General features: G+C 44.2%; 5 protein-coding genes, 1 long non-coding RNA gene and 1 pseudogene across 7 annotated transcripts; 5 read left to right on the top strand and 2 right to left on the bottom strand.

Moving 5' to 3' along the window:
- Positions 1 to 3,673: 3,673 nt before the first annotated feature.
- Positions 3,674 to 20,980, bottom strand: nampt1 (nicotinamide phosphoribosyltransferase 1). The gene is made up of 11 exons (XM_024372990.2): positions 20,821 to 20,980; positions 17,338 to 17,494; positions 15,004 to 15,107; positions 13,773 to 13,901; positions 11,157 to 11,315; positions 9,399 to 9,535; positions 8,432 to 8,657; positions 7,803 to 7,922; positions 7,558 to 7,698; positions 5,601 to 5,735; positions 3,674 to 5,430 (listed from the first exon to the last, which is right to left on the bottom strand). Exons 1-11 carry the CDS (start codon positions 20,872 to 20,874, stop codon positions 5,317 to 5,319), a joined length of 1,476 nt encoding a protein of 491 aa, XP_024228758.1. The 5' UTR covers positions 20,875 to 20,980; the 3' UTR covers positions 3,674 to 5,316.
- Positions 20,981 to 24,260: 3,280 nt separating this feature from the next.
- LOC112214342 (phosphatidylinositol 4,5-bisphosphate 3-kinase catalytic subunit gamma isoform) lies at positions 24,261 to 32,430 on the top strand. The gene is made up of 16 exons (XM_024372991.2): positions 24,261 to 24,443; positions 25,069 to 25,468; positions 25,578 to 25,840; positions 26,024 to 26,381; positions 26,588 to 26,883; positions 27,090 to 27,616; positions 27,840 to 28,074; positions 28,871 to 29,080; positions 29,464 to 29,545; positions 29,643 to 29,746; positions 29,924 to 30,070; positions 30,152 to 30,242; positions 30,424 to 30,554; positions 31,094 to 31,205; positions 31,427 to 31,584; positions 31,701 to 32,430. Exons 2-16 carry the CDS (start codon positions 25,081 to 25,083, stop codon positions 31,980 to 31,982), a joined length of 3,384 nt encoding a protein of 1,127 aa, XP_024228759.1. The 5' UTR covers positions 24,261 to 24,443; positions 25,069 to 25,080; the 3' UTR covers positions 31,983 to 32,430.
- Positions 32,431 to 34,112: 1,682 nt separating this feature from the next.
- Positions 34,113 to 36,181, top strand: LOC121839384. Its single transcript, XR_006078917.1, has 2 exons — positions 34,113 to 35,073; positions 35,162 to 36,181. It is a non-coding gene; the product is annotated as an uncharacterized LOC121839384 (long non-coding RNA).
- Positions 36,182 to 36,612: 431 nt separating this feature from the next.
- On the top strand, positions 36,613 to 45,226 carry LOC112214344 (cAMP-dependent protein kinase type II-beta regulatory subunit). The gene is made up of 11 exons (XM_024372994.2): positions 36,613 to 37,233; positions 37,835 to 37,870; positions 38,331 to 38,383; positions 38,668 to 38,751; positions 38,877 to 38,983; positions 39,332 to 39,485; positions 39,838 to 39,939; positions 42,715 to 42,789; positions 42,888 to 42,956; positions 43,151 to 43,295; positions 43,456 to 45,226. Exons 1-11 carry the CDS (start codon positions 36,954 to 36,956, stop codon positions 43,590 to 43,592), a joined length of 1,242 nt encoding a protein of 413 aa, XP_024228762.1. The 5' UTR covers positions 36,613 to 36,953; the 3' UTR covers positions 43,593 to 45,226.
- LOC112214343 (HMG box-containing protein 1) lies at positions 44,905 to 53,645 on the top strand. 2 transcript variants are annotated; one of them, XM_024372993.2, is made up of 11 exons: positions 44,905 to 44,993; positions 46,700 to 46,892; positions 47,175 to 47,382; positions 47,462 to 47,597; positions 48,052 to 48,163; positions 50,740 to 50,852; positions 51,051 to 51,207; positions 51,314 to 51,458; positions 51,636 to 51,899; positions 52,101 to 52,242; positions 52,362 to 53,645. In XM_024372993.2, exons 2-11 carry the CDS (start codon positions 46,727 to 46,729, stop codon positions 52,377 to 52,379), a joined length of 1,461 nt encoding a protein of 486 aa, XP_024228761.2. In that variant the 5' UTR covers positions 44,905 to 44,993; positions 46,700 to 46,726; the 3' UTR covers positions 52,380 to 53,645. The 2 variants fall into 2 exon arrangements, with proteins under 2 accessions (XP_024228761.2, XP_024228760.2); XM_024372992.2 differs by lacking the exon at positions 44,905 to 44,993 and adding an exon at positions 45,566 to 45,651.
- Positions 53,526 to 101,310, bottom strand: LOC112215041 (annotated as a pseudogene).
- An 11,791-nt stretch (positions 101,311 to 113,101) lies between these two features.
- Positions 113,102 to 115,165, top strand: LOC112214345 (cytochrome c oxidase assembly factor 6 homolog). The gene is made up of 3 exons (XM_024372995.2): positions 113,102 to 113,287; positions 113,845 to 114,009; positions 114,236 to 115,165. The coding sequence occupies exons 2-3, from the start codon at positions 113,866 to 113,868 to the stop codon at positions 114,335 to 114,337; spliced, it is 246 nt and encodes an 81-aa protein (XP_024228763.1). The 5' UTR covers positions 113,102 to 113,287; positions 113,845 to 113,865; the 3' UTR covers positions 114,338 to 115,165.
- The last annotated feature ends 646 nt before the right edge of the window (positions 115,166 to 115,811 follow it).

The following is a 115,811-nucleotide window of genomic DNA, read 5'->3' on the forward strand; positions in this document are numbered from 1 at the left end:
CTTTTTTCAAATCATAATTAGAATCTCATCATGCAGCCTTACAATGTATTAAAAATGCAAACATATAGCCCAATGTTTTGTAGAACAACTAAAGTTACATTAATAACTAAATTAAGCATATAGCAGTCCCTATTTCTTTGTTAACCGCTCAACACAGAACAGTCGCATGTGCGCACTCCCTCAAATCGTCTGGAGACAATATTTCTATTTTATTCAGCTTTGTTCAATTATATTCTTCATACTATAAAAACAATATAAAATAATTACACAGAATTATAAGCAAGTCTGCTAAATGAACTAGTGTAACTCAGAGTATGCTATTCTTTTCTTCTGAAATAGACAACATTTTCTTCATATCATTTTAGGCCGGTCTAAGACCTGTCTAAAATAAATAATGGATTTATTGTGAAGTTGTAGGCTATATTACATGGATTTATTAGACTTTTTAAAATGGCTTGGAGGCTATGTGTGAAAGCCAGGAGATGCTAAATGTGTTTATGTTAATTAACGGTAAATTGCTGAGGATATTGAGTATATATTATTTGCTTGCCAATCACCAGCTGACAACATTTTGTGACCGCCCCAGCCTTATGTATTACCAGGGTGGAGGAAATCTCATACGCATTTATAGTTTTATTGGTTACGGGTAAGTCAAGTCCCGTACAATGCTTTAACCTTATCTTGAACAAATGATCCATAAAGGGACCACTCTGAACATTTCTCAGAATGTTTTTTACACCACTTATGTACGTCTACGTGTGCAAGTTGTATATTATAATTTTTTCTATTGTTATTTCATCAGATCTCTAAGTAAACCATTATACTCAATATTATCTTACTTTAGCTCTAGTAACCCATTATACATGTGTGTTACATCACAAAATCCTCCTCCACACCAGTGTTCTATTCATTCAGGGGTTTAAATATTCACTCTAGTGTTCTATTTAACAGCATATTCAGGAATAGTCCTATCTTCTTTCATATCTTTCCATTCACTTTTCCCTATGTAACTATACTTAGGTATTCACATACACACCACTCCGTGTGCATCCTATACACCATATGTATCTTCAATGGTTCTCTATACATATCAAACAACAATAACACTTGTGCTATTATTAGTAGTCCCCGACAATGAGAGGTGGTGGACAGAACCCACGTGTAAACGTTATAGATCTAAAAACTCAGCTCACACAGAACTGGTTGGGGTATCCATTCAGTCATCTTACTCACTGGAGCTTGTCCCCTGACAGTTCTCATTCACACTCTACTTCAGGGCTGCCAACCCTCTTCCTGGAGATCTACTGTCCTGTAGGTTTTCAGTCCAACCCAAATCTGATTCTGCTAGTTAAGGTCTTGTTGAGCAGCTAATTAGTAGAATCAGGTTTGTTATATTAGGGTTTTACTGAAAACCCACAGGACGGTAGATGTCCAGGAAGAGGGTTGGGCAGCCCTGCTCTACTTAATAGCTAAAATTAGCTAAAATTGCTTATCAAATTTCAAATCAGCTTATTATCCAAATTTCAATCAGCTTAATATCCAAATTTCTATATTTTATTATCCAAATTTCAATCAGCTTAATATGTCATATCTCACAACTTTCACATCCACTTAGTACTAATCCCAAACACACTCAGTCATTTCCCTTATTACCCCATGTGCATCTTCAACGATTCTCCTGTAGTTACTTCCTATTCACCATATGTATCTTCATTATACATATAGAATAGCACCTTGCTATTATCAGTGGCTGCAGACCAGGTAGACACTTCTCTTATAAATGCCTACAGACAGCTGTCAGAGGGGCATGATACCGTTACTTGCCCTTGGTCTAGTCTTCTCTCTAAGACTAGCTCTAGCCTTCTTCTGTCATATGTATCACTGCCATGGTTCCTCTATAGTCGCCATAATCTCTACATCATCTATAGTCCCTGAGCATCCATAGTCCCTATAGCATCTATAGTCCCTACAGCATCCATAGTATCAATAGTTTATATAGTCAAATGCTATAGCCTCTATAGACTACATAGTCTTGCCAGATACAAATAGAATAACATGCACTTTCATTCACTCAGTAACTCCACACTCACAACTTTCCCATCCACAACTCACATCGTGCTATTACTTGACTCAGGACTATCCTCCTCCATTTTTTTTCAGTTTAATTTGTTTTCTTTTAGATTTTTAAACAAATTCATTTAAAATTGACTGACTGTAATCAGTTGCCGTGTCCCTCGTTTGTTTGTGGGTGATGTGTCTCCTCCTGGGCAGCTCACAGTAAGTGTCTGGTCTGGGGGTCTTGTCCTCTTTTGGTCAGACTGGAATTTCCCTCACTCTTCATAAAATGTGCCACAGGTTTTCCTCGCAGACCCTCACTGGAGAGCTCAGCGGGCAGAATCCATCATCCTTTTTGTGACACCAAATAGCTGTAGAAATTCTACACAGGGACACTCAAAGTCAATCATTAAAGGAATCATTATTATCAGCGTGCTGGAGAAGTTCCAATCAACTCAATGCATCAAGTACACATGTCGATATATAGCACTCTTCTTTAGGGCAGTCCTGTTATCCCTTATATACTAGATATAGACATGTTACATAGGCATATGTCATAGGGTTGGTTCCGGCATGTCTGGCAGTCTCCTATCTTAACTTAAAAAACATATTCTGGACGTTCTGCCAGATGGTCCTAAGGAGGAGATTGTGTCGCCCCCCTCATATCTTTACTAAGCACAGGCAGGAACCAAGGATTATTTATGACACTAAGACAATATTAACATTTTCAAGGTTGTCTTTTCACAATATAAAAATGTCCATCACAGGAAGATGGAAGCTAGCTGTCCTCCGGCTACACCATGGTGCTACCCTACAGAGTGCTGTTGAGGCTACTATAGACCTTCTTTGCAAAATAGTATTTTAATCAGTTATTTGGTGACATGATTATATTTTGTATAGTTTATTCTAAAAGGATCACTTTTTAAAATGTTTTACAATTAAAAACATTCTGAAATTCACAGAGAATGGTCCTCCCCTTACTCCGAGGAGCCTCCACTGAATTGTACAGTATGTACAGTACTACTCAAGAGAAACATATTGGTGCAATGACTGACTTTATCAATGACAAACATATATGAATTAATATGTCTATGGAACGCAATCATTAGGATCCCCGACAATAAATAGAGAACAGAACACAATAAATGAGTGTTTTATCCAAAGATTCACACATAAGTTGTAATTATTTAATTCTCCAACATGTGATATCAATATTATTTAATTAAATGCTAGTGCATTGAGGAAACCATATTATACTGTTCGGAAAGCATCTAGAGAAGGGAATAGATTCCCTCGTATAACAAAATCTTAAATCAAGGGCCTCCCGAGTGGCACAGTGGTCTGTAGTGAGGTGTCACTGCAGACCCGGGTTCGATCCCAGGCTGTCACAAGCGGGAGTCCCACAGGAAGGCGTACAATGGGCCCAGGTTAGGGGAGGGCTTTACTTGGCCAATCGCGCTCTAGCGACTCCGGTTGTCAATTGAGCGGTGTTTCCCGAGCCGTTGGGGAGATGCAGCGATGAGACAAGATCGTAATTGGATATCACGAAGTTGGGGAGAAAAAGGGGGTATACTACACAAAAAACAACAATTTAAATCATTAAATCAAACATTTCAAATTGACAGGATGGTGTTTTTAATATGTAGACATTGCAACAGATGTTAGTTTAAAATATCAGATATGTTCAGATTTGGGAAACAATTTGGAACAACCAACATATAACAAAACAAAAATAGAATTCACAAGTATTATTTTCTAAACAGCATTCATACAAGACTACACCAGGATTGGAAAATTCCGGTCATCATGAAATCTTGGTTGGAGGATTCTGGATTTCGAGCGTATTCCTTCCTGATTCCCGTAATTTTTCAATCGGGGTTTCTGGGAAAGTTAACAGAATTTAACACTATTCTACACACAAACAAACATTTGCTAAAAGCTGACATAACACCTGTCATACAACAAACAAGCAGTGTGGAGGATTCTGTATTGGTAGAAAATGGGAATTAGACAAAAAAATTATAATTATATCCCTATTTCTCCCTACCCTGCCCTCTCGCAGTATAATGCAGTTGTTATATACACGTGAGAAGACAGTTTGGCCACATCCTTGTAAATATGAAGATTTACTGCAAATAATCTGGCAATATTTACCTTTGTCATAAAAAATAAATGATTTCTGGAGGTAAGAACCAACCACAATGGTATCAAAATAGTCAAATCAAGCTCTACGGAAATGTTCCCCATAATTCAATATCAGCGACAAATGCCTTACTGTTCTCCAAATCAAAGAAAAATGTATGTGTAACAAATACTTGCACTTTTACACAAACAAAAGGTGCCACAAATAGAGAGATTTGACTCTGTGTGTGGGTCCAAAATGACACCCTATGCAGTGCAATACTTTTTACTGGTAAAGGGAATAGGGTGCCATTTCATACAGAGTGTGTCGTGCAGTTCTGTAGACAGTGTTTTAGCAACATGATTAGCTGGCTTCTATATGGCGACTTGCTCATGTGTGGATAGTGTCTTCTAAAGACCCAGGGGAAAACGTATTTAAAAATAAAAAACTAAATAAAAAAAGGCCAACAACTTAAAAAGGTAGAGTATGTGTTCAGCAAATTCATTTGCATAAAGGAAGGTTCCTTTAAAAAGGAAGAAACTGTCAGTACACACACACATACAAACATCCACTCAGGAACATTAAACATATACCTCTCAGTTCTAGAACCACACAAAGTTCGGGAACTTTCATGAACACAGTAGAAACAATATCTCCTTTCCTGTGATCAATGTATAGCGACACTTGGTCATATAAACACTGTAACGTAACCGCAGTTGAAATGATTTCTAGACCACGATAACCTTCCATCCAGCACTAAAAGACAACGCTAACTAAGTAGAGTATGAATGACTTTAAACAGCTCTGTACACACAACACAGGGTATAGTCAGTGGGAATGTGTTCCTTCTATCTCCATCTCTCTTTCGCTCTCACTTATCTCACTCAACTCCCTTAATCTTTATCACTTACTTGTTTCACTCACTCCACTTGCTCTCCCTCCCTCACTACTCTCTCTATCCCTTGGCCTTCACTCAGGTGTAGGTTTGGACGTGTGTGTGTGTGTGTGTGTGTGTGTCTCCTCTCCAGTGGAGGACAGTGCTTCTGGGAGGGTGGGGTTTGAGGGAAGGGGGGCGTCATTAGCAGTGTGCCGCCTCCGGTGGGGTGATGGAGGTCAGGGGTTCAGGGGTCAGTGGCCCCTCAGTGGAGGAGCTCCTTGAGGTCACTGTCCGTTATCTTGGCATGGTCTCTGACGTCATCGAACGTGTACGTCTTGACAATTTTCCCATTCTGAAACACGGTGTGTAACAGGTCCTGGAGGGAGACGAGAGGGAAAGGAACAAATGACCGTCAGTGAAGTGTCTAATTGACTAACCTCAAAAAAAAGGTCACATTTGACAAACCCCAATAACTAAAACAACATTTATTTACAAAGGCTATTGGAATGCATTGATGTGGGAGTATGATATGTGGACTCAACTCACCACGCCGTACTCCTCCAGGTCTCCCTTGCCCTCCTCCAGAGTGACAAAGTCCCCGCTCGCTGTCCGGTGCAGAGACAGACGACCTTTCTTTGACCTTTTGTTCGGGTCCGCCACCGGGTCCTTGAACACATTCACCTGACACCAAATATTAAAACAGTTACACTTCTCCTTCCAGTGGAGGTAGGATGTGTGTCTGTGTTAAAGAGTCCTGCATGGGCCAGTTTGTTTTGGAGATGCACCCCGCCCTCGCCAGCCACGTCAATTCCGGGCCCCAACCGATACCCGTCATCAGGACAGATTTTCCTTGTTTCATTGTTTTTATGACTCCAGAGTAGTATAGGCCATTAGGCTATTCCCCGTTCCTATACGAATTGATTTGTCTGCAAGTCTATTCCGCATTTGGATAAAAAAAAAAGGAAACTATGCAATGAATTAAGAACGATATCTCCTTATTTTCACAATGCGATGCGGCACATTGTCAACTGATATTGCTTAGGAAAAAAAAAAAAAGTATTCTAAATTAGCCTTCTTACCCAATGAAAGCCTATAGCTGACATAGTCAATATTGTTTCGATAATCAAATAGTTTAATTGAAACTGAAATAAACAACTCCCAGAATCGAATAGGCTATAGGCTGCAAAATTAGCATTCATTTATTTTATTTTACCAGCCGCACAGGTTTAAATGTATATGACCTGCGTATGGTCTAAACGAACAAAAGCCTAAATTAAAACGGAACAATTAACTGATAATTAACCGAATTACAGTAAACAAATACCTGCTTGCACTTTTAGCAGGATGTGCATCCACCTGCCGGACTGTTTTCATCCAACAAATGTAAACGCCTGAAGTTTGCTAAACTACATTGTCACGTGGATTGTAACTGGTGCTTTGGTCAGATGACATGAAAATAGAGCTCTTTGGTCACGCACACCAGTGGTGGGTTTGGTGTTGAAATGAGAACGCAAGAGCAGAAAAGAAACCCCATTGTAAAATAGGGTGGTGGATCTCTAATGTTACAGGGCTATATTGCTTCCACTGGTCCTGGGGCCCTTGTTAAAAGGTCAACGGCATCATGACCTACTAAGATATGGTTTTGCATTGAAATGGGTCGTCCATAAGCGCAGACGAAGGATATCAAGGACCTGGAAGGATTTGGTATTTTATTAGGATCCAAAAGCAGCAGCTACTCTTCCTGGGGTCCAACACAAAACATGAAACATAATACAGAATGACATACAGAACATCATTAGACAAGAACAGCTCAAGGACAGAACTACATACATTTTTAAAAAGTCACACGTAGCCGACATATCAATACACACAAACTATCTAGGTCAAATAGGGGAGAGGCCTTGTGCCGCGAGGTGTTGCTTTATCTGTTTTTGGAAACCAGGTTGGCTGTTTATTTGAGCAATATGAGATGGGAAGGAAGTTCCATGCAATAAGAGCTCTGTGTAATACTGTACGTTTTCTTGAATTTGTTCTGGATTTGGGGACTGTGAAAAGACCCCTGGTGGCATGTCTGGTGGGATAAGTGTGTGTGTCAGAGCTGTGTGTAAATTGACTACGCAAACAATTTGGGATTTTCAACACACTAATGTTCTGTATAGAGGAATGGTCTAAGATCCCTCCCAATGTGTTCTCAGTGCCGTTATTCTCGCAAGGTGAGGTATTGAAAACAGGGTGTCTATCATTTTGACCCCTACCTGAGAAAAAAAACTATTACTAGTTAAACAAGATCTCTTTCTCTGAGCAATTGTATTAGCATAAAATAATTTCCCTATTTTTCTAGCATACAATTTAGCTCAGTATTTGAATGATTGATTTTACAGTCATTTCTGGTCATCTTTATCAGAAGTGTCAATAATTTAAGACCCCACTGTAATATAGTATACAGTATCCATGTGTGTGTGTGTGTGATGGTGTGTGTGCATGCGTGTAATGCTCTGCTCACCCCCAGGCCGTTGGTGACCACGTAGCTGCATTTAAAGGAGCAGTTGAGCAGATCCCTGGTCAGTTTCTGCAGCAGAGCTCCTCCAGAGCCAAAGGCAATGTTCTCAATGCTCCACCGATGCTGCTTCATCCCCTCCACGATCTACACACGCAGACACATGCACTGTTAATACTGACCGTGTGTGTTTGTGTGTCCATGTGTGTGTGTGTGTGTGTGTGTGTGTGTGTGTGTGTGTGTGCGTGTACCTCTTGCAGGGTGTTGATGTCCACTCCGTCCCCCTGTATAACTCTGATATAGGGCGGCAGAACTTTGTAGCCTTTGGAGTTCTCCGTAGGGATAAACTTCTTCCCCAGGATCTCCAGCACCTGAGTGGAGGAAGCACGTGTTTCTTTTTTTTAACAAGAATGCTAAAAAAATCTGTATGTGAGGAACATACAGCATCGACTGAGAGGGCTTCCATACGGCTCAATCTCAACTACAGAAGCCCGGTCATAGCTCAAAATATCACCCAAATCATGTACCCCCCCCGTAGCTCAATTGGTAGCGCATGGAACTCGCAACGCTAGGATAGTGGGTTCGATTCCTGGGAACGCCTGTACATAAAACCTAGGCATGCATGACTATAAATGTGTCTGCTAAGCGGCATATGGGATTATTATTGTAGTTATATCAAATGGCAGATTACCATGGACGTTGAATTCGTGTCTTTTTCAATTTAGGATCTGGCCAATAATATTCAGTATTGCGTTAGTACTTTCTCAGAGGACCTGATTGGGACCTACCTTCAGTACGTTACCCACAGGCTTCCCCAAGTCGGGCGGACGACGAGGGGCTTAAGGGGGTTGACTTAGGGTCGAGCTAGGCATAGTGTTACCTTCAGCACGGTATCCAGGGGGTTCCCTGAGTCGGGACGGACCACCAGTGGGGCGTCAGCGCTGCGCGACTCAATGAGGCTCCTCAGGTCTTCTCCCCAGATCTTCTCACAGGCGTTGTAGATGTCATAGCTGTCACTGACGATAGACACGGGCACGTTGGGGAACTGCCTCACGATGTGCTCAAAGGCATCTCGCTCGTGGTCCTTCCCCCACGCTGTGATGGTGCTGGAGAGAAAGAGGGAGAATACAAAAGTTATCAGATTTACTGAAGACAACTAAACATATCCCTCTCCCTATGAGCTCTTCCACATGGAGCTGCAGTACCACCACTAGAGGGCATCCTTATCAACACGTTGCAGAAACTGGACTTCCAGGAGCTCATGTCAACAACAGTGAACTGTAGCTAGCTAGCGATGTCCTTTTAGTTTCTTTCTGAATCGATCTGTGCATTACGCTTGCCTCACTTACAATTTGATCTTTATTTAATGCTATCAAATCTATTAGCAAAGAAATGAGGGGCGTATCTCTAAATGCATTGCTGTCTACCACCTTGGAGAACCCAGAGAGTGAGGGGGATGGTAGAGTACTGTGTGTATCATATGAGAGGAATGTGACTGTCTCTGGAAGATGAAACTAAAACGGACCGTCATGATTCCGTAACCACAGTGACCAGGCCAGGGCCTCTGGAACCGAACTCCCAGAAACCAACGGGGCAAATGAATGGTGCAGTGGAGAAGTGGTACAGCCAACTCAGCTAGAGATGTACTGTACATCTCCTGTGTGTGTGTACTGTTATCAATGGCCTATACAAGCATAGCAATTGATATTTGGATATCAAAGCCATCCCCTCCTGCTTGCTACCTGGGGCTAAGAATGCCAATACAAGTGTAATTTGATTGATTCAGGACCAAGAAAGAGATGTTAGTGTGTTAACTGTGAAGCCACTGTGTGTCCTGACGTTTTTACCTGTGCTCCGCGGCGGGCACAGAGAAGCCAGGCACAGGGTCTTTGGTGCCGTAGTACTTCTTAATCACGCCGATGCCAGCCACCGTGTCTGTGCCCTTAAAGTTCACCAGGTGGGCAGAGGCTCCGATACCTGCCGTCTGAAATGGGGAAGAGAGATGGTGAGTCAAATGTCACACACACACACCTACAGTGCATTCAGAAAGTATTCAGACCCCTTGGCTTTTCCCACTTTGTTACGTTACAGCCTTATCAATAAATAAATAATATATATATATATAATTTACAACTCAATCTACACACAATAACCCATAATGACAAAGCAAAAACAGCTTTAAAAAAACAGAAATATCACATTTACATAATTATTACATAATTATTCAGACCATTTACTTTCTTGAAGCACCTTTGGCAGAGATTACAGCCTTGAGTCTTCTTGGGTATGACGCTACAAGCTTGGCATACCTGAATTTGGGGAGTTTCTACCATTCTTCTCTGCAGATCCTCTCAAGCTCTGTCAGGTTGGATGGGGAGCATCGCTGCACAGCTATTTTCAGGTCTCTCCTTCGGGTTCAAGTCCGGGCTCTGGCTGGGTCACTCAAGGACATTCAGAGACTTGTCCCGAAGCCTCTCCTGCATTGTCTTGGCTGTGTGCTTAGGGTCGTCGTCCTGTTGAAAGGTGAACCTTTGCCCCAGTCTGAGGTCCTGAGTGCTCTGGAGCAAGTTTTCATCAAGGATCTCGCTGTACTTTGCTGCGTTCATCTTTCCCTCGATCCTGACTAGACTCCCTGCCACTGAAAAAAATCCCGACAGGCATGATGCTGCCAGTACCATGCTTTACCAGGTTTCCTCCAGACGGGATTCTTGGCATTCAGGCCAAATCGTTCAATCTTGGTTTCATCAGACCAGAGAATCTTGTTTCTCATGGTCTGAGAGTCCTTTAGGAGCCCTTTGGCAAACTCCAAGCGGGCGGTCATGCGCCTTTTACTGAGGAGTGGCTACCGTCTGGCCACGCTACCATAAAGGCCTGATTGGTGGAGTGCTGCAGAGATGGTTGTCCTTCTGGAAGGTTCTCCCATTTCCCCAGACGAACTCTGGAGCTCTGTCAGAGTGACCATCGAGTTCTTGGTCAACTCCCTGAGCAAGGCCCTTCTCCCCCGATAACTCAGTTTGGCCAGGCGGCCAGCTCTAGGAAGAGTCTTGGTGGTTCCAAATGTATTCCATTTAAGAATGATGGAGGCCACTGTGTTCTTGGGGACTTTCAATGCTGCAGAAATGTTTTGGTATCCTTCCCCAGATCTGTGCCTTGACACAATCCTGTCTCTGAGTACTACGGACAATTCTTTCAACCTCATGGCTTGGTTTTTGCTCTGACATGCACTGTCAACTGTGGGGCCTTATATAGACAGGTGTGTGCCTTTCAAATTCATGTCCAATCAATTGAATTTACCACAGTTGGACTCCAATCAAGTTGTAGAAACATCTCATGGATGATCAATGGAAACAGGATGCACCTGAGCTCAATTGAGTCTCACATAGCAAAGGGTCTGGTTACTAATGTAAATAAGGTATCTGTTTTTTTTAGTTTGTAAACATTTCTGAAAACCTGTTTTCGCTTTGTCGTTATAGGGTATTGTGTGTAGATTTTAGAACAAGTCTGTAACGTAACAGGATGTGGAAAAAGTCAAGGGGTCTGAATACTTCACGAATGCACTGGATATAACCCTCCCTCCCTCACCCACCCCCACCCACACACACTACCTCTTGTGAGGAAACTCCCCTGTAGCCGAAGTCGTGCAGCTTGTACTCCAGCTTGTCCAGGTTGCCAGAGGTCTCCAGCAGGTACTTGGCCAGAATCTTCTTCTGCTCCCTGGAGTTGGTCGCCACGGTGATAGGGTACCAGACCTGGACAAGGATGGTCTGGAGGGGAGGAGGAAGAGGGGAGGGGGTTAGTAGATTGCCATGCTAGAATGGGCCCAAGTCTGGAGCTCTCGAAGCACAACTTTCTGTGCTTTCGAGGAATCTCTCTCCATCAATCTTACCTCCCTCTCTGATCCCTCCATCCATCTCTCTCCCTGCCTCTCATTCATTCATTTCTGATCCCGCTCTCCTCAATCTTTCTTGAACTGTAGTGTGCCTGTCCATGAACCCCAAATATCCCTCTGATCCCACCACAGCCCCATCCACACCCTCCAGTCACCCCATCACAGTGTAGTGAGCTGGAACATGAACCCAAAACCAACCCTCTTGACAGACCCTTTATACTGCTATGTGGAAGGGGAAGTGGGCTGTTTGGGAGGCTCAGGGGCTAGATCCACATTCCCTGGCAAAGGGACAGGGAGAGGTCATGTCAACACAGGGTTCGATGGGAGGATTCCTCACATGGCAAGCCCAGGACAGAGTTACTTAGCCGTGGCCCGCTGGCAGCTAGAGATGCCTGGGTCTTTGTCTCAGTCCAGTCATCGTTGAACGGGCGAGTCAATATTATCACGCCATGTCCGAGTGTGTGTTTAGTCATATTTCTCCCTCTAAGAGCTGTGTAGTGTGCATGTACGTGAGAGTGTGTGTGTGTGTGCAGGGTCATGTGTGCGGTCCACATGGTCAGAAACACCTTGCAGAGTTACCGGAGTGCTCACACGCTACCACAAGATGTGGCCAGCCACAGCTCCAACAACTTCAACTCAATATGTGAAAATGATCATAATAATCTAGAAACAAATGAATTATCTTTAAGGAACTGAAGCCATACAGGCCTACTGGTTGTATGCAGTGACGCTGACGCTGTGGTGATCTACAGCAGTAATGCCAGGTGGAGACTGAGGAGGGCGCCATTGAGCACCGTAGTGTGGACGGGGATAACAGAGCCACACACTTCCAGAGCCAAACCATAATATACTGTTTAATAGAGCAGTCACCAACCTTTGAGTCAAAAAGCCGAGATCCGCTCAGAAAAACAACAAAAACATTACTTAAAAATAAACATACATCTGTGCACAATTAACTTACGAGGCACAGCTGCGCATAAATTGAAATAATTTGCTTTTTTATTTTACTGGACTGATGGTACCTGCATCAGATGGTCAGTTTCAGTGGCGGGAGGAAGCAGCAGAGGTTCCACCTCTCGCGGTCTCTACTCCCTCCCTCCGGTGAGACTGACCAGTGAAAGGGGACACCGTCTTCCACCTGATGGCGAAACTCTAGTCGCACCGCATTATTCATGCACAAACCCAATGTTGTTCTTATGACCAGAGTTAGTGAAATAGCGTTCCATGATATTAAAATAGACATGATGAGCTGCCAATAATAAAAACACAGGCCTATCGATATACTTGGCTACTCAGTCATTGCAGCTGCATTGCTGGTTGTAGCGTGTGTGGAAGCAAGGAGAAGAGCGTCATATGTTTTGTAAAATTGTTGAATAAAAACTTAAAACATGAACTTACTCATAAAAACAGCATCTCTTTGCTGTATTCTTTGAGTCTCTCTCTCTTGGACGTGGTTTTAAAGCGTATGAAATGCGCAGTAGGCGCACTTGATTTAGCTCTCTCTTCAGACAAATTAAATAGTTCAAAATGGGAACACTTCACATGCCCTTCTGAATCAAGTGCACCCACCACCAACAGTGCAAGACAAAACATTTTTTTTTTTTTTAAAGGAGCGCAAGAGCTTTATCATTGGCTTTTCTACAGAAATGTTTGGCGATCGACCGGTCGGTGACCATTGTTAATATGCTCATGTGACGGTGTCAGACCAGCGAGTCTACCCTCTGCTCTTCAGTGGAACTACTCTGCACGTTCACGGAGATCGGTCTGAGAAAGACACCGCACAGATTCACTGATCTTGATCGCAAAATTAGTAGTCATCCGGGAGGCAAGATGATTTGTAGATCAGTGATTCTGCATAGAGTGGCTACTGAGAGGTGGAGACTGGGCTTAGCTGACCTAGCTCAAACGGCACCCTATTCTCAGGGTTCTGGTCAAAGAAGTGCTCTATATAGGGAATAGGGTGCCATTTGTGATGCAGAACCCATAGAAACCATCCTAGTCAGAGAAGCTAACTAGTAACATTCGAAGCTAGACAGACAGAGGCAGGATACGTGAGGAAGAGGTTTACAGATAGAGAGACTGATGGCTCTCATCATGTGAATTTTAAAAAGTGCAGAGTCACTGTGGCAATGTTGTGTGGTGTGCTCTAGGGGCAGGGCCTTGGTCAGTGAGGAGTGAAGTTAAATAAACATTACAATTTATTTTTAGATCAGGCACAATCTCAGACAGCCACACTGACTCTAAGGATTCATTTGGAACAGACAGGAAGGCCCCAATCCAGTCACATTGATGGAGAGACCTAACCTACCTGCTGCCCCCCACTGACACTCACCTCCACCCAGTTGGTGAGCCAGTAGCATTCTGGGTCGGTGCTCTCCACGGTGAACAGGACGTTACCCCGTGGGATCACACTTCCCTCCGGCACCGCCTTGATCTCTATGGGTAGGTGGCCGTCATACTTCTGCAATACACACACACAACCTTTACACCAGCCATTGCAGTTAACACATAACATACAACATTCACCCTAAAGCCCACGGTCTGATCCATTTTCTTTATCATATTAGTAAAATAAAAATATGTTTCAAGAATCTTAAAATTCTATATGGGGGGGAAAAAAATGCTGATAGGACACTAATCAAATTAAAGTGACCCTGATCAGCACTAGTAACCCAGAGAGCAAAATTGATTGAAAGATGTATTTTCCACCAAAAATATGTAAGGGTTAGGGAAGAGCTCCAAAAGTATTGGGAGAGTGACACATTTTTGTTGCTTTGGCACTTTGGATTTGATACAATGAAATCACATCCCTTTTTGTACATAGTCCCCCTCAACAATTGTATTAAAGTAGTCAAAATGTTGTATTTGGTCCCATATTCCTAGCATGCAATGACTACATCAAGCTTGTGACTCAAAGCTTGAGTCACCTGTTTGTTTTTGGTTGTGTTTCAGATCATTTTGTGCCCAATAGAAATGAATGGTAAATAATGTATTGTGTCATTTTGGAGCCACTTTTATTGTAAATAAGAATATCATATGTTTCTGAGGTTACTGACGGGTTACTTATCCGTAATCATGGTAACATCCACATTAATGTAGAAGTGTTTAGAAACACATTCTATTCTTATTTACAATAAAAGTGGCTCCAAAATGACACAATACATTATTTACCATTCATTTCTATTGAGCACACAACAATCAGAAACACAACCAAAACAAACAGCAAATGCATCCGACAAGGTTGTAGAGTCACAAGCGTGATGTCATCATTGCGTGCTAGGAATATGGGACCAAATACTAAACTTTTGACTACTTTAATACACAAGGGAATTTGTCCCAATACTTTTTGTCCCCTAAAATAGGGGGACTATGAACAAAAAGTGATGCAATTTCTAAACGGTCCACCCGATATGACTGGAAATAGCCTCAAATTAAAGCTGACAGACGGCACTTTAATCTCAGAGTCATTGTATAGTTTAAAATCCAAAGTGCTGGAGTACAGAGGCGAACCTGTCCCAATTCTTGTGGAGCTCACTGTAGTAAAAACAAACGTGAATGTGTACCTCCAGTATGTAGTTCCAGCCCTTCTCGTTGAAGACGTCATCCTGGAAGTGTTCCCTGTACACCTCCTTCGCTTCCTGGATCTTCTCTGGAGTCACCACTTTCCCTGGAGGGAGGGAGGGAGGGAGGGAGGGAGGGAGGTTCAAATGGTTGAAGCATCAGTGAGCAAGTGGTGTATAGGATAGAGAGAAAGATATGACAGTTTGTGAGAGCAAAAGAGTGAGAGAAGGGGGAGGAGAGAGAGGAGGAGGCGACAGAGAAGCATTGGAATCCCAAACTCTAGTCCATCCATGTGCTATTAAATTAGGAGCTTATCTCTCCCTCTTACAGAGCGGCTTTGTCCTGCTGCAGGACATGTTAGGGACACGGACACACACACGGACACACACGGACACACACACACAAACGTGTGCTTGATATGACCTCTTGTTGCAATAAAGTAATAAGGCTGGTATTTTCAAAAGGTTATTTGAATACAAATAAAAACTTAAAGTTTAGAAAATGTGATTCCAAGGTTACTTCTTGCGAGTAGAACTCTGTATCATTGTAGTGAATCAATGCTAGTAGCCCCAAGTTGCAGCTGCCCTTTGTGTTGCTGGGGCTCAAAGAGCAGATGTTCCTTTGTCTCCAGTCCACGCTAGTCCTGAAGCTCTCTACAGCACCTCTCCCTGCCTCGCCGTGAAATCACTTTGAGCTCCATTCTCTAATGCTGTGCGGAAGAACAAAACAACAGATCTAGGATCAGCTTAACCTTCTACAAAACATTAACCTTAGGGCAGGCACCATTAGGGTATGGAGTGAGAAACTGACCTTAGATCAGTGTCTAGGCCAAGGCTGCCCAAGGTACGACATTTAGCTAAACCTCTCAGCTCCCTTTACAATAACTGATGGCCAGTGGAGGAGCTGTAGTCTAGGCCCTGTATAAATACAGTGAAAATAAAAGACGTCCTCTTTCCCTACTTCCTACCGTGGAGTAATCCCTGACCGGACATTACTGGATAGTGAAATCCTAACCACTGACGTTCGATCAATCAAAAGGAAGGATTCCTTTTAACCGTATTGGAACGTGATCCTGGGGAGAATCTCAATTGCATTTCCTTGATTCCTTGCATCCTCTCTCCACGAATCCTTCTCAAATTCCATCGTATATAAAAATAATCAAAAGATGAGTATTTGGTCCCATATCCCTAGCACACAATGATGACATCAAGCTTGCGACTCTACAACCTTGGATCCATTTGCTGTTTGTTTTGGGTGCGTTTCAGATTTTGTGCCCAATAGAAATTAACGGTAAATAATGTAGTGTCATTTTGGAGCCACATTTATTGTAAATGACACAATACAGTATATACCATTCATTTCTATTGGCCACAACATTATCTGAAACACAACCACAACAAACAGCAAATGCATCCAACAAGGTTGTAGAGTCACAAGCGTGATGTCATCATTGCGTGCTAGGAATATGGGACCAAATACTAAACTTTTGACTACTTTAATACACATAAGTGAATTTGTCCCAATACCTTTGGTCCCCTAAAATGGGAGGACTGTGTACAAAACAGTGCTGTAATTTCATTGTATCATTTCAAATCCAAAGTACTGGAGTACAGAGCCAACACAACAACAAATGCGTCACTATCCAAATACTTTTAGAGCTCATTGAATCCTTGTAGGGACCAAACAATTGATTCCCATTCAAAATCCTATTTTCCCTAACCCTTATCCTAAACTTAACTTCAAACCTAACCTTAATTGTAACCGTAACCTAGCCAAAAACAGCATTTTTTCCTTGTCTGTGTGTTTGGTTTTACTATCCTTGTGAGGACCAGAAGTTTCCAGAAGGAGAATACAGGAAAATTCAGACAAACACACACACTTCAGGTCAGATCTTGACAGCGAGAGGACTGATCTATCATAAATTCCAAGTGAGGCAGAAAGGAAGGATTGCTTTTCAAAGTATTGGAAGGTGATCCTGGGGAGGGACCTCTGAACTTCTCATTCAATGGGTTTTGAGGAGGCGTGGAGAGAGGACGCGAGGAATCAAGGAAATGCAAAAGAGATTCTCCCCTGCTCAGTCTAGATGCTACAGATCCTCAGATGCTGCCATTCTACAATGCTGTAGAATTCATCTGAGCACCTATTCAATTATATGCTAGCCTTGATCACATGACAGTGATTCTCCTGCTGGCAGAGACAGGAAGGATCACTCAGTTCACTCCAACTCTGCAGACTAGTAGCAAGGCCTGGTAGAGAATGTTAACTCATGGAGGAGCTATGTATATAGGCTTGGAGGCATTATGAGGACATTATGAGGACATCAATACAATCCTTACCTTTTAAGTATTTGTTGGTGATGTACTGCAGGCCGTAGAAAACCGTCGTCTCATACTTGACTTTTCTGTTCTTGGTCGGGTCAGCTCTCTTCTCACGGCACTCGAAGTAGGAGTACACTTTACTGGTGTTGGGAGGGTACTGCTTGTAGTGTGTCACCTGGATCCAAGACGGAGGACACAACATGGATAAAATACATCACAACTTCAGGCTATAAAATGACAGTTAAAGAGATTGAAAGGTACTTTGGTGACTAGTACCTTTTTAAACCTCCCGCTTTGGGCCGGATGTGCCAATGTGTGACATTTTCCCCCCATGTGCGCCAGCCTAGTAATTCCAGTTCTAGCCAATGAACTTCTGCTAAGAAAAGGCCTGCCCAGCGTTGCCCAGCGAGGTTGCAGGGCGGGCCCAATGGCTCAGCGGACACAGCGGAGATAGAGAGCGAGCGCAACGACGTGGCGCACATGCAGTATCTGCAACATCTGTGACGTGGTACGCATTTTCCGGGGACCACTTACGGCTTGTGAGCACTACTTTCAAAATGACTGGCTGAAATGATACAACGGTTTGACCGTGCATCTTTAATAACAGTTTAAATAGCCTAACTACAGGATAAAATGTCACAGCTTCCGATTGTATAGCTAGTTGCCCTCAGGTATCCTTCCTAGAAGTGATATAGATATGACATTCTCTTGGCAGTGTTTTACTATCATTTTCACAACCGGAGGTTGCTGGTCGCAGCGTCACAGGCTTTTCCTATGCAGCAACAGGAAGTTGTTGTGGCACAGGTTCGCACAGAGAAAGCAATTGGCTGTTTTTTTCCTCATACCTCGAACACCACCATAAGAAAGGTTATGCTGCCATTTGTTCCCACATAAACACTCCAAAATGTGTCCCTTTACTGAGTGGAAGTTCTCACACTCCACTCTAGGGTGCTAGATATCAGCCTGCTTGACCATGACAAGACTGAGTGACCAGGCCTGGTCCCTCTGTCTGTGCGCCTGTACCACACAGGACAGATGGACACTGGACAGATACAGGGATGATTGCTCCCATCCGCTATCCAATTACAGGAACACCTCCTCCCAAAGCCCTCAAAGTGTTGTCATCTGACAATTTACTAATGTGATCTTCATTAGTCATTTCGAATGCAATCCGCTGCCTGTTTCTGTTCCACACCCACACAGAGGTGTCTAGGGCTCGAAGCCTACTGAGCCGACTAGATATCACTGAAGTGATGGACTGATATGATGTATTCATGATCAAGTCAACTCCTCACAGAGTTAGGCTAGAGGAAGTACTAACAAAAATCTGTATCTCAAATGATCCACTATTGGTCACAGGTTGGCTCTGGTGAAATGTAGTGCATTCGTGTCATTTGGAGGGATACCAAGTGCTTTCAGCTACGTCACACCCCCCCCAGCTCACTCTCTCTAGGTGCACCTGGGACACCCAGGTATGTGTAGAGAAGTGGAACAGAAAGAGAGGATGGGCACATTGGGGGCGGTTTAAAAAAAAAAGTGAGGGACAGAGACAGGCTGTGGAGCAGATGGAACAGTAAATAACGCAAACAGAGTAATGAGCAAATCTGCCACCGATGCTTTTATTGATTAGCCACGACCACTATGTACATATAATTACACTGGCCTCTCTACAGCGGCAATATCTGTCTGGCACAGTCCCGTGTCCTTGCCTCTGGGCACTCACACATACGTCCATCTCTCTCTCACTTTCCGGGAATTCAGTCAACTGTAAAACTGTGTTACTTCTGACCCTCGCCCCGTCCTTCCTCTGGGCTGCACTGGTCTGGGAATCAGTCCACTATGACCTCCGCTCTGACAGATGGATGGAGCCAACCAGATCAGTCTAAATGCACACACACACGACAACAATAATCAACAGGATATGTTATTCTAAATTCTGAATTTAGGGCCACAAACAGCAGAGAGAAAGACTAAATACAATATTTCCGTGAAGCACAATTGACCAAGATTAAAGCTAATGTTCAGAGCAGTTTGACTCCATTCTGTTCACAAATAAAAAAAATAAAAAAAATGGGGGGGGGGTATTTTACCAGACCGGGGGTTGTGAAACAACAGTTTGCATAAGCTTTGCATGGCAAAGACAGAACATTCTGATAATCCAATATTCCTCCATGGTTTTAGGACAGCGGTTAGGGACTTTAGAGCCTAATTTATTACCCCTTTATTAGCCTCAATCATGTTACGTGTATAAGTCACAGTAGCCAGTGCCCTGCCTTTAGTCTCCCACCCGCTCTCTCTATATCCTAACAGGCCCTATAGTTCCAAATGCCTACCAGTCACTGTATAGCACTGAGCCCAAAAGGACTGAAGTGTTTTATGCCCCCCGACACACACACACCAGTCCAGAAAACAGCATCATCACAGCACTGACCAGGAGGGAGAATGATTGACAGTTGACACTGTTTGACACTCAAATATAATAGGATTAATGTGCTTTGTGCAGCCTTTATTTTTGTCCCTCTGGTAAAGAGGAAACATAGCAGTTCCACTATGTTTATATAATAGTGTGGTGCCACAATTGTATAAAATAAGACTATGCAATATTGTGTTCTGACCTGTGAGTGAGAGATTCAGCTGATATGACAGTTTGGATGACAGGACACGGGGTCAGAAAGAAATGAATACATTTCTCGTAGTATTGTTATTGACAAAAGCAGTCAGTCATATCTATATCATTTTGCTTGCAAGGTATATAAGTGTACCTATCTGTACCTATACCTACCTACTTAGCAGACAGCTGATTTTTTTCATTCAAATAAAATAAGCTGTAAAACCCAGTCAAAAACAGACCGAATCGTACAGCATGCATCTCTCATTTGATTGCACTCATCCCACCTCCGCCTTTGACAACATCGACGGTCAAAAAAGGATTGCACTAAGACCTGGAGCGTATCCAAAAGGCTTACCAAAGTTTCGATTTTGTTTCAGAATCTGCCATTGCTTTTTATAAAGTAAGGAAATGGATAGTAGCACAATAGACCCTGGCCTGTTAGCTACGTCTCTTGCAAAAGCTAGCCTTCCCACGTTTTGGTAGAAAAATCACCCGCTCCATTCAATACTTGCCTGCGCTAGCTACCGCCTTTTCAATTAGCTGCTATAGCGTTCCCATTCACAACACATATTTAGCCAATATATCCTCTGCTCATTCATTAGCTGCCTGCCTTGCAAGCGCAGCTAGCTGCGCAAAGGTGAGCATCTTCGTAGATTCGCTGGTGGCAATTCCGTCATTTATCCAGGATGAAAATAGGCTAAATTTGGTACTACCTTTTCTACCTGCCCCTCTCTCCTCCCCATTTGGCCTAACGATCTGACACAGACAGCCACCAAGGCACGCGTGATGGCCTTGGAGGATGCAACCACCTTGGCTGATAGAATTACACGCACACTGAACCTACGACTACGCAGACAAATCGCACTAACATACCGGTGTCGCCCACTCACCTTATAAGAATCCGTAGCTAACAATATGTTGAAATGAGGGTCTCTGTGCTCCATCTTCCCCTTGGTTTCAGTCAGTCGCGGGTGTCAGTATTATTACTCCGTGCCGGGGACTCAACCTAGCTCTGTCGCTGGGGAAGAGACCGTAAAGAGACGGAGGGGGCGGGCATAACGCGGGCGGTTGGGAGGCGGGCCTCGCGTCACACAAGCGCGGACGATGACGTAGTGAGGGGGGGCAAGGCCACAAAGCAGACTTATGGTTTGCCAAAATTCAGTGGTGAAAAAAAGTACGCACAAGTCATACTTGAGTGAAAGTAAAGATACCTTAACAGAAAGTTTACTCAAGTAAAAGTGAAAGTCAACCAGTAAAATACTAATTGAGTAAAAGTCTAAAAGTATTTGGTTTTAAATATGCTTAAGTATCAAAAGTTAATGCAATTGAAAAAATATACTTAAGTATCAAAAGTAAAAGTATACATCATTTTAAATTCCTTATATTAGGCAAAGCAGATGCACCATTTTTTTGTTTTTAAAATGTACGGATTGCCAGGGGCACACATTATTTACAAAATATGAATTTGTGTTTAGTGAGTCAGTCAGTACAGCGGCAGTAGGGATGACCAAGTGTTCTCTTGATAAGTGCGTAAATTAACTATTTTCCTGTCCTGCTAAACATTCAAAATGTAACGAGTACTTTCTGTTGTCAGGGAAAATGAATGGAATAAAAAGTACAATATTATCTTTAGGAATGTAGTGGAGTAAGAGTACAAGTGAAAGTTGTCAAAAATATAAATAATAAAGTAAAGTACAGATACCCCAAAAAACTACTTAAGTAGTACTTTAAAGTACTTTACACCAATGCGCAAATTCTTAATCGTAAGGACTGATCTAGGATCAGCGGCCTATAGCAAACCTTGAACTGCAATATATTGAGCGAAAATGATTGGAATTAGCAAATATGTAACTGAAAATATTTGTTGTTGTTGTTGCAGAATGCAGATACCATGACAATTAAGATGTAAATGACTGCATATACAAATGTATAGATACAAATGTGAGACCGCTGAAAAATTAATTATTTGTGAAATACATTTTTTCTCAGGAGCCACCATTATTGTTGTAACATCTCTGAAATCAGAGACGGAAAAGGAAGCGAGACATCGCACTATTTTTTACAGTCTATGCATCCCACTCCTTCATTTGTTTCTGTTTCAATAGAAGTCTATGGGCCTGTTCGAAATTGCATCCGTCTTTGCTGGAATCATTAAAACGTTGGTGAAATGATAACCACCATAACCAGAAGAGAGCGCTATTATTTAACAAACCCAAACCTCACTGACAGCAGTTGTAACCAATGACGTATATAAACCCTGGATTGATTTGACCATGTTTTGTATTGGCGAGTATAAGTCTTTGAAACCACCGGTTGGCCATATTGGCCCTCCTAAGTAGGCCCAGTCCTCCATAAGAATGAATGGAATTCTACATTGTTTCAATTAACATTTTCAAGGACAAAACTGCATGCATTTAAGAATTTTTGTTGTTGTAATGGGGACAGTAACATTAGTAATTTCATAAAAATTATACTTCAGGGAAAATGTTTTTATATACACTATATACAGTATATACAAAAGATGTGGACACCCCTTCAAATGACTGGATTCGGCTATTTCAGCCACACCCGTTGCTGACAGGCGTATAAAATCGAACACACAGCCAATCTCCATAGACAAACATTGGCAGTAGAATGGCCTTCATGAAGAGCTAAGTGACTTTCAATGTGGCGCCGTCATAGGATACTATTTTTCCAACAAGTCAGTTTGTCTAATTTCTGCCCTGCTAGAGCGGCCCAACTGTAAGTGTTGTCATTGTAAAGGGGAAACTTCTAGGAGAAACAACAGCTTAGCCGTGAAGTGGTAGGCCACACAAGCTCACAGAACAGGACGACCGAGTGCTGAAGCACGTAGCACGTAAATATCGTCTGTCCTCGGTTGCAACACTCACTACCGAAATGGTTTGTCGAGATTGGTGTGGACTTGACTGTACAGAGACCTGACATCAACCACATCGAACACCTTCAGCGAACATCGCCCAACATCAGTGCCCAACCTCACTTATGCTCTTGTGGCTGAATGGAAGCAAGTCCCCGCAACAATGTTCCAACATCTATTGGAAAGCCTTCCCAGAAGAGTGGAGAATGTTGTAGAAGCAAAGGGGGGACCAACTACATGTTAATGCTCATGATTTTGAATGAGATGTTTGACAAACAGGTGTCCACATACTTTTGGTCATGTAGTCTATTATTATAATTGTTTTAAATTAATTTAGCTCACATAATATTATATGATTTAAAAGTTGCATTAAGGTGTCTGAAATAGAATGAACCTGTCAGAAATGAATGTAGATATTTAAATGCACGGAGTCCTCTTGCTCAGTTGTGCACCGGAGCCTCCCACTCCTCTTTCTATTCTGGTTAGAGCCAGTTTGCTCTGTTCTTTCAAGGGAGTAGTACACAGCATTGTATGAGATCTTCAGTTTCTTGGAAATTTCTCGCATGGAATAGACTGACAAGTTTCAGAAGAAAGTTCTTTGTTTCTGGCCATTTTGAGCCTGTATTCGAACCCACAAATGCTAATGCTCCAGATACTCAACTAGTCTAAAGAAGGCCAGTTTTATTTCTTCTTTAATCAGAACAACAGTTTTCAGCTGTGCTAACATAATTGCAAAAGGGTTTTCTAATAATAAATTAGCCATTTAAAATTATAAACTTGGATTAGCTAACACAACGTGCCAATGGAACACAGGAGTGATGGTTGCTGATAATCGGCCTATGTACGCCTATGTAGATATTCCATAACAAAATCACCCGTTTCCAGCTACAATAGTGATTTACGACATGAACCATGTCTACACTATATTTCTGATCAATTTGATGCTATTTTAATGGACAAAAAAATGTGCTTTTCTTTCAAAAACAAGAACATTTCTATGTGACCCAAACTTTTGAATATATATATATATATATATATATATATATATATATATATATATATATATATATATATATATACTGATGGGATTCAATAAGAACATTCATCATGCAAAAACTGCATAGCTTAGTATCTTTGCTATATTTATATAATAGTAGGAAATAATACCATGCCAGAGAATGACACATTTTTCTTTCTTTCTTATTTTTTTTCAGGAGAAAACGTTTTTAGTGAATATGACAATAGAAATTGAATATAATCCCATCAATCTTGGCATGGATACAATAACATAACGGCTTCAAAAATCAGTAACAGTAAAAGTAATGATAATTTACAAGTAAATTGCTTAATCATAATGGGATTACTAGGCTGTGGGTTTCTGTAGTCCAGTTCCCTCAAAACTACAGTCATGGCGCCTCTGAGCGACCAATAAGAGCGCAACATGTAGACTTGCATGGGACTCGGCTTCACACATCACGGGGAGGGGTGAATGGAATAGCAGACAGAAAGTTTTAGTACCACGGACTTAACATGAACTAAGGAGAAACTGGGACCATTGTACAAATATTTACAAATGCCTAGTGACCCACCGTGTCATATTTCTGCTGGCGTGAGTGTGTTTAGGCCTACCGAGCGGTAAGTTTTCTTCATTGACTTTCCCCATGTAATCGGTAATACCGTTATTTTCTGTTTTTGAAAACTAACGGCTCTGGATTTTCTCATGGAAACTATCTGTAACATTGAAGTTTCATCAACATCAATTATTTTTTGTATTTTTATATAATGTATGATTTTATTATAAACTGTAGGTTTGTTTTTGTGGGCAGGTGTAGGAGACTTGTCAAATTTATTTTCAAGTTGTCATTGAGTCATTTTTTGAAATATGTTCTGAAATGACTAAGGTGGAATTTACAATTTTGCGAAATTCTGGTTGCTCAATTTTACTGCAACATTATCATATTTTGATGAGTTATACCAATGACTGTATGGGGTTGATACATTGTTACTGCTGACAGTGCTTCTCCTTGCTTCCTGCTTTGCAACTTCCTATGCAGAGAGGTTGATCTGAAAGAAGAAGTTGAACAAGCTTGATACGCAACATCATAAAATAAAATAGAATTAGTATAAGCATAACATATCATGATAGAGCATCTTATTTTGGCTAAGTTTACCAACATGAGATACATGCTACATTTAACATCCCTTACAAATCCATCTATTCTAATCTAAACAAATCTATTATATTCTTCATTGATAATAGATAACTCGTGTTATGGAACAGCAAGTGAGCGATGAAGAAGAACCTCAACCTGTAGTCCTTAGAGAAGAGAACCGGAGGAGGAGAAGAAAGATGAAAGCCTTCACCTCCACCTTCTCCGTGGCCATGGATCAGATAGCCATCGAGTTCGTCCTCCCCACCACCACTAAGAGTAGCCGCAGCCCGGACACCTTGCTCTTGGAGGTGGCTGGGAACTGGACGGTGGAGCAGGTGAAAGCCCAGGTGTGGCTGAGGGTAGTAGCCACCAACCTGTGCCCCGAGTTCTATCAGAAGTACTCCCCTGACCACTGCATCCTGCTCTACCAGAAGAAGGGCAACTGGTGTGAGATCTACGATAAGCACCAGGTGTTTCAGACCCTGGACTGCATCCGCTACTGGAAAGGTAGAAGATTTTAGTCTTAAATCTTTCTTTTATACCCTTACATTTTTTGTATATATTTTATCGTGAGGTGTATTGAGATGTTTTCATAAAGTTGTATTTGAATCTAAAGCTCTAAAGAAAGATGTGGGGAAGATCCACCTGACGTGCCGGCCTCAGCCCTCTGAGGAGTCCACACAGTACCAGAGGTACCTCAACTACCTGATTGGCTACGACGTCACCGATGTCAGCAACGTGCACGATGACGAGCTGGAGTTTACCAGGAGGAAGCTCCTCACACCCCGCAAGATAGAGCTGGCCGACCGGGACCCCAAACTCTACTCAATGGACCCTTGGATCACATCCAAGCACCTCCCAGAGTACCTGCTCACCAAGGTATGTAACCCCTAACCTGGCTGCTCCAGGGGTGTAGCTCTGTGGGCGACCCTGTGCTGCTTGCCTGCTCCCAGCCTGTTCTGTATTGGGTGATGTAGCTGGGTACTGGGACAGCAAAAAATAGCCAATTTCCGTTGCCTCTGTATCATGGATCAATAAAGATTGAATAATATTTTATTCTAGGTGACCAACAGCCACATCCTGCTGGTCATTCACAGGAACAAGGCCAGCCAGACCATCAAGGTGTCCATCGACGATACGCCCGTCCAGGCGCTCCAGACCTTCTTTACGAAGATCTCCAATAAGAGGGCCCTGCTGGGAGTTCCTGAGGATGTGTGTGAGGCAGACTATGTCCTGAGGGTGTGTGGCAGGGAAGAGTATATCTATGGGAACCACCCGGTCAGGGACTTCCACTGGGTCCGACAGTGTCTGAAGAACGGGGAGGAGATCCATCTGGTCCTGGAGTCGGCTCCTAATCCAGGTCAAGACCTGGTCCAGAAAGAGGACTGGGCACAGGTGGATGACTGTACTGGAGTGGCAGGTAAGCTAGCATCAATATTCCCAAAGTAATCATATCAGAATATTTCACCAATAGATTACATTTTACAATATGCGCTTTTCATAAAGTTAACAAACTCCCCTAGGCCATAGAGTTGTGCCACAATAACCAATATTATAGCACATGATTTTCCTTTGGGGAATATTTATTTGATGATTAAGATGATTCATATTCCTCTGTTCCAACAGGCACCCATGAGCAGCTAACGATCGACGAGAAAGACCACGAGCGGGTCTTCACGATCTCTTTGTGGGACTGTCACAGGAAGTTCAGGTTTAAAGTCCTGGGCATAGACATCCCGGCCCTGCCGAGGAACCCTGAGCTGATCGTGTATGTGGAGGCCAGTATCTTCCATGGCCAGCAGCTCCTGGCTCAGGAGAGGACCTCCTCCAAGGCTTTCACTGAGGAGGTGCTGTGGAACACCTGGCTGGAGTTTAATATACGCATCAGAGACCTGCCCAAGGGGGCTCGCCTCAGCCTACAGGTAAACTGGGAAACCGTATAATGTTTTTTGGTTTGGTCTGGCAGCTGTATCTATATTTGCTTTAGCCAACATCTTTGTTGTGATCATGCTATTATTTCGGGGATTTTTTTTGTAGAATACCAGTCTATTATTTTGAGAATATAGTATGAATCCCAACTGAATTAAATGAATTGCAATTTAACTCTTCTCTTTTCTCCTCTCCCCAGGTGTCCTGTGGGAAGGCCCAGACCCAGATCTCTAAGGGCACCTCCTCGTACCAGGACAACGGAGGATCCCCAGTTGGAGGTGGCAGCGGAAACCATGATTGTAATAAGACTAAGAGTCGTCTGCTGTACTACGTCAACCTGCTGCTGGTGGACCACCGCTCGCTGCTGCGCCAGGGAGAGTTCATCCTCCACATGTGGAAGATGCCTGAGAAGACCGAGGACAACAGCAGCGTCAATGCAGACAAGCTGACCTCAGCCACCAACCCAGACAAGGCCTCCTCCATGGCCGTAGCCATCCTGCTGGACAAGTACTGCTACCCAGTGGCCCTGCCCAAGAGCAGGGAGGGCAAGGAGGCTGGGGGGGAGGGTCGGGAGGCCGAGGGAGGGGAGAGGGGGCAAAGGGAGATGCCTAACCACCTGAGGAAGCAGTTTGAGGCAATTGTTGAGACCGATCCACTGCACCCTCTCAGCCAAGAAGACAAAGAGCTGCTGTGGCACTTCAGAGAGGAGTGTATGCGTCACCCCAGGTAAGACTGACTGGCATGGTCATCTAATACTATATTACTGAATAAGTCATCTGAGTTTATAATACAGTTGCACTTGTTTCATCCCAATTCCATCTTTCTTGTTCTTATTTGAAATATGTTTTTCTAGAAGAGTATCACAGAGACCTTCCTGTGAATATGATTCAGTGCAAAAAAAAAAATTAAAAATTGAAATGTTGTAAAACTCCCTACTGTCTTCTCCCAGGGCATACCCCAAGCTGCTGGGCTCTGTGCGGTGGGGTAGACAGGAGGCTGTCCTGGCCACCCATAGGCTGTTGGAGAGGAGCTCTGTGTGGGACCGTAGTGTGCTGGATGTGGGCCTGGCCATGCAGCTGTTAGACTGCCACTACTCTGACGCTCACGTCCGCTCCATGGCCGTACGCAAGCTAGAGACCCTGGGGGACGACGACGTCCTGAGGTACCTGCTGCAGCTGGTCCAGGTGAGTTAGTCGGACTTGATGGAACCAAAATTTGGCTGAGAAATGTCTGATGTGTTTCCGTCTTGGTTCTGTCAAGATTCGGTCTGTGCCATAGAGGAACCGAGTTTCGTTACACAGCCCTAGTCATGCAAGTTGACATTTATTGTCATGACTCTTGTCCTGGAGGCAGAACAGAGCGATTTCACCAGAGCGATTTCACCTAAAGTCAAAATTGCCTATATTGTAAAAATTCATAAAAACAAACATTTGCTTTTTTGTTCTTAATTTAAGGTTAGGTTAACTCATTATGGTTAGCAGTTTGGTTAAGGTTAGGTTAGGTTTAAAATCTGATTTTATGACTTTGTGACTGTGCTAGCTGGTGACCTCTCTGCAGAGCTGCCACCAGAACAAGATTCATGACGAGAAAGACTATGTAGCCCTAGTCATAGGTGGTTGGTCTACCTGTCTCTGAAGCACACATAAAAACAAAATAGTTGTTTCATACATTGACTAGAAAAAAATACAAGAACAACCTTCATAGACAAGGCTTCCTTTTTACCTGGCGTTTTCCCAGAAGGGAGCACCTGTGGGTAGTTTTACATGTGTCATTCGTCAGTGTAGAGTCAAATAAGCCGTCTCTACTGTCAACAATGAGGCCTTAGTTAAACATGCAAAACAGTATGAGTATGAAAAAATCCCCAAACAGGAAGATACTTTATAATGTCGCATTAAAGTTTACTGAAACATTTTGCTTGCATTTATTATGTGTTTACTTTGAGAGAAAAAATGCATATGTGTGCTCCTCTGTGTTTTTCAGGCTGTGAAGTTTGAGCCGTACCATGACAGTGCCCTGGCCAGGTTCCTATTGAAGAGAGCTCTCAGGAGTAAGAGGATAGGTCATTTCCTTTTCTGGTTCCTGAGGAGTGAGATCGCCCAGTCCATGCACTACCAGCAGAGGTACGCTGTGCTGCTGGAAGCCTACCTCCGAGGCTGTGGAGAGGACATGCTGCAGGATTTCAGACGCCAGGTGGGTGAATAGCCTTAACCCCAGCCGTAAACGAGAGTACGGTGTGATGTGTGATCGGACACAGTAGGAGTGGGTGAGGGGAGTTCCTTCTCCGTACAATGTGACTGTAGGGCTTTGACGTCGTAGCCAATCAGGTAGTTGAGGTACCTCTGGTACTGTGTGGCCTCCTCCGAGGGCTGAGGCCGGCACGTCAGGTGGATCTTCCCCACATCTTTCTTCAGGTACAACTTTATTAAAACATCTCAATACACCTCACAATAAAATATATGCTGTTCGCAAAAGAATTGGAGAATTGAAAAGACAGATTTAAAAAGACTTGGTCGCTAAAGTGTCAGATAACGAGGATCTGAATAAAGAATAATCCAATTCGTTATCATCAACAGGTGGAGATGACAGAAGCCCTGCAGAAAGTCACCAGGGAGATCAAGGCCATGTCTGCTGAGAAATATGATGTTTCTGCACAAGGTGAGCCTGTCGCCTCAGGTCAACGTACCTAGTATAAGAGATCAAGATAAAATCATATAGAAAGGAATACGTATATGAATCCTGGTGGTCTGTTCAGTTGTGTTCCAGCTGCGTCAGAAGCTGGAGAACCTGCAGACATCTGGGCTGCCAGAGAGCTTCAGAGTGCCCTATGACCCGGGTCTACGGGCTGGTGCTCTGGTGGTGAGTGGAATAATACCTATCCATCTCTATTCTACCCCCCTCTTATTTTCCTCCATGTCTCTTCTCGCTTGTCCCCATCCCTTGCTTCAGCATCATTTCCTGTATCCTCCACTAATTGTATTCTTACTCCTCCATTCTCTCCTGTGTTTGACTGTAAACATGGGTCCCTCTCTTCAGATAGAGCAGTGTAAGGTGATGGCCTCTAAGAAGAGACCGCTGTGGCTGCAATTTAAGAGGGCTGACCCCACCACGCTGTCCAGTGACACCATCGGGGTCATCTTTAAGGACGGGGATGACCTCAGGCAGGACATGCTCATTCTACAGGTATGTGGGCTTGCTTTCTCAATGGGTTAGGCAAAACTGTCCACCAAATGTTCCATGACAATGAATTGCTCCTCCTTTTAGATTCTGCTGATCATGGAGTCCATATGGGAGGAAGAGTCTTTGGACTTGTCCTTATTGCCCTACGGTTGTATCTCTACTGGGAATAAAATAGGTATGTCAACTGACTTTACACGGTCATGATGTGTTAATAATAATATATTATAACATATAATATATAGTGTATAAATAATTATAGATATATATGCCATTTCTTATTAAATAAGCATTGTTCCCTATTCTCTTATTTTATTCTCTCTCTCTCTCTCTCTCTCTCTCTCTCTCTCTCTCTCTAGGGATGATTGAGATAGTGAAAGATGCCACCACTATTGCCAACATCCAGCAGAGCGTTGTGGGAAGCACAGGAGCGTTCAAGGACGAGATCCTCAACCAATGGCTGCGGGACAAGTGTGTGAGCGAGGAAAAGGTAGCTGGCTATAGTTACTCCCACGGTGCTGCAGCGTCTCAGCTGTAGAGGATATAACTGCACCGCTAAGGAGGAAGGAAACACCCCTGCTACATTTCCTGTTACCCAGGGCTTTGTCTGCAGCACTATTCACATATACTCAGGCTGTGTAGGCTGAAGCACCTCCACATTTTCAGCTCTGCTATGTCTGTTTTTGAATTTGCCTGTTAGAAATATCCCCATGCAGCGGAGTCACCATAGCTAGAGGGTGAAGGTATACCACAGAAGCTACCACAGCGCTAGCAGATAAATAGAGAAAGATTAAACACGGTTTGAGTCACTGTGTTCGCTCCAATGTTGTCTGTGGAAATACTCGAGCAGTGCTGGTTGTATGAAATGGCAGCTCACGAATGCTCTTCATTTCCTCCACTCTGTGTTTCCATCACTTCCCCTCTCTCTGTCTCTCCCCTTCACTCACCATCATTGTCTCTCCCTCTCTTTCACTGTCTTTCTCTCGCTGTGTATCTCTCTATGTCTCTCTCTCCCTCTCCTCCCTGTAGTTCCAGCAGGCGGTGGAGAGGTTTGTGTTCTCCTGTGGAGGGTACTGTGTGGCCACCTACGTGCTGGGGGTAGGAGACAGACACAACGACAACATCATGATCACTGAATCTGGTACCAGATCTCTTCCTCATCTCCCTATAGCACAAACACGATACAGTACTTGGCGTTAAGTGTTTGCCAAAACATTAGGAATACAGTCCACAATATTCTATATATGTGGATGAACCCATAGAAAGTTATTTTCTGTTTATCTGAATGTAGTAATTTGTTTCTGATGTATTGGGTGGTTTATCTATAACATTCTTTTCCCCCTTTGATATGTCTGCCCTCAGGTAACCTGTTCCACATAGACTTTGGCCACATACTGGGGAACTATAAGAGTTTCCTGGGTATCAGTAAGGAGAGGGTTCCCTTCGTCCTCACCCCTGACTTCCTCTATGTCATGGGCACATCAGGGAAGAAGAGCAGCCCACATTTCCAGAAGTTCCAGGTACTCAAATGAACGTGTTGTCCAACCAGTAAAAATACATATACACAAACTCGCTCGCACGCAAACACCCACACACACCCACACACTCACTCTTAACTACAGTATTGATCTTCCAGGATGTGTGTGTGCGGGCCTACCTGGCTCTGAGGCATCACACCAACCTCCTCGTCATCCTGTTCTCCATGATGCTGATGACGGGCATGCCTCAGCTCACCAGCAAAGAAGACATCGAGTACATCCGCGAAGCGCTGACTGTGGGCCGGACGGAGGAGGAGGCACAACGCCACCTGCTGGACCAAATAGAGATCTGCAGGGACAAGGGCTGGACCGTGCAGTTCAACTGGTTCCTACACCTTGTGCTGGGCATCAAGCAGGGGGTGGATAAACGCTCAGCCTAGGGTGCTCCCCTTATGGTGTCAATGGCTTAGTGGGCTGGCAACACCAAAGGGATGGGTTCAAATCCCACATGGGCCACATATGTGATAATTGTAAGCTACTTTAGGTAAGATTACTATGTTGATTGGACTCCCAAATAAGGAGAGGGAAATATAGTCAGAGACCAAAGTCTGGATCTAAAAGTTTGTCAACCCTTCCTCAATGATGTAACCAGTTGTTCCAATGCATTGCCCATTGACTGCACCATGGACTGTATACAGTAACAGTCTTATTTTTGCACTTTCAAGATCAAAGCCTGATCTTACCATATGTTTATGAGTTATACATAAATATTGACTCCTGTTCCTCTGCTAATGCACTGCATCTGATTGTATCATCTGTTAATATAACATCCGACTTGCATGACTGATGGTGGCAATACCATAATAAACCTAATCATAGAGAAATATAGTTATATATTATGTCCCATCGCTAGAGGTCGACATGCAAATGTTGAACTGAGTGACTCTCCAACCTCGTCAGAGGAAGAGGTCTCTAGGAAACCAAAGGAAGCTTTTCCACACCCGGGTGAGTTCACATAAACCAGATATCAGAATTTCGGGTGTTTCATCGTGGAAGCAGTCAGTATAGTTTTACCATAAAATGACATTTCACTCATCAAGATGAAAGAGGTTGAGGATTAGGCGCGCAGTATCGAAGTAGGCTAGCTAGCTACTTAAATGCATATGAAATGTGTGCAGCACCACCCCATGTCGCCCGGGAAGCGTTTATGCGCAAGCCCAGAGCAATCCAATTATTGACATTGAAGCCAGTGAATCCCAGCTAACCTAATTCGAGCCAACTCAATTGTGCCTCTGTGTCCTGGATAGGTAGCCTCTCCATCTCAGGTCTTGGGGATGGGGATGCGGTTGCAGCTTCAGTGTCTGCAGCTGGACTCCGTACGGAGTGTCCTGGAGGCAGTGATCCGGAGGAGCTTTGGTCTTGATGGAGTACAGGTGCTGTTCACACGGGACAAACGCTGTTGACACGCCACGGAAAACGCGTCCTCACAGCCCTGCGGGTGGAACAAAAAGCCCCACTAAAACCCGCTCTGGCTCTCAGGAAAAAAACTGCAGCTCCAAATTCGCTCCATTCATTAAAATCACAATTTAATACCCAACAGTTTTTTTTGACTACCTGAACCTACTATTTGGTTTTGAAGCATAGAAACCAAAACATATGGTTTGAATGAAAAATACTTTAATGAGCATGAAAAGGTGAACGTAAGAAGAGCTCAATTTCAAATAGACAAGGTGTCATATTAAACAGCATATAAACACGAAATAGGTCAGCAGCCAGACAGGGAGCCTAAGAAGGAATGCAAATGAATTATTCATGCGATATTAAAAATGTTTCAAGGCTATAGCCTACAAAGAAATATATTGTGAAGCATTTCTGAGTGCAACACACAGCTGGTAGGGAGTCATGGACATTAAGCACTCAGCATTTTAACAACAGTTTGTTGTATTAAATCATAATAGTCTAAATTGCGCATATAATCTGTGACACTTAGAATTAAATACACACTAAAATGAAAAATGCCTTATTAGGCTCAGTCTAGAGTTCCTTTGAATTTATTTTTAGAAACACCAGTGTTTGGCCAGGGTCTGTGGCTTCAGGCTCATGTGATGGTGCCTCTAGAGCAGGGCAGCAATGGAGAATATCCTCTCCAAGCTTGCAGAGCCACTGGGGATGCTAAACACCCTTATGGCCACTCTTGACAAGCTGGGCAGGGATGCAGAGTTGTTATTTTCTTCTTCTATTGGTAAGCCTAAAGGTTTTTAGGCAAATAAACCCAATCAAAATGGAAAGTACCTTGAAAGTTGGAATATGAAAATCAATCATGGCCTATTGTATAGATAATCTAACAAAAATGAAGGAAACTTTTATGAGGTCAGATTTTTTTGGGTATAAATACTTTGCTACAATGAAACTTAATTAGCTACTCACCTCATTCCTTTCTTTTAGCATGTGCATGTAGTAAGTACACCATCATGCTTTTGAGATATGTGTCATTTCAGATTCCGCAATGATTCTTTAGTTGTGGACATTCCATCACCACACTCCCTCTCTTGCTCTTGGTCCTCATCTTTGTAATTCACCTTGATTTTGCACCTGTGTGTTTTATCAGTTTCTTTACGAAAATATTTAGCACACCATGACAGTAGCTAAAGTAAGGGGCTATAGCAGCACACAAGTAGACTACAAATGCATGCTGTGCCAGGAATGCCCAGAGCTCGTGAAGTGAGTGCTATTGGAGCAAAATTGGAGCGGGCGAGAAGGCCGATGCTCTAGCCTTTGGGAATCTCGCTCCATGCTCCAGTCAAATTGGGCACGCTCCAGCTCCGCCCACATACTCTGACACACACACACACACACACACACGTTCACACTTACAATAATTTGTGAAATCTCAATCTCTGTGTGTGTGTGTGTGTGTGTGTGTGTGTAGGATGGTGGTGGAGTGTGTGAGGAGACACAGCTCGGTGACAGGAGATGGCTCCCAGACCTTCGTCCTGCTGCTCGCCTCATTGCAACGGGAGATACAGAAACACACCCGAAAAGCCCCCTGGGAAGGTGCCAAGTGTTTGGCTGAAGCTCTGCTGGCCTTCGCATTGGACGAGCTCAGTGATGTTATCACTGTTGGAGTGGCTCCACCTGGCTCCTCCCTTTCAGACACACACACCCCAGGACAGACAGATACACCTACTCAGTGCTTTCCTTCACACCCGGATCAGCCCTACTCATGCGGAAATCTAAGCTAATATAGGGATAGAAAGTGTGTGTGTGTGATCAGGGCGGGTGTTAGACAGTGTGTGTGTCACCCTACAGCATCTAGGAGTGTCTCTGCTCCTCTCATCAGTCAGACAGTCGGAGGCCTTCCTGGCTGCAGTGGGGAGGTACGGTGTGTGTGTGTTAGAGTGTGTGTGAAGACGACCTTACCTTGTTCTCTGTGCTCAGTGGAGCCCAGCCTGTCTCAGACTGGGCCGTGATTGGACAGGAACATGTTGCTACGGTGACCTTCTGCCGGCCGCTGGTGCTGGGAGCTCACAGGTATGGTTACAGGATAGTTACACGCGCGCACACACACAAACACACACATACACACTATGCTAATTATGTGGTTTTCTCTCTCTCCCAGGTTCGTCAATGTGGGGTTTCCTAAGGCAGAGGACAGGGGCAGACCCCACAGTCTGCTTGTGTGTGGACAGACAGAGGGCCAGGCGGAACAGAGTGTATGTGCTGTACGAGATGCTCTACACATGCTGCATACTACTACCTGGGGGCCCAAACACAGGACTGGAGCTACAGAAAGAACCGCTTACACACACACAGACACACACACAAACACACACACAGACGTGATGGAGCCTTGTTGTGTAATTTCCGTGGGCAGGACTTTTGACTTCCTGTTACACCACACCCTCCATCAAACACAGACACGCACACTCCGTCAAACACAGACACGCACACTCCGTCAAACACAGACATGCACACTCCGTCAAACACAGACACGCACACTCCGTCAAACACAGACACGCACACTCCGTCAAACACAGACACGCACACTCCGTCAAACACAGACACGCACACTCCGTCAAACACAGACACGCACACTCCGTCACACTTGGACACCCCTGCCGCCTCGGGGATGTTAGCAGAGGCCCTACTGAGTGTGCCCAGACAGATCTACTCCCACAATCCTCGGCGCTACCTTGAGGCTCTCGCACACACTCTCAGCTGCATACGTAACCATGGTAACTCTCCGGACCCGCTGGAGACAGTGCTGTTCTGGTAGTGGATGGTTCTAATATGGTCCAGGCTGACACTAGGTCAAGGTCTGGGTCAGGGGTAAAGGAGATGACAGTTTGGTCAAGCTCTGGCTCTAGTTCAGGTGTGGAGTCAGTGTCCTGTATGTATCATCTGATCCTGGCTGTTCTACAGTGTCTCAGGAGTCTAGTGTCTGTGGACACTGTACTACACGCTAATACCTCACACACCTGTCAGAGAGAAGAGGAGGAGGGTGACGACTGAGAACTCATACTTGATTTTATTTCATTGTTCATCCAAAAGTTTTGTATTCAATTCTTGAAAAAGTATCTCCTTGTGTAGTATGTCTTTGCATATGAATTTCTATGTTAATAAATCCGATTTGATTAAATGGTTACATGGTTATATTATGTTGTTACAGCGACTGAACAGACTGTATCCTTCATCGCCTCTCTGCTCCACTGTGGAGGAGAAAACACTCTGCCCAACTCTCCCTTTTTCTTATTAATTAACTTCTATGGAGGTCAGTTGCTGTATTTAGGTATCAATTAAAAATGGAATCTCCTTGTGAAATAATTGTTCACAGTGTAGGCCTACATAGGACAATTGTTATGCAAAAAGGAAACTACTATACTAGACTGTCAATATGCATGACGAAATATTGGGAATAATGTACATCTGATGTGAATTTTGAGAATGGTAAAATCACAGAGTTTCTAAACATTCTGTTCTGTCTGGTAAAACGATGCTCCCTTGAGATGGAGTGGTGACTGATCTGCTCACTCTTCTATTTCTATGATTCTGCGTGCGCAATCTCTAGATGGTTGGTTGTCATGGATACCTGGGTCACATGCGTGGGTTTCCCGAAGCCAGCAGCAAAATGATGCGAGCTAGCTAGCATTGTTAGTGCCATTTTCATTCAGTTTTCATCAAAAGGCGGTAGCTAAATTAGCAAGCTATAGCTAGCTACAGATGAACATACATTGAGAATGGGTATAACGCCAACAACATTTGTTGCAAAAGGCTGTGTTTGGGAACGTATTATTCAAGTGAGCTGTCAACCCTTACAAGCCTGAGCTGGAATATCATTTTTTTTATATATATTCAGAAAATAGCCAGCGGTATTTTTATTATTTGCCTGACTCTTCAAAGACCGATTAGAAATGAGTATTGAAATCCCAGACGGATTGACGGAGCTGTTGCAAAGCTTTACAGTGGAAGTGTTGAGGAATCAGCCAGGAGACCTTCTGGACTTTGCCTTGCAGTATTTCACCCAACTGAAGGAGAATCAGAGAGGATCCGCCTTTGACAATGCCCGAAATTCGGCTAACGGTCGACCTGGGGATAATGTTAGCAGTGGAAGATCGGTCAATTTTGCCGAGGAGACAATGCAAATTGATTCGGAAAATGAAGAAGAAGATGATGATGAGGAGGAATTCGTAGGTAGCTAACCTCACCGTTCTGCTAGAAAAGTCAGTACTGCCTGTGTGATGCTGCTAACCTTGATAGCTAGCTAGCTAACGACGTTACGGTGGCAGCCACTGAGAATGTCAAGCTCGCTAACGTTTTGCTACTACTATGCTATAGTTACAGTAGTCAGCCCAGCTGACGTTAGCTACTGACCATTTTGCCATGAATCCCTCGTGGACAGAGGGAAGTGACAACTTTCGCGATAATTTTACTTCTGAGTAACAGATGCCAGGCCAAGAAAAGGCAATTGAACTCTAATCTCAAAGGGAAATGGCTATCTAGCTACCATCCCAAAACCTCGAGTAACCCCCATTGTTTACTTTGGCCGGCAGTGGAGTGGAAAGAATGTTCTGAAAGTGTCCGTGACTATCCTGACCTGTGTGAGCATCAGTAGCGTTAGCTAGCTGATTCATTCCATGTTAGCTAGCTAACGTTAGCTGAAAACAATCAACAGTGATTTTAGATCATAATACTCTCTCTATATGTCAAGCCAGAATATGTCAAGCCAGAACATGGTTACATGGTTATATCATAGTAAAATACACCTCATCTTCATGTAACTTTTTTTTATTAGCTCCAGTGATCAACAGATTCTTGAGAAGATCTTCAGGTAAGAAGGTTTGATATTCTAGCTATGTCCTTTGTATGTTGCATCCACAGAAGTACCCACTTTTCCACTGTTTTCGACATAGTGACAGGAAATGACATCTGAAGTGTGTGTTTGATGGGCATAATGATATCCTCTCAGTGGCTGGGACTATTGATCCAGTCAGAGCAGCAATTGCTGCTGTCATCACTATCACATATGTTAATAGTACTGTAGCAGGATCACACATGTGTCTGTCTGCTAGCGGCTTTTCAATGCACACAATACTCAAGTATCAGGAGCAGTCTAGAGTTCAGCTTGTTCTCCTATAGAGACATAACAGGCTTAAACAATGCTGTGTGAAATGGATTACACTGCAGATTATGTGACCACCTTGGTTTGGTTGGAATCACTCTTGGTATCCTGAGTGAAATCTGAAGGAGGCACTCAAGTGTAATGTGATGACTCTTGCTCCTCTCCACAGTGTGTGCTGAAGCATTCAACCCTGATGAGGAGGAGGAGGACAAAGATCCCAGGGTAAAATCACTTAACCTCCATCACTATGGGGTGGACCTCTAACCTTTAACCTCAAGTTAGCTAATGATGTGATGCCGCTGGTCCACTGCAAACCATCGTTGATGGTTTCGGTTGAACGTTTGTGTATTTATCAAGAACAAAAGAATGTTTCAGCATAAGAAGTCAGATGCTGAGTGAAACAGGGAGGGAAGGAGATTAGATGACTGTCTGCACTCTGTACTTGAACCTGATACAGTAGCTATAATAATACATGCTAATTATGGCTCTGCTCTGCTCTCTTCCAGATCACCCATCCTAAAACCGACGAGCAGAGGCACAGACTACAGGAGGCCTGCAAAGACATTCTGCTGTTCAAAAATCTAGACCCGGTAAAGTGAAGTGGGGTGGAAAGACTATAGGTTAAACAAATGCATTGAGGAAAAGTCAACAAAAACTGTATATGGATGCTGCTGTGTGCCGTGTCACTGAAATATCTCTGTGGTTGTGTTAACAGGAGCAGATGTCCCAGGTACTGGATGCAATGTTTGAGATGTCAGTGGAGGCTGGCGAACACATTATAGACCAGGATGACGATGGGGACAACTTCTATGTTATTGAAAGGTAGGACTTCAGATTCATCAAGGCATTATAAACAGACGAGACAGTCTATGCAGCACTTTTTGATCCCAGGGACCATATCCACAAAGTTTCTCAGAGTAGAAGGGCTGTTCTAGCATCAGTTTTGCCTTTTAGATCATGATGACTATTATTCTATGGCCAGATCCTAGGTCAACACTCCTACTCTGCGATGCTTTGCTGATACTGGCGATGATGGGTCTGAAATCGCATCCTATTTCCTGTATTATGCACTACTATTGGCCAGAGTTTGGTGCGATATAAGATTTTCCCATATAATAAATACTTATGCAATGAATGAATTTATCATTATGATGTTGCCTTCTTTCCCAGAGGGACCTTTGACATCCTGATGAAAGCAGACAGAGTGGAGCGTGTGGTGGGTTCCTATGACAACCAGGGCAGTTTTGGCGAGCTTGCCCTGATGTACAACACACCCAGGGCTGCCACCATCATCGCCACCTCTGTGGGAGCCCTCTGGTGCATGGTAGGTTGAAGGCTTCAGGGTGAACCAGTGGATTGTCCTGTAGCTGAAATGGATGAGAGGATGTGTAGGTAGGCTGTTACGTACTGTAGGTTTGAATGGTAGACTATGCCCCCCCCCCGGTAGATTGAGGAGTGAATTACAGAAGTGATGCCTAAAGCAAAACATGCCAACACTCCCTGGGTTGTCTGAAGGCATCAGCCTACTCTCTTGAGATCATAATCTTAACCATTACGGGACAAAACGGTGAAACTGGCCCCAGATGAGTGTTGAAGCAACTTAATTACTGGAGTAACCATGTAATGTGGTGTTTGGTTGAAATGATCTGAGGCCTGTGATGTTGTATGTACTCTAGGACCGACTGACGTTCAGGAGGATCATAGTAAAGAACAACCACAAGAAGAGGAAGATGTACGAGGCTTTCATCGAGTCACTGCCCCTGCTCACATCCCTACAGGTAACAACTGTGATCTCTATAGGTTGTTATCAATAAACCTCTCCGTTTATTTATTTTGTATTTCACCTTTATTTAACCAGGTAGGCTAGTTGAGAGTAAGTTCTCATTTGCAACTGCGACCTGGCCAAGATAAAGCAAAGCAGTTTGACACATAGAACAACACAGAGTTACACATGGAGTAAACAAAACATACAGTCAATAATACAGTAGAACAAAAGAAAACAAAGAGTCTATATACAGTGAGTGCAAATGAGGTAAGATAAGGGAGTTAAGGCAATTAATAGGCCATGGTGGCGATGTAATTACAATTAAACACTGGAATGGTAGATGTGCAGAATATGAATGTGCAAGTAGAGATACTGGGGTGCAAAGGAGCAAGATAAATACAGTATGGGGATGAGGTAGGTAGATAGATGGGCTGTTTACAAAGTTAGTGAGGGAGATGTGAGTCTCCAGTGTCATGGCAATTTCCTGTATTACCAAATGATGAGAGAGCAAACCACACACCAGTCAGAGTTATTTAAACTTCATCTTTAATTATATGAGCTTCACCATAGCCCTGTGACTAAGATCAATTCAGTGTCTATAAATGAATTCTGAGATTGCTTACAAAAGAATACTTAGTATCTATTACAGCCAAGATACACCCCTCTCAACTCACATGACGAACCACAGATCTTAGGAACTTCACAAAGGGACTTTTACTTGAGAGAGGAGTATCCCATAGCCAGATAGCATTAGCTATAAATTATCGTTCAGTTTGGTCTCTAAAACGAGATTCTAATCTCGTTCCTGGTACTTCATAGTACCAAAACATTACCCCACTATCTGGAATGCTCTTTAGGCTTTATTGGCCAAAGACATCGTAAATCTGCTCTGTCAGTGCTATCTCATAGAGGCCCATCCTCAGTGGAACACACACACACAATATTCTAATGCAATACAAAGATTATTAAAAAATCTTACAAGCACGATAACATAATCTTGCAATTTTCCACAACATCTCCCCATCACATGGTTTAACAGACACATTCACATTGGAAGACACTGTTCAATTCTGACTTCTCCCTTTCTGATATTCTGCTTATTACCAGACATGTAAAAGACAAGCATGACCTCTCCCCTCTCTGGGCCCCAAGTGACTTTTCCCTTGAGAAGAAAGGAAAATGCAACTGCCAACAGTATAGTCCAAAAGAAGACATTCTAATGACAAGTATAAAGTAAATAAAACATATTTATCTATGTTACCTAGCTAATTCTGATTCAGCTACGACACCAGCTTCAGAGATTTTTGCAGTTCATTCCAGTCATTGGCAGCAGAGAACTGGAAGGAAAGACGAGCGCGTGCTACGAGTGGGTGCTGCTATGGTGACCAGTGAGCTGAGATTAGGCGGGGCTTTACCTAGCAGAGACTTATAGATAACCTGTAGCCAGTGGGTTTGGCAACGAGTATGAAGCGAGGGCCAACCAACGAGAGCGTACAGGTCGCAATGGTGGGTAGTGTATGGGGCTTTGGTGACAAAACGGATGGCACTGTGATAGTCTGCATCCAGTTTGTTGAGTAGAGTGTTGGAGGCTATTTTGTAGATGACATCACCGAAGTCGAGGATCGGTAGGATGGTCAGTTTTACGGGGGTATGTTTGGCAGCATGAGTGAAGGATGCTTTGTTGCGATATAGGAAGCCAATTCTAGATTTAATTTTGGATTGGAGATGCTTAATGTGGGTCTGGAAGGAGAGTTTGCAGTCTAACCAGACACCTAGGTATTTGTAGTTGTCCACATATTCTAAGTCAGAGCTGTCCAGAGTAGGGATGCTGGACGGGTGGGCAGGTGCGGGCAGTGATCGGTTGAATAGCATGCATTTAGTTTTACTTGTATTTAAGAGCAGTTGGAGGCCACGGAAGGAGAGTTGTATGGCAATGAAGCTCGTCTGGAGGTTAGTTAACACAGTGTCCAAAGAGGGGCCTGAATTATACACAATGGTGTCGTCTGCATAGATGTGTGTCAGAGAATCACCAGCAGTAAGAGCAACAACATTGATGTATACAGAGAAGAGAGTCGGCCCGAGGATTGAACCCTGTGGCACCCCCATAGAGACTGCCAGAGGTCTGGACAACAGACCCTCCGATTTGAGGGCCTGTAAGGTGAGGTGCAGTAAGGTGCAGAGCGTTCGATTTGCCTGCTGGGGGGCAAGGAGACCCCCAGCACTGCTAATACCATTGACAACTGCGTGCCATTTTCAAGGGATTGTCAAATAAATGACCATTAGTTGAGTGAATAATAATCAGCTCCTGGAGAACAAGTCAGAACTACTAATTTGGGATTATTCCACGCAAAACTGGAACATCTCAGAAAGGGATGCTGACTGAGTGACACTTGATAATGCATTAGTAGCACAGTCCTAACACTTTGCATTCTATAGTATATACAATGCATAATGGTATACACCGTTCAAAAGTTTGGGGTCACTTAGAAATGTCCTTGTTTTTGAAAAGGAAAGCACATTTTCTGTCCATTAAAATAACATCAAATTGATCCGTAGTCATTGGTCATTAGACAATAGTCATTTACAACATTAACAATGTCTAGACTGTATTTCTGATCAATTTGATGTTATTTTAATTTTAATGGACAAAAAAGTGCTTTTCTTTTCAAAAACAAGGACATTTTTAAGTGACTCAACTTTTGACCGGTAGTGTATATCTAAACGTGTTTATCTCCCATCTGTAGAGCATTATAGCAGCTACCACAACTGTTCTCTCGTGTCCTGACAGGTCTCTGAGAGGATGTGTGTGGTGGATGTTCTAACCTCCAAGACCTACACTGACGGAGAACAGATTATAGCTCAGGTAATTCTCTCTCTCATTATCCCTGTATTTGGAGAAAGTCCATGTAAAATGTAAGAGGTGCTACTCAAATGACTAACTAACTGTTGTTGTTCTGCCAGGGGGCCACAGCGAACTGTTTCTACATAGTAGAATCTGGTCAAGTACGAATAACAATGAATACGAGCAAGGTAAGGTTTGCTTCTGGATGCTCTACCGTTATTGAAACCGTTGATACGTAGTCATGGACATGTTAATATGTCTGGAGTTAGTGTCAACAGGTTCAAATGAGCTGAAAGCACCGTTACCGAGCATGTCAATGGCACAGTTTGTTCTATTGAAAGCACTGTATGTCTTGTGTTGTCTGATTGTCTGTCACTCCCAGTTGAAAAAGGAGGAGGGAGAAGGGGTGGAAGAGGAGGTGGAGATTGCCATGTGCACCAGGGGACAGTACTTTGGAGAGCTGGCTCTGGTTACCAACAAGCCCCGGGCTGCTTCAGCGTACGCTGTAGGAAATGTCAAGTGTCTAGGTAAGTAGATAAAGACTGCAATCAGCTGGAGGAGCACTGCACTCCAGGAATTGTATCATTGTCAATACTCATGCTCTCTAGTCTAGATGATATCCAATAGCCTTTCTTCGTTAGCTGCAGCTGATATGGCTGTCCTTGTGTTTTTGTTTGTGTGTTCTAGTGATGGACGTGCAGGCGTTTGAGCGTCTGCTGGGCCCCTGCATGGACATCATGAAGAGGAACGTGGTCAGCTACGACGAGCAGCTGGCCGCGCTGTTCGGAAGTAACACTGGCATTCACGACAACGACACGCCGTGATAGAATACACTCGGCAAAGACAACTGAGACGGGATGTTTTTTTTTATAACAAGGGACTCCTAGACTCTCCTGAAGGGCCAAATACTCCTGGTACTGATCTAGAGGTTTGTTCATTACTGCAAACTCATACTTCATATGAGATGAATCCCATTTGTATGGTTTTAGTATTTTGTATGATACATGAACATAGTGGTGTTTGTTAATAACCTTCAGATTCATTCCTGGCCTTATATCCAAATGGTACATATAAAGACACACTTCTATCAGGTTTGTCTAATAGATGAATTACGTTACGGCTTTTGATTCCAAATGAAACATTGGGGTCATCTATTGTCCAGCATTGAACCTTCCCTCACGGAAAAACACTTTAAAAAGACGTTGCTATTTTTTTGTTGTTGTTGTTGTTTGCCTATAAATGTTACCACAAGCATATGAATTCATAATGAAATTAGATTATACTTGGTGTTTCTTATCTCCCAAGTGTATTAGCTACTTTTTAGAGTAACATTTTAGTCTGGACAATTTATGTCGTATGAAAACAACAGTTTTTCCAGGCGAAGAAATCAACATAGAGCTACTGGTATATTTCAGTGTATCTTTCACTTGTAGTTGTCAACTTATTTTTGATTAAATTGAACAATGCATATTGTAATTGAAGTTTAATAGTGCTGTAGTCCTGAGTTAAGCATTTATGATCTAGTTGGTAAAGAGCATTAATTAATAGCCAATGATTTGTTAAACTTCGTATTAAGTTTATACGTATTATATTTGTTAAATCAAATGGGACATTGACACAACTTGGTGCTCTGTAGCAAAAAAAAGGCAGTATTTCCTGACGAATCCATGTGAAGTTGGTCTAAACAGAGCCAATTAATTAATGGACTGTGTTGCTTACTTCATTTTTTTTTTCACTAGTTATTGTGTTATAAGCTGTTGATAAATTGTCAGCGGATGTTTCTTAGACACAGTGTCTTTTCCCATGTGATTTTTGATGTATCCGTGGGTGTTTTGGAGAGCTGATTTTGAGCTCAATATTTTGAACAGGTGAAACAGACATAGGGTGTCTTCATAAGGGAAATATCAGATAGGGAAATTCTCTTAGCATTTTGCATATTGCTGCTAGACCTACGTTTGGTACATAGTGTCTTTGGTACAGTCTGTTAAAAAAAAAAAAAAATGTGTTGTTTTTGTCATTCACGCACTGCTCTCCTTAATGGCTTAGTACCGTATTTGACATTTTGAACCAGAGATGTCATAATTGTCATTATTCTAACCTGCCAATGCATTTGTCAGATAGATGTTCAACCTTCAATGCAAGTGAATCTCTAAACCAGTTTTATCAGTCAGCTGAAAGGATTTATCTTGCCTACCTCTGCACACAATTACCTTTGCCAACAACAGGTATCTGCATTCCTTGTTTCATGGTGTTAATGTTTGTGTTCTGTGTGTAAAAACAGAGTTCAGTTTGTTACATTGAATATTTTTTAAAGTTTCCACACCGACACTTGCTTTGCAGTTTCCCCTTTTTCTCGTTATATTGTTACAATACGCCTAATTTCCTGAGTAGTTTCAGTAGCTTAACTGTTATTTGAATTTCCATTGCAATAAACTTAGGTTTTGTATAAATAATTGAACATTTGCATTTTTTTTACTGTTGGAAAACCTTTTAAAAACGTATCTGGTGTGTGTATCACACAGGTAAAAGCAAACAGCAAATGCATGCATGTTTACAAACCTTTTATCAAAGACAGTCTCTGCCTTTTTTTTGACTATGGCTTTGTCTGCCAGTCCTTGACATTGTAGTCAAAACTGTTACCAAACCTCATACAGTATAAAAACTACAATAGCTAGTTGCACGAAGTCGTCCAATTAGAGCCATCTCTGAGAGATGAGGGACATGGATTACAGCCAAAAGGAACAGCGCAAACAAATATGAGGGTGTATTTACTTAGTGAATAACCAATTACCAAGAGAGAAGCCATAGATTGACGTCTGAAGCCACCAATAATGTTTGCGAAAAAGAATAATATTTATCTCTCACTTGATGGCGACTGTTTTGGTGAGTTGCAAAGAAAGTTTATTAGAAATACTGTAGACAGAGTTTATTTCAACGAAATTAATAAATAAATAGCAGAACCTTAAAGGTGCATATAGGAAAAAAGCGAAGTTGGGATTGCCTTCTTCAGTTTCGAATGACATGTCAGATCGCACACAAATTTCATTGTTGGCGGTTAGTTTTCTTACCAGCTTGAGCAAGAAGAGACGAATGCATAGGCTCTTTCATTCTTTCATTTTATTGTATACAAATATTAACATTTGCTCCACGTGACATGTTTTTGTCTTTTATGCTTCCGCATATAGCACAAGGTCCAATACTTGTCGATTTTTAAACGGTGTTTTCTGTCAACTCGACACTTCTGTGTTTTGACTAAGCCTTGGCCAAATTAGGTTGCGTTTTCCAAATCAATGGGATCGTGTATTACTAGTTAAACATTTCGTTGTAAACCAAATCACTCGGCAGTAATATAGTTCGCTGTCGATGCCGTGTATAACTATTTGTGAGATATTTTCGTGATTTTAACTTATGCGAGTGAGTTATCGTCCTTTCACGGTATTGAATGAATGAGCGCAAATGCGCATGCGCGAAGTCCCGAACGTTTATAAACAAGGCCTGCATCACATGACGCTGTTGCGAAATTGAATGGAAAAAGTTATCTCACTAATTTGACTCATTATGATGGTGCGTTGTTTATACAGTTATATGAGTGTTACTTTTTCTTGTGATAGCTGCTTCAATTTCCAACACAAATGTTGACAAATGGCATAGGCGTAATTGGTTCTGCATAAGAAAAATCCCCCAGCCCCCCATCCTTCCCTTCCTCATCGCACCCCCTTTTTTCCGACTTCAACGCCCCTTTCCAATGTTATACACCAGGGTACACTGTCCCGCGAAAGTCCCGTAAAATCATCCTATTGTCCCGCATTTGGGTATTTTAAATGTGGTCACCCTAGTAACACATAACAGTTGTAAGGTGCTCACATTCAATAACATTGTTAATAAAACGTTAATGAATGAATGAATGAATGGATTGTGTGTTTGTGTCCAGTCAGATGACCTAAAGAAGCATTATAACATGGTGTGGGAAATTAAGAGTCCTCTGAGCAGCAGCAGTAGTATGTTGGATATCCCAGGGCCAGGGCCAGAGGCAGGTAGAGACCAGGGATTGGTCCTGCTCCAGTGTGAAGAACAGCTGCCCTCCTCCCCCGGATGCCCCACCAGTGACAGCCACATGGAATACGGTAATCATAAGCCAATGTCATGTTTATGATGTGATTATAGATGTGCAATGTAGGCTATGCTTTATACAGGTAAATATTATGGTAAATAATTACCATGTTTTTAAATTATAAAGCACCTTTTGTACATCATTAAGCAGAGTGATACAAATACATAATTCCTGATTTACTGTGAAACATCATGCTTTTAGATCTCTGTTCATTCTAGCTATTCTGTTGACATATTTAACCCCTTAAAGGAACTCTGATCAACCTAGTTATTACATTTCTGTAATGTCCCCTTAGATGACCTCCCGGAGCTGGAGGAGGTGGAGGAGGACCAGACAGCCCCCATCGTGTTTCAAGTGGGGGCAGGGGTGTCCCATCAGGAACGTGACGTACACACACAGACTCATACGGCCGGGCCCCTGGACACACACTGGCTCACACAGCTAGCTCACATCGCCACAGGCCCCCAGAGTCCCCTGCTACAGGGTTCCACTCAGGTCGTCAGGTAGGGTTGTTACTGTACCACACACACACACCTGCTCCCGTTTTAATACTTCATAACTGTCCATTTCGAACTACCCCAGGTCAACTCCCGTCCACATCTTTGGCACCAGTAGTAACCTCCATTCCTATGCACGGCCTCCCCACACCCGGCCTCCCCTGACCTCCAGCAGCCTGCCCTCTAGAGGCCAACACAGGGAGCGCAGCAGGCGAGTCAGGGTAAGAGCTGTAATTTATTTATTTATTTTATTTAGGCATTTCAGTTAAGAACTAGGCAAGTCAGTTAAGAACAAATTCTTATTTACAATGATGGCCTACCCCGGCCAAACCCAGACGACGCTGGGCCAATTGTGCGCCGCCCTCTGGGACTACCAATCACGGCCGGATGTGATTCAGCCTGTATTGATACCAGGGACTGTAGTGCCGCCTCTTGCACCGAGATGCAGTGCCTTAGACCGCTGCGCACGTTATGCTACACTACATTCATGCTGCACTGGTGGCAACACTGGACCAGTGCAGCAAACGCACTGCTTTTACTGAGAATATTAAGTGGATCGTCATTCCCCATGAATTAGAAATATGGAGTTGTTTGAGAGTGTAAGTGAAAGTTATCTAGCTAACTAACTGATCCTGCTTTGGTGATAATCCCCTCTGATCTGTCTCGTCTCTACAGGTCAGTAGTGAGTGTGAGTCTGCTGTGTCCTGTCACTCCTCTGTGTCTGATGACGAGGACATGGGCTGGAGCCACTCCTGGCCACCTACTGCTTGGCACTGCTTCCTCAAAGGTACACATACATATATATATATATACATACATACATACATACATACATACATACATACATACATACATACATACATATATATACATACATATATACATACATAAATATATATATATACACAGTATATTACAAAAGTGAGTACACCCCTCACATTTTTGTAAATATTTGAGTATATCTTTTCATGTGACAACACTGAAGAAATGACACTTTGCTACAATGTAAAGTAGTGAGTGTACAGCTTGTATAACAGTGTAAATTTGCTGTCCCCTCAAAATAACTCAAAACACAGCCATTCATGCCTAAACCACTGGCAACAAAAGTGAGTACACCTCTAGGTGAAAATGTCCAAATTGGGCCCAAAGTGTCAATATTTTGTGTGGCCACCATCATTTTCCAGCACTGCCTTAACCCTCTTGGGCATGGAGTTCACCAGAGCTTCACAGGTTTCCACTGGAGTCCTCTTCCACTCCTCCATGACGACATCACGGAGCTGGTGGATGTTAGAGACCTTGCACTCCTCCACCTTCCGTTTGAGGATGCTCCACAGATGCTCAATAGGGTTTAGGTCTGGAGACATGCTTGGCCAGTCCATCACCTTTACCCTCAGCTTCTTTAGCAAGGCAGTGGTCGTCTTGGAGGTGTGTTTGGGGTCGTTATCATGTTGGAATACTGCCCTGCGGCCCAGTCTCCGAAGGGAGGGGATCATGCTCTGCTTAAGTATTTCACAGTACATGTTGGCATTCATGGTTCCCTCAATGAACTGTAGCTCCCCAGTGCCGGCAGCATTCATGCAGCCCCAGACCATGACACTCCCACCACCGTGCTTGACTGTAGGCAAGACACACTTGTCTTTGTACTCCTCACCTGGTTGCCGCCACACACGCTTGACACCATCTGAACCAAATAAGTTTATCTTGGTCTCATCAGACCACAGGACATGGTTCCAGTAATCCATGTCCTTAGTCTGCTTGTCTTCAGCAAACTGTTTGCGGGCTTTCTTGTGCATCATCTTTAGAAGAGACTTCCTTCTGGGACGACAGCCATGCAGACCAATTTGATGTAGTGTACGGCATATGGTCTGAGCACTGACAGGGTGACCCCCCAACCCTTCAACCTCTGCAGCAATGCTGGCAGCACTCATACGTCTATTTCCCAAAGACAACCTCTGGATATGAAGCTAAGCACGTGCACTCAACTTCTTTGGTCGACCATGGCGAGGCCTGTGGAACCTGTCCAGTTAAACCGCTGTATGGTCTTGGCCACCGTGCTGCAGCTCAGTTTCAGGGTCTTGGCAATCTTCTTATAGCCCAGGCCATCTTAATGTAGAGTAACAATTCTTTTTTTCAGATCTTCAGAGAGTTCTTTGCCATGAGGTGCCATGTTGAACTTCCAGTGACCAGTCAGTATGAGGGAGTGTGAGAGCGATGACACCAAATTTAACACACCTGCTCCCCATTCACACCTGAGACCTTGTAACACTAACGAGTCACACGACACCGGGGAGGGAAAATGTCTAATTGGGCCTAATTTGGACATTTTCACTTAGGGGTGTACTCACTTTTGTTGCCAGCGGTTTAGACATGAATGGCTGTGTTTTGAGTTATTTTGAGGGGACAGCAAATTTACACTGTTATACAAGCTGTACACTCACTACTTTACATTGTAGCAAAGTGTCATTTCTTCAGTGTTGTCACATGAAAAGATACACTCAAATATTTACAGAAATGTGAGGGGTGTACTCACTTTTGTGATATACTATATATATATGCACTTATCGGCTAGTTTATTAGCTACGTCACCCCTTTTATGAAAATGGATTGACCCTACAGACAGTGAGTCATGTGACTGTGGCTTGCTGTATGAAGCAGGCAGACAGATATTGAGGCATTCAGTTAGAAGGAGCAGAACGAGTGACAATATCAACTTTGAGCATGGCATGATCGCCACTGTTAGTATCTCAGAAACGGCCCGCCCTCCTGGGCTTTTCACGCACGACGGTGTCTAAGGTTTACAGAGAATGGTGCGACAAACAAAAAACATCCAGTCAGCAGCAGCTCTGATGACGAAAACAGCTTGTTGATGAGAGAGGTTGAAGGAGAATGGCAAGAATCTTGCAAGCTAACAGGTAGGCGCAAACAGACCCGGGTTCCACTCCTATCAGATAAAAACAAGAAGAAGTGGCTGCAGTGGGCACGTGATCATACTGGACAACTGAGGAGTGGAAACACATCGCCTGGCTCGACAAATCCCGGTTCCTGTTGCGTCTGGCTCGATTTAGAGTAAGCAGCATGAGTTGATGGACACATCCTGCCTGGTGTCAACAGTACAGGCTGGTGGTGTACTAGTGTAGGGAATGTTTTCCTGGTACACGTTAGATCCCTTGATACCAATTGGGCATGGATTGTACAAGCGTTTCTGACACCTTGTAGAATTCATGCCCGAAGAATTCAGGATGTACTTAATAAACTGGGCACTGACTGTATATGTCTATGTGATCATTTCCGGGACCAAACACCTGACCGTGTTGTGTAATGACCAGTAATCCATTTTCTATACATTTCTTCCTGTGTCCTCAGGCACTCGTCTGCGGTTCCATAAGGGTTCTAGTGTGGAGTGGCAGGATGCTGAGGAACTGGTGTCAGACGAAGACTCAGATGATGAGGCAGAGGCTATAACCCGCCCCCTGAAGGTACAGTACATACTCATTTAGAGGCAATATCACATCCCCTGAAGGTACAATAATGCCTAGCTCAGTGGACTAATTAGTTCCTGAGTAACACAGTTTAACTGAAATTCTTTAATGGGGTCTCCTATCATCTCCTATCTCCCTATGAGCCCCTTGTGAGTAAAGTTCCCCATCAGTAACTCTGTTTTGTCTTGTCCTCAGGGCTATGGTAGTGAGGGCCTGAGGTTGGTGTCCCACACAGAGAGCCGGGCGTTCGGCCAGTCCGTCCTCAAGCTGACCTTTGACCCAGGTGCCTGTGGGGAGTGTCTTCTGTCCTCTGAGTGTCAGCTGGACCACCCGTTCTACGTCAGAAACAAAGGTAGGAGGCCTGGGTGTGTGTGGGTGGTGTGTGTGTAACGTATGTAAATTATAAGGTGTATGTGTGTAACGTGTGTTTCTCTAATGCGTGTATGTTCTTGTGGCAGGCTGGTCGTCGTTCTACCCCAGTCTGACCGTGGTGCAGTATGGGATCCCGTGCTATGAGGTGATGGTGGGAGACGTGTGTCTGCCTCCTGGACACAGAGATGCCGTCCACACTGACGACTCCCTGGTGTTCGACACGTTCAGGAGGTGAAACCCCTCAGCATTAGTTCAATAGCGTCAGTAGTGTCCATTCTGTACTTTATAAACCATGTGTGACACACTGGATTTGAACCGCAGCTCAAGACTGTGTTAGTCCCCCTGAGCTAAAGCCTCTCAGATCTCAGTGTGTGAGTCTTCTTTGTGTTCCTGTGTTGTTCACACCAGTTATGACTTCACTCCCCTGGACTCGTCGGCGGTGTACGTTCTGAGCAGCATGGCCCGGCAGCGTAGGGCCTCCCAGTCCGGCGGGGGCGCCGTCAGCCTCGACCAAGACACACACCGCAACAAGCCAATTAAGAGCCAGCAGGACTCGGGAGCAGCCGGCGGGGCTTCGCCCACAAAGTGCAAGCGGCCAATGAATGCATTCATGCTATTCGCAAAGAAGTTCAGGTTGGAGTACACCCAGATGTACCCTGGGAAGGACAACAGGTGTGTGTGTGTGCGCATTTGTGCGTGCAAAAAAATGCCCAAATTCCCTGGACTAATCAATCAAGTGAATGTAACACATTGTGTGTGTGTGTGTGTGTGTGTGTGTGTGTGTGTGTGTGTGTGTGTGTGTGTGTGTGTGTGTGTGTGTGTGTGTGTGTGTGTGTGTGTGTGTGTGTGTGTGTGTGTGTGTGCTGCCCTCAGAGCGATCAGTGTGATCCTGGGAGAGAAGTGGAAGAAGATGCGAGGAGAGGAGAGGAGGATGTACACCATGGAGGCCAAGGCTCTGGCTGACGAGCAGAAGAGACTCAACCCTGACTGCTGGAAACGCAAGAGAACCAACTCAGTGAGGAGAGGACACACACACATATCCTAAAAAGCCTCTTGCATGGTGGTCATTTCAATATCGGCCCCTTGGAACTGTACCTAACCTTTCTTCTCTCTTTAACTTGTTCTCCTTTACAGGGTTCCCAGGGGAACTAAGAGGCGCAGATGACAGGAGAAAAGAGAGGGAGGCGATGGAGGGGAGGGCAAGCTGAGAAGAGGGGTGTATGGGGGGAGGCAGTACATGCTCAAACCAGCTACCACTCCTGAGCTGAGGAAGATACGCGCGCACACGCACACGCACACACATTTTAGAGCCAGCTACACTTCCTGTGACGTTACTCTACTGTGATTCGGGGTATGCTTGCTTTCTAAACAAATAGAGATTTATGTAAGGAAAAAATATATATATATAGATATATACAGTATATATAATATACTAACTGTGCTTGAATATAAGATATTTTTTTAATGTCCGACTTGCCTTAATCTTCCAAAGCAAGATTGTATTCTTGTTAAATCATTTTGATTAATTTCAGGTCATTTCATACCTTATAGCTTGAAAAACATGAGCCCATGTGGTGCTGTAGAGTAGAAAAGGGGGAGGTGAAAACTAAATGTCTATTTTTCAACCAGAGATCTGTCTAGGGAATTTAAAAAATGCTTCCGATTATTCTTATGCCTATATTTGTATTACTCGATATATTATTGCACAAAAAAAAATCTGATTTAGACTTTGTACATATATACAGGGGAAGGGAGGGAGGGGTGGGTGGGATATGTGCTTAACCTTGATTCTTGCTGTATTCCAAATGGACACCTACCCCTTAGGCACTTAACTCTCTTTTGGTATTTGTTACATTAGTCCATATTGTTGATAGCAAAATGTTTGCATGTCAGCAGCTTTCAAGATATTAGACTTTCAAGAAGCAAAGTGTCACTTGCCACATCATAGTTTTTGATGGGACGCTTCCTTTAAAGTAGATCGTATTTATTCATCGCGTATCTACAATAGTGTCTAGTGGGTAGGGGTTGGTTTGGAACTGGGCATATCTTACCCGGGTCAAGTGCACTGGGTGTGTGACAAACGAACAGGCCATGTAATAATAATGATGTGTTATATTATAATGATGTTAACATACCTATGGGACGGACATGCATATTCTCACGGCAATTATGCACTACATACACTTTATGTATATGTGTTGTGTACATCTACATGCATATGTAACGTATAATTCAACGATAGCTATATGCAAGTATCATTTCTGACTCAATCTCAGTTTAACGATCAAGATTGTGAAATTGATTTGATTAGTTTATTTATTTCTCTTCATCAACAATGTACAGGTCCTCCTCAAACTTTTACCCACAATGCTCTTGTATTATAGTATAAATAAAAGCATGGATCTGTTGAAATGTCCAGTGCTGTTTATAGTAATCTTATGACTACTGAATAGTCCAAACTGTATAATGTTAAAAAAAGATCAAAACATAAGAAATAAGCATTATCGATATTTGAACTCAATTATCAACACAGTAATACCCCCCGAAAAAAAAAAGCGGATGAAAATAAACAGCAGTAATGTTTGTAAATGGCTAGAAAGCCAACTTCATAGTAAAATATCAAATCTAGATGTATAAATACATTTGGCCTTTTGATAGTGGTCAATTATTATTATTTACATAATATGAGATAATATTATATAATTTCACCTTTCCAACTGATCATCTCTTATTCTACATGTTTAACACCAGTATTTACACAAGTCATCCACAAGAGCGAGAAGAAACATACAGTAGATAGAATGACAGAATATAGGAAGGATATTTTTCCCTTGTAAGTAATTACATACGAATAAGACGTTTCAAAGGGATAGATAGTTAAATCAAGTAACTCAAAAACTGAAACAAACTTTAAGCAAGACAGTGATCACCTTTAAAAAAAAAAAGAGTACAGAACATTTGGCATTAGTCACAAAGACAGAGTATCAAACAGTTTTAAAGTACAACATGAATTACAAAAGGCACAGAATACCAGCCCCTAGCAGCCAGTTGCAACGTGTGGTCATACACGACAAACAGTATGTTTTATTCTGATAATTGGATGCGTAATCTCATGTATTTTGTAGCCAGCTAAGCCTATTAATCACAATCCACTAGTGGCTAGCTCACGTTGCAAACGACTGGTACAAAAAAAGGCAATATTCTCTCTCTCTCTCGGAATGATTGAGAAGGACATAGAGCACAGTGTATTTTCCAGAGTGTGTGGTGCTCCTTGGAGTGTGTGTGTGTATGTGTCTCTGTGTGTGAGAGGTTACATGAGGGACTCCAGGCTCTCTGCTGCAGTGGTGGCCCCCAGGAGAACTGAACCGTTGGTCTCAGGGGACCGTAGGGCCCTCTGGTCTTCCTGGCTGTCCACCAGACTCAACACGGCCCTGTACATGAACTGGTACTGCTCCTAGGAGTGGAGCGGTGAAAGACAGAGTCAGTAAAGGGCTCAGCTACCCTGAATGAGATGTTATCTCCCCTAAATGCAACAAAAGTCCCTAAATAATGCAAATTTATCCATTCTTCAATTTTTTTGATGGCGCTTCACCATCTGGCAGTCCGACGGACGAATCTGGGTTCGGCGGATGCCAGGAGAATACCTGCCAGAATGCATAGTGCCAACTATAAAGTTTGGTGCAGGAGGCATAATGGTCTGGGGCTGTTTTTATGGCTTAGGCTTAGTGGAAGGTAAATGCAAGTTTACCCACCTTTTTCATAAAAATGCATTAAAAGTATTGGGAGCGTTACTGTTTTCACCGCGACCGGCAATCAGAGTTTACTCACCTTTAATTGATTTTTTACAAGTACACACTGGCTACCGGTAGGCCTATTTGAAGTTCCTAGTCAATACACATTATAGCCTAGTCTTGTAAGTTGTGTGTTAGCCTGTCCATCCCGTTTTTTCCAGGACAGTTTCAGCCTCGTTTTGGGTGTCCTGACGTTTTAGGCTACAAAAAAGGTCCATTTGTCAGCAAGACGCATCAATTATTGTAGACCTAATCAATGGCAATCGCTGGATGTCATGAGGCATACTTGTTGGTGCTGGAAATATTTTGGAGTGGACAAACATGCACAGGTAGCCTACGTTTGAAGTTATTTGTTTGACAAAATTTGATCAGTTGAAAATATCATGACTAGTTGTGCTCATGCCACATTAAAAGTGAACTCATTTTACTGTTTAAATTAAGTCTTTATTATTAGGCCAATGCAAGAGCATGCACTCAATAGAGACCCCCCGAATGTCATGGTGTAATTCACACTCTGGTGTGTGAGAGCTATTTGTGAGCAGTGTGTGAGTGAGCTAACTATGTATGGTGTGCAGGTGTGTGTGTAAGCTAACTTTGTGAGCTGTTTGTGTAAGGTGTGTGTGTGTGTGCGCGCATGTGTGCAACCTGGACTCAGGGGTAGGCGTAACATAGTAAACTAAAAGCCGTCAGACCCAAATGAGTGTGATATGTTCCGTTTGGTATGGTATGTATTCATTTGTGGATGTCCATAATCCTTTTCTTATTATATGTTACGAATTATAATTTGTATGATATGTTACGAATTGCATTTCGTACAATATGTTACGAATTTGTGTTTACGTATGATATGCTACATATTCCAAATTGTTGTGGCTCATGTTAGCGAATTACAATTCATATGATATGTTACGAATTTCAATTAGTACAATATGTTACAAATTGCAATTAGTACAATATGTTACAAATTGCAATTAGTACAATATGTTACGAATTTGCAATACGCATGATATGTTACGAATTACAATTAGTTGTGGCTAACGTTAGCTCGGTGGCTAATGCCATCATTAGCTAGGTTGCTAACATTAGCTAGGCTAGGGGTAAATGGTTAGGTTTAAGGTTAGGTTTAGGAGTTAGGTTAAAGTGTTAAGTTTAGGGTTTGGGTAAGGGTTAGCTAACATGCTAAGTAGATGCAAAGTAGCTAAAAAAGAAGAAAGTAGTTGCAAAGTTGCTAAAGTTGTCTGTGATGAGATTTGAAAACGCAACCTTAGGGTTGATAGATGTTCGCGTTAAACGACCACCCATCCACCCCGACCAACACCTGTCCTTTTGTTTTTGCCTAAGTAACCTTCTGCCTTATGTAACCATACCAAACGTAACAATCATACTAATTTGAATGTCCCAAATTTTCATTTACTATGTTACGTCTAGTCTATATAATCAGCCTGGTGTGAGTATGTATGTGTCTATGTTTGAGCTGTGCTATGTTCCCTGGGTTTCTGTGTTGTGTGTGTGTGCTGTTCCAGGACATACCATGTCGTTGAAGACACCAGGCCTCATGAGGTTAGTCATCCGTGCCACCTCGTACACATCCACAGAGCCCTGCTGCTCCAGCTGCTGTGCCAGGGTGGTGAGGGCACAGAACAGCCCCGCCACCGAGCCACCCAGCCTAACACAGACACAGACAGGGGAAAATATGCTATGAACCAATTACAGAAACAACACCCAAGTCTTTGTCTCAAACACAGAATGAACCAACTACTCCTGGAACAAAAAGCACTTTATATGGTGAATCGGTGAAATCAGTTCCCATCAGTGAGTTAACACACTCTTCAAATAAGACTCCTCGCACCCTACCGGCCCTCAGCTGACCTCCCAACCCCAGAGAACACAGAGGGAACAGAGAAGACTCGAGGAACAGAGGAGAGCAGTGACTCACCGGTCATGCACGACTATGGTTCCTTCTCTCTGTCTGCTGTCCTCTGTGATAATGTTGAGCAGCTGGAAGGTGCCGCTGACAGGGCTGTCTGGGTTGGGCCAGCAGGGGGACATGTACTGACGCACCTCCAGGACATAGTTATCCTGAGGAAAGAGAGAGTGAGGAGTGTGGGTGTGTGTATGTGTAGTTCTCGTTTGTGTGTGGTCCTCATTTGTGTGTGTGTGTGTGTGTGTCTAGTTTGATCTCTCCCAGCTAGCACATTTGGTTCCTTGAAAGTTGTGGGAACGTATGTTTTTGGTTTCACATTGGTTGTGGGAACAAAGCCAATATGCTTTCTGACTGGTAAAATTGAACGTTTTTTTAAACGTTCTGAGAACAGAAGTGAAAATGTTGCCTGTTTTGGGAATGTTTATTTTTAGTTTGCAGCCAGGGAGGTTCTGAGAGTGTTTTACTTTGGTTCCTTGAATGTTTCCCTGGAAGGTTTTATTAACCCTCTGAGAAATTAAATTATAGGGTATTTGGAGGTTTTTTAACAACTTCCTTAAAAATGTTCAATGAATGTTTCAATAAGACTTTTAATAACACTGCTAGATTATTTTGGGTTCAAAACATGTTTGAACTCCAAGCACAGATAGGACACATGGAAATTAATTTCCTTAGTAGCCCTTTCCTGCAGTCAACCAAATCACCATCTAGTTGCCTAATGGGTGGAATGTTATTAATATTTTTCATAATTTCATAATTAATACACTTTTTTTTTTTTTTAAACAGAAAAATGTGGTTTCTATGTGAAACGGTTTTGTTACATTTCAGTCTTCTGTGATGTATATAAAGTGGACATTGGGATGCAAACTCAAAATGTTATACATTTCAACAATTACTTTTGTTTCAAAGTAGATTTGCGTAAGACTACCAATAAACACTCTGTGAAACAAGAACTCACTAAGATCAGATGTGGACAATTAGTGGGCGTGGCCAACACACTTAACAAGATAGAGGATAGAGAGAGTTATGTTGATGCTGAGAAAGGAATGTTTACATTTTTAAATAACATTCTTAGAAAGTTCTCAATGTTACAAACACTTTCTTCTGTTTTTACGGAACGTTTTCTTAACGTTCTTGGAACAATTTGAGAACATGACTTTTAAATAGAACCACGAGGAAACCTGTAGGAAACGTTATGCTGAAGTACTGATATTCCCACAGAATAACTTGTTTCTTAACGTTCTCTCAACTATCTGAGAACATTCCCAATGCCAAACTAGTTGGAGAACATAACCAACATTGAAATGAAACGTAACCATGTTTGAACTTTTAGGAAATGTTCTGTTAAAGTAATGAAATACCAAGAAAATAATGTTTTTTTGTCAAGTTCCTTAAATGTGCCGAGAATGTTTCAAAGGCAAGCAACTATCCTGCGCCATTCCCAGAAAGCTGTGGAAAGGTTGAATGCAAAATAATCATAAGTCAGCCATTTCTCTCACCAAGCTCTAAGAAATATATGGTTCTCAGAACGTTATGTGCTAGCTGGGCTGTGTGTGTGTGCGTGTGCGAGCGTACACGTGCGAGTGTGTGTGGTTGGATCTCACCTGTGTGGCCTCCAGTAAGAAGTCGTGGACCACCAGTCTCTCCTCGTTGGCCAGACACACGTGGTCCTCTCCAGAGAATGACACTATGAAACCCTCACAGCTGATTGGCTGATCCTTACTGGGCCAATACGCACACGACTCCTCCCCCTCGCGCTGATAGGACACAATCGAGACAGCGTTATAGGTGTGAAACTGTTGACCTGTGTGTGTGTGTGTGTGTAGTGCTACCTGTGCTGTGTGTGTGTCAGGCAGGGAGATGATGAGCTGTGAGTTGTGGTCCCAGACCATTCTCCAGAAGTCCGAGACAGTGGAGGGGAGAGGAGACTGGGTCAGGATAAACTCCCTGCTCTTGTGGTAACCCTGGAACACAGCACAGACACAGTCAAAATAAACAACATGAATCCGGAACACACATATGACTTTGCTTCTACATGATTTATGAGTGTACAAAACATCGGGAACACCTTTTGCACACCATTTGCCCTCAGAACAGCCTCAATTCGTCGGGGCATGGCGTCGAAAGCAGGTGTCGAAAGCGATCCACAGGGACAGTTGTGTCAAGTTGGCCGGATATACAATACTTTGGGTGGTGGACTGTTCTTGATCAACAAGGGGAACGGTTGAGCGTGATAAACCCAGTAGCATTGCAGTTCTTGACACACTCAAACCGGTGCACCTGGCACCTACTACCATACCCTCTTCAAAGGCACTTACATATTTTGTCTGGTCCATTCACCCTCTGAACGGCACACATACACAATGTCTCAATTGTCTCGAGGCTTAACATCCTTTCTTAACCGGACTCCTCCCCTTCCTCTACACTGATTGACGTGGATTTAATAGTTGACATCAATAAGGGATCATTGCTTTCACCTGGATTCACCTTGTCAGTCTATGTCATGGAAAGAGCAGTTCCTAATGTTTTGTACACAGTGTATGTAGTGTTTATGAAGACCCTGTGAATGCTCTATAAAGCATTTATAAGGGGTCCTTATCAAATGGACAACCTTGTTCTTACCATGATATAGGAAGCGTTGATGTAGTCTGAAGATTCTCCTTCCACTGGACAGGACAGACACACTCTGGATCTCTCCACTGCAGCACACACAGAAACACACAACCCAATCTATTCTTTTCAAGTGGTCCTAAAGTATTGCTTGAATGTATTTATTGAAAGATTTCAGGTTTGCCCAGATAAACTATTCAATTTTTTTATTACACCGAATCAAAATGTTCTTTTGTTTATTTCTCTTCTCCGCTGGGGTAAGACAAAAGATGAAGGAGACCCTCTTCCTGGTATCGACTGAATGGCTGTCTCTAACCAACCATTTCATGTTGTGTGTGTTTGGCTACTTCAACTCACCCGGCATGAGAGAGGAGGTCCTGTTTTTGTCATCGTTTCCTTCTCTCAGGGCAGCGGCGTAGTCAGCCTGTCTGGCTCTGCGCTGACTCACCAGCTATACCACGACAGTAGTAAACATTACCATAACACTACCAGATCAGCCACATAACCAACACATTACCATCACTCCCGCTATACTTGATTCACCAATCAAGTCATGCCTGATCATTGATTACTTCAAGGAAAGGAGGAAGGTTGAGATGACGTATCCTCAATGTGTTTGAGCAGGTCCCAAGTCAGGGCCCTGAAAGTAGCACACTAGGGTGTAGGGTTCCACTTGTGAAAACCCACATCTGGGTATGTGTGTATGTTCTGACCTTGAACTGTCTCTCCATCCACCAGGGCGTGGATAAACACATACTGCTCCCTGGCCAGAGAGGAGGGCCAGGGCAGTGGTCAGCAGGTAACACGAGACGTCTCACTCACAATCACCTCCACCAGGGCATCGTGGATAAACACATACTGCTCCTGGACCAGATCAGAGGTCACCAGAGTGTCCCTGCTCCTGTGGACCGATGGCCTCCACCAGGGCATCATGGATAAACACATACTGCTCCTGTGGACCAGAGAGACATAACACAGAGAGAGAGGGCATCGTGGATAAACACATACTGCTCTCACATAACACATCACCTCACCCACAGGGCAGGGCATCGTGGATAAACACATACTGCTCCTGTGGACCAGAGAGACATAACACAGAGAGAGAGACATACTCTCACTCACATCACCTCCACCAGGGCATCGTGGATAAACACATACTGCTCCTGTGGACCAGAGAGACATAACACAGAGAGAGACCTCTCACTCACATCACCTCCACCAGGGCATCGTGGATAAACACATACTGCTCCTGTGGACCAGAGAGACATAACACAGAGAGAGACCTCTCACTCAGAGAGACACATCAGCAGGGCCGTGGATAAACACATAGCAGGGCTGGGCCACATCACCTCCACCAGGGGATAAACACATACTGCTCCTGTGGACCAGAGAGACATTTCATACCTCTAGCCCCTTCTCCTAGCTAACCATCACCGACAGCAGGGCTATGTTCAGAGTTTGCCTATTGGGCAGAGCCTTGTTGCTTCCACCTTTACAATATTTTCAGGTCTGTGTATATCAAAGCATGGCATAAAGGTGTCTGGTAGCCTAGCGGTTAAGAGCGTTGGGCCAGTAACCAAAAGGTTGCCGGTTTGAATCCCCAAGCTGACTAGGTGAAACATCTATCAATGTGCCCTTGAGCAAGGCAATTAACCCTAATTCAGTGTTTCCCAAACTCGTTCCTGGGGACCTCAAGGGCTACACGTTTACTTTTTAGCCCTAGCACTAAACAGCTGATTAAAATAATAAAAAATGGATAATGAGTTCCTTATTTGAGTTGGCTGTGTAGTGCTAGGGCAAAAACCAAAATGTGCACCCCTTGGTTCACACCAGGACAAGTTTGAGAAACGCTGCTCCTGTAAGTGTGTGCATTACCTCCGTCTGTACCAGGTAGTTCCTCTGTGTTCTGACGTGTTTGAGGAAGCCCAGTATGTTGACCGTTCCCTGGTCCTGGATCTGTTGCAACATGCTGTCCAGCACAATGTAGGTCCCTGTCCTCCCCACACCAGCACTACACACACACAGGACATACTTGTGAGAGAGTCCCACACAACACGACGCTTCCCTTTTCAGAAATGAATACTTGGATACATCCCCCCTCCCCTTCACACCCAGCCCACCTGCAGTGTATGAGGACGGGGCCCATGTCCTGAGTCCTGGCCTGGGTCGAGGCCCGTACGAAGGAGAGGACAGGCAGGGTGTATTCAGGCACGCCCATGTCAGGCCACTGGGTGTAGTGGTACTGGACCACCGTCCTCTCAGCACAGCGTCCCCTCTGGGAAGCCTGTAGGTACAACACACAGCCGGCAGGGTCAAACAGACTACAAGCTCTGTGCACTGCAGTGCATCTTCTTCAAGGTGTGTGTGTGTGTCCAGGAAGGTACCTTTTGTGAGGTGTCTCTGAGGGTAAAGGTCCTCAGGGTATAGTAGGCCAGGGTCTTGGTGTCTTTTAGGGTCACCAGGAAATGACCGTACTCCTCCTGGTTCTCCATTGGCCAGTACTGGTCACACTTCCTCTGACATCACAGAGGGCGAGAGCCTCAGTCACACAATGGTCAAAGCAGTCATATAAAAGTAACATAAACATTTCACAAACGTAGATATGTTCCATTTGTCTTCCCTGTTGAACCAATGTTTTCTGTTTAAACAGTGTAAACATAGACACTTTAACACAGTGCCCCAGCCTGCAGTCTGTCTGTGTGACTAACTGACCCGCCCCTTCTCCAACAGGTTGGTGATCATGACGATGACTCCAACATTCTCCTGCCACACCATCCTCCAGAAGTCCTCTGTTCCAGACTTCAGGGGCCCCTGAGCTGCGATGTAGGCCCTTGTACGCTCAAAACCCTGACAGGAACACACACACACACACACACAGATCAATCAACCAATCATCCAGTCAATCTTCCATACTACCCCTCAGTCGGTATTTCTATACTAATCCCATTTATATAGTGTACGTACATGTTTAGTATTCGATATAGATATGGATAATATTAATGATTAGGAGAGGAGCTACTTACATCAACAAAGTTTGCATTGATGTAGTCTCCACCTTTTCCCTCTTCCAGTAGTTTGACTCTGCTGTGGTCATCTAGACCAACAAAGAGGGTTAATGAATAGTCTGTATGTGTGTGTGTGTGTCTGTGTCTGTGTGTGTGAGTGAGTGACGTACAGGCCATGATGTTGATGTATCGGTTCTTGTTCTTGTTGTCTGGGTGGTTGGAGCTGTCAGTAGTGATGCCCATCTCCACCGTGCATGACTGCACCTCCTGTCAGAGAAACACACACTGGCACTCAGTCACACAACCCTGACCAATGACCAATACACACATCCAGAGCCATGAACCAACACACACACACACACACACACACACACACACACACACACACACACACACACACACACACAGAGCCGAACCACACACACACACACACACACACACACACACACACACACACACACACACACAGAGCCATTACGAACCAACACACACACACCACACACACACACACACACACACACACACAGAGCCATTACGAACCAACACACACACACACACACACACAGAGCCATTACGAACCAAACACACACACACACACACACACACACACACACACACACACACACACACACAGAGCCACACACACACACACACACACACACACACACACACACACACACACACACACACACACACACACACACACACACACACACACACACAGAGCCATTACGAACCAACACACAACACACACACACAACACACAGAGCCATTACGAACCAACACACACAACCCGGCCGGAGTCCAATTATCAAATAGAAGGTAGCATGCAAGAAGAACACAACAAACAAGAAAACACTCAAATACATGACAGCAGACAGTACAGCTACTCAGAGATGTGATCCATGCAACAAAGAAAACACTATCAGTCAACTCCAATGATAGGATAAAGAGAAACGGTCTTCCTGATTCTGAGGTCAAACATCAAAGATTCAGGAAGCCCTGATGAATCAGGATAAGATGAGATCACATCTTCGATACCGTGCGCATATCTAATCTAACACAAAGGGAGACTTACCTCATAACACTCTGTCACAATCTAATGGGAGGGGGAGGAAGGAGGGGCGGGGGGTGAGAATGGGAGGTGGAAGGGTGGTGGGGAGGAGGGGGTGAGAATGCAGAAGGCACAGCGATGAGGGTTTGGGGCGACACACAGTGACCAGTCAGTGCAGATACACAGACATGAGGAACAGCTCTGTGTGTGTGTATGTGTCTGGAGGTAGTGGGCATGCCTATTGACAGAGTCACCTACTGATCCACACCGTTTAGCAAACTGTACGCCATGTTGACACCTAACATTCTATTGGAACAATGTCTTGGAATGGGTGGTGTGAACATGGCACTGACATGTCTACAAGGTTTGCCAAACTCTGTGTATCTATAGCTATGTACAGGGTGTATTAGAGTACGGTTACCTACAGAGACAGTGTAATGTAGTCCCTCACCCAAACATACAGTACACCCTCAACATGCTAACCCACAACCACAACAGGTACACTGAGATATATAGGGACATCTAATACACATCTACAGACAACAACTAAAATGGTGCTCTAACCATTCTCATTGGCCCTTAAACAAACGTTTCTGTTTCAGACAGTGACACCTTCCAGACAGGATGCCTCACTTACCAGTAGTGTTGAGTTCAGTTATAACTAACATAGACTTTTATTGATTAGAAAGGAATAATGACAGCTTTAGTAAGCAGTGAGGGTCAAATCCCGACTACAACACTATGTCTAGGTGATGTTAATACTGCTGGGGAGCATTAAGAGTGGTATGTATAACACATACAGTAGTAGCAGGCTGATGTCTCTCTCACCTCAAACTCCTTGGAGAAGGTGTTGGTCTGGTGGAGCTCTGCCACATGCTTCACAAACTGCTTCACTGACAGCGCCTCGTGCTCTTCTGGTAACCCAGACAGGAATGGATGAATGGACGAAGGTGTGTGTGTGTGTGGTTTGTGTGTGTGGGTGTGTGTGCGAGTGCGTGCGTGCGTGCGTGCGTTACCTGTGGTGAGCAGCAGAGGTGAAGACAGAGCAGAGATGACTTTGGGTGAGGCGGTGTCTTCAGTGTAGAAGTCAACCGTCTGGAAGCAGTTTCTGTTGAATAAACATTGAAAATAGAATTATAATTAATAGAGCTGACACAACTCCCAATTCTACAGAGTAGAGAATCATACCTGCTCTACACAATACATTTCTATCTGAACATACACTGTAAAAAATGTCCTGTAATTGGCCAGTAAGTTACTGTAATTTATTTTAGAGGACAGCTAGTGTGATACATTTGACAGTAATTCATTTTACGGTACCAAAAATGTGACTGTAATTTTTTGGAATTACCCAGTATTTCATTGGAATTACCCATGCAGCAACGTATTTGCAAGTTTTCATTTTAACATTTACATTTTGGTCATTTAGCGGGCGATCTTGTCCTTAGCAACTTACAGTCAGTGAGAGGTTGAGAAAAAAAGTCACAGTCATAGCAAGTAAAAAGATTCTCCATTACTTGTAATTACAACAAGATATCTTATGATATATCTCTGGATAGTGCCAATACAATACTGAGATATTTAGAGTAACTTGATGACAGAGCAATGAAACACAGTACAATACAGTAAAACGGACTATTAAACTATTAAAAAATACAGTATTTTACTGTAATTACAAGGGATTATAGAGCGAGCAGGTTGGCTGTAGGCATTTGCATATTAATGAAAACGAGGGGTTTCATATCACTTGCACTTCTAGAGGCCTAATCAAAGGCTTCCAAACGGTCCGTGATTACAGGGCAAAACAAATCAAATGGACATGGTTAAATATTCAACCATTAAAAGACCCACTTCTACTCTGATCTGTTCCCTATATATACACTGAATAAAAACATAAACGCAACATGCAAAGTGTTGGTCCCATGTTTCATGAGCTGAAATAAAAGATCCCAGACATTTTTCGTATGCACAAAAAAACGTATTTCTCTCAAATGTTGTGCACAAATTTGTTTACACCCCTGTTAGTTTGCATTTCTCCTTTGCCAAGATAATCCATCCACCTGACAGGTGTGGCATATCAATAAGCTGATCAAACAGCATGATCATTATACAGGTGCATCTTGTGCTGGGGTCAATATGTCACCCCATTGAGCATGTTTGGGATGCTCCGGATCGACATGTACGACAGCGGGTTCCAGTTTCCGCCAATATCCAGTAACTTTGCACAGCCAATGGAGAAGGAGTCGGACAACATTCCACAGGCCACAATCAACAGCCTGATCAACTCTATGACCCCAGAGATTCCTTCTGCTCACACAATATTTCACCACAATGCACCACAATTAATACCGTAAAATACTGTGCCCTTGAAATGATAGAAAGGTCTTACAGTGTGCTGGAAAAACAAATGCACTTTATTTTTTATTGTGGAATGTATGGCGATCTATTGTATTCAGTTTATACAGTAAGCTACTGATAAAATTACAAAACGGCTAACAGTGCAGTGTGCTAATCCTACCTCCAGTAGATGAGGATGCCCACCAGGACCAGTAGACAGATAATGGTGAGGGTGGATACCACAGCCAGAGGGACCACTGTCCTCCTCTCCCTTTCAGCAACACTTCCCACCATTTCTACCCTTGATTCATGGCTGCTGTTATTGATCTCTGGGGGGGAAGAACCGGTTGTTATTTACAGACCATAAGCACACGCAAACAAACAACAACAAAAATATATTTTATTCATTTAAATCAGTAGGAAATCTGTTACCACCTCATTGAGTACAAATGCCATAATCATATTTCCTCTGCTACACAAGAAAATCTCATGTCACTCTCTGAATAACATCACCTAACCCGCCACCATGATGGGAGATTCCTGAGTGTACGTTACCTTTCCTCAGCTCCTCCACAGCCCTGCTGTCAGGGAGAACAGGGACACGTAGATCTATACAAGGGATATGCAGCTCTATACCAGAGTTACCAGGCTCCACTTGGACCTCTCCATCCCCAGACCCACTAGCTTCCCCCAGCACCACAGACCCCTGGGGATTGGTCCCTGCTCTGTCCACCTCGGACACACCACTACCAGTCTCCCTCTCAAAGTAGAAGCTGGAGGAAAGACCCCCTAAGTCACCACTGCTCTCTCCCTGTGTCTCTCCCTCTGTTGGGTCCATGGCTGAGGCCGGTGTGAGTGAACGTAGGTCTGTCCCAAGGGAAAGTGTCGCCCCTCTCAGCCAGTCCTGACCTAGGTTGGCCCCGTCCCCATAGAGGCCAGAGCCTGAGCCACTGATGTCTGTCAGTCCAACCGGAGAGGTCACCGTCTGTCTGTCCGACCTGGGATCCTCTTCAGAGGGGTAGACAGAGGGGGAGAGGGTGGTGTCTTTTTCGGAGGGGGTGACAGACGGGTCGAGGGCTGCTGTCTCTTCTGAATGGCTGAGAGAACGGTGCAAGGGGGTGTAGCCCCCTTGGGAGGGTGTGAGAGAATCCTCGTCAGAGTGGGTGACAGAGGGGTATGGGTCTGGAAAGTTGAGAGGTTCTGTGGGCTGCTGAACCCAAGTCCCCCTCTGAAAGCTGGTATTGACTGGAACAGAGAGGCCTGTCTGGTCAGACTGAGTGTGAAAAATAAGCACTAAACTGAATACTTAACAACACTACATCAGACGACCAGAGAGGAGCATAACAACCACAGAGTCTGAGTGGTTATACAAAGCAGCCACCAGAGGGCAGACTGGAGTCAGAGAGGAGCAGCCAGCTCACACACAGCAAGGTAGGTAAAGAGTCCCAGAAGGAGACATAAGATGTCAATCTTTATGATTCAAGGGAAAGAAGATAGACTGGCAGAGGAATACCCACCACCGCTGGGTACCGGTAGGAGACATGGATCTCTGAAGTACCAGTGTGTCCCAGTATGAACCGCTGGGCAGCCAAAGGATGAGAGAAAAGTTGAAAAGGGTAGATCGCTGTCGACAGACACAAAGAGCTGGACTGTTGCAGCACATCACCAGCGTAACCACCACCAGCCAGTAGAGCGCCAGTCCCTTCACCACCATCATTATCACCATCGCAGGTCTAAGCGGCAATATCACCCTTATCGACAGCGCAGCAGGCGGAGAGAGGCAGATGGACCAAGCAGAGAGGTACAGGTCACACAACCATCAAACAACCATCACACAACCATCATTCAAACGCCACACAACCAAAACACAACCTTCATACAACCATCATACAACCATCATATGGGCACCATAAAGCCATCATACAACCATCAAACAGCCCTCATAAAACCATCAAACAACCATCACACAACCATCATTCTACCCTCAAACAACCACCACACAACCAAACAATGTAAGAGTGCACTATACAGTACCAAGTTTTGGCAACAGGAGGAGAGGCAAAGGCATAAAGGTCATGTGTAATATATTTTATATGTACACACACAGACATTTACAGCACACATGCAGGGCTGCAGGGCACACAGGTGTTTCTTACCGGTGAATATGGGCTGGGTGGTGTGCTGTAAGACCTTGACGAGGCCTGAGGTAGTGGAGGAGCCTAGGGCCGTGGAGAGGGAGTTGCTGGGACTTGAAGTCCTGGATCTGATCCAGGGCACAGAGGGGGTTGAGGTTACAGAAACCAGGGTCTGTTGAATAGGGGTGGCCCTTGTCACTGTGCTAACTCTGTTATTAGAGAGCCTGGACGTCAAAACCAAGCCCCTGTCATGTCCTTTCATTGTGACTTTAGGTCTGGCAGTAACAGGACTGAGAACTCTATCATCCAGGGTTTTTTTCAGTGTTGTTTTAGATGGCGTAGTTGCGGATTCTAAGGCAGTGGTGTTGACAACGTCCTCGTAGTAAATATCAGTGACCACCATGCCCCCTGCCGGAGGGGTGTACATATCGCCCTCTGGGGGTATCAGGCCGATACCGGAAACGTCAGGTTTCTGGGCAGCGGGACCACGGTTTTGGTTCGGGTTCTGCTGAGGCGACCGCGACAATGAGGCCTCCTCTGTGATTGGCCGGCGGACAGGCGGCGGGCTGTTCGTCCGGGAGACGGGAATCAGGAACCCCGGCTGGTCGGTCACCATGGTGACCCACATGGCGCTCTTACCGTTGGAGGCAGCGCTGGTGAAGGGGCGGTGGGGAGGGATACGCTGCTTCTTCTTGTCCTTCCTGGTCTGGTCCTTCTTGGGTTTGTCCACTCTGGGCTGGTTCACAGGGTCCTGGTCGATCTGGTTCTGGTCATCTCTGGTGCCTGGTGGTACCGGCACAGAGCTCACCTGGGAGGCAGCAGTGGTGGAGGGCTGGTCAGGGAAAATCTGCTGGCGACCCTCTCTGGTGCTGCTCTCTTCTACTGGGTTCTGGTCTACTGGGACCTGATCTACTGGTTCCAATATATCCTCAGGTTCCAATATATCCTCAGGTTCTGTGTTGTCTGGATCAGACTCAATTTCTGGAGAAAAGAGAATGGGTGGGTATATATATATATATATATATATATATATATATATATATATATATATATATATATATTAGACTGTCACGATGAGTACAACTATTTTGATAACTTTCATACTTACTTTCAACTTTAAAGTCCGTTAACCTAAGTTCTTTATTCTCTCCTATGAAACTGAGTGGCATAGGCTCACGCTGGACACAGATTCAACCTTTTCCTGAACTAAAAATCCCTTTTAGAATCTGGTCTCTCGTGACAGCCTTAACATTCAAATGTTTGCTTGTGGGTGCCCGAGACTATAGCTGGTCTCACCCGGGTCCTCCTGGGGCATGTCCACTATAATCTGGTCACTCCAGCGTCCCGTCAGGCCATTGGTGCAGACAGCTACCACCTGGACCACATAGCTGCTGTTGGACAGGAGGCCGGGGATGATGGCCCCCTGAGAGAGGGTGATTGATCAAATAATATGTCGGTCAACTCATCAATACATCAGCCAATCACACTCAGCCAATTACAGTAGTGACGGTCAGTTGCTTGTCTCAGCTTTTTTCACCCTATTTAACATATGAGGTTGATTTCTGACTTACATGCAATGCTATCGATTTGTGTGAGAAGGGCACATAAGGTCTGATGAACACAAACCATCGCACACACACACACACACACACACACACACACACACACACACAACAAAAACAATCACAGCCGTATTGATATAGTATATTGTAAACCTCTGGCCCGATGGTTTACAGGTATCTTTTGGTTATCACTATGGCAACAGCCTCCAGGAACAACACAAAACAACCACGAGAGAGAGAGAGAACGTACGAGAGATGGAGAGAAAGTGGGAGAGCAAGAGAGAAAGGGAGAGAGCGCGAGAGAGAGAGAGAGAGAGAGAGGGAGAGAGAGAGAGAGGGAGCGAGAGAGAGAGAAAGAGAGAGTGAGGGAAAGAGAGACGATCCACAGGCAAGTAGTCACTTCCAGCACTGACTGGTATGCCACAGTAGATGGATAAGTAGACAGGTGTATTACCACGTCCTGGTCTCCATCGGTGCGGTACTCGTGTTTGGGCTGGTTCTGGTCCTGCAGCCGCTGGTAGGTGACAGAGTACCAGTCGATGGTGGTGTCATACACCACACGGGGGCGCTCCCACATCACCATGATGGTAGTTTCATTCTGGGCATCCGCCTGCATGTTCTGAGGCTCTGAGCTGCACACTGGAGAACACAGAAAAATGAGGTTAGATTACGTTAGATTCAAATATAATCTCTGATGATAACATATGTTTGTGTCTGGTTATCAACATGGTCAGATAGGGAATATGTCCATTTTCAACACTGTGGAGACAATGAGAAATTGGGATTGAGTTTTCCTAAGGAAAACATGTTGGTAGACAACAATGTCTCTCTTAGAGCAACACTGGAAGAGGGAAAGGAAGAGGTAAAGGGAGACATTTTGGGTATAGATATATAAAAGGAATAGATATCTATGCTTTTTGCATTTCTGAACAGACATATTTCAATTTCAAAAAAGAGAAAATGTCAAATAAATTGCTACACTGAAAGAGGGGGAATTACAAAGTCAGGTTTCCTAGCAACCCAGAGAGCTTATTTGGGGTATTTTCAAAAGGCAGAGAGAGAGAGAGAGAGAGGAGTTCTTTTGATGAGCTGCACTCGTAAGACCTTGGGAGTAGGCTCTAAAACATCAATGCTGAAAATATAGGGGAATCTCAATTGCATACTCCTCGCGTCCTGGCCTCCTCAAAATCCATTGGAGGAGAAGGTCCGAGGGGCGGAACCTCTAGCTTTCCCATCCAATCGGTTTTGAGAAGGAGACGAGTAGAGAGGAAAGAGGACGCGAGGAGTCTGCATTTGAGATCTTCCCCATGTGGCTGGTTACAAGATCGGGGGCTTTTGACGCTAGTTCCTACTTCACAGTATGGCCTGTTAGTGTTACAGTACAGCTCAGTGTGAGTGTGAATCATGCTATGGTTTTACAGAGGTCTAGTATGGGAGAAGAGAGAAGCCAGGGGCAAGGTCAGCATGTGGTAGGTAGGGTGGGTGCGGAAGGCTAGGGGTCAGGTGTTGGGGTCAGCGGGTAGATAAGGGACAGGGGTCAGGCATTAAAGTAGAACAGGTACATACTATAAATGACAACATAAATGACAAAGGTGAAGGCCAGAGTTAGAGTTAGGGGCTAATAGTAAGGGTTTAGAGGTCAGGAGTTATAAGTTAAGGGTACATACTAGGAGTGAGGGTCATCTTTGCCATTGTAAGGTAAAGGTAAGGATTAGGGGTCTAGGGTTAGAGGTTAGGGTTCAGGGTATAGCCTACAGGTACAAAATGGGGGTGAGGACCTCAACTGTGCCTGTGTAGAAAGAGTGTGAGGGTCAGGGGTCAGGGTTCAGGGTAAAGAGTTACGGACACATACTGGGAGTGAGGACCTCCTCTGTTCCAGTGTAGAAAGAGTGTGAGGGTCAGGGGTCAGAGGTCAGGGTTCAGGGTGAAGCGTTACGGACACATACTGGGAGTGAGGACCTCCTCTGTTCCAGTGTAGGAGGAGAAGACCTGGCCCATGAACTGCTGCTGCTGCTCCCTGAAGTTGTTCTGCAGGTAGTCCATCAGCATCACATAGCCTGCCTGCTGCATGGTCATCACCTCACAGAACACCTCCAACTGAGAGGGAGAGAGAGCGGGAGAGACAGAGGGAAATTGAGAGAGAACGACAGATGTGAGAGATGTGCATTCATTTATGTCTTGTGTGCTTCACCAAAGTAACCTTTAATGGCTAAGGGTCATCGGCTTGTTTCGGCCACTACCCTACTTCTCCCTTCCTAAATGTTGAAAAAACACTTTCTGCTCTAAAGTGGATGATGGAGAACAGATGAGGCAGGCAGAGACCCTGTGTGAGTTAACTAGAGCAGTGCTGCTCCAGGTCGGTTCAAACTGAGATTTAAAGAGCAGGAAGTGGAGGGGAAATGGGAAGGTCCTCCCCTGTGGAGGGAGAGTTGTTGTCTCTGCAGTGTCTTCCTGCTCCTACTGCTACTGCTGCTGCTGTAGTGAAATATTGATATTGTGTGTGTGTGTGAGTGAGTGTGTGTGTGTGTAAGGTCTGATGATGGAGTGTTTAAAGAATTGTCATGGCAGAAATCAGGGAGAGTGCTGCTCTATTTTCGTGGTGTCTTTGAGTGTCTCTGTGCCCACTGAGTACATATGCCCACGTCACACCTCGCTTTGCCGGCCACACGCACGCTCCTGTTCTCCTGCTCTTCTCTGTTCCTCACACTTGGGAAGCTGTCTCACTGTATGACCTCATCATGACACTGCCTCACCGTATAACATCATCACGTGTGTGTGTGTGTACCCCCACGTTTATGTGTGTGTGTGACACTCACCTGTGTCTCAGAGATGGGCACGGTGTGTTTGAAGACGATCCACTCCACCGTCTCAGAGCAGGGCGGGGAGGTGAGGGAACCGTTGTACGTGTAGTATTTATCAGTGGAGTTAGGGAGCAGGGCCAGCAGAGAGAAGGGCTCAACATTCCCAGTCTTACCTGAACGGCAGAGAGTGATAGGTGAGAGTGATCGACACACCTGCTTTTCGGTAGGTCACTGGGACTCCTGAACCCGCCGAATATAGAAATAGAAATAATAAAACGCAAAATTAGAGTCAAATAAATAGAGTAGAACAATGAGCAGCTGCATACCGAACCTGTTGACGCTGTTGACCCCTTCTAAGATGGTGTTGTAGTTGTCATTGTTATCTAGGCTGGTCTGTGGAGCAGAAATCACAGTGAGTTGACATACTAACATGCTCGCGTACGATCTAGGATGCATTGATTCACGCTAAGTGGCATGCAGTGTGGACATTGGTTCAGAGCTCCACCTCAAACAGGACAGCCAGCGCTGCGATCCTCCCTCCATCCCTCACCGCATCTTCTATAGACTGGTACAGGCCTGACTCATAACACAAGATCTGCATCTGGATCAGAGAAAGAGAGAGAGAGAGAGAGAGAGAGAGAGAGAGAGAGAGAGAGAGAGAGAGAAAGAAAGAAAGACAAAGAGAGACAGAGAGAGGGGGAGTAGAGATCGTTATTCATTGTGGGGCTTTGTAAGGTCGGCGTAAAGTGGCCCGTAGTCAGGGGTATGGTGTGGCACGATGTGGCGTGTCATTTGCTCCGATTGACTCATTGATTGGACGATGTGCCACCTCCAGGGGGAACTTGAGTCCGTTGAGGCTGTGCTCTGATCCGTCTGAGGAGGCGTTGCAGCGGCCCCAGTGGAATGTCATCCTCCCCAACCTGAACCTGGTGCTCAGACCACCGCCACTCACATAGTACTCCCCATCCAGGCCTAGCACCACTGGAACACACACACACAACCACATTACCCACCCACTAGTCTTTGCGTGGGCAACCTTCCAGAGCCTGTCTAGTTCACTCGGCTACGTGAGAAGCCTGGGCTTCCGAGGCTTCCCACCCACCAGCGATGAGCTTGGAAAACACATACTTTTAATTACCGGGTCTATGGCAGCATACACAATGGTCCTTACCGTTTGTACATGCCACAGTCTAATTTCAAATGACAAATACAGAACGTGTTCAGCACAGTTAAATGTTACAATTAAAATAAAACCATAATGTCTTCTGAAGCCATAATACCCTTTTCCATATGAAACACATCTACACAAAAAAAATCCCTCCTCCATCTCCCTGGCCTGATCCCTATCCTCACACAATGGACTCATAATGGATGCTTCAACGAGATGGTTTTATTGGTGAATTGCTTTTCTGTCAGCGTATTGGAACGGAGAGATTAATACTACCCAACAGGCAGCATTTTCATAACACAGCCACAGGGAGACATACTGAAGAGATAATATCCAAGAGTCATTTCATTTCCTCTGGAAGACAGACCAATTATTCTCACCTCTCTCTGTCTCTTGCTCTCTTCATCTATCTGTCTCTGTCTCTCACTAAACCCATCACTCACATGGAGTTATATTTTCATAACTATCTCTGTATATGAAGATTAATATGACACTGGAAACAATCTGTTCTTACTACTACTACTTAATAACCATGTGGCGTTTTGTGCCTACTAAACACGACCCATGAATATTACCCTTCTCACACTACAATGCCAACCCGAACTCTACTACCATGGGTTGGATATTTAACGGTTCCTGTCGTACAGTACCTGCGTTGCCGTCGTTGTTGATGGTGGTGGTCTCTGGGGTGTTCTTCTCCCAGCCCTCCAGCTGCAGGCCCTGGTACTCCACCCGGACCTGGGTGAACGTCTCGTCGATGTCGATGGGTGACTGACGGGCATTGTTGCACGCCGGGTACCTCTTACCCCAGATCTTCTGGTTCAACTGGCCTGAGAAGGACAAACATAGAGAGAGGAAGAATCTTTACAATGGATCAGAAATAGCGAAGATGGGAATGAGATGGCAAACAGGTATGTAGCTGAACAACTCCCACACAACCCTGCAGGGAGAATGGAAGGAAACACTTTATAGAGGTCAGTTACAGTTGAGTATAAACACGTTTAGTATTTGTTTCCCGCTGCTAAACAATCAAATGTGACATTTAAATAATCCCTCAATATGCAATGACCAATCGTCATAATTCTCAAGTGAACTTTAACCCCAGCTGCGTTTACACACAGAATCAGCGCTACTGCATCCCCCTCTAGTCCAGCCGATGAGGAGTTAACAGAGCAGATGGTCTGACAGTTGGTCACAAATGACTGGGCAGGTGGCATACAGATTTAGTGTCTTAATTTGATCACCGTGTTGCGGGAGAACTTTTAAACTTGTTGTGTATTTGAGGTTTGAAGTTGCACTATGCAGAAGTCGCTCTGCCGTTTTCATGGTTGCTAAAACTCGAATAGTTTATGTGACAAAATAAGCTAGCATAGAGTAGAGAATTATTGTGCCATCTAAAACGCTGAGAAATATATTGTCCATAACCAAATATATTGTCCTTTCTGCGGTTTGAAGCTGGTGTACAAAACCATACCGTTTCCTGCTGTGGCAAACTGTCTCAAATTAAGATCCTACAACTGTACATACAGTACATCATATACATTACAGCGCTTACAGTAAGTACATCCATACAGCAAACCAAATGGCCCATATGTAGGGTATGCTAGCATACATCCATACAGCAAACCAAATGGCCCATATGTAGGGTATGCTAGCATACATCCATACAGCAAACCAAATGGCCCATATGTAGGGTATGCTAGCATACATCCATACAGCAAACCAAATGGCCCATATGTAGGGTATGCTAGCATACATCCACACAGCAAACCAAATGGCCCATATGTAGGGTATGCTAGCATACATCCATACAGCAAACCAAATGGCCCATATGTAGGGTATGCTAGCATACATCCACAATATACTGTACTGTGAGTATTATGACATTCCCTGCTGAGTCTGAGATGCCTGTTGACCCTGAGCAGAGTGGGGGGAGCATGTTGCTGGAAAAGAGTAATGAGTCGGTTGTTGTTGTCTGAGCTCAGAGACATTAGCATGAGAACGGCCAGGCTGAGGCTGCACACTGAGAGGAGAGGAGGAAAGACTTCATTATGACCTCTTACTCTCCCCAGTGTCATAATAACTACTGGATCCCCCCCTCTCCCTCATAATAAATATCTCGCTGTGTGTGTGTGTGTGAACGAGTGTGAGAGAGAGAGAGAGAGAGATAGTGTCTTCCCAGCAGCCTTCTCTCTCTCTCTCTCTCTCTCTCTCTCTCTCTCTCTCTCCCTCCCTCCCTCCCTCCCTCCCTCCCTCCCTCCCTCCCTCCCTCATAATAACTCTACTGGCTAATAACCCAGTAGAATGAATACAGAGTCATCAAAGGAGGAGGTCAGGTGCTAAAGATAAGAGTTTACATGACCGACATTCACAGCCGTTTATGGGGTCAAATCATTTCCACTCTGAATTCAGCCGTATTGCTATCGTGAGTTGAACGACAGTTTACTGCGTTGGTGACAGACGAGAGTAGCTTCTGGCTGTGCCACTTCAATGGTCTGTGTGACAGCGAGGAGTGTGCCTGTCAATTTGGTGTGCAAGTGTGCATGCGCGTGTGAGTGTGTGTGTGTGTAGGTTGGTAAAGAGTTTGACTCTTTATTTGGTGTGTGTTTGTGCATGCCTGCATGTGTGTCTTGTGTGCCTGAACATGTGTGTGTGTGTGTGTGTGTGTGCGTGTGTGTGTGTGTGTGAGTGTGTGTGTGTGTGTGCTTCTCCTATGTTGGCAGGAAAGTGACAGGGGGCTGTCAGGTGGTTCTGAGGGCCTCATCTGGCATAAATGCCATGACACAACACTGCTACGCTCACAAGATGCTACCATGGCAACAAGTAGCTGCAGAGGTTTGGAAGAGAATTAAGTGCCAGGAGCAACATGCTTCCGACAGTCTTTCCAGGAACACACACAAAGGATCTGTCTCAAATGTCCCTAATTCCCCATTACGTTGCACTACTTTTAAACCGAGCCTCAAATGTCACTATAAGGTGTCACTAAAGCACCTTATACCACCCAGCACTGCGACTTGTATGCTTTAGTCGGCTGGCCCTCGCTACATATTCGTCGCCAGACCCACTGGCTCCAGGTCATCTACAAGTCCATGCTAGGTAAAGCTCCGCCTTATCTCAGTTCACTGGTCACGATGGCAACACCCATCCGTAGCACGCGCTCCAGCAGGTGTATCTCACTGATCATCCCTAAAGCCAACACCTCATTTGGCCGCCTTTCGTTCCAGTTCTCTCCTGCCTGTGACTGGAACGAATTGCAAAAATCGCCGAAGTTGGAGACTTTTATCTCCCTCACCAACTTCAAACATCTGCTATCTGAGCAGCTAACCGATCGCTGCAGCTGTACATAGTCTATCGGTAAATAGCCCACCCATTTTTACCTACCTCATCCCCATACTGTTTTTATTTATTTACTTTTCTGCTCTTTTGCACACCAATATCTCTACCTGTACATGACCATCTGATCATTTATCACTCCAGTGTTAATCTGCAAAATTGTAATTATTCGCCTACCTCCTCATGACTTTTGCACACAATGTATATAGACTCTCTTTTTTGTTTACTCCATGTGTAACTCTGTGTTGTCTGTTCACACTGCTATGCTTTATCTTGGCCAGGTCGCAGTTGCAAATGAGAACTTGTTCTCAACTAGCCTACCTGGTTAAATAAAGGTGAAATAAATCAAATTTAAAAAATAATAAAAAATAAAATGAGAGACGATTGACATCCCAGTACACTATGTGGCTCGGGTCAAAAGTAGTGGATTATATGGTGGAGTGGGGTGTCATTTGGGACTTGGCCACACATACAGTATGGTTTAATGGTTTGTCTGACATAGGTCTGACACACATGTAGTGACTGATCTTTTAGCGAGTCAGTCTTTATAGAAGAGGAGGAGAAACGTGGCGTTCTGTCTCTCTGAAAAGGTTGATTGTCCCTGGGGACTAAGACTGCCAACTCTTGACTCTCGCGCACACGCACGTACACATGCGCACACATGCGCACACACGCACACACACACACACACACACACACAAAAAGGATAATCCCCTTATAATAGGGCTCAGTGGAGCAGCACTGACATTTTATAGACACATGCAACTTGAATAACAGATCATCACTTAACATATCACTATCAGGCAACTCTCTCTCTGTTTTCTGTTTTGCAAAGAGCTTTGTAGGATGAAAGACATATAATAAGGATAAAAGTACATGTTATTCATCCTCCAACATCCCACAAACAACATCTGTTATTGGTTGTCTGATGGATCACGCCCACTTTCCTGTCTTGTATTTTGTAGAATACAGCATGAACATTCTTCACTCTAGCTGTTGCCCTTTAATGTGAGAAGACATGGGCAGCAAGGAGAGTGGATTCAAGCAAGTGAATGAATGTATTATGTATGTTGGGATTTGGCTAACCAAACACACCATACTTTTGTGTGTATGTGTGTTTGTGTGTGGGTGTGTGAGTGTGTGTTTCTGTGTGTGAGGGGAGGGGGTACTGTACTCTCTTGAGTCCTGCTGCATTAGTACCTAAGCCCCAGCTACTACACTATTACCCCAGGGCCTAACCCGAACCCAAGCTCCAGAGAAGGAGAGGGGAGCGGGTGGGGAACCCAACCCTTACCTCATCCCCAACCTCAGCAGCTCTAGGAGAGGAGGGTGGAGAAGACGGCTGGAGACAACTGGAGCAGAAACAACACTAACTAACGACTGCCCGTATGACTAAGTAAGCAGAGCTGGAGTAAGTCAATGAGGTGGTGGTTAACAGACCATTAGAGCTGTTAGAAGCTGCTGCAGAGGCTGCAGTCTGTACTGAATGTGCATTATGCCGGCCAGTGTGTTAGTGTAAGACTGAATCCCTCCTGTGTTAGCCCGCTGAGCATTCGCTTGGGGGAGCTAACACAAGTCTCCAGGTCTCAGGCGAGGTTAGTCATCGCACAAAGCCACCTCCGTTACATGTTGATGGGGAAGAGAGCTGGATCATTTATTCTGTCCCTTGTGTTAGAGCCCAGCAGAAGGAGAAAGAGGCAGACAGAGAGCAAGGGTAGTGTAGGGACACACGGGCCATGTAGCCATGAGAAGGAGATCAGAGGGTTTACACATGCAGGAAATGGGCTGGTGTGGTGGCTGGGGACACTGTCTCGCGTGGCCTACACTGGGGCCTGGGGTTATCAGAGGATAGAGATTACACACACACACACTGGCAGATGGAGACGGGGGATGGAGGGGGGGCGACATGAGGATCACAGGGACCCCCTGGGGAGAGGGGTTAACGGGGGGTGGGTACGGTGGATTTTTACTGTATCAACTTTGGAAACACAAACAGTAGCAGGGCACGCAAGGATACAAAGTCTGAAAAAGATCGCGAAATCTGTGTCCTAGGCCATATGCTCAAATATGAACACATAAACTGTATGCACAGAATATCAGGTTATCACCTATGTGATTGGGATAGTCTGCCTGCACGACGATAGACAGACAGAGGATAAGATAAATCCTTTATCTCACACTGTGTGTTTGACGGTAAAATATTTACAGAGAAATGACATTTCGCGCTCCAACTCAGGGGAAGATTTCGTGCTCCAACCTGACAATCTAATTCACGTTCAGTATAGTGTAAATCATACAAATGGATCTCAAAGGTAACCTGGAGCCAAAACATTCTGAGCAAATGCTGCTGCACGTTCCATTAAGATTGCAATTTCCGTAAAGGCTACCAGCATTAAAGCTTCAAAGCTAGCTACCATATGTTAACGTCAGAGAAGGTTCATCTCCCTTTTTCCTCGCTCACTTCCTCTTCACGTTCTCCGTGTTTCTCTCTCTCCACAGGTCTTTTTTTCTCTATTCTTTCTCTCTCTTTTCTCTCTCTGCTGTCTTTCCCCATTTCTCTTTCTCCATACGTCGCGTTGTGCCTCACAATGAGGTGTGCGCTTTCACATGTTAATTCTCTTCCTCACGGCTCAGTAACCCATACTTACAGCACACTCACTACTATTATAGCACGGGCTGGTAAACAAGTCTGCTCCACAATGCACGCACACACACACACACAAACACACACACACACACACAAATGCGGACGCACACACACACACACACACACACACACACACACACACACACACGCACACGCACACGCACACACACACGCACACACACACACACACGCACACACACACACACACACACACACACACACACACACACAGACACACACACACACACACACACACACACACACAGACACACACACACAGACACACACAGACACACAGACACACACACACAGACACACACAGACACACACACACACACACACAGACACACACACACACAGACACACACAGACACACACACACACACAGACACACACACACACACGATGCATGCACATACACACAAGCACAAAAAAGGCACACACATGCAAACAGACATGCACACACACACACAAAACACAACACACACTTGAGCCCTGCAGTCTCTCTCTCATCTCTCTGGGACTCAGCTTGTTGTGACGGGGCCCTGAACTTTCAGAGCAGCAGAGTGGAAAATACAAAGTATAATGCTTATTACCAAACAAGCAGAAATGTTTCTTATTCGAATGCAAATTGACAGAGAGTGTAATGAAATTAAGTCAAGCAATTTGGGACGAAGGATGGAAATCATATATATATACATATATATATATATATATATATATATTTTTTTTTTTAGTGTGACTGGCCCTTAACTCAATTTAAACGCCCTCGCTCAATTTCCCTAAAACCAGAACACAGTTAGATTTGACCAAGCGAGACCAGTCAAGTCAGGTCTATCTCACTAACGGAGCAATTACTCCATGTAAGGGCTTCGGATAACTGAACTTAATCCCCTATGTCTGTCAGGATGTGGAGAAAAGACCATCAGTGCTGGTTGTGTAGAGCAGGCTTAACATTAGTGCACCAGTCAGGGCTGAGGTAGCGTATGGTACTATTGCAACCATATGTTGTGATCTGTCACTGAGAGGCAGAGTAGAGCTAAATATCTGCAGGGTTTGAATTATACATTGACTCTTGAGGGTGCCCGAAGTCTCTTGGGGGTGACCGACGCTCACAATGGTGTTTCAGCCCCATAGTCCCTCCTGTAATTCCAAACCTGAATACCCCACGGCATGCATATGGTTAATGTAACTTTACCAACCTGTGTAGGACCAGTCGATGTCGTCTGTGAATTTCCTCTGGGCCTTGAAGTACGCCTCTGTCAAGGCCACTATAAGAAAGAGGGGGAGAGACAGAGAGAGAGACAGAGAAAGAGACAGAGAGAGAGAGAGGGGAAGAGAGAGAGAGAGAGAGAGGGGAAGAGAGAGAGAGAGAGAGAGAGAGAGAGAGAGGGAGGAAAAAATGGAGAGTTAGGATATGCCTCACTCTGTCATGTGAGACCCCAGCACCTGCTGCATGACCTTGCATATGATGACATACTATTTCTCTCATGTCAGATGCCACATCACGGCCACTTAGTTCATCTATAGGGATATGACTGAGCTGCCATTTGTTGAGTTGCTCTCAATGCTGCTTCTCTTCTCAAGGGCAGGAGAGAGAAGGGTAATATGGAGAGGGGTGAGACACAGGAGAGAGGGGCGAGGAAGGCGATAAAAGTGGTGAGCCACAAGATAGAGGGGACTTCTCTCTCTCCTTCTCCCTCTTTCTGTGTTCACAAGCCTTTGGCTGGCGTCACTTTCCACCCACTTTCTATGCACATCACAGTGCTGCCTGTTCCAGCCCTTCTCAGCCCTCGTTCATCCCTCTCTCATCCAGCAGAGTTCTCTGTAAACAGCTTGGCTAACGGGAACGTGATGAAGGACTGGTCATCTTTATTGACTCACCCAGAGAGATTGTGTTGTTCTCGCCATTCCACATAGTGATGTAGCGAGCTATCTGCTACAGAGACAGTAGAAGGTAATGGCTATATGCTGTTGTGTGGGAACAACACACACACACGCGTGCCTGCGCACACACACACACGTGCGCACACGCACGCACACGCACACACACTGTGGAGGAGATGAGACATCAGTAGAGTTCAAAAGGTCCAAAGTAAATACTTGAAAGAGACAACAGTGTTTAGAGAGATGAATGGTCTAGAGAAAATGGCTGCTCAATCTGTATGTGTGTGTGTGTGCCTTTATGTGTGTGTGTGTGTGTCTGCTATGGCACAGAGTATACACACATCTACTGCTCTAATGAATTTCTGCCTCCTCCTCTTTGTATATCTCTTTCTCTTTCCCCTCCATCTTTCTCCCTCGTTCACTCTCATTACCTTATCTCTCTCCATATCTCTCTCTCTCACACACACACAGAGGCATTCGGGTTGTTTTACACTATCAGAGTGTCGCTGTGTAGATCGAATGAAGGATATTAAGCACTAGTGGATTTAATCCCACAGATCTTAACAGGATGGAAGCCTAATGATCCGTATCAAAGTCCACTTTAAGAGCACTATACCTTACCTACTGCTGACATTTACACTAGTGCTACAATCTTCTTCCTAACTCCTCGTCTTACCGCCACTCAAACCTCTTCATTTCAAATAGCTAAGTTACCCAGTGGACACGCTCTTTATGACCTGGTAATGTCCGAGGATAATGGCGCTCTCTGTGCCATGTAGGAAAGGAAACAGATAGCTGGCAGCCTGGTGTGTGTGTGTGTGTGTGTGTGTGTGTGTGTGTGTGTGGTGTGTGTGTGTGTGCGTGTGTGTCACTCAGAGAAGGAGCTCCAGAGTATTAGCTGGAATCAGTGTCAGATGGCATCCTCTACTTTACAGGACACCTGCTCTTTCTGACTGCATGGGCTGCTGTTACTGTTCACTGCTGGTCACTGTTCACTGCTGGTCACTTGTTTTAAGGGTTAAGGCTTATTGATGCCCACTGGTTTATGTGAAAAAATAAACCAAAATGTAGCGAGAAAAATACTAAGTATTCCCAACAGTTGAAAATCAATGAATTTGTTTGCTTGCTTACTTCTTCGAAATCTCCTAACTCACATTGCCTTGTATCTACCGAGATACCGCTTAGTTACTAACCCACTTGTGCTGTTGTTATGTTAAGTCAGAGGTTAAGGGTCATGATGACCAACTCTGTTTCTATCCTATGTTGTGGTCACGTGGTGGGTCTAATGCTCCATATAATCCTATTGTTTTTACCGTACTGTAAAAAAGTACGACGGGGGGATGAAGGGAGAATGCCCATTGTCACCACTGAAGAAACAGTCATTGATATGAATACATACTCTCCATTCTATAGTATACAGGATCTAGGATACAGTGCCTTGCCAAAGTATTCACCCCGCTTGGCATTTTTCCTATTTTGTTGCTTTACAACCTGTAATTTAAATAGATTTTTATTTGGATTTCATGTAACTGACATACACAAAATAGTCCAAATTGGTGAAGTGAAATTCTAAAAAATTACTTGTTTCAAAAAATTATAAAAAATTATAAACGGAAAAGTGGTGCATGCATATGTATTCACCCCCTTTGCTATGAAGACCCTAAATAAGATCTAGTGCAACCAATTACCTTCAGAAGTAACATAATTAGTTAAATAAAGTCCACCAGTGTGCAATCTAAGTGCCACATGATCTGTCACATGATCTGTCACATGATCTTTGTTCTGAAAGGCCCCAGAGTCTGCAACACCACTAAGCAAGGGGCACCACCAAGCAAGCGGCACTATGAAGACCAAGGAGCTCTCCAAACAGGTCAGGGACAAAGTTGTGGAGAAGTACAGATCAGGGTTGGGTAATAAAAAAATATCAGAAACTTTGAACATCCCACGAAGCATCATTAAATCCATTGTTAAAAAATGGAAAGAATATGGCACCACAACAAACCTTCCAAGAGAGGGCCGTCCACCAAAACTCACGGACCAGGCAAGGAGAGCATTAATCAGAAAGGCAACAAAGAGACCAAAGATAACCCTGAAGGAGCTGCAAACTCCACAGGAGATTGGAGTATCTGTCCATTGGACCACTTTAATCCATACACTCCACAGAGCTGGGCTTTATGGAAGAGTGGCCAGAAAAAAATAAGCTAACACGTTTGGTGTTTGCAAAAAGGCATGTGGGAGACTGCCCAAACATATGGAAGAAGGTACTCTGGTCAGATTAGACTAAAATTGAGCTTTTTGGCCATCAAGGAAAACGCTATGTCTGGCACAAACCCAACACCTCTCATCACCCCGAGAATACCATCCCCACAGTGAAGCATGGTGGTTGCAGCATCATGCTGTGGGGATGTTTTTCATCGGCAGGGACTGGGAAACTGGTCAGATTTGAAGGAATGATGGATGGCGCTAAATACAGGGAAATTCTTGAGGGAAACCTGTTTCAGTGTTCCAGAGATTTGAGACTGGGACGACTTGAAGGAGCTGGAGCAGTGTTGGCTTGAAGAATGGACAAAAATCCCAGTGGCAAGATGTGCCAAGCTTATAGAGACATACCCCAAGAGACTTGCAGTTGTAATTGCTGCAAAAGGTGGCTCTACAAAGTATTGACTTTGGAGGGGTGAATGGTTATGCATGCTCAAGTTTTCCATTTTTTTGGTCAAATTTCTTGTTTCTCAATTTAAAAAATATGTTGCATCTTCAAATGATACAACCCCCAAAAAAAAAAAAAAAAAATCTATTTTAATTCCAGGTTGTAAGGCAACAAAATAGGAAAAATGCCAAGGGGATGAATACTTTCACATGCCACCGTAGGTCTTTACCACGTACCACTGACCTCTGTTTTCTGCCACAATAATAGCTGTATGCTATAACTTCTAGAGGGAAACAGCCTTGGAAAAGGAAAGAGCTGCACTACACACACACACACACACACACACACACACACACACCCCTCCCGTGTGACAGATCCATCTGAGCCCCAGTGTCCTGGCCCTGCTTCAGTCAGTGTCACAGAGAGAAGCCAGAGGCAAACTAGATTAAAATCCCTCACAGTGTGATGTTAATGAGCCCATTATCAACGCTAGCTACAACCTCTCGGCTCTCTCTCTCCCTCCTTCCTTTCCTCCCTCTTTCTCTCCTTTTCTCTCCTTCTTTTGGTCCTTCTCAGCACTAACGATGGGGCTGATATATGACTATATCAACCACGAACGCATCAAACTCAAGCTGGCCTGAAACCTCTTTGGCTCTCTCTCTCACTCCCTTCTCTCTCCTTCCTTCCCTCTTCCTTTCATTTGGCCCTTTTCGCCATCTTATCTGTCATTATCAGCTCTAATGACGGCCCTCCTAAATCTACGTTACAGTCCCACTCAAATGTTACTATTTCTTTGGTTACATGCCAATATGGTCTCCTAACTGTCATAAAGTGAATTAGTTTGCCGCGGAGTGTTGACCTCTTCTTTTAACCCCAGATCAGATTGACTGAGTGGGCGCCTGCCTGCCATGGCCAGGAACTAAAAGCGTATCTGTTACAATAGAGCCAGTCATTACAGAAAGGCCAAACCTGAACCCTCTGGTCTAGACTCTAGATAGAACATGGGAGGCCCCGACCTGGCCTTCTACTAATGAGTAAGAACAGTGTATAACCATGGATGGATGGTGTGTGTGTGTGTGTGTGTGTGTGTGTGTGTGTGTGTGTGTGTGTGTGTGTGTGTGTGTGTGCGTGGGTGTGTGTGTGTGTGCATGCGTGCGTGCGTGCGTGCATGCGTGCGTGTGCGTGTGTGTGACTGTACTGTACAATGTGTTGTTGTAGCGGAGCAGAGTCTTACTGGCATGCTAATGAATAGCCGATTAGTGGACCCCTGAGAGAGATGAAAGCTGGTTCAGACTGAAACTAAAAGAGAGGAAGGACTCACTTTACTCTGGCCGGGCACTGAGCCGCTCAGCCGCCCAGAGCATGTGGTTCACGTCACTATCCCTAGGGACTCACCGTACGGCCACGGTCCGTTTGCTGCGTCGTTAAATCACGTATCTGGATCGTAGAACACATCCTCCGTCTGTGAGGGGACAGGATATAATATGCTACTCACGCCACACAAGAGGCACTGAGACAGAACAACTGGCACCAGCTCTGAGTCTGTGCAGTGGGGGGGTCAAGAGCTGTAGCAGAGCAGAAATGCATCCACGATGCCAAATGCCAATGATCATCATTATTCTTTCCTGTGATCAATACACACTGAGAACATTCCAGAGAGCACCTGTTGAACATAGAGCAAGACATACATACCTCCCTGCCACACGCCATAACATCATCATATCACAGCTGCTGTGACTGAAAGCCATGTGTGAATTAGTGATTTAGTAGCATGTGTTCTCTCCTTGCAGGTTTAACTTGCAGGTCTTCCACTGGAAGATTGAAGAGGGTTAGGCCCAAATTAAACAGGGGATATAGCTTCTGAGCAATGTCAAATGCCGCATTGTTCTAAGGGGACTTAGCGGTATATATAACAACATGCATCCATAGCATGATGATGTGTGTCGGTTTTAGAGAGGGCCTATGGGAATGTGTCATGGCTCAGCTGTTGCAGTGAGGTCAGACATGTGACATGTGGTAACCGTGGGAACGTGAGGCCTAGAAGCCTAGAGGCCTCAGGGTCTACTTCTGTAGGTGGTAATATAGGGGAACAGCTGGAGGTTAGAACAACTGTCCAGAAAGAGGGAAATGTATTCGTTCACTGCTGCTGCACAGAAAATCGGCAAATCTTACCTAGTGTTGATTTTTCAGTGTAACATTATCTAGTGTTGATTCAGGTGTTAAATTAACTCTGTAATTGTTAAATTAACACTCATTAGTGTAAAAGACCCCCAGTGTTGGTGCAAATAACCATGTGTTAATTAAACCAAAACCACGCTCATTAATATCATATTTCCCAGCATGCTGTATTCAGGTAGATTTTTTTAAAATTGTTTGTTTCATTATCTCTGTTTTTGCATGTAAATTGATTAATTAATGTTATGCTACTCAAATATAAATAACATAAATGTTTCTAAACTAATCCAATCTGATATGCAGACTTATTGCACATGTTACTGAAATGGTTGTTCCAGTTTAGATGATTTATGTAGTCTCATATCTTATTCTTCCCAACCCAGCAGTCATTCTTAATGCAGGTTGTGGGTGAATAAAAATGTAAAATGTTGGTTATTCCCACTCTGGCTTGATTCCAAAAGGAATTGCACATCCCTTTACAAGCAAGCATAATGTGATTTGCAGGCCTGATGTGGCCTGTAAAACATGAGTTTCGGGCCACTGTATTAAGGTGAAACATGGTCTTCAAAAATAAGTATGTGTTGCAGTGTGTTAAAGAATTGAATGATAACATATTTACTGAGGCCACAGGACTGAACATGGATGAATGCAACAACCATGTCTCAACCAAAACCAAGGCTTTACACTAAGCAGTGAGTTCACTTAACACTGATAAGTGTGGACCCGTATAGACACTGGACCAGTGTTAAATGTAACACTCTCGGGTTGATTTAAAACTGGATAATTTGCTAAGAGGTTTAACTTCACCTTCTGTTGAGAACAACTGGGTTTTAAACCAGAGCCATAGGCGCTAAAATGGCTCAGAGTGTAAGACACTGGACAGAGCTGTCCTGCTCTCAGTGATAGGCCTGTGGAAGGTCTGCTCATGCATCATGGGAGTTTGTCCGTATCATTCCATTTCTGTGACAGATTCTGTGCCTCTGCGACTACTCCTCCCCCGATTCTGCTGCATCCACCGACATAAATGAGTGTCAATCATGAAAGAGCCCATCAATCTCTCCTATGGTCCTGCACTCTGAAGGCTTTGTCAGGGTAGCTTTTCTCAAAATTCTGCTTAATGAGATTAAGTTTAATGCCGATGGAGAGGGTTTTACTTATCTCCTCCACAAAACTCTCCATGAAACACAGCATTTGTGAACAAACAACCCATGAAAAAGCCTGTTATTAATGTGAGCCGCTAGCCAGGGAGTTCCCTGGTGAGGGATGGCCTAAAATAATAAACACAAAGTTTCAGCTCCTTCCTCCGAGCTCCTCCCGTCTGAAATAGGGGAAGAAGAACTCATAAATAAATCAGTCACAGAGAGAGACACCCCCGGGGAGGGGAGGGGAGAGAACACAGAGAGCTGGAGGAAACAGAGGAACAGAGAGCTTAATAACCAAAAGCCAGCTTTTTAGAGCCAGGTACAGTCACTGCACTTACTGCAGTCAGCCCCACTGGGGTTGTGTGGTTGATGATGACATAAATGCTCAGTCCCACTTTGAAGTCATCACTATGTGTACACTGGTAGTGTGTTTATTTGTTACTTGGGTATGTAGGATTGTGTCCATGTGAGTTAGTGGGGATGGTGTGTTCGTGTGTGTTTGCCTGCGTGTGTGTGTATGTTAGAACCAGACGGTTCTCCCACTCTGAGTGCAGTGAAATGCACCGTGTTCATCTGCTCAGCATCACAGCACTGAGTTATATAAGCATCTCAATAGTCTAACGTGGCTTCCTGAAGTAAAGGAGACAAGGAGAGGAAGTGGCAAACAGTATTGAGATGCATCACAGGTTTTCCATCAGTTCCATCAGCATGCAGAGAGCATCAGCACTGGACTCCTTGACAACCGTAGAATGTACTGTGGCGTCTGGCCACCCTGATTTCCACACTGACATCCTCTGCTGCCTCTCCCATCGCCATGGACACACACTCCCCCATCTTTCACTGCCCCCCCACCCCCTCCCCCCAACCACCTCTCACTTGAGGTTCCCCTCCATCTTTCAATGCAGTCTGCAGCCCCTCTCCCACCGGCTTTCCCTGGTCCCCCCCCCCTCAGTCATTCCCCAAGACCCACCATCTCCCAATGCCTCTTATTAAGTCTCCTCTTCTTAAGTCTCTCTCCTTTAAACAGCACTGTCCTTTGTGACAAACTGCCCAGCCACAGACAAGCCTTGCTCTTGTCAGGCTGACGCTATAACTCCAAACCAACTTCCTGAAGTCAAGAGGGAGAGAAGAGAAAACAGAGCATCTCTTTCTCTCTGGCCTTTTAGTGTCACTGCCCTCCTCTTCCTCCCTCGCCCTCTCCGCTGCCACTGCTTTCTAAACATTTACACTGCGGATGAGGGTGATTCAGGACGTTCTAAGAAAGAGCACGACCTGTGGACCGTCCACTGTAGCTCTCTTTAGCTAGCCAGTGCCCTGTCTGGGATGATGCCACACAGCAAATTGTCCAGGGTAGATTTTTCAGTGTAACATTTCTAGTGTTGATTCAGGAGTTGCATTCACTCTGTAAGAGTGAAATTAGCACTCAGTGGTGTAAAATAAACCCAAGTGTTGGTGTTAACAACGAGAGTTATTGTTTTACACTGTGGGGAGTAAAACAGTCCATTAAAACCACACCCATTATTACTATATCTCCCTGCATGCTATACTGCAGGTATATTTGTAGTTGTTTTTAATATTTGTGTTTTTCCATGTACATTGATTGATTCATTGATTTTACGCGACACAAAGATAAATAACATACATTCTTCTAAACTAATCCAATCAGTTAGTTACATTTATTGCACGCATTACTGAAATGGTTGTACCGGTTTAAATGGTTTATGTAGTGTTTTGTTTATTACGTTTCTTAATCTTTACTGTCATTCTGAATGCAGGTTGTGGGTGAATACAAATTCCAACTGTTGGATATCCTAACTATGTCAGGATTCCAATTGAAACCGGGAAATAATTCAACCACCATGTCTCTGTCACTAACAAATACAGCCATGGGTGTTAAATCTACAATTTACTCAAAAAGAAAAGGCACCCTGGGAAATATGCAAATTAGGCTTTACACTATACAGTGTTAAAACAACACCCAAAATGATGTACTGTAACACTACAGGTGTTCATTTCTTACACTGAGGAAGTGTAACAGTGTCATCACTAAGCAAAGTGAGCCCAGTTCACTCTAAATCAATTATTATGTTTTACACTGTGGGTGATGCATTTTACTCCACAGCTGAGTACTGCAAACGCCACAATCGAGTTCCGTTGGACATTTTAAGAGTTAAATGGGGAACACTGCAACATAGTTAAATCTTTAACACTTTCAAAAGTGTTATTTTAACACTAGTACAGTGGGACTTGTTCACTTGTTACACCAGTACAGTGGGACTATGTTCACTGATAATAGTATACATTTGACACTTTCAGAGTTAAATGTACACCATTGATTTTCCTGTGCATGTTAGTTAACATTATGGGTACGGGTGAACGATAAGGTAGTAATCCATGGACTGGCACTGGCATGGTGCTGTAGACATGATTAATTCATTGTTTCCATTATTGATATCTCTTGGGATATTGCAGGGTATACTGAGAACCATATGGCATCGTATTGCAAGGGAACTTCAACTCGCAGTAAGAACAGGTAGACAATATGCCGCAATCAAAGTCACGACTGGGATGGATCTAGCTCTAATAACTGTGACTACATGGCTCGGAGAGAAAGTAAGTGGATTAGTGGTATAGGCCAAATATGCTTCTGAATAAATTGCATTACAGTTGACTAGGAATGTCATGCTGATAAAAATGCATTTACTGAAAATAGACCAAATAAAGGGTTTAAATAAAGCATAGGCATGAATAATTCAATAATTATGCTTTCAGAGATACATCAAAAGAAGTCGTAATCAAAATGAGTGCTTATATGATCAATTATTATCATATAAGTTATCTCCAAATCTGATTCTAACTTCTCTTTGTGGTAAGATAAACCACAAAGCCAATTATATATATATACTTTTTTTAGACACCCAAAGAGAGACACATACGATGGCTTTCGGAAAAATATTTTTAACAAGAGATTCGTACTCCCGTGAAGACGTTGTTGTGCTGGCAGCACAGAGGGACAGAGCGGCTCTTTTCTGAGCTGCAGCGTAAAGGTCCGTCCGTTTCTACAGTTCTAATCTCATCTTCCACATGGAGCACTATGGAGCACCACACTGGCTCTTGACAGTGGCGTGTCTGTGTGTGCGTCCATGCGTCCGTGCTTGAGAGAGACATGGAGGGTCGAGACAGATGAGATGTCAATGATGTGGACACATCACATGTTCCAAATCACCTCTAACTCGTCTGTTCTTATTACAGAGTTGGATCTTAACTTGAGACGTGTGCCTCGGGCGTACTGCGTAGCTAACTCTTATTTCCATCCATACATTCGACTGAACATATTCACGCTGTCTGGGGAGCAAGCAGTTCCCCCCAGATCATTTTGTTCAAGTAGTTTACCATATTACATGTTACCATGGCTACTGTTACAGATTTCTGTCTTCCGGGTGAGTGAGCTTAGCGATATTGACATCATCTGTTAGATTTATAGTCTGGTGAATAATCATGTGGGGAAAAAATCAGGAGAGAGAGTGAACATGAAGAGAGACAAGAGAGACTCAGCACGAACACTTGGGGATGCAACATCCTCAATGGATTATGTCGCAGAAGAAAGGCCTACTAACAGAAACATGGTACGAGAAGTGAGATCCTGCCCCTATGTTTGTTCCCATGAACACCCACCCACACACACACACTCCCATCTCTGAAGACAGATAGCTGTACAGCAGATTAGCCCAACATTCATCTGTCTCTCTCCTCTAATCCAAACGGCAGACATTACAATACGAAGAGGAGACAAACCATATCAGTGATTCTTTGACATTTGACTCTCGTCTAAACTCATTTAACATTTAAAAGCAATGGCCCCGAAAGGGCAAACAAATCTAATTTGACAGAGAGAGATGGAGCGAGGTCATGTGGATGTCTTTTCACAAACGTAAGAGACATCGATCAGTTGATCGTCCAGAGGGAGAGGGGGGCTCGCGCTCTCCTCATTATGTACGCAGCACAGAGGGAGAGGGGGCTCTCTCTCTCCTCATTATGTACGCAGCACAGAGGGAGAGGGGGCTCTCTCTCTCCTCATTATGTACGCAGCACAGAGGGAGAGGGGGCTCTCTCTCTCCTCATTATGTACGCAGCACAGAGGGAGAGGGGGCTCTCTCTCTCCTCATTATGTACGCAGCACAGAGGGAGAGGGGGACTCTCTCTCTCCTCATTATGTACGCAGCACAGAGGGAGAGGGGGACTCTCTCTCTCCTCATTATGTACGCAGCACAGAGGGAGAGGGGGCTCTCTCTCCTCATTATGTACGCAGCACAGAGGGAGAGGGGGACTCTCTCTCTCCTCATTATGTACGCAGCACAGAGGGAGAGGGGGCTCTCTCTCTCCTCATTATGTACGCAGCACAGAGGGAGAGGGGGCTCTCTCTCTCCTGATTACGTAAGTAGCATTAGGATGACATAACTACACATGGGACTAATGACCAGATATGGTAGATCACAGGACGTCATAAGCACCCAGGGGTAAACCGGTCAAACCTGATGGCTAATGTATAGCTTCTCTGTTACGCATCATCTGCTTGTATCACAGGCCTCTTTAGGTGATGTTGCTTGATAAGGAAAATGATTTACAGAGCTAGGGGGAAAGAAAGAGTTTTGAAAGGGTTCTGGGTTCTAAATGGAACCATTCATTGGAAGAAGCCCTTTTGGTTCTATAGCATCAGGTGTGTGTGATCTTCTTTATTCACAGTTCCAAAGAGATTTCTTTATTCAGGCAAATTTCTCATGTTATGAATAGTATCATAATACACAGTTAATAAAGGTTTTATAAGCAGTAATTATTTACAGGCGTGATCGAATGTAATTGAGCCTCACCCAGGTTGCAGTTGAATTGGTTACAGGTTTGACCCAGACACATTTGTGTCCGCAACACTAGCAGGTGTCTATTCAGTAGAAGACTCCTATTCTATTTTTAATAGTCCTTCTGGCTTTTCATTATGTTTCATTATCTAGTGCTCTGGTCTAGGGCTTTGTTTGCTTTATTCCATGTACATTCTGTCCAAGGTTCAAAGGAAACTGCAGCGGACATGCTGCCAACTGCCAATTAACTATACACCGTGGGTTTAGAGCAGAGTAAACTACCCTAATTAATGATGCTGGATCCCATAACAGTACTCAGCAGGCTCACCCAGGCTCACCCACCCTCACCACATCCACAACTGTTACGGTCTCACACAGGCTGCTGCTGCTACAGCTCGTTAAAGAGAGCATCAACCATCTGTTAAATGTGTTCCAAGAGATACTCGATTGTATTCTATTCTATTCTATTCAACTCCGTAGGTCTGACTGACCAGCAAAGAACTCAACCCGAACTTTAAAAAAAAAAGGGTTCCAAAACAGTTCTTCAGCTGTTCCCATGGGAGAATAGGGATGGGGAGGGGGAAATGTCTACAGTAGAGTATCGTGATATTATTGTTGACTATATTATTGTAATGGGGTGCGTAACTGGTGGCAGTGATGTCAGACGCAGGAGAGCAGAACTAGGTAATAGCGGGAGCAGTTTAATACAAAACCAACGGCATAAAGAAAACAACCATCATGGGTACAAAACGTGGCGGACTGCAATAGCATCGAATAGTCCCCGCGATATGCAACTGTTCAGGGAAGTCAGGAACCAATACACGCAGTCAGTCAGGAAAGCTAAGGCCAGCTTCTTCAGGCAGAAGTATGCATCCTGTAGCTCCAACTCCAAAAAGTTCTGGGACACTGTGAAGTCCATGGAGAACAAGAGCACCTCCTCCCAGCTGCCCACTGCACTGAGGCTAGGTAACACGGTCACCACCGATAAATCCATGATTATCGAAAACTTCAACAAGCATTTCTCAACAGCTGGCCATGCCTTCCGCCTGGCTACTCCAACCTCAGCCAACAGCTCCGCCCCCCCTGCAGCTACTCGCCCAAGCCTCTCCAGGTTCTCCTTTACCCAAATCCAGATAGCAGATGTTCTGAAATAGCTGCAAAACCTGGACCCGTACAAATCAGCTGGGCTTGACAATCTGGACCCTCTATTTCTGAAACTATCCACCGCCATTGTCGCAACCCCTATTACCAGCCTGTTCAACCTCTCTTTCATATCGTCTGAGATCCCCAAGGATTGGAAAGCTGCCGCAGTCATCCCCCTCTTCAAAGGGGGAGACACCCTGGACCCAAACTGTTACAGACCTATATCCATCCTGCCCTGCCTATCTAAGGTCTTCGAAAGCCAAGTCAACAAACAGGTCACTGACCATCTCGAATCCCACCGTACCTTCTCCGCTGTGCAATCGGGTTTCCGAGCCGGTCACGGGTGCACCTCAGCCACGCTCAAGGTACTAAACGATATCATAACCGCCATCGATAAAAGACAGTACTGTGCAGCCGTCTTCATCGACCTTGCCAAGGCGTTCGACTCTGTCAATCACCATATTCTTATCGGCAGACTCAGTAGCCTCGGTTTTTCGGATGACTGCCTTGCCTGGTTCACCAATTACTTTGCAGACAGAGTTCAGTGTGTCAAATTGGAGGGCATGCTGTCCGGTCCTCTGGCAGTCTCTATGGGGGTGCCACAGGGTTCAATCCTCGCGCCGACTCTTTTCTCTGTATATATCAATGATGTTGCTCTTGCTGCGGGCGATTCCCTGATCCACCTCTACGCAGACGACACCATTCTATATACTTCCGGCCCGTCCTTGGACACTGTGCTATCTAACCTCCAAACGAGCTTCAATGCCATACAACACTCCTTCCGTGGCCTCCAACTGCTCTTAAACGCTAGTAAAACCAAATGCATGCTTTTCAACCGTTCGCTGCCTGCACCCGCACGCCTGACCAGCATCACCACCCTGGATGGTTCCGACCTTGAATATGTGAACATCTATAAGTACCTAGGTGTCTGGCTAGACTGTAAACTCTCCTTCCAGACTCATATCAAACATCTCCAATCGAAAATCAAATCAAGAATCGGCTTTCTATTCCGCAACAAAGCCTCCTTCACTCACACCGCCAAACTTACCCTAGTAAAACTGACTATCCTACCGATCCTCGACTTCAGCGATGTCATCTACAGAATTGCTTCCAACACTCTACTCAGCAAACTGGATGCAGTTTATCACAGTGCCATCCGTTTTGTCACTAAAGCACCTTATACCACCCACCACTGCGACTTGTATGCTCTAGTCGGCTGGCCCTCGCTACACATTCGTCGCCAGACCCACTGGCTCCAGGTCATCTACAAGTCCATGCTAGGTAAAGCTCCGCCTTATCTCAGTTCACTGGTCACGATGGCAACACCCATCCGTAGCACGCGCTCCAGCAGGTGTATCTCACTGATCATCCCTAAAGCCAACACCTCATTTGGCCGCCTTTCATTCCAGTTCTCTGCTGCCTGTGACTGGAACGAATTGCAAAAATCGCTGAAGTTGGAGACTTTTATCTCCCTCACCAACTTCAAACATCTGCTGTCTGAGCAGTTAACCGATCGCTGCAGCTGTACATAGTCTATCGGTAAATAGCCCACCCATTTTTACCTACCTCATCCCCATACTGTTTTTATTTATTTACTTTTCTGCTCTTTTGCACACCAATATCTCTACCTGTACATGACCATCTGATCATTTATCACTCCAGAGTTATTAATCTGCAAAATTGTAATTATTCGCCTACCTCCTCATGCCTTTTGCACACAATGTATATAGACTCCCCTTTTTTTCTACTGTGTTATTGACTTGTTAATTGTTTACTCCATGTGTAACTCTGTGTTGTCTGTTCACACTGCTATGCTATATCTTGGCCAGGTCGCAGTTGCAAATGAGAACTTGTTCTCAACTAGCCTACCTGGTTAAATAAAGGTGAAATAAATAAATTAAATAAAAAACCCGACGCGCACCAGTAACCAATGTGCAGAAGTACTTGCAAACAATTCCACACAAAGACATGGCGGGAACAGAGGGTTAAATACACAACACTAACTGAGGGAAATGAAAACCAGGTGTGTAAGGAAAACAAGACAAAACAAATGGAAAATGAAAAGTGGATCGACGATGACTAGAAGACCGGTGACGCCGAACGCCGCCCAAACAAGGAGAAGAACCGACTTCGGTGGAAGTCGTGACAATTATAATGATACTATGACATCGATTTACTTGTTGCTAGGTAGTTAACATTAGTTATCACTAGTCGGCTGTGCCAGCGCCAAAACGTGTGTATTTCTCCTCCTATAACTTGGCCTCAATCTTCTTTTTAAATGGTGAGTCAACATGTTTTCAGCTCTTTTATATCCACGACTGATCAAAACACATTTTTATTATGGCTCTCTGTTGTTCCTCTGTAGCAGACATACAGTGAGCAATGTTTGGAACGTTGAATCACAATAGAAATCACAGTATCAAGTCGCAATTCATATAGAATTGTGATATATTGTGATACGATCGTATCGTGAGGTCCCTGGAAATTCCCAGTCCTATAGGATAACCATTTTTGTTTCCAGGTAGAACCCTTGTAGGTTCCATGCAGAACCATCTGTGGAAAGGGTTCTACATGGAACCCAAAATATTTCTACTTGGAACCAAAAGGGTTCTACCTGGAACCAAAATGGGTTCTTCAAAGGGTTATCCTATGGGGACAGCCAGAGAACCCTCGTAGGTTCTAGATAGCACCGTTTTTTTTCGAAGAGTACACCATCGCATGCTGTTACTTCATACATCCCAATCACACACATGGAGAGAACAGTGTGGAAGATCAATTCTTCCCATTCATTCAATAACACTCTAGGGTCATCCCATGTCATTTCAGCAAGCCATGACACCCACCATGTCACATCGTTCTGATATTGTTTCTGTAGTTAGAAACAGATAAGATGAGCATTTCTTTGACACTATTTTGTTGAAATATTATTTCATCTCTGAGAAATTAAGCTATTATGATTTCACCCAAATTCAAATCAATTCAATATTCAATACATTTACTACTTAACATCCAATTTGGACCAAACTTTTTTCAAACAATGAGTTAGACATGAGAAATTCAAAGAAATTCTCAAAAGCCACCCATGGACCCCCCACATCCCACGCCAATCACACCCCAACAACATGTATACAGTATCCGTTCTCTATGTCTGACTAGTAGTATGGAGCTGCGGTTCTGAGTATTGTTTCTTCATACTATGTAATGTATTGTCAGTGAATTTGTTGATGTTTTTTTTCCCTGTTCAGAGAAATTAGTAATTGAAGTTGTTAGGTTTATGTCCCATCCTACAATACATCCTGGTACTACCAGGTTCTGACCATTAGATGGTGATGTTTCAAATGCTAACTTTTTAGAATTTATGGCACAAATCCAATGCAAGTCAATGTTAGTCAATGCATTTTCAGGCTTCATATCTGCTAATATAGATACCATTGACTTGCATTGGATTTGTGCCACAAATGCTACAAATTCAGCATTTGAAACAGTGAACAACAAAACCAAAGCATGGATTGCCGTCATACCTTGTCCATAGACCGCTTACAGGGTAAGGAAACCAATATGTAATTTTGTAATTTGGGTGAACTATCCCTTTAACATCGAGGGGGATTCAGTCATTCTTTAACAAATATCACCTAAAATCAGGAACAGCATCACCTAGTGGTCAGAACTTGGTAATACCAGGATGTAGGATGGGACGTAAAACTTAACAACATCAATTAATAATGTCTCTAAACAGGGGGGGGATAATCAAATTAACTGGGAATACATTACTCAGAGCCGGGAAGCAATACTCAGAGCCGCAGCTTCATAGTACTTGTCAGAAATAGAGAACTGATACTATATATTTGTTGTTGGAGTGTGTGGTCTGTGGGTGACTTTAAACAATTTCTTGGATTCCTCATGTCTAACACATTGTTAGAAAAAAGTTTGTCCAAATCAGATGTTAGGTACTATATTTCTTTGAATATTATATGAATCCTATACATTTAAATGGGCAAATTTGGATGTAATCAATTAGCTTAATTTCTCAGAGAATAAGAATCATAAAACACGGGACGAGATGTTAAAAACTGTCCATTGTGCCAATAGATGGTATGAACTCACATGAGATTTGCCGTGATGTTGACAGTGGCATGGGAGGTTTATTTCTTAGACTGGGTTAAGATGTCAATTATGGGACTCATCCTTGTACTTGTTCCTTTCCAGGTAAGTGGACAGCCTCTGTGCTATTATACTGAAAAAGATCTTCCCTTCGACATTGAGAAGGGAGATTGGTCAGAATTGACTGATGTCTGTCGCATCCTTCTCTTTCGGGATTAGCACACCACCAGCCCTTCGCCATGCCTTTGGTATTATGTATTTCTGCCACACTATCCTCATGAGCCTCCAAAGAAAGCGTAGAACATCCGGGGCGTTCTTGTAGAGCTTGTATGCTACTCCCATTAGGCCCAGGAGCCGAGGCCGCTCTTGCTCGTCGGACAACGTTCTCTACTTCCCTCCATTTTGGAGGGTCAGTGTCCAGATTGAATTCTGGTGGTTGAATAGGTGGGATGTCATGTGGGATGATTATCTGCTCATGCCTTTTCGTGTCCTGGTGGACCTTTTCCAGGTGTTCTTCCAGTTCTGGCTTTGGAGTTTTTAGGATTCTGCACTTTTCCTTTGCGAAGAGGTCTTCGACAAACGTAAAGTTTTTTTTTAGAACCGTGTTCTTGAGTGTTCCTTCTTCCTACGAAGTTTCCGAAGTTTTCCGCTCTTCGCAAGGTTGCCAGCTGACATTTGATGTCTGCTCGGAGTAGAAGGAGACCTTCTCTCTCTGCATCAGAGGCCTTCTTCCACTGCTTTCTCAGCTGCCTTCTCACTCTGACAAGTATCTCAATCTCTTGCTGCCTCCTAGATTTGGCTGGTGTAACAGTATAACTTTAGACTGTCCCCTCGCCCATACCCGGGTGCGAACCAGGGACCCTCTGCACACATCAACAACAGTCACCCACGAAGCATCGTTACCCATCGCTCCACAAAAGCGCCGACCCTTGCAGAGCAAGGGGAACTACTACTTCAAGGTCTCAGAGCAAGTGACGTCACCGATTGAAACACTATTTAGCGCGCACCACCGCTAACTAAGCTAGCGTTTCACATCTGTTACACTCACCCCCCTTTTGACCTCCTCCTTTTCCGCAGCAACCAGTGATCCGGGTCACGTCACCAATGTACCAGTATAACTTTAGACCGTCCCCTCGCCCATACCCGGGCGCGAACCAGGGACCCTCTGCACACGTCAACAACTGACACCCACGAAGCATCGTTACCCATCGCTCCACAAAAGCCGCGGCCCTTGCAGAGCAAGGGGAACTACTACTTCAAGGTCTCAGAGCAAGTGACGTCACCGATTGAAACACTATTTAGCGCGCACCACCGCTAACTAAGCTAGCGTTTCACATCCGTTACACTGGCGCGGGTGGTGTCTTGCCACTTCTCCTTTCGTTTACTCCAAAGCTCTCTTCTCCGTAGTGGTAGATAATGTCTCCCATCCTTTCAAGCTTTTTCTCTGCTGTTCCTACCTGTTGTTCCAAGATTTTTGTCAGGTTGTTGTTGATTGTTTCCCACTCTCTCTTTTCAACAGCTTTTGGGCCACTTTACACTCGGTCTGTGCCCTTTGATCTTTTCCTCTTTTAGAGGTCTCTGTGGTTGGGTGAGTTCATCCACCGGCATTTCTGTGCTTGTGTTATCCTCCTCCGTTACAGGGGTGCTGATGCTCTGCAAACTTGGGTTTGCTTCCCGTCGCTGTGTTTCATTCGACTGATTTGACTGGCTGCTTCGCAAGAAGTACTGGTCAATGCGAGGTCCCTGTCTCTGCTCTCCCAAGCACCTTTTCCTCCCTTGATGGATCCTTAACCCCCTTTGCCGATGTTACTCTCTCCAAACCACAGCTGCACACCTGAAGTGTGTGTCCTGCTGCTGTTATGTTTGTCTCGTGCTGTGTTCCTACTCGTAGTCGTTTCCGTTCCTGGGTCCGTAGCCGTGTGATCAGTCGTTGAGCCATATTTCAACAAAATAATGTGCAGGAATTCGAGTCTTATTTCTTTCTAACTACAGAAACAATTTCAGAACAATCTGACATGGTGGGTGTCGAAACGCTTCTGCTTATTTGAGGTGGAACGACACTCTTGCCCTGCCCATCGAGGGTGTTACAGCCATCTCATTTATATACATAACAGGGCAACATTATCCACAATGATCCACCGATCAACAGCAGTGTCAGGATGAGAGCCACTCTGATGCCCCACTGATGGTGTAACTAACATACTCTGTGTGCTCTCAGAGCCTCTCACGTACACCAACCCTGTCCATGAGAGAAATAAAGAGAGCCTGCCCTATAGGGCTGCTGGCTCTGATCAATGAGTATTATGTCATTAACACGCTCATGCTTATGAACTCTCCCCAGGCTCTCCTGATCAGGGTTGGGGTCAGTTCCGTTTTCAATTCAGTCAATCATCCATTGTTTCCTATGAGGATTGTCCCACTTTCTGAACCGACTGAATTGAAAACTGAACCCTGAAAACTTGACCCTAACCCTAGTCATGCCCACAAACCATGCACAAAACTTGACCCTGACCGTGCTCTTGCACTCAGCTCTGCCAGCTGAGGCACTGGCACACCACAGCTGAAGTGACTTTACAATGAGTACCTAATGTACTGTTCTGCACTGTTCATATCTAGGCGAATTACCTTAATGTGGTCTACAGTATATATATATATATATATATATATGTATATATAATATGGCATGGTGTGAATGTGTTGATAGTATCCAAACAGTCAAATTGCTGATAGTCTTGAATGCAGATGGATGTGCATATTTGTGAGACAGTGTGAGTGTCGTATGCAACTGTGTGTGTATGTGTGTATGTGTGTATGTGTGTAAGTGTGTGTGTGGGGGGGGTAGCCTACTCTTGTAGGGTGGCCTGGCATACTGAGGAACAGATGGCTTAGAGATGTGCTCCCTCCTTCATTTCCCTCCAAAGAATTTTCCCCATAATTCCCAATTCCCATAAAACCGGCCAGCAAAACTGTCCATCTCTTAGATGCTTATTTTAGATCACAGATAAAGACTGAGCCAAGGGATTAGAAGAAACGGAAAATGCAGATGGCAGATCCATCCACGAAACCAACCCCACTGTCAGTGTTCACGCCGTGTTTCAATGGCTTCATCAGTTAAATGCGCTCTCAATGGCATGCCCAAATGCTGTTAACAGCCTACACATGAGTGCGCTTGACATATCAAGCGAAATGCTCCCATTAAAACGAAGAAGTTCTCCAAAGGTTAAAAGTCTCTTCATGACAAGTCAACAGTGTAATTTCTCCAAATATACAGTCCTGAGACGTGTCAGGTGGAGTTGCATTTGGGATGCACATTTTAAGTTCACCATGTTCCCTGTCTTTATTTGTTTGCCAGTGTCAAATATGGCATCGTTGAGTGAATACACTATAACATCAAATATAGAGCCTACAGTAGCCTGTTACAAACATGCGCTGTGCACACTCAGTGATAATGCGTATCACACATAAATCATTGCACTTTTCAAAATCTATTAATATTCTTATTCCTTACCTATCTGGCAGGAAACCAGGAGCTGCGCAATGGGAATCAGCACCCTGGATACAGTCAGTTCCATAGTCTCCGATTCAGCGCCAAAACGGAATTTTAAACGAAAAAAAATATTGTTGCAAAACAATCTGAAATTCTAAGATGCTACACTTGATTCATACCGACGATGTCGTCGCTCCGGTCCCCCTGCCTCTCTTTCCTCCCTGTCTTTCGCTCTCTGCTTGGAGTCAACGGAGTGGCTCCACTCTCTCACGTACAACACTGGCTGGTATGGAGAGGGGGATTGGGTATGCGCGCCGCCCACTACTCACACAGGCGCAGCGGGAGGGGGGAAAAAACAGATTGTTGAACATACTCTCTGAACGGTGATATGAAATGGTTACTGACTAGCCAGTGATGAAAGTGAAACGTGCACATTCAGAAGGCAAAACTTTTACTCACAAAGACGAAGTGCCAATTTAGTGCCTAACGAAACTACACTAAGAAGTTGTGTGATCTAAATGAAAAATAGAGCCAAATCAGTATAATTGCATGATGGATAAGTGAAGCCAGGATAATTTCTAGGGGCCTCTACTATAACAGCTGAGAGATGAGTCGTGCTGTTCCATCATTTACCAATAACAAGGGCCTACGACTGTGCCACTATTCATCTGAATGAACCTGTGTGAAATTGTTGTTCACGAACACTTCGATATTCCTATAGGAATCCAGATCTCAAGTCTCGTTCTCTTTCTCCTCTGCAGAGTACGGAGCTGGTGGTAGGGTGTTGGCTTCGCCCCATATGAAACCTCTATTACTGTTGCTCTTATTATATGGTGTTGTGCAACATGATCTTACAGTCACAACGAAGGCTCACGTTCTCCGTGGCCGAAGCGAGTAAGACATTTAAGCATGTTAACCCTCGCAAGGCTTCCGGTCCAGACAGCATCCCTAGCCGCGTCCTCAGAGCATGTGCAGACCAGCTGGCTGGAGTGTTTACGGACATATTCAATCTCTCCCTATCCCAGTTTGTTGTTCCCGCTTTCTTCAAGATGTCCACCTGTACCCAAGAAAGCTAAGGTAACTGAACTAAATTACTGTTACCTCATAGCACTCACTTCTGTCATTGTGAAGTGCTTTGAGAGGTTAGTTAAGGATCATATATCCTCCACCTTACCTGACACCCTAGACCCACTACAATATCCGTACGGCCTCCATCGACAGATGACACAATCGCTATCACACTGCACACTGCCCTATCCCATCTGGACAAGAGGAATACCCATGTAAGAATGCTGTTAATTGACTACCACTCAGCCTTCAACACCGTAGTGCCCTCCAAGGTCATCACTAAACTTGGGGCCCTGGGTCTGAACCCCATCCCATGCAACTGGGTTATGGACTTCCTGATGGGCCAACCCCAGGTGGTGAATGTAGGCATCAACACCTCCACCACGCTGATTCTCAACACGGGGGCCCAACAAGGGTGTGTGCTCAGCTCCCCTTCTGTACTCCCTGTTCACCAATGACAATAGTTTGCTGACGACACAAGAGTGGGAGGCCTGATTACCAACAACAATGAGACAGCCTATAGCAGAGTTCCCCAACTGGCGGCTTGTGGGCCGAATTTGGCCCGCGGGTGGTTTTATTTGCCCCCCCCCAAGTTTTTGGACCACGGGGGACATAATAGATTTTTTTTTAAACAAGGAAATCAGCTCCCAAGTTATTTTAATTCAAGAAATTTGTTCCCAAGTATTCCCACGCATATTAGAGAGACACATGATCATATACAAATGTAAGCAAGGTTTGAAATGATTATGTTGTAGTCAAATATTATATCTGTTTGGGCTTCTTGCGGTCAATTTGCAGTCTATCCGCTCAAGAAAAAAATAGGCCTGCGGCTGAATCTAGTTGATGATCCCTGGCCTACAGGGAGGAGGTGAGGGCCCTGCCAGAGTGGTGCAAGGAAAATAACCTCTCCCTCAACATCAACCAAACAAAGGAGGCCGTAGTGGAGAGGGTTTAAGAAGGCACAACGGCGCCGCAGTGAAGAGGGTTGAAGAAGGCACAACGGCGCCGCAGTGGAGAGGGTTTAAGAAGGCACAACGGCGCCGTAGTGAAAGGGTTTAAGAAGGCACAACGGCGCCCAGTGAAGAGGGTTTCAACGGCGCCAGGGTTTCAACGGCGCCGCAGTGAAACAAAGGCACAACGGCGCCGCAGTGGAGAGGGTTTAAGAAGGCACAACGGCGCCGTAGTGAAGAGGGTTTAAGAAGGCACAACGGCGCCGCAGTGGAGAGGGTTTAAGAAGGCACAACGGCGCCGTAGTGAAGAGGGTTTAAGAAGGCACAACGGCGCCGCAGTGGAGAGGGTTTAAGAAGGCACAACGGCGCCGCAGTGAAGAGGGTTTAAGAAGGCACAACGGCGCCGCAGTGGAGAGGGTTTAAGAAGGCGCAACGGCGCCTCGGGTGAAGATGGTGAAAAGTTTCCTCGGCGTGCACATCACTGACAACCTGAAAGGGTCCATGTACACAGACAGTGTGGTGAAGAAGGCCCAACAGCTGCGATCGCACGTCCACAACCGCAGGGCTCTCCAGAGGGTGGTGCGGTCAGCCCAACGCATCACTGGGGGTACACTGCCTGCCCTCCAGGACATCAACAGCACCCGGTGACCACGGAAGGCCAAGAAAATCATCAAGGACCTCAGCCACCAGAGCCAAGGCCAGTTCAACCCACTACCATTGAGACGGTACAGGTGCATCAAAGCTGGGTCCAAGAGACTAAAAACAGCTTTTATCTCCAGGCCATCAGACTGTTAAACAGTCATCACTAGCCAGCCTGCACCCAGTACCCTGCCCTCGGTACCCTGTCCTCAGTACCTTTCCCTCAGTACTCTGCCCTCAGTACCCTGCCCCCAGTACCCTGCCCCCAGTACCCTGCCCCCAGTACCCTGCCCTCAGTACTCTGCCCTCAGTACTCTGCCCTCAGTACCATGCCCTCAGTACCCTGCCCTCAGTACCCTGCCCTCAGTACCCTGCCCCCAGTACCCTGCCCCCAGTACCCTGCCCTCAGTACTCTGCCCTCAGTACCCTGCCCTCAGTACCCTGCCCCCAGTACGCTGCCTCCAGTACCCTGCCCCCAGTACCCTGCCCCCAGTACCCTGCCCCCAGTACCCTGCCCCCAGTACCCTGCCCTCAGTACCCTGCCCTCAGTACCCTGCCCTGAACCTTAGTCACTGTTACTACCTGGCTACCACCTGGTACTCTACCCTGAACCCTAGAGATTCCTGCCCTATATACATAGTCATTGAACACTGGTCACTTTACAGTTTTTTTCGATTGCTAAACGACAGTGGGCACAACTGGAGTCACATGTGCAAAACTCTAACTACAGTCTGCACTACCAACAGTCACCTGAGCTAAACAGTTCACATCACCTGCAAAACTCATTCCAAGCAACACAACTCTTAACACATGGCTCAAAACACGCTCAGTGCAGCCAAACACTATGCACAACCCTCACTGAGATAACACACACTGTCACTCAGAATACACTGAGAGTAAAAACACTAGCATCAAACACCAATACAGAAAATACAAACTTTTCATCTTTACAGTTTGAACAATTTCATTTTCTTCAAAGAAAAGAGTGACATTCTTTCACATGATTTATTAAAATTTTTAGAACATAACAATTCTTTAAGGTAAATGAAAATTAGCAGTTTGCTTCAATAGTCTGTAGTAATTTACGGAATTACAGTAATGAGAAAAAAAAGGTAGAAACTAAAAGTACATACTGTAATTCAAACAAATAATTGAGGGGCTAATCCTGCCTCTCTCTAACATCAGGCCACAGGTTTTCTTCAACATCACATCTAATGTTTTCTCTTGCCATGCACCTAGGAAAGAACCTTCTGGGGTGCCTTATCCATCCCTGGCAGTCCTCTGGACTCGTGTCCTCACATCCGGCACGCATGGCTTCCAAAAGAGACATTTGGTCATGTGGGTGGTGACCAAACACTTTCCACCTCCAGTCAGAGAAAAACTCCTCTATTAGGTTGAGGAAGGGTGAATATGCAGGCAGGTACAAAACCATAAATCTGTGATGTGCTGCAAACCAATCTGTGACAGCTGCAGAGTGGTGAAAAGCAACGTTATCGCAAACTATGACAAAAATTTGGGGGTTTCTTACTGGCTCCCCCTGTTCTGCTGGCACTACCTGAGCATAGAGCTGTTCTAGGAAAGCTATAAGCCTTTCTGTGTTGTATGGGCCAATGAGTGGTGTGTTGAGAAGCAAACCATCATTGGCCATTGCAGCACACATGGTGATATTTCCCCCCCTTTGGCCTGGAACCTCCACAGTGGCCCTTTGACCTATAACATTCCTTCCTTAGCGCTGTGTTTTGGCAAGGTTAAATCCAGCTTCATCGATAAATACAAATGAATGTGGTCTTTCCAGTGCTTCCACCTCCATTACTCTCTGAAAAACAGTAAGTGCACAGTTTTACTGTAGAAATGCTAGTGTTTTTTTTACTGTAAATATTTTGTATAGCTGTGTACGTAACCTCAGACGTCTTACCTGGACATATTGGTATCTTTGCTCTTTTACCCATTCACTGTTTCTCTCGAACGGTACAGTGTATAACTGTTTCATTGTAACTTGGTGTTTCTTTAGGACTCGAGCAATAGTTGTTGTGCTGACAGAATTAAAATGTTCAAATATATCATTATCAGCCAGCACTCTATCTTGAATCTCCCGCAGTTTTATTGCATTGTTGACAACAACCATGTCAACAATAGCATTTTCCTGCGCATCTGAAAATATTTTTCCTCTTCCCCCTGTTGGGGGCAGCCTTTGGGTCCTGTTGTAAAAATATATTTTAAGGTCAAACTTACTGGAATATATATCTGTGTAAATATTCTATAATTGCAATACAAAATAGATTCCTGTAATGTTTTAATTTACTGTAAGGATGTAACTCTCACCTGTTTGCATGATTGAAAATTAGCATTACAGATGCCACTGTGGATCTTTGCAGATTGGGTTGCACCCTCAACCCTGCCTCTCTCAATGAGAGACCATGGTTCACGACATGGTCTATAAGTGTAGCCCTTATTTCATCTGAAATAACAGCTCTTTGTCTTCTTTGTCTTCCTCCACGCATCCGCCCTCTGCCTGCCACCCTTCTCCCTCCACGAACCCATCTTCCTTGTTCCATTTCCAAAATGAGTCTTTCTGAGCTCTACCTATATATACTGTAATATGTGTGTGTGTTCATTAACAAGTCTAAAACAAGACACCTGCTTAGCCTTTCAGCTGAAATTGCAATCAGCAGTGTTTGAAAGGCTTGAATTGTTTGAATTCCGTTTTGAATGTGTGGTTCACAGTTTTGACAGCAGTGTGTTTGCATTTGAACAAAGTGCTGTAAATCCACAGTGTTGTGCAGGTTGTGGTTAAAGTCATGGGATAAGTGTGTAGAGTTTTGAAAACTGTGTTCAAGCAATGAAAAACGAACTAGAGTTTGGTCCACACGAACTGCTGCTGTGCAGACTGTAGTTAGAGTTTTTGCACATGTGACTCCAGTTGTGTCCACTGTCGTTTAGCAATCGAAAAAAACCTGTAACAATGTTTACATACTGTTGTACACACTTCATATGTATATACTGAATTCTAGTCAAGACTGATCCTATATAACTAGTGCTGTACACACCTTTTCTATTAATTTACTGCCATGCTGTCTATATATTTATGTTACGTGCAACAACACGTAACAACACTCAACATTGCTCGTTCTGATATTTCTTAATTTCTTATTTGAATTTGGTGGATTTGGGTGTTTTATATGGTCAGGTATTATGACACTGTTGGAGCTAGAAACATAAGCATTTTGCTGCACCTGCGATAACGTCTGCAAAATACGTGTACACGATCAATACACTTTGATTTGATTTGATTTTGATTGAGATTTCTGGTCGAATGAGAGGTTCGGCCGAGAGCCTCTCCTCACAATGTCCACCCTTGGATACTTCCACTCTAATCTGGAGGCAGGACTTAAACACACAATAACATGCTACTCCACGGCTCCCAGTTGTTTTCCCCATGCATAAATTAACATAATTTAGAGGATTATCTTGAATTTATGCAGGAAGGATCTGCATTTCACTTGTTGGACCACAATTTTTCAGGGTGCTCAATACAATGTCGTTTTGCTTCTCGAGTTCCGCCGCCCAGTGTGTGTTTGTGTGTGTGTGTGTGTGTGTGTGTGTGTGTTTGTGTTTGTGTGTGTGTGTGGGTGTGTGTGTGTGAATCCTCTGTGCTTGGCTTGTGACTGAACCTGTGGCTTTCTGGAAGCGACCTGTTGCTAGTTAAGACTTTCCGCTTGGCAGAGAGGAGAGTGCAGCAACAAGGGTTAGCTTCCAGGCAGGTCAGTTTAGTCCTTCCTTTCACTGCATAGGGAGAGAACAGCAGTGAAACAACAGACGGCAAAAAGACAACATTCTGTTTTGATGGAGAATAAATTGTATTATGTTTGAGACCCACTTACCCTCAGAGACACGTGTTGCAGCGGTAAGAAGTAAAAACCATGGACCGTATAAAACACATGCGAGAGATCACATCCGGGATTTTTAACAACCAAGTACGATAGGTATGGGACAGTTCAATATATCTGGATGGCAGTGTTGGGTCGGATTTTCAACGGAAGCCATTACTACAAAAATGTAGATAGGGAGGAGAGGACAAGAGCTATTGGTCAATGAATAGTCTCTCCCCATCAGCCCTTTGTGGGCGGACCTGCAAGTGAGGCTAATCCATTTAAGATGACACATAAAGGACTTGGTATAAGTGCATCAATAAAGGGAGTGGATGTGGGATACTATGTCATCTTTGGCTACTGGTAAACACAGCATTGTTTACGACCAGAGGAAGCTCTACTTTGCTGCTAGGTGTTTGGTTACTTCTGAGGGAGTGACTGTGTCTGTGTGTGGTGGCTGGTGTCTGGAGTCAGTCTGAGTGATGAATGGCCCTGGGATGGGATCAGCTACTGAGGGAATATGAAACACACAGGCCAGTGTTAGAGAGAGGACAATGGTAGAACACTGCTATCCCGCTAGCTGACCTCGCCACACCTGCGATACAGTTACCTGTGGTAAACAAACACACAAGCCGTGGGACACAAACAGCTAGACTAACGTAAGACTGTTTGTCAACGAAGAGAGGACTCCCCCTGGATTTGACCAGCCTAGGCGTCGGCGGTTTCTTGTTTAGCTACTAACAGTATTCTGCTAATCAATGTCAAGCCTTCGGTAAAGCACAGCATCATATCTTCCCTACTGTATGCATGCAGTGCTTCTTCCTGTTACACGCATAGAAGCACTAGCAGTAAAAGTCAGGTACCCAGACTAGAACTTGACACGGTTCTGTTGGGTCTTTTTAGTGTCCTCTGTCTGTAACAATGGCTTCCCATGGTGTCTTCCTCTCTTCATCTGCCTTCATGGCCTCTAAGAAAACCTGAATCTTCTCACTCCCTGCTGATGTGGCGTCCTCAACTGCCTCAGCCCTGTTTCCATGGCACCCTGGTAGGTTGTAGCCGAACGTCAACATCATTGACAGCCAACTGTCGTGCCTGAAGTTCAATATTCCGGACACCCCGTTGCATAACCCCAACGGATCGATGCCTGTCTCAGCCACTCACAGATAGGCGTGCGTGCTGGCAGGCAAAAGCCACCCCCCTCGCTGTCTGTCTTCTCTGTCTGTGGCTGTGCTGCTCACTGGCTGGCTGCACACGGCAACATCCTCTCAGGCGATGCAGTTTTTGATTGAGTTATGTAACCTTACCAAATAGCATGATTACACTCTTTTCAACTATAGCATAAGTCAATACAGCTTTTATGCTATACTCCATCAAAGCTCTAACTAAAGGAGGCGGGAGGGAGCACTACATCTGTACAAAACCCTCTAAAAGTCCACACAGACTCAGTCAAGCAGTCTGTTTCTTGTAATGGGCCTCAACCAGTCTTCAGTCAGCCATGTACCAGAGAGATGTCTGACTGAGAAGGGACATTTACCTCACGGTGACAGTCCAGTCCCTCTGTGCGTGTCTTTGGCCTCCTCTACAGCTCCCTGGGTGGAACAGAGAGCTGCCAGAGGCCTGAGACGACAGCAGTGGGACAGGCAGCCACAGAGACAGCAGCCAGAGTGGAGCAGTCATCTGTGAATCAACAGCAGCCGAAGCAACAGCAACACAGAGCTCCTTCAGTCATCCTCAAAAGCCCTCGTGTGGCATTCCAGCCAGTCCCTCTCATGTGACATCAGGCTTCCCTGAGTCCAGGGAGATGAGAGCGGTGCGTGGCAGGGCTTTCATCGGGACCACAGAACCAGAGAGTCAAAGAGCAGCCAGTCAGTGCCTGTCTACCCTCCTGTCTCCACCTCACTCTAGGGATAAAACAAAGACCGGTAGACAACCAGACCCCCGGTCCACTAACACATAAAGAACACACACACACACACAGGCACGTATGCGTACAAACATTTTCACATATAACTGAGAGAGGAGCCAAGCCTGCTGTGTTCTTTATCAAGAGGCAGGAGGAAATGCAGAGGCCTCTCATATGATGAGCTATCAATCATATTTCTCTGCTCTGCTGGTGACCAAGAGCCTGGTAAAAACTTGAACCTTTCAGCTTTACATGTTCAGTGATATGCATATGCTCTTACTCTAGTATAAGTCCTAATGCTGTGTGAAAGCCATTAGCCAATCAGCTGGAGGTCCAGGGTTTCCTAGCAACGGGCTAACAGAAGGGTAAGGCCATGTCAAACCAGTATGACCCTCACACAGCTGGAGAATAGGCAAAATCACTGCCATATTCCTCAAGAATTTCCTGAAGAGCCAGGCCGACACGTAAAGCCGGAACTTTGACATGAAGATATATTGTAATGAGGAGGAATGCATAGCCGTTCTACAATCTTAATTCTTCCTAAGGCATTAAAGCCATTCTGCTCTAGCGCCGTGCGTTTTTAATGGCATAATGTAGTATTCAGCTATTCTCTTTTTTAAAGCAGCTCTCCTTTTTTCTTCAGGTGTCACATCTTTACAAAGGACTTCCTGGGAACTCACAGTGAGCCTCCGATTCAATGACATTCCTCTCCACAATAGCCCTCTGAGTATCTCTTATGCCCTGTCTAAGAGCTGCGCGCAAGGGGTCGAGCTACTAACTAACACAAAGCTCTTACAACGGTCAGAGAGAGGGTATGTGTTGAGAGAGAGAGAGAGAAGACGGCTGGGAATCCAAGTGCCATTTGGCCCTGTTTGCCATTTCGCATGCCTTATTCCTTGGATGTTTACAGATCTTACTGTTACTTCTCCAGAAAGAAGGCAGAACCGACAACAAAACAGGAGCTGCAGAATAAATGTTCTGCAGGAATGAGATGTTTTGCTGCTGGGTGATTCTGCAATCACACTGTGGTCTCCAATGTGTTTTGAGAATTTTTGTGAGTTGAGCGTTTCCTTCAGTGTGTGGGTTTGCAGCCTTCCTCAGTCTGACATCCTGAAATGGATTGTTGCTAGGCTCTATGAGAAGAAGGCACCAGGCAGGCCTATTATATCCACTCTCAGAGCAGGGGCAGTGTTCCTCCTCCCTCCCTCCTCCCCTCATCCTTTTTTTCTGTCAGTTCACATCCATGAAAGACTGACCAACTGCACTTTGCCCCAAATGAATTGTTTTGCATATGACCTGCAATAGCCCCCAATGTTGTCTTTGATTTGACAATACTGTCAAAGCCCTTTTTATATCAGCAGATACCCAGCCTAAAACCCCAAAGAGCAAGCAATGCAGAGGCAGAAGCACAGTGGAAATACTCAGTAGAGGGCAGGAATGTAGGAAGAAACCTAGAGAGGAACCAGGCACCGAGGCATGGCCAGTCCTCTGGCTGTACCAGGTAAATATTTAAGAGTGCAGTGCCTTCAGAAAGTATTCACACCCCTTCACTTTTTCCAAATGTTGTTAACGATCTCAACAAAATACTCCGTAATGACAAAGAGGAAGAAAAACTCTTAACTCTTAACATTTAAAAAATGTATTAATTAAACATTAATATATCTTGACTAGATAAGTATTTAACCCCTTGAGTCAATACATGTTAGCGATTACAGCTGTGAGTCTTTCTGGGTAAACCTCTAAGAGCTTTCCACACCTGGATTGTGCAATATTTGCCCATTATTCTTTTTAAAATTCTTCAAGCTCTGTGAAATTGGTTGTTGATCATTGCTAGACAATCAATTTCAGGTCTCGCCATAGATTCTCAAGCAGATTTAAGTCAAAACTGTAACTTGGCCACTCAGGAACATTTACATTCTTCTTGGTAAGCAACGCCAGTGTAGATTTGGCCTTGTGTTTTAGTTTATTGACCTGCTGAAAGGTGAATTAATCTCCCAGTGTCTGGTGGAAAGCAGACTGAACCAAGTTTTCCTCTAGGATTTTGCCTATGCTTAGCTCCATACCAGCTTATTTTTTTATTCTGAAAAGCTCCCCAGTCCTTAACGATGACAAGCATACCCATAACATGATGCAGCCACCACTATCCTTGAATATGGAGAGTGGTACTCAGTTATGTGTTGTGTTGTGATTTGCATTTGCCCCAAACATAATGCTTTATATTCAGGACAAAAAGTGAATTGCTTTGCCACGGTTGTAGCGAAATGCAGAGGGAAGTTGAACAACACTTTTAAAAGTGTTTTATTATGAAATATTGTTTGTCTCCCTCCTCGCTTGTTGTATCACACGAGAAACTTACATTTTGTCTTAGACCTAGTTCTGTGAAAATAAGAGATTACTGTGTGAAGTGTGCCACCTAGAGGCATCTCAATACAATCCCCCCCAAAATGAGTGGAAAAACATAGAGATAGATAGAGGACTTATCTTTCAATCTGTGCCATCATAGAGCACGCCAGCGTGTAGTTCAGCGTTTCCCAAACTCGGTCCTCTGGACTTTTCCCTAACACTGCACAGCTAATGCAAACGATCAAAGCGTGATGATTAGTTATTATTTGAATCAGCTGTGTAGTACTAGGGCAAAAACCAACAGATTAACCTCTTGGGGTTCTGAGGACCGAGTTTGGGAAACCCTGTTGTCGTCCTAAAAAACATTTCCTAAAAACTGTAAATTAGTTACCTCTGGTGCTTTCAGCCATTCATGTGGGGAAAATGTATGGGGAAAGAATTAGGGTTTTGGGATAAACTCCGAAAATAAGGTTTGAGGTTAACACAGGCTTAAGAGATCTTATACGTTTTGGTCTATGAGATAATATTAGTCAGTTAACATGACCTTTATGAATTAAGAAGCCTTTGTGCTTTTTTAAAAATGATATAAATGCTTCAAAATTCACAAAAGGTGACGTTAGCTGACGATATACATTTTGCTCATAGAACAAAAAGTATAAGATTTCCTAAGCCTTTGTTTACCACAGACCTTATTTTCGGTGTTTATCCAAAACCCGTACAAAATGGGTCACCAGGAAGGATCAGCCAATGAAGTTGCTGTCCCACTCAGTTGACTACATTAAAATGGTGGAAGCCCTCAATGGTGTTGCCCATGCTAATATCAAAGACAATACAATATGAAGATAGGCTAAAACTGCTTCTCCAATAGAAATCCCAGATCATACTTGTAGGCGATGTCATGCCGACACTGAATAGCTAAGCTCATACATAGAAACAGGTCATGGGGTCTGACTGTCTTCTGGCGCCGAACTGCGCATGTGCAGGCTGTCAAAAATCAAAGCCACTCCTTCGTTATATTGTTGTATATGACGGAAATGAAAACGTGTCAGTTTGTCACTTTGTATTTCTATTTATTAGGGATCATTAGGTTGGAGTAATAACATGTTCAACTACTTAAGACATGCGCTGGAATCTAGGTTGTGCCTTTAGATTTCGAGACAATTAACAATGAACAATTTAAAATGTATCTCATTGACTTCTCGAATCTGTCTGTTTCGCGACCGTTCCCGGAAGTCTTGAGATGTTGCGGCTCTGGGTTTCGAAACGCAGCGTTAAAATGACCTTTTGGCCACCATAGGCCTCTACCATTCTCCATGGCGGAAAATGAACTCTTGCATCGCTGAGATGCGACGGAAGTCCTTACTCCATAAGCAGCTGCCCTTGAATGCACCCTGAAACATGTTACAGAACTAAAATTACATCATTTAAATGATCTTTTGGCATTATTGATCAAACCATTCATACCGGAGTAGTGATATAAACATTAATGGTGAGTTGTCAAGATTATAACGTGGTAGCATTAGCTAGCTAGCTTATTTGATAACAGTTTTGATTGGGTTTGGAAACAAATTCGCTAACGTTAGCTAGCTAACAAGGCACAATCTAAGGTTGGAGTTTGATTCTCGACGAATAAACTTGTAAATCAGCTAGCTGAAAGCCTTCATATACTCTTCTTACCTCAGTCAGAGGCTGCAGGATAAGTGGGATATGTGTGCGTTGGTTTTCGCATCACTGATTATAATATAGCTCGCCAGCTTGAAGTCTGAACAAAAATAAACGCAACATGCAACAATTTCAAAGATTTTACTGAGTTACAGTTCATATAAGGAAATCAGTCAATTGAAATGAATTCATTAGGCTGTAATCTAAGGATTTCACATGATTAGGAATACAGATATGCATCTGTTAGTCACAGATACCTTAAAGAAAAGGAAGTGGATCAGAAAACCAGTCAACCTTACCCAACAAAGTGGCAGGGTCAGGCTGTTGAAGTTGCAGATTGTGCCATATAGTTGACTGAACCGTTTTTTCCTCTCGTTGTGTTAGTAAGTTTTCCCAAGCCCAGTGATGTCAGCCCCTAACTCGAACCAGAGAAAAGCATGCTGGGGCGCTAGGGACGAGCTGTGGAAGTGCCTTGATGATAACCAGGACAATGCCTCCTCCTGTGAGAAGTTCCAGAAAGAGTTTGAGGCGAGCTGTCCAGCTCAGTGGGTGAGTCTCCCTGTCTGGTCTCAAGTCTAGCTTATAACCTATTTGTTATTCTATTGAAAATGACAGTCTATCATAGAGGTAGCCAGAGAGAGAGGCTAGATCTAGAATGTTTGTGGTGGTCTAATTCCCTTATTTCTGTCTTTGATGTAGCTACAGTAGTAAACTCAGTGTGGTCACCAACCCTGATCCTGCTCAAATACATCCCATCTCACATTGATCCTGACAGGTGAAACACTTCACCAAGAGGAGAGACTTTTTGAAGTACAAGGACAAGATGCAGACGGAGGGCTTTGAGCCTGCTGACGGGCCTAAAGAGTCACGGTCCTAGCCAGTAGCCACTGGTCAGAAGACTTGAGAGGAGGGCTTCCTGGGGCCTCCTGGTTGATGGACAGCAGTGGACTGTCACTGGTCACTAGAGCACAATCTTGCCATGCCTCTCCAGTGACGATAGATGCTGGATTTCAGTGACCTAACACCTGGACACTGGGTAGATGTCAACTACGCGCCACAGTCAGATTCTCAAGCTACTCCGCAAGTGTGCACTTGTCTCGTTCACTCCTCGCCTCAGACTAGTGACCGTACCTACGTCACGCATGGGACAGGTGTGTGGTGACGTAACCACGGTGAGCGCTGTGGAAAGTGCACCCCTCACAGTCAGACATGGTTCTACAGGCTTTCTCTGCATCCCTCTCCGCTCTCTCGATACAACGTCAAGGGGTTGTATGTGGTGTGACGCAAATCAACTGCTCCGTGACTTATAGTCTAACCACAATCGTTTCTTATTTATGCTATTGTCAAAGATAGATTAAGATATTGTTCTTTATTGATGAATAGACAGTGATATGTTATGTGTGTGTGATTTATTGTGATAAATAATGACGAGTCAATGGTTCAGCATTATTTTGTAACAATTGTGTTTAATTTCCATGAATCTAGGCCTATTCTACGAGGTGAGTTGAATATGTGTGGAAACAACTACATTAACGTTATTCATGGAGGTTACGGTTCATTGGATTGGTTGGACACTACAAGGCACATTTCTTTTTTTTATATTACAAGTTGGCATGTATTTACAAAGGTTCTATATCTGTCTTCTAAAACCACATCAAAGTATGAAAACTTGTGCAACGTCGAATAAATTATAAACAGAGATTTAGATTGCTTGATGTGCATACATTCTGTATCGGCCTCCATTTTCACGACGACAGTGAATAAAGTACAAAAAAGCACACGATTACATTTCAATTGGTTCAACAAAAATATAGAGCATTTCATACAAGTCATATGGTCTACGATAGAATGTACACGTTGCTCTGTAGTCCTAGGGACAGACGGCTCTCGTGATTTGGCTGTTGATTGGAGAGGCTCTTTACTCTGCAGTTTTCTCTCTGGTCTCTTGTGTCTGTCTTGACACCCTATTCTCTATGGCTCTGGTCAATAGTCATGCACTATATAGGGAATTTCAGCACACTTAACAGTAGGGACCGTAGGGACTGTAAATATAGAGTATAATTCTAATTAGCAAAGTGTCATATGCATAGAAATACTGTTCATGTGGTTGTTAGCTCAACCTTTAGGAAAATGTGTGACATACAGCATGCTGTGGCTTGTAGTCATAAACTCATCTTGAATCAATGTTTTTTTTTTGTGGGCTATGGGATGGAGAGATTAGAAAACAATATAAAAGTAACATTTACAGCAACATACAGTAATATGGAGTAAAAGGCAATATGATCCGTTGACTTGAGTTGGGAGTCTATTCCGTGCACCTCATATAGGCTACTTTGGCTGCGTTTACACAG

Source organism: Oncorhynchus tshawytscha, linkage group LG15 (assembly GCF_018296145.1).
Source record: "Oncorhynchus tshawytscha isolate Ot180627B linkage group LG15, Otsh_v2.0, whole genome shotgun sequence".
In the NCBI taxonomy this organism is placed as follows: domain Eukaryota; kingdom Metazoa; phylum Chordata; class Actinopteri; order Salmoniformes; family Salmonidae; genus Oncorhynchus; species Oncorhynchus tshawytscha.

What these genes read in the sequence shown, in the direction of transcription:
- nampt1 (XM_024372990.2), bottom strand. Translation starts at nt 20,874, where the DNA reads ATGGAGCACAGAGACCCTCATTTCAACATATTGTTAGCTACGGATTCT. An exon ending in GGCTCACCAACTGGGTGGAG is followed by an intron (nt 11,316 to 13,772) that starts GTGAGTGTCAGT and finishes CCTCCCCTCCAG; the next exon opens with ACCATCCTTGTCCAGGTCTG. An exon ending in GTGCCCGCCGCGGAGCACAG is followed by an intron (nt 8,658 to 9,398) that starts GTAAAAACGTCA and finishes CTTTCTCTCCAG; the next exon opens with CACCATCACAGCGTGGGGGA.
- LOC112214342 (XM_024372991.2), top strand. Translation starts at nt 25,081, where the DNA reads ATGGAACAGCAAGTGAGCGATGAAGAAGAACCTCAACCTGTAGTCCTT. An exon ending in GGGCTCGCCTCAGCCTACAG is followed by an intron (nt 26,884 to 27,089) that starts GTAAACTGGGAA and finishes TCCTCTCCCCAG; the next exon opens with GTGTCCTGTGGGAAGGCCCA. An exon ending in TACGGGCTGGTGCTCTGGTG is followed by an intron (nt 29,747 to 29,923) that starts GTGAGTGGAATA and finishes CCCTCTCTTCAG; the next exon opens with ATAGAGCAGTGTAAGGTGAT.
- LOC112214344 (XM_024372994.2), top strand. Translation starts at nt 36,954, where the DNA reads ATGAGTATTGAAATCCCAGACGGATTGACGGAGCTGTTGCAAAGCTTT. An exon ending in TGTTCAAAAATCTAGACCCG is followed by an intron (nt 38,752 to 38,876) that starts GTAAAGTGAAGT and finishes TTGTGTTAACAG; the next exon opens with GAGCAGATGTCCCAGGTACT. An exon ending in TAACAATGAATACGAGCAAG is followed by an intron (nt 42,957 to 43,150) that starts GTAAGGTTTGCT and finishes TGTCACTCCCAG; the next exon opens with TTGAAAAAGGAGGAGGGAGA.
- LOC112214343 (XM_024372992.2), top strand. An exon ending in GTTCTACGTCAGAAACAAAG is followed by an intron (nt 51,208 to 51,313) that starts GTAGGAGGCCTG and finishes TTCTTGTGGCAG; the next exon opens with GCTGGTCGTCGTTCTACCCC. An exon ending in TACCCTGGGAAGGACAACAG is followed by an intron (nt 51,900 to 52,100) that starts GTGTGTGTGTGT and finishes TGCTGCCCTCAG; the next exon opens with AGCGATCAGTGTGATCCTGG.
- LOC112214345 (XM_024372995.2), top strand. Translation starts at nt 113,866, where the DNA reads ATGTCAGCCCCTAACTCGAACCAGAGAAAAGCATGCTGGGGCGCTAGG. An exon ending in CGAGCTGTCCAGCTCAGTGG is followed by an intron (nt 114,010 to 114,235) that starts GTGAGTCTCCCT and finishes TGATCCTGACAG; the next exon opens with GTGAAACACTTCACCAAGAG.